Source organism: Elephas maximus, chromosome 19, assembly GCF_024166365.1.
Source record: "Elephas maximus indicus isolate mEleMax1 chromosome 19, mEleMax1 primary haplotype, whole genome shotgun sequence".
In the NCBI taxonomy this organism is placed as follows: Eukaryota; Metazoa; Chordata; class Mammalia; order Proboscidea; family Elephantidae; genus Elephas; species Elephas maximus.
The window spans coordinates 70036983-70151668 of NC_064837.1; the positions used below are offsets into that span (position 1 = coordinate 70036983).

The 114686-nt window shown below is 50.0% G+C and overlaps 3 protein-coding genes across 12 annotated transcripts; 2 read left to right on the plus strand and 1 right to left on the minus strand.

Moving 5' to 3' along the window:
- Positions 1–212: 212 nt before the first annotated feature.
- Positions 213–51793, plus strand: CARD14 (caspase recruitment domain family member 14). 10 transcript variants are annotated; one of them, XM_049858970.1, is made up of 21 exons: positions 213–318; positions 3821–4066; positions 13842–13979; positions 15251–15576; positions 16790–16957; positions 20561–20680; positions 22040–22165; positions 26341–26490; positions 29117–29233; positions 31039–31157; positions 31310–31401; positions 33390–33492; positions 33711–33903; positions 43376–43502; positions 43778–44015; positions 45464–45527; positions 46225–46339; positions 48334–48507; positions 49581–49702; positions 50874–50989; positions 51586–51793. In XM_049858970.1, exons 2-21 carry the CDS (start codon positions 3856–3858, stop codon positions 51791–51793), a joined length of 3027 nt encoding a protein of 1008 aa, XP_049714927.1. In that variant the 5' UTR covers positions 213–318; positions 3821–3855. The 10 variants fall into 10 exon arrangements, 8 of the variants coding, with proteins under 8 accessions (XP_049714927.1, XP_049714929.1, XP_049714930.1 ...); XM_049858972.1 differs by having other exon boundaries at positions 46228–46339; XM_049858973.1 differs by having other exon boundaries at positions 33714–33903.
- An 876-nt stretch (positions 51794–52669) lies between these two features.
- On the minus strand, positions 52670–64750 carry SGSH (N-sulfoglucosamine sulfohydrolase). The gene is made up of 9 exons (XM_049858982.1): positions 64599–64750; positions 62583–62743; positions 61673–61778; positions 61258–61408; positions 60579–60735; positions 59370–59451; positions 58529–58732; positions 53604–54159; positions 52670–53513 (listed from the first exon to the last, which is right to left on the minus strand). The coding sequence occupies exons 1-9, from the start codon at positions 64693–64695 to the stop codon at positions 53423–53425; spliced, it is 1605 nt and encodes a 534-aa protein (XP_049714939.1). The 5' UTR covers positions 64696–64750; the 3' UTR covers positions 52670–53422.
- A 49-nt stretch (positions 64751–64799) lies between these two features.
- SLC26A11 (solute carrier family 26 member 11) lies at positions 64800–91235 on the plus strand. Its single transcript, XM_049858981.1, has 17 exons — positions 64800–64877; positions 66086–66321; positions 66835–67027; positions 67446–67531; positions 69786–69865; positions 71464–71606; positions 77620–77795; positions 78438–78510; positions 79876–79926; positions 82844–82904; positions 83356–83411; positions 83672–83812; positions 85428–85555; positions 85851–85950; positions 86781–86914; positions 89387–89459; positions 90406–91235. The coding sequence occupies exons 2-17, from the start codon at positions 66088–66090 to the stop codon at positions 90495–90497; spliced, it is 1821 nt and encodes a 606-aa protein (XP_049714938.1). The 5' UTR covers positions 64800–64877; positions 66086–66087; the 3' UTR covers positions 90498–91235.
- Positions 91236–114686: the final 23451 nt, after the last annotated feature.

The following is a 114686-nucleotide window of genomic DNA, read 5'->3' on the forward strand; positions in this document are numbered from 1 at the left end:
CAAACAGCAAAGGGGCAAAGATCAGTGGATTATTTCCCGGATCAGGGTTGGACTCTCCTTTTTTTTTTCTTTGCGTTAGTCCTTGGTGCCCGAACTTTGAGTTTCGGAGCAAGTCACATGGTCTGAAACAGCCATCAGCCCCGTTGGAACAGGTTTGGCACCAAGCTCTTCCTGCCTGGCCTCAGCCCCACCTGACTGCCTGCAGAGAAGGGAGCCAGCCGCCAGCACCACACCTGGCCCTGAGCTCCAGCCGCAGGGGAGACACTGCAGCCCAGCCTCCGTGGGGGTTCCTGCAAATCCTAACCTGAGCCTCTCCCTGTGAGTACTCAAGAGACCCGGGTCCTTGGGTGGGCTGCTGGGGTTGTTCATGGAGACAGGACCAGCCAACAGAAAATTTTTCCATTTTTCTAGCTAACAAGTGGTTCGCTATGGGTGTCAAGCATTTTTAGCCTACAGACCTCTTCAAGAGGCATACAACTGCAGCCGGTCCCACTTGTCATTCCAAAGGGAAAGAAATCACAGGAATTAAAGGGTCTGGGAGAAACGCTCACATGCATACCCAGGGGACACAGGACGGTCACGCAGCACCGTGTGTGGTGGAAAGAAATGTTGTCTAGCCAGCTTCTGACTCAGGGCAACTGCACGCACAGAGGATCATCATGAGCCATAGGGTTTCCACAGGCTGATTTTTGGGAAATAGATTGCCAGGCCTTTCTCCCTAGTCTGTCTTAGTCTGGAAGCACTGCTGAAACCTGTTCAGCATCACAGCCTCCACTGACAGCTGGGTGGTAGGTTTGCTTGAGGTGCATTGGCTAGGAATCGCACCCTGGCCTCCTACACGTGGGCAAAAATTCTACCACTGAAACACCACTCCCCTCTGGAGAAAAACTAGAAACAGCCTAATGCCTACCCACAGGAGCGCAGATAAATCAGTTTTGGTTTGTTCATATATAGAACAGTTAAAATGTGAAGTAGCATCGTATCCATCAACGTGATAAATCTCTAACACACTATGTACAAACACTATGTGCGCGATTATGCTGCTTATACAACATTCGAAACATGCAAAAATACCATATATTGTTTGTAGACAGATACATATGAAGAAAATGATTTATTTAATGTGCCTACTAGTGACCTCTGGGCAGAGAAGGCAGGGACCAGAACAGAAGGGAACCAAAAGGGATCAGCTTTGCTTTAATGATGCATACCCAAACCCTGGTGGCATAGTGGTTAAGTGCTACAGCTGCTAACCAAAGGGTCGGCAGTTCGAATCCGCCAGGCGCTCCTTGGAAACTCTACGGGGCAGTTCTACTCTGTCCTATAGGGTCACTATGAGTCAGAATCGACTCAACGGCACTGGGTTTGGTTTTTGGTTACCCTTAAGATGAAATCCGAAGCACCAACTGTTTAGGCTTGTTCAGTCTGCATACTGGGTGCACAGATATCTGTTATCCCATTTGCAGGACTTTTTTTATATGCTTGGAATAGTCCACAGTTTAAATGCATGTTTGAATTCTTTAAATGGATTGTGGTTGTTGCTAGGTGCCATCAAGTCAATTTCCGGTCCTCATGTGACAGAGTAGAACTGCCCCATAGGGTTTCCTAGGCTGTCATCTTTATGGGAGCAGATCGCCAGGTCTTTCTTTCAAGGCATCTCTGGGTGGACTAGAATCTCCAACCTTTTGGTTAGCAGCAAGCATGTTAACCATCTGTACCACCCAGAGACTCCAAATAAAGGTCGCTGTTTTGTGCCGTCCAGTTGGTTCCAAGTCACGGCAATCCCATGTGACAGAGCAGAACTGCCACCTAGGGTCTCCTAGACTGTCATCTTTACGGGAGCAGATTGCCAAGTCTTTCTCCTAAGGAGCCACTGGTGGGCTTGAACTGCCAACCTTCTGGTTAGCACTACGCCATCAGGGCTCTTTTTACGTGGATTAATGGGTCCAAATGCCAGTGCTGGGAGGGAGGGGAGTGACTCAGTGGGAACATGGGTGTGGCCAAGCCAGGTGTGTCCCCACGGAGTGGGAGGCTGGCCGGGTGACCTGAGGTCCTCCCGAGGTAAGATTCTAGATTCCTTAGCGTAGCGCCTGGACAGCCGCAGCTAGGGGCTTTCCCAGCAAGCTGTGCTGAGTGCTTTATGCAAACAGACCAGAGATTGTGAAATGGACAGGCAGAGTCTGCCCGGAGGCTGCATCTCAGCCACTCAGAGACTTGTCTTCCCGAGACTGGCTCTGCTTCTACGGTTTAGGGTTCGGTTAGAGTAGACAGTGCCAGGTGCTCAATCTTATGTAGAGCGTTTGTGTGTTTGAGGTTCAGCGCTGGGTGGAAACTGGATGTGGCAAAAAGTGTGAAGCTCATTCTAAAGCAACAGGAGCTGGGGAAACCCTGTAGAGCGGGTGAGGAGCTCTTGTCACCCCCTGGTCAGTGTGCAGACTGGTGGCCAGCTCCCATGACCATTTGCAGTAAGTGTCCCTGCAGGGCGGGCATCCTCCACTCTGCCCTGAGCCTCCGCCACCTGCCCTGCACCCAGGATTCGAGTCCTGGGTGGGTGGAGAGGGCGTTACAGCCACCACAAGCAGGGAGAGGGAACATCTGCCCACTTGGACCACTGACTAGACAGCAGGGCCCACCAGCCTCCCATCGAGGGTGACACTTCCATGCTGAAAAATGGCAGGCGTCCCCCGCCAAGTAAAGCCAGGGCACTGTCTATGCAAGGGTGCACCTGGGTGGTGCAAACAGTAAATGTACTCAGCTACTAACCGAAAGGTTAGAGGTTTGAGTCCACCCAGAGGCACACTGAAAGAAAGGCCTGGCGATCTACTTCCAAAAAATCAGCCATTGAAAACACTGTGGAGCACAGTTCTATTCGGACACACATGTGGTCATGATGAGTCAGAGTCAACTCAAAGGCAACTAGCTTTCTACGCGAGACACAGCTTTTGCCCCGTTTCCACCACGTTGCCAGGACCCCGGGAGAGGCCTCTGGTGGCTGGGTTCCGGGGTCCACCACCCAAAGCATTCCCATCTATCTGAGAACAGCGTTTCTCAGCCTTGTTTCCATCATCGCCTCCTTGACAGCCTTGCCAGATGTTTTCCCGAACTGACCTCTGATGGAACTTCTTTTGAAAACTTTTTACTGGGAGGAAGTATGTGTAACAATCATTTCTACGTGTAGAGCTGAGTGACAGGGGCTACATTCAGCAGCAGCTCTAGTGACAAACTGCACACCGGCTCATGCAGCCTGTATATCAGGAGTCCCTGACTGGCGTGGCGATTAAGTGCTCGACTACTAGCAGAAAGGTTGGTGGTTCAAATCTACCCAGGAGAAAGCCCCAGTGATCTCCTTCCAAAAGGTCACAGCCTTGAAAACCCTGTGGAGCACAGTTCTACTCTGACACACAGGTTTGCCATGAGTCCGAACCGACCCGATGGCAGCCAACAGCTACAAGTGTGTGTATCTGTGCTTTACAAACACAAGATAAGAATTTTCGCCCCGTTGGGGGCCCTGTTGCCCCCGTTGAGATCCATATTCTAGACCAAGGAGGGAATTGGTCTCGCTTTTAATGTCACCCTTGTTTGTTCGGCACATTACCCCGGGGCCAGGATCAGCTTCCTGAGACTCCAAGGCCCAGTCTGCCCACATAGGGAAACTGATCTGACATCAATCACAGCGATGGGCCTTACTCCCCATCAGCCACAGGAGCCGGGTAGGCAGGAGGCTGCGATCATTGTGCAAATGTGCGTTCTACTCTGCAAATGGATCACCCCTTCTCCGGCCATGGCCTGGGCAAGCCCTGAAGCCGCTTTCTGGTTCCAGCCCCCTGCCCCTCTCCAGGTCTCCCAGTGCCGGCCATGGCCGAGCTGTGTCGCACGGAGTCGGCGCTGATGGCACTGGATGAGGAGCATCTGTGGGAGATGCTGGACAGTCACCGCTGCCGGATCCTGTGCAGTGTGTGCCCCAGCCGCCTCACCCCCTACCTGCGCCAGGCCAGGGTGCTGGGCCAGCTGGATGAGGAGGAGGTGCTGCACAGCCCCCGGCTCACCAACACCGCCATGCGAGCTGGTGAGGTGCCGCGCCACCCCCACCCGGCCCCCAGACCTGGCGTCCTGACCCGGCCCCCTGACCCAGCCCCCAAACCCGACCCCCATATCCTGCCCCCAGACCTGACCCCCAGATCCCAGCCCCAGACCCGGCCCCCTGATCTGGCCCCCAGACCCAGCCCCTTGACCCAGCCCCCTCATCTGGCTCCCTGACCCAGCCCCCGGACCAGGCCTCCTGACCCCGGCCCCCTGACTTGGCCCCTGCTGACCTCAGCCTCCATCACCACGTAGCCAGCTAGACCTGCTCTTTCTTCTTCCTTCCTTCATCTCTCCCTCCCTATCTCCCTTCCTTCCTTCCTCCCTCTCCCCTCCTTCCTCCCTCCCTCCTTCCCCCTTCCTTCTTTTCTTTCTAACTGCTCTATGGAGATATAATTAACACACTGTACAGTTCTCCCATGTGAGGTGCACAATTCAGTGGTTTTAGTATATTCATATATCTGTACCACCATCACTAGCGTCTATTTTAGAGCATTTTCATCACCCCGTAAAGAAGCCCCACAACTTTAGCTATCACCCCATCCTAGTTACCTAGGGCTGCTGTAACAAAAATGCCAGAAGGGATGGCTTTAAAGAACAGGAATATACGGTCTCACAGTTTTGAGGCTGGGGGTCAGAATTCAGGGTGTTCACACTGCCGAGCTCTCTCTCTGTGGGCTCTGGGGGAGATCTGGGTCTCTTTCAGTTTCTGCAGTTCCAGGCGTTCCTTAGCTGCCTGTAAATGTATCTTCATCTGCTTCCGTCCTCCCCCTACCCCTGCCCCCGGTGTTTGTGACTCTCTCTTTTCCCTCTTATGAGATCACTCAGAAAGGATTAGGTTTAGGACATGAGTCGGAACCGCTCACACCTGACAACAACAACTACTGCTCTGGTAAGCCCACTGCTGTTGAGTCGATTCTGACTCCTAGTGACCCTATAGGACAGAGTAGAACTGCCCCATAGCATTTCCAAGGCCGTAACCTTTACAGAAGCAGACTGCTATGTCTTTCTCCTGTGGAGCGGCCGGTGGGTTTGAACCACCGACCTCTCTGCTGGCAGCTGAGTACTTAACCATTGCATCACCATGGCTCCTTCCTACTCTGGTATGACCTCATTAACGTAAAAGAAAAACCCTTCTTCCCAAACAGGGAACCCTCCCTGGTTGGGTCCATCGGCATCATACAGTATTTCTACTACAGTCTCTGGCAAATATCTCTGAGGAAATATTTTGCAAAAACTTCATGTAAGGAATTCCAGGACTTCCGGCCAACATGGCGCCATAGACAGAAGCACCACACCGTCCCTCTACAGCAAGACCCAAAAAACTAAGTAAAACAGAGACAAACGTTATTCCTGGGACCTGAAGTGTCAAATGAAGAGATAAAGAACGCAGCCAAGCACCGAATGGAATAAGAAACTGACAGGGGACAGAGAACGAGGAGAGAGACGTGCGGAGGGCCCCATCGCTAACGCAGCATGGATCCGCCATCTTGGACTCCCGTTGGGGATCGGCGGATAGGGAGCAGGGAAAAGCAGCTTCGGGGGACTCCCAGCAGAGACAGAGCACCCGGTAACCAGCAATACACACTTTCCCACCCCATTCTCTCCCCGCTGCTCTACCTCTCATCTTGCTGTCTGGCTGCAGTGGCTCAGCAGGCCGGGAAGTGCAGCGTCCTGCTTGGATTCGCCCCACCCACGTTAGAGTTCAGGGGACAGTCAAGGAAAGCAGCTTCACGCAGTTCTCAACAGGACACAGAGCACCCGGTAATGAGCGATATATGCTTTCCTAGCCTCCGCCTTCTTGCTCCCCCTTCGGCCTCCTCACCTTCCCCGAGGTCTCTTGGCCAGGAGGCAACTGCTTTGGCCTCAGGCTGCTTGGATTCGGCCTGCTCACACTGGCCGCGCTCCTGAGCTGGTGTTGGTTCTGTCTCTCTTGGTTTCTTCTGTGCCTCCTACCACCTCGGGGGAGGTGTTTCTCTGGAACACCAGGCTCCGTGTACCATCTTTGCTTTTTGAAAGGCTGTGAAGCCACACTCAACTGGGGAACCACACCCCCGGCTGGCAACACCACACTGGTGGGATCCCTGGGGCTTTTTTTTTTTTTTTTTTTTGCCTTGTTTTGCTTGTCTTTTCACAGCTTGGGAGCCCCTTCTATCCGGGCTGCACTGCACAGCTTAGGAGCCAGCCCCCCCACCCCCTGCCCCAATCTGCACAGCTGCGTAGGTGGGATCCCTGGGGCATTTCTTTCTTTTTTTTCTTTGTCTCTCTTTTTCCCTTTCTGTCTTTCTTCATTTCCCAGTTCTCATCTCTCTACACTTATCTTCTTTTCCTGTCTCCTGAACACCTGGTGCTGTGTGACATCTATACCCCATCTAGCGAGGCTATACTGTGCAGCCTGGGAGCCACTTCCCTGGTCTTAGACGCCCTACTAGTGGGACTCTGGGACTCCTGGGGGCTTTTCTTTCCTTTCTAAATTTCTATCTATTTTTTCTTTCTATTTCCCTTTTTCTGTTGCCTTTTTTTCCATTTCTTGGTTTCTTTTCTCTCCACTCCAATGGCAAGCTCTCAGCACTTTTTTCTTTCTTTGCTTGTTTATTTTTAGCTCCTGTTTCTGCCTCCTCTTTTCTATACCCCATTAGCTGCACACATCACAACCTCCCTCCTCTTTCCTGCCTACCCACACCATGCACTGAACATCACACCCCCAAGCGGCACAGGCATGGCCTACTGGAACCTGCCCAGCACTGATTCCTGGCCCACGCTGTCGGCCCTAAAACCTGCCACAAACAACCCATCCTAGCTCCTCCTCTTCAGTTGGACCTGCCTGCTGCACCATAGCTGATTGACTGGCCCTGCCCATTGGACAAGGAGGTGAAAAGTATTGTGACTACAGATGAGGAAACAACAAAGAACACACAACCTGCCTGCTCACATATAACCAAATAAAACAAAAAAGCAGGACGAAACAAACAAATCTGCAATCAAGAAATGAAGAAAATAACTACTGAATGTCCCAAAGACAGCAGACAATATCAAAACGTATGAAAAAAACAGGACAGGATGGTTCTAGTAGGCATCCAAAATAAAACATCAGATGACTTTCCAGTAGAAGAAGAGGCACTAGGACTACCTGACAGGGAATTCAAATCTATAATATTCAGAGCAATGCAAGAGTTGAAGCAAAAAGCAGACAAAAGTGAGGAAAAAATGGACAAACTTATGGGAAAGGCAGATAAATTCATGGAGAATACAGACCAAAAAAAAAAAAAAAATGGAATTCAGGAAAGTAATACAGGAACAAAATGCAAAAATAAGCTCACAACTAGAAATCATACAAAAACAACAATTGGAAATCCAAAAGATAAAAAACAAAAATTCAGAAATGGACAGTGTCATAGAAGGACTGAGGAGCAGGTTTGAAACAGTGGGAGACAGAATCAGCAAAATTGAAGACAAACACTTGGATTCAACTCTGAGGAAAAATCAGAATAAAGAACAAAGAAAAATGAAGAAACCCTGAGAATTATGTGGGATACGATCAAAAGCAGAATTTGCTGGTGATCAGACTTCCAGAACAGGGAGAGAAAATGGAAAACACAGAGAAGATCATTGAAGAATTGCTGACAGAAAACTTCCCTAATATCATGAATGATGAAAAGCTAACCATCCAAGAAGCTCAACGAACACCATGTAGGATAGACCCCAAAAGAAAAACACCAAGGCATATCATAATCACACTCTCTAAAACCAAAGACCAAGAAAAAATCCTGACAGCAGCTTGAGAAAAGCAAAAAGTCACATACAGAGGAGAAACATTAAGACTAAACTCTGATTATTTGGCAGAAACCATGCAGGCAAGAAGGCAATGGAATGACATGTATAAAACCTTGAGAGAAAAAAATTGCCAAACGAGAATAATATATCCTGCAAAACTGTCATTCAAATATGATGGTGAAATTAGGACATTTCCAGATAAACAGAAATTAAGGGAATATGTAAAAACCAAACCAAACTTACAAGAATTATTAAAGGGAGTCCTTGGGTCTGAGAACAAACAACATCAGACCACAGCCTAAATTTAGGAGGCAAGATTGTACTAGCCATATACCAACCTAGAAAAGGAACTCTCAAGGACTATCTCAAACCAAAACAATTGCAACAGGGAACCAGAGAGGTTAATCTGTATATGACAACAATGTCAGAACAATAAAAGAGGGAATAAATCGTATAGGTATAGAACTTTCTAATGGAGAGGAAGGTAAGGCAATACCAAGTAATAGTAAACTGGTTCAAACCTAGGAAGATAAGGGTAAATTTCAAGGTAACCACAAAGAAACTTAAAAAACCTACTCATCAAAAAAAGAAGAACATAAAGTCTCAATAAAAACAAAATCTACAAAAACAAAAGAAATGAAAAAGAAACTCAAACAAAAGGAACTCAGCACAGGAAAGTGAGAGGAACAAAGAAAATGTTAGCACCACAAAAAAAGCACTACAAAATGACAACAATAAACTCACACCTATCAATAATTACTCTGAATGTAAATGGCCTAAGTGCACCCATAAAGAGACACAGAGTGACAGAACAGATTAAAAAAACAGGATCCATCAATATGCCACCTACAAGAGACACACCTTAGAAACAAAGATGTAAATTTATTAAAAATCAAAAGATGGAAAAAATATATCAAGCAAATAACTACCAAAAAAGAGCAGGAGTGGCAATACTAATCTCATATAAGATAGACTTTAAAACAAAATCCACCATAAAAGACAAAGAATGATTAAAGGGACAATCTGTCATGAAGACTAAACCATAATAAACATCTATGCACCCAATGATAGGGCTCCAAAATACATAAAACAATTTCTAACAGCATTGAAAACAGAAATTGACAGTTCCACAATAATAGTAGGAGACTTCAACACACCACTCTCAGTAAAGGACAGAACATCTAGAGAGAAACTCAACAAAAATACAGAAGAGCTAAAGAGCACAATCAGCGAACTTGACCTCATAGACATATATAGAACACTCCACCCAACAGCTGCGAGGTACACATTTTTTTCCAATGCACATGGAACAGTCTCCAGAATAGATCACATCTTAGGCCACAGAGCAACCCTCAACAAAATCCAAAACATCGAGATAATACAAAGTATCTTCTCTGATCACAATGACATCAAAGTAGAAATTAAAAACAGGAAGAGCAAGGGAAAAAAATCGATTGCATGGAAAGTGAATAACACCCTGCTTAAAAACCACTGTGTAATGGAGAAATCGAAGATGGAATCAAAAAGTTCCTAGAATCAAACGAGAATGAAAACACATCATACAAAACCTTGGGGACCCAGCAAAGGCAGTCCTCAGAGGTCAATTTATAGTACTAGATGCACACATCAAAAAAGAAGAAAGGGACAAAATCAAAACATTAGTTACACAACTTGAACAAATAGAGAACAGCAAAAGCAGCCCACAGCCACTAGAAGAAAGGAAATAATAAAGATCAGAGCAGAAGTAAATGAAATAGAGAATAGAAAAACAATAGAAAGGATCAACAAAACCAAAAGTTGGTTCTTCAAAAGGATCAACAAAATTGACAAACCACTGGCCAAATTGACAAAAGAAAAACAGGAGAGAACACAACCCAAATAAGAAATGAAATGAGGGACATTACAACAGACCCAACTGAAATAAGATGGATCATAACAGAATTATGAAAAACTATACTCCAACAAACTTGAAAACCTAGAGGAAATGGACAAATTTCTAGAGACACGCTACCTACCCAAAATAACACAAAAACGACGTTGAAAATCTGAACAGACCCATAACAAAAGAAAAGACTGAAAAGGTAATTTAAGAAAACCCAACCAAAAAAAGCGCTGGCCCAGATGGCTTCACTGGAGAATTCTACCAAACATTCAGAGAAGAGCTTACTACTCAAACTATTTCAGATCATAGAAAAGGAAGCAATACTTCTGAATTCATTCTATGAAGCCAGCATAACCCTGATACCAAAACCATGCAAAGATACCACAAAAAAAGAAAATTACAGACCAATATGTCTTTTGAATACGGATTCAAAAATTCTCAACAAAATTCCAGCCAATAGAATTCAGCATCATATTAAAAAAATAACACACCATGACCAAGTAGGATTCATACCAGATATGCAAGGATGGTTCAGCATTAGAAAATCAATGTAACTTACCACCTAAATAAAAGGAAAGAATCACATGATCAACAATCGACACCGAAAAGGCATTCGACAAAGTCCAACACCCATTCCTGATAAAAATAAACTCTCAATAAAATAGGTATAACGGGAAATTTCTCAACATAATAAAGGGCATCTATGCAAAACCAACGGCCAACATCATTCTCAGTGGAGAGAGGCTGAAAACATTTCCCTTGAGAACAGGAACAAGACAAGGATGCCCTTTATCACCACTCCTACTTAACATTGTGTTGGAAGTCTTAGCTAGAGCAATAAGGCAAGAAACAGAAATAAAGGGCATCCAAATTGGTAATGAAGAAAAACTTTCCCTATTTGTGGGTGATACGATACTATACTTAGAAAATCCAAAAGACTCCACCAGAAGACTGGTGGAATTAATAGAAAGATTCAGCAGAGTTGCAGGATACAATATCAACATACAAAAATCACTTGGATTCCTGTACACCAATAACAAGAACGATGAAAAGGAAAACAATGCCATTTATAATTGCCGCTAAAAAAATAAAATACTTGGGAATAAATCTAACCAGGGATGTAAAAGACCTACACAAATAAAACTACAAAACACTACTGCCAAGAAGCCAAAAGAGATCTACATAAATGGAAAAACATACCATGCTCGCGGATAGGTAGACTCAACTTTGAAAAGATGACAATTCTACCCTAAGCAGTTTACAAATACAATACCAATCCAGATACCAACAACATTCTTTAAAGAGATGGAAAAACTTACCATTAACTTTATATGGAAAAGGAAGAGGCCCTGGATAAGTAAAGTACTACTGAAGAAGAAGAATAAAGTAGGAAAACTCGCACTACCTGACCTCAGAACCTACTATATGGCTACGGTAGTCATAACAGCCTGGTACTGGTACAACGACAGATACACTGACCAATGGAACAGAGTTGAGAACCCAGATGTAAATCCATTCACCTATGGTCACCTGATCTTTGACAAGGGCCCAAAGTCCATCAACTGGGGAAAAGACAGTCTTTTTAACAAATTGTGCTGCCAAAACTGGATGTCCATCTGCAAAAAAAATGAAACAGAACCTATACCTCACACCATATACAAAATGGATCAAAAACCTAAATATAAAGCCAAAAACTATGAAGTTCATAGAAGAAAAAGTGGGATCAATGCTAGAGGCCCTAATACACGGCATTCAAAAACCTGTTACTGTCAAGTCAATTCCAACTCATAGTGACACTATAGGACAGAGTAGGACTGCCCTGTAGGGTTTCCAGGGAGCACCTGGTGGATTTGAATTGCCAACCTCTTGGTCAGCAGCCTCTTGGTTAGCAGCCATAGCTCTTAACCACTACGCCACCAGGGTTTCTGGCATTAACAGGATACAAATCACAACCAACAACACACAAGCTCTAGAGGATAAGCTAGATAACTGGGATCTTCTAAAAATTAAACACCTATGCTTATCAAAAGACTTCACCAAAAGAGTAAAAAGAGAACCTACAGATTGCGAAAAAAAATTTGGCTATTAAAATCAGACAGAGGTCTAATCTCTTAACATCTACAAGAAAATCCAATACCTCTACAGCAAAAATATAATCCAGTTAAAAAATGGGCAAAGGATATAACAGACACTTCACCAAAGAAGACATTCAAGTGGCCAACAGACATGAGGAAATGCTCACGATCTCTAGCCATCAGAGAAATGCAAATCAAAACCACAATGAGATACCATTGCCATGAATCAATAAACAGAAAATAACAAATATTGGAGAGGCTGTGGGGAGATCGGAACTCTTATGCACTGTTGGTGGGAATGCAAAATGATACAACCATTTTGGAAAATGATCTGGGGCTTCCTTAGAAAGCTAGAAATAGAAATACCGTTTGAGCAATCCCACTCCTAGGAATATATCATAGAGAAAAAGGAGTCATCACACAAATAGACATATGCACACACCTGTTCATTGCAGCATTGTTCACAATAGCAAAAGATGGAAACAACGTAGATGCCCATCAACAGATGAATGGATAAAGTGTGGTACATACACACAATGGAGTATTATGCAACGATAAAGAACAACGATGAATCTGTGAAGCATCTCATAATGTGGGTGCATCTGGAGGACATTATCCTGAGTGAAATAAATCAATCACCAAAGGACAAATATTGTTTGAGACCACTACTGAAAAAAACTCATGAAAAGGTTTACATACAAAAAGAAAAAACCTTTGATGGTTACAAGGGTGGGGAGGGGTGAGAATGGAAAAACACTTAATAGATAAGTGGTAACTTTGGCGAAGGGTAAGATAGTACACAATACTGGGGAAGCCAGCACAGCCTGTACAGGGCAGGGCCATGGTAGTTCCATAGACACACCCAAACTCCCCAAGGGACCGAGTGGCTGGGTCGAGGGCTGTGGGGACCATGGTCTCAGGGAACATCTAGCTCAATTGGCATAACATAGCTTATAAAGAAAATATTCTACATTCTACTTTGATGAGTAGCATCTGGGGTCTTAAAAGCCTGTGAGCGGCCATCTAGGATACTTTACCAATCTCACCCCTTTGGGAGGAAGGAAGAATGAAGAAAACTAAAGACACAAGGGAAAGATTAGTCCAAAGGACTAATGGACCACATCTACCACGGCCTCCACCAGACTGAGTCCGGTACAACAAGATGGGGCCCGGCTACCACCACTGACTGCTCTGACAGGGCTCACAATAGAAGGTCCTGGACAGAGCTGGAGAAAAATGTAGAATGAAATTCTAACCCAAAAAGAAAGACCAGACTTGCTGGCCTGACAGAGACTGGAGAAACCCTGAGAGTATGGACACCGGACACCCTTTCAGCTCGTAATGAGGTCATTCCTGAGGTTCACTCTTCAGCCAAAGATTGAACAGGCCCATGGAACAAAACAGGACTGAAGGGGCACGCCAGCCCTGGGGCGGGGACTGGAAGGCAGGAGGGGATAGGAAAGCTGGTAATAGGAAACCCAGGTTTGGTAAGGGAGAGTGTTCACATGTCGTGGGGTTGTTAACCAATGTCATACAACAATGTGTGTACGAGCTGTTCGATGAGAAACTAGTTTGTTCTGTAAACCTTCATCTAAAGTTCAATTAAAAAAAAAAGAATTCCAAAATATTTCTTCCCTCAAATGTAGACACATAGATTTCCAATTATTTTGCCAACAAAATGATTAAGTTGATGCCGTAGTAGCATCCTAGGGCTGGGTCACTTGAAACAACAGAAATTTGTCGTCTCATGGTCCTGGAGGCCAGATGGCCAAAATCCAGGTGTGGGCAGGGCTGTGCTGGCCCTGAAGGCTCCAGGAGAGGATCCTTCCTTGTCTCTTTGAGCTTCTGGCAACCCCAGGCTTGTGGGCACATCAGTCCAATCTCTGCTGCCATTTTCTCCCCACAGAGATCCTAGAAAACAGCTCTCGCCACCCCCATCCCTAAACATGCCAGGGCCCCCCACTCCAGTCCCCTCGTGGGGAAGCCAGCCCAGCGTGCTGTTAGCTGAAGGAGTGGTCTTCTCTCTCCAGGGCACCTGCTAGACCTACTGAAGACTCGTGGGAAGAATGGGGCCATCGCCTTCCTGGAGAGCCTCAAGTTCCATAACCCTGATGTCTATACCCTGCTCACCGGGCTGCAGCCCGCTGTGGACTTCAGCAACTTCAGTGGTGAGAGCTGGCCTATGATGGGGGTGGCGGTGGGCAGGACCTCCAGGCATGGGCTTCTAAGAGTCTCTGGTTCCCAGCACCCTTGGGTGGTCCTTCCTTGCCTGCCCTGGTCCAAACGTGGACCCTGCTTCCTCTTGGGAAAGATTCTGAACCTGCAACAGCCCTACCCCACTAATCATTTCAGGGTGAGGAGGAGAAGCAGCCCGTTTCCAAAGCAAAGGTCTGTACCTAACTACCCCCGCACCGTGAAGAGACCCTTGTGTGGGGCGGGATCCTGCATTTGAGAGGCGCAGGCCCAGGGGAAGCGTATCTGGTCCCTAGAAAAGCCTGTGGAACTTACCTTTCCTTTGCCAGCCATTTGCTGGAGCGAGGGGGCCGCCAGTCCCCGCGCCCCAGCCAGGGCACTGGGAGCGGCCTATGGAGGATGGCATAGACTCCTTCCAGGGGCAAGGGGAACTGAGGCAAAGCCTGCGCCTCACAAAGAGCCTTCTGTGCGTTTGCCCACCACCTGAGTAAAAGCCCGCTCCTGCTTGGTGGGAGATAAGGCCATTCTGGTTAATCTATTGATTTTAGATTTCCCCGGAGGAGCCACTGAGATTTAGGTCTTCAGAGGAGCAGGACTGATGGAATTCAAAATAACGACTAAAACACATTTTGTTTTCCTGGTTTTGAAACAGCGTCTAAGGAGTTATATAGCCTACCCAGGCTGCACATTAGGTGGGGGTACATAGAGGTCCCTGGGTGGTATAAACGGTTTGCACTCAGCTACTAACCGAAAGGTTGGCGGTTTGAATCCACCCAGCAGTGCTGCAGAAGAAAGGCCTGGCAATCTGCTTCCGTAAGATTACAGGCAAGAAAAGCCTGTGGAGCAGTTTACTCTTAACATACAGAGTTGTCGTAAGTCAGAATCGGTTGGTTTGTTTTGGTTTGCACAGAGTTGTATTCTGCGGATTTGTACTCTTTATTACGGGCTTCTTAGGGTGGCGTTAACGTGTGTTGGCCAGTGGGAGCTGGGCTGGATAAGCAGGAGCTCGGGGAGGCCACCCGGGGTGACTGGTGCTGCAAGGAGTGGGCGGGCACTCCTCCTACTTAAGCTGCTGGTGGCACTGTTTCTTTAGCTACAATGCCAGGTCTGGTCAAGGCCTGGGAACTCTTAATGAGATGGGCAGATTAGGGTGGGGGGTTCTGCTGGAATCAGGCAGAGGATCTTGAAGGTCCTGGAGGAATAGGGTGTTCATGGCCTGGGCCCACCCGTGCCACACCGTCCGCAGGGCTCATCGAGACATCCAAGCTGACCGAGTGCCTGGCCGGGGCCATTGGCAGCCTGCAGGAGGAGCTGAGCCAGGAGCAGCGGCAGAAGGCGGCCCTGCAACAGCAGTACCAGCGGCTGCGGGAGAGCCTGGGCCTGGCTGAGGCCCGCGTGGAGAGCCTGCAAGTGCTGGAGGCTGATCACAGCCGCATGGAGCGTGAGGTCAGTGCCCGCTTCCAGGAGGTGCTGAAGCTGAAGGACGAGCTGCTCAGCCTCTCCCTGCACTACAGCAACGCGCTGCAGGAGAAGGAGCTGGCCACCACGCGCTGCCGTGGCCTGCAGGAGGAGGTGGGCCTCGGGGGCTGCAGGGGAGGTGGGGGCCTGCAGAGGAAGTGGGTGTTGGGGGGGTCTGCAGGAGGAGGTAGACGTGGGGGGGCCTGCAGGGGAGATGGGCACTGGGGGCCTGTAGGGGAGGTAGGGGGCCTGCAGGAGGAGGTGGGGGACCTCCTGGAGTAGGTGGGCATTGGGGGGTCTGCAGGGGTGGTGAGCATCGGGGGATCTGCAGGAGGAGGTGGGCATCAGTGGGCCTGTAGAGGAGGTGGGGGGCCTGCAGGAGGAGGTATAGGACCTGCTGGAGGAGGTGGGCATTGGGGGGCCTGCTGGGGAGGTGGGTGTCAGGGTGCTTGTAGGAGAAGGTAGACACCACGGGGTCTGCAGCATGAGGGTGCCGGCTGCTTGGCTGGTGGTCTCCTTTGGTCCCTGACCCCTGAGTACCCTTCAGCTTGTGCCTTTGCACTCGCTGTTCCATCTGCCTGGACCCCCCCTTCCTCGCCCTGCAAGCCCAGGGGTGGTGCGACACCCTGCCCTGGCATCCAGACTCCATGGGCTTGCCTCCCAGGGAAAGACCCTTCTCCCCAGGGGCACCACCCCAGCACAGGAGAGGTCAAGCCTGGTGGCTTGAGGTCTGAGGCTCTTGCGACCTTGTCCAGCATGAAGAGGGGCAGCAGTGAGGCGGTTTCCCAGACCACCACCCTAAACAGACAGCACACTGGGCGGGAGGTGGCGAGTTTGCAAGGGGACTGGGAGTCATCGCACGGTCTGCGAACGTGTCCTTCGTCCCCCAGCACTCCTGCCCAATCGAACTTGACTTCCCTCTTTCTGTTTACTTACTGATTTTCCTGAATCCAAATGCCCTGTATCTGCTGCAGTTAGCAGAATATGGAGACAGAGAAGCCAGGATGCCCGGGGAAACGCTCCAGGGCCTTCACTCCCACTGCTGAGGCGAATCACTTTAACAATAGAAATGGTGGAGGCTGACCCCCAGGGCTCCTTGTCCTAGTCCTGGGACCCCAGCCTGGTAATGGAGCCACCACGCTCCATCTAACAAGGAAGGCTAACATGTCTTCCTACTCCCATGAGGAGCTGCAGCTCTTTATTCCATAAAACCCTCTAGTGGAGTTTGGGCTCCTCCTGGGTCTAGAGCAGCCGCACTTGGGAGGAGGGGTGAGGGAGAAATGACCCTTACATCATCTTCCTCTCCCCCCACCCTCCCCTCGGCCAGCTGTACCTGATGAAGCAGGAGCTGCAACGAGCCCAGATGGCCTCTTCCTGTGAGCGGGAGTTTCGAGAGCAGTCCCTGAAGATGGCCAGCAGCCTGGAGTCAGAAGACGAGGAGCTGAGCCGCCTAAAAGAGGAGAACGAGAAACTCAGGTCACTGACATTCAGTATGGTAGGTTCTGGGGGCAGTTCCTTCCCTGGAAGCTCACTGGGCACTTTCCTGCATCAGCCTACAGTGCCCAAACCAAAAACACCAAACCAGTAGCCGTGGAGTCGGTGCCAACTCTTGGTGACACCATGTGTGCGGAGTAGAACAGTGCTCCATACAGTTTTCCGTGGCTGATTTTTCAGAAGCAGGTGCCTCTTGGTGGACTTGAACCGTTAAAGGTTTGGTTAGTGGAACACTTAACCCTTTGCACCACCCAGGGACTCCACTCCTGCCTAATGAGCAGTTGTTACGTACCATTGAGTCAGTTGCGACTCATAGGGACCCTACGTACCACAGAATGAAATACTGCCCAATCCTGCGCCATCCCTACAATCACTGTTATGCTGGAGCCCGTTGTTGCAGCCACTGTGTCAGTCCACCTAGTTGAGGGTCTTCCTCTTTTCCGCTGACCCTGTACTTTACCAAGCATGATGTCCTTCTCCAGGGACTGATCCCTCCTGACAACATGTCCAAAGTAGATAAGACACAGTCTTCTAAGGAGCATTCTGGTTGTACTTCTTCCAAGACAGATTTGTTTGTTCTTTTGGCAGTCCATGGTACATTCAATATTCTTCACCAACACCACAATTCAAAGGCTTCAATTCTTCTTGCCTCTTCCTTATTCGTTGTCCAGCTTTCACATGCATGTAATATGATTGAAAACACCATGGCTTGGGTCAGGCACACCTTAGTCTTCAAGGTGGTCTCTTTGCTTTTCAACACTTTGAAGAGGTCCTTTGCAGCAGATTTACCCAATAGAATGCGTCTTTTGATTTCTCGAGTGCTGCTTTCATGGCTGTTGATTGTGGATCCAAGTAAAATGAAATCCTTGAAAACTTGAATCTTTCCTCTGTTTATCATGATGTAGCTTATTGGTCCAGTAGTGAGGATTTTTGTTTTCTTTATGTTGAGGTGTAATCCATACTGAAGGCTGTGGTCTTTGATCTTCATCAGCAAATGCTTCAAGTCCTCTTCACTTTCAGCAAGCAAGGTTGTGTCATCTGCATAACACAGGTTGTTCATGAGTCTCCCTCTAATCCTGATGCCATGTTCTTCTTCATATAGTCCACCTTCTCGGATTATTCTCAGCATGCAGATTAAATAGGTATGGTGAAAGGATACAACCCTGATGCACACCTTTCCTGACTTTAAACCACTCAGTATCCCCTTGTTCTATCCAAACAGCTACCTCTTGGTCTATGTACAGGTTCCTCATGAGCACAATTAAGTATTCTAGAATTCCCATTCTTCACAATGTTATCTGTAATTTGTTATGATCCACACAGTCGAATGCATTTGCATAGTCAATAAAACACAGGTAAACACCTGGTATTCTCTGCTTTCAGCCAGGATCCATCTGACATCAACAGTGATATCCCTCGTTCCACATCCTCTTCTGAATCTGGCTTGAATTTCTGGCAGTTCCCTATCTATACTGTTGCAGCTGCTTTTGAATGATCTTCAGCAAAATTTTGCTTGTGTGTGATCTTAATGATATTGTTCAATAATTTCCACATTCAGTTGATCACCTTTCTCAGGAATAGGCATAAATATGGGTCTCTTCCAGTCGGTTGGCCAGGTAGCTGTCTTCCAGATTTCTTGGCATAGACAAGTGCGCACCTCCAGCGCTGCATCCGTTTGTTGAAACATCTCAGTTGGTATTCCATCAGTTCCTGGAGACTTGTTCTTCTCTAATGCCTTCAGTGCAGCTTGGACTTCCTCCCTCAGCACAGTCAGTTCCTGTTCATATGCTACCTCTTGAAATAGTTGAACGTCAACTAATTCTTTTTGGTATAGTGACTCTGTGTTTTCCTTCCACCATCTTTTGTTGCTTCCTCGTCGTTTAATATTTTCCCCATGGAATCCTTCACTATTGCAACTTGAAGCTTGAATTTTTTCTTCAGTTTTTTTTTGGCCTGAGAAACACCGAGCGTGCTCTTCCCTTTTGGTTTTCCATCTCCAGCTCTTTGCACATGTCATTATAATACTTTACTTTGTCTTCTCAAGCCACCCTTTGAAATCTTCTATTCTATTCTTTTACTTCATCATTTCTTCCTTTTGCTTTAGCTGCTTGACGTTTAAGGGCAAGTTTCAGAGTCTTCTCGGACATCCATCTTAGTCTTTTCTTTCTTTCTTTTCTGTCTTTTCAGTGACCTCTTGCTTTCTTCATGTATGACGCCCTAGATGTCATTCCACAACTCGTCTGGTCTTCGGTCATTAGTGTTCAATGCGTCAAATACATTCTTGAGATGTCTCTAAATTCAGGTGGGATATACTCAAGGTCGTACTTTGGCTCTCGTGGACTTGCTCTGATTTTCTTCAGTTTCAACTTGGACTTGCATATGAGCAATTGATGGTCTGTTCCACAGTTGGCCCCTGGCCATGTTCTGACTGATGATATTGAGCTTTTCCATCATCTCTGTCCACAGATGTAGTTGATTTGATTCCTGTATGTTCTATCTGGCAAGGCCCATGTGTATAGTCGCTGTTTATGTGGGTGAAAAAAAGGTATTTGCAATGAAGAAGTCGTTGATCTTGCAGAATTCTGTCATGCATTGTTTCTGTCACCAAGGCTATATTTTCCAACTACCGATGCTTCTTCGTTTCCAACTTTTGCATTCCAATCTCTAGTAATTATCGATGCATCCTGATTGCATGTTCCATCAATTTCAGACTGCAGAAGCTGATAAAAATCTTCTATTTTTTCATCTTTGGCCCTAGTTGTTGGTGCATAAATTTGAATAAGAGTCGTATTAACTGGTCTTCCTTGTAGGTGTATGGATATTATCCTATCACTGACAGCATTGTACTTCAGGATATATCTTGAAATGTTCTTTTTGACGATGAATGGAATGCAACACCATTCTTCTTCAAGTTGCCCTTCCCGGCATAGTAGACTATATGATTGTCCTATTCAAAATGGCCAATACCTGTCCATTTCAGCTCACTAATGCCTAGGATACTGATGTTTATGGGTTCTATTTCATTTTTGATGATTTCCAATTTTCCTAGATTCATACTTCATACATTCCAGGTTCTGATTATTAATGGATGTTTGCAGCTGTTTCTCCTCATTTTGAGCCATGCCACATCAGCAAATGAAGGTCCCAAAAGCTTCATTAAGATCAACTCTAAGGAGGCAGCTCTTCCCCAGTCATCTTCTGAGTGCCTTCCAACCTGGGGGGCTCATCTTCCAGCACTATATCAGACAGTGTTCCACTGCTGTTCATAAGGTTTTCACTGGCTAATGCTTTTCAGAAGTAGACTGCCGGGTCCTTCTTCCTAGTCTGCTTTAGTCTGGAAGCTCAGCTGAAACCTGTCCTCCATGGGTGATCCTGCTGGTATCTGAATACTGGTGGCATAGCTTCCAGCATCACAGCAAAACACAAGCCTCCACAATACGACAAACTGACAGACACGTGGGGGAAATGAACAGTAAGAAGGCAAAATCCATCTACAAGCTCAACCTTAGTCTCAGGACTCGATGATGGGGCCTCCTCCCTGGGGAGCAGCCTTCTGAAGGCCAGGTCCCTGGCTGACCCCGGGGCTGACTTGTCTTTGCCCCAGGTGGAGAAGGACATCCTGGAGCAGAGCCTGGACGAGGCCCTGGAGAGCAAGCAGGAGCTGGTGGATCGAATCCACTCACTGAGGGCACGGGCTGTGGCTGCTGAGAGACAACGCAAGCAGGTGAGAGCATGTCCTCCTTTCTCTGTCACCCTCCCAGGCTGTACCCCGTGTCAGGGCAGGCGCTGCATTGTGGAGACATGGACTCCACCTTCGCTTTGCTGATTTGTTGGTTCACTCGTTCATTCCTTGACCAAAGCTCTAGTGAGCACCAACTCACAGTCCATGTCCTCAAGGTCACGGTGGAGTTTGTAGCGTGGTAAGAAACTAGTCGGTCAGGCAAATGAGTGATTGAAACCCAGGGTGATTCAGTGTTGGGGCCCCCAGAAGTCAGGGATTTAGTCGATACAAAAGGCCAGAGGAGTAAACCGATCTCAAAAGGACAAGTATTGTATGATCTCACTTATATGAAACATCTGTTGTTGTTGTTAGTTCCTGTCAAGTCGACTCTGACTCATGGTGACCCCTTGTGTGGAGACCAGAACTGCTCCATAGGATTTTCCAGGCTGTGACCTTTCAGAAGCAGATTGCCAGGCCTTTCTTCCAAGGCACCTCTAGGTGGTTCTAACTGACAACCATTCGGTAGTAGTCGAGCACTTAACCATTTGTGCCACCCAGAGGGTCCATGACACATCTAGAATGGGCACTTTAGAGACCAAGGTTTATTAGTGGTTACCATGGACAGAAGGAAGGAAGAGAGGGGAGCCACTGATTAGGAAGCACTGGGTTTCTGACGATGGTGATGGAAACTCTGGCTACGGATGTTGGTGATAGCTGCACATGATGGCGGTAATTGATGTCACTAAATTGTACCCACGAAAAAGTTAAATTGGCAAATACTATTATTATATATATATATTTTACAATAGCAACAACAGCAAAAACTAAGGCGAGACACTTATATGGAATATCTAGAATAAGTCAATGTACAGAGACCAAAGTTGGTTAGTGGTTCCAAGGGGAGGGGGAGGGGAGGTGGGAGTCGTCGCTGAGGGGCACGGAGCTGCTGTTAGGGGTCACAGATCATCTGGAAACGGATGGTGGTAGTGGTTGTACTACATGACAAATGTCATTAAATTTTGAAAAATTATTAAAGAAGGGTGAGAGAAGAATGGGGAGAAAGGAGAAGGTGGAAGAGAGGACACAGGGTAGAGGGCAATTATTTATGCATTTGAGGACTTAAATGAAAACCACAAACACACATGCAAAGTACACAATACACACTTTCATGACTAGCTTCAAACAGAATCAGCACAGCAAGTCCAAGACCCAGCACAAAACCTGGCCCATAAGAGGCCAGGATGAAGTGGCTGGGCTTCACCCCCAGAGCCACCTCGCTCTTCCTGCAGCCTGGCCCCACCCGGCTCAGTGCAGACCCTCTGAGCTGCTGACCTTCTCTGGCCTGTGTCCCCCTCTGTCCAGTACTGGGAGGAGAAGGAGAAGACGCTGCTCCAGTTCCAGAAAACCAAGGTGGACTGTGAGATCTACAAGGAGAAGGTGAACGCCCTGCAGGGCCAGGTGGTCGAACTGCAGAAGGAGCGAGACAAGGTACCCGTAGAGGCCTAGGGGCTCGGAGCACAGAGGCCCCCTTGATGAGTCTCAGCTCGGGGGCCCCTGCTGCTGCCCAGAAGGTAGTCTCATGGCTCACCCCGTTCTTGGTGGCAGCTAGTCCCAGATTTGGGGTGCCTTTCCTTGGTTAGGAGCCCCTGGCTGGTGCAAATGGTTAACAGACTCGGCTGCTAACCAAAAGGTTGGAGGTTTGAGTGTGCCTAGAGGTGCCTCAGAAGAAAGACCTGGCCACCTAGTTTTGAAAAATCGGCCATTGCAAACCCTATAGAGTGCAGTTCTACTCTGACACATATGGGGTTGTCATGAGTTGGGGTGACTTGATGGCAGCTGTTTTTCTTTTTTCTTTCCCCCACCCCCTTTGTCCATGTGAGGTTTTTGAAAGCCACCAGCCCCATCATCTACCCATGTGCTTACTGTCTGTGTGCCCGGTGTTTATTTCGGGGCTATGATGTCTGACCCCCATGTATCTGTCAGTTTGTCATACTGTGGGGGCTTGTGTGTTGCTGTGATGCTGGAAGCTATGCCACCAGTATTCAGATACCAGCAGGGTCACCCATGGAGGACAGGTTTCAGCTGAGCTTCCAGACCAAGACAGACTAGGAAGAAGGACCCGGCAGTCTACTTCTGAAAAGCATTAGCCAGTGAAAACCTTATGAACAGCAGCGGAACACTGTCTGATATAGTGCTGGAAGATGAGCCCCCCAGGTTGGAAGGCACTCAAAAGATGACTGGGGAAGAGCTGCCTCCTCAAAGTAGAGTCGACCTTAATGACGTGGATGGAATAAAGCTTTCGGGACCTTCATTTGCTGATGTGGCACGACTCAAAATGAGAAGAAACAGCTGCAAACATCCATTAATAATCAGAACCTGGAATGTATGAAGTATGAATCTAGGAAAATTGGAAATCATCAAAAATGAAATGGAACACATAAACATCGATATCCTAGGCATTAGTGAACTTAAATGGACTGGTACTGGCCGTTTTGAATAGGACAATCATATAGTCTACTATGCTGGGAATGACAACTCGAAGAGGAATGGTGTTGCATTCATCATCAAAAAGAACTTTTCAAGATCTATGCTGAAGTACAAAGCTGTCAGTGATAGGATAATATCCATACGCCTACAAGGAAGACCAGTTAATACGACTCTTATTCAAATTTACGCACCAACCACTAGGGCCAAAGATGAAGAAATAGAAGATTTTTATCAGCTTCTGCAGTCTGAAATTGATTGAACATGCAATCAAGATGCATTGATAATTACTGGTGATGGGAATGCAAAAGCTGGAAACAAAGAAGGGTCAGTAGTTGGAAAATATGGCCTTGGTGATAGAAACGATGCCAGAGATCGAATGATAGAATTTTGCAAGACCAATGACTTCTTCATTGCAAATACCTTCTTTCACCAACATAAACAGCGACTATACACATGGACCTTGCCAGATGGAACACACAGAAATCAAATTGACTATATCTGTGGAAAGAGACGATGGAAAAGCTCAATATCATCAGACAGAACAAGGCCAGGGGCTGACTGTGGAACAGACCATCAATTGATCCTATACAAGTCCAAGTTGAAACTGAAGAAAATCAGAGCAAGTCCACGAGAGCCAAAATAGGACCTTGAGTATATCCCACCTGAATTTAGAGACGATCTGAAGAACAGATTTGACACACTGAACACTAGTGACTGAAGACCAGACGAGTTGTGGAATGACATCAAGGACATCATCCATGAAGAAAGCAAGAGGTCACTGAAAAGACAGGAAAGATGGATGTCAGAGGAGACTCTGAAACTTGCTCTTGAGCGTCAAGCAGCTAAAGCAAAAGGAAGAATTGATGAAATAAAAGAACTGAACAGAAGATTTCAAAGGGCCTCTTGAGAGGACAAAGTAAAGTATTATAATGACATGTGCAAAGAGCTGGAGATGGAAAACCAAAAGGGAAGAACACGCTCGGCGTTTCTCAAGCTAAAAGAACTGAAGAAAAAATTCAAGCTTCAAGTTGCAATAGTGAAGGATTCCATGGGGAAAATATTAAACGATGCAGGAAGCATCAAAAGAAGATGGAAGGAATACACAGAGTCATTATACCAAAAAGAATTAGTCGATATTCAACCATTTCAAGAGGTGGAATATGATCAGGAACCGGTGGTACTGAAGGAAGAAGTCCAAGCTGCTCTGAAGGCATTGGTGAAAAACAAGGCTCCAGGAACTGATGGAATGTCAATTGAGATGTTTCAACAAACAGATGCAGCGCTGGAGGTGCTCACTCGTCTGTGCCAAGAAATATGGATGACAGCTTCCTGGCCAACCGACTGGAAGAGACCCATATTTATGCCTATTGCCAAGAAAGGTAATCCAACTGAATGTGGAAATTATAGAACAATGTTGTTAATATCACACGCAAGCAAAATTTTGCTGAAGATCATTCAAAAACAGCTGCAGCAATATATCGACAGGGAACTGCCAGAAATTCAGGCCAGTTTCAGAAGAGGACGTGGAACCAGGGATATCATTGCTGATGTCAGATGGATCCTGCCTGAAAGCAGAGAATACCAGAAGGATGTTTACCTGTGTTTTATTGACTATGCAAAGGCATTCGACTGTGTGGATCGTAACAAACTATGGATAACACTGCGAAGAATGGGAATTCCAGAACACTTAATTGTGCTCATGAGGAACCTTTACATAGATCAAGAGGCAGTTGTTTGGACAGAACAGGGGGATACTGATTTGTTTGAAGTCAGGAGAGGTGTGCGTCAGGGTTGTATTCTTTCACTATACCTATTTAATCTGTATGCTGAGCAAATAATACGAGAATCTGGACTATATGAAGACGAACGGGGCATCAGGATTGGTGGAAGATTCATTAACAACCTGAGTTATGCAGATGACACACCTTGCTTGCTGAAAGTGAAGAGGACTTGAAGCACTTACTCATGAAGATCAAAGACCACAGCCTTCACTATGGATTGCACCTCAACAAAGAAAACAAAAATCCTTACAACTGGACCAACGAGCAACATCATGGTAAACGGAGAAACGATTGAAATTGTCAAGGACTTCATTTTTCTTGGATCCACAATCAACAGCCATGGAAGCAGCAGTCAGGAAATCAGAAGACATGTTGCATTGGGTAAATCTGCTGTAAAGGACCTCTTCAAAGTTTTGAGCAAAGATGTCACCCTGAAGACTAGGGTGCGCCTGACCCAAGCCATGGTATTTTCAATCGCATCATATGCATGTGAAAGCTGGACAATGAATAAGGAAGACCGAAGAAGAGTTGACGCCTTTGAATTGTGGTGTTGGCGAAGAATAGTGAATACACCATGGACTGCCAATAGAACGAACCAATCTGTTTTGGAAACAGTGCGGCCAGAATGCTTCTTAGAGGCAAGGATGGCGAGACTGTGGCTTACATACTTTGGGCATGTTGTCAGGAGGGATCAGTCCCTGGAGAAGGACATCACGCTTGGCAGAGTACCGGGTCAGCGGAAAAGAGGAAGACCCTCAACGAGGTGGACTTACACAGTGGCTGCAACAATGAGCTCAAGCATAACAACGATTGTGAGGATGGCGCAGGACTGGGCAGTGTTTTGTTCTGTTGTGCAGAGGGTCGCTATGAGCCGGAACCGACTCGAGGGCACCTAACAACAACAACAACATGACGTCTGAGAAACAGAGCCTCCACTTCATGTTCCGATACGAGTTTCCATCGCATCCACCCATGCTCATGGCGCCCCCATGCGTGTCAGGGCAGAACTGTGCTCCGCAGAGTTTTCAATGGCTGATTTTTCGGAAGTAGATCACCAGGCCTTTCTTCCAAGGTGCTTCTGGGTAGACTCGAACCTCCAATTTTTTGGTTAGCAGCCAAGCGTGTTGACCATGTACACCACCCAGGGACTCCAAGTACCAAGAGCTCCAAATATTGAATTCTTTTAAAACTGCACACACCCGCCTGCGTTGTACATCCATGCGGGTTTGTACATCTCAGAGCGAAGCCTGCGTTGGTGCCCGCTGGATGAGTTCTTATCAAACGCAGAAAAGAAACAGGGTCACTTGCTTTGGCAGAGTCTCTCCTTGCTTGTCCTGTTGGCCCGTCTTCTTTAAGTGTTTAACGTGTGGGCTCCTGCTGCCTCTTGGCTCCCAGGCATACGCAGCCAGAGACCAGGCCCAAATGGAGATCTCCCAGGGGCTGACGGAGAAGGACTCGCTCCGCAGAAAACTGTTTGCGCTGACGGAGGAAGTCTGCGAGCTGCGCAAACAGCTCCGCAAGCTGCAGACGGACTCGCCAAGCGGGGTGAGTGCTTCCCTGCTAAGGCCCTGGCGTGAGGGCTGCGGAGCAGGGTTGCTCATAGTGGGCTCGGGAGGTGGGGCTGGGGATGTGGGTGGTGGGTGCGGGAGGTGGGGCTGGCTACCGGGTGACAGGTGTGCAGGAGGTGGAGGTGGGCTGGCTGTGGGAAGACAGATGTGCGGGAGGTGGGGCAGGGGAAGCGGCAGCTCAGTGCATCCCATCCCATGTGTAGGAGGACGTCGACGATGGCCACCTGGGCAAGCCGAGTCTACTCCTGGGTCTCTGTTTGTGGCAGCATTGTCATGTTATAGACTGGGTAGCTCAGCAGAAGGCTCTGGAACCCGAAAAGTGTGGAGTTGGGTGAAGAAAGTGGCTCTGAAACCGTGCAGGCAGCTGCTTACTTTTAGGCTGTGCATTCCTGAAACGAATGAACGTCCACCATCTAAGAGCTGAGCCATCCGCAGAGGCGGGCTGAGAGGGAGGGCTGTTTCCAAACAGCTGAAATTACTGTAACCCCTCAGTTATGGTTCCTGAAGGCACTGCCTCCAGCTTCAGGTGCCCAGGGGCCTGGGGGGGTCGCTATCAGACCTCTTCCCATGGGGGCCGCCTGCCCTTCCTCACCACCCCACCCCTGGCAGCTCCCCACATCACCATGTTTGAATATCTATATCGATCATATATGTATATATATATGTATATGGTTATTCTTAGGTGCTCTCAAGTGGATTCTGATTCATAGCAACCCCATGGGATGGAGCAGAACTGTCCCATAGGGTTTCCTAGGCTATAATCTTTACGAGAACAGATCACCAGGTCTTTTCTCCCTCAGAGCCACAGGGTAGGGGTTCCAACGCCAGCCTTTGGGTTAGCTGCAGAGCGCTTAACCATTTTGCTACCGGGGCTTCTTTGTGTGTGTGTGTGTGTGTGTGTGTGTGTGTGTGTGAATGACTGGGAGGACAGACACTAAAATGCTAACAGTGTTATTTCTGAGTGGTGGGATTTAATAAAAGAAAAAGCCAGTTGCCATGAAGTCGACCCAGACTCATGGCCACCCCACGTGTGTCAGAGTAAATCTGTGCTCCATAGGATTTTCAATGGCTGATTTTTGGAAGTAGATTACCAGGCCTTTCTTCCAAGGCACCTTGAACCCCCAGCCTTTCGGGTAGCGGTTGAGCACATTAGCTGTGGGCACCACCCAGGGACTCCTGTGGGGTGCTGGGTGGATTTCGTTTTCTGCTCTCATCAGTTGTTTTCCCCTTGGTTTCCTCCGTGGAGCACATATGGTTTTTTTTTTTTTTTTTATATAATAACTTTTATTAAGCTTCAAGTGAACGTTTACAAATCCAATCAGTCTGTCACATATAAGTTTACATACATCTCACTCCCTACTCCCACTTACTCTCCCCGTCTTGAGTCAGCCCTTTCAGTCTCTCCTTTCTTGACAATTTTGCCGGCTTCCCTCTCTCTCTATCCTCCCATCCCCCCTCCAGACAAGAGTTGCCAACACAATCTCAAGTGTACACCTGATATAATTAGCTCACTCTTCATCAGCGTCTCTCTCCCACCCGCTGACCAGTCCCTTTCATGTCTGATGAGTTGTCTTCAGGGATGGTTCCTGTCCTGTGTCAACAGAAGGTCTGGAGAGCATGACCGCCGGGATTCCTCCAGTCTCAGTCAGACCATTAAGTTTGGTCTTCTTATGAGAATTTGGGGTCTGCATCCCACTGCTCTCCTGCTCCCTCAGGGGTCCTCTGCTGAGCTCCCTGTCAGGGCAGTCATCGATTGTGGCCGGGCACCAACTAGTTCTTCTGGTCTCAGGATGATGTAGGTCTCTGGTTCATGTGGCCCTTTCTGTCTCTTGGGCTCTTAGTTGTCATGTGGGCTTGGTGTTCTTCATTTTCCTTTGCTCCAGGTGGGTTGAGACCAATTGCTGCATCTTAGATGGCTGCTTGTTAGCATTTAAGACCCCAGACGCCACATTTCAAAGTGGGATGCAGAATGATTTCATAATAGAATTATTTTGCCAATTGACTTAGAAGTCCCCGCAAACCATGTTCCCCAGACCCCCGCGCTTGCTCCGCTGAGCTTTGAAGCATTCATTTTATCCCGGAGACTTCTTTGCTTTTGGTCCAGTCCAATTGAGCTGACCTTCCATGTATTGAGTGTTGTCTTTCCCTTCACCTAAAGCAGTTCTTATCTACTGATTAATCAATAAAAAAACCCTCTCCCACCCTCCCTCCCTCCCCCCCTCGTAACCACAAAAGTATGTGTTCTTCTCAGGTTTACTATTTCTCAAGATCTTATAATAGTGGTCTTATACAATATTTGTCCACATATGGTTTTTATAACCAGTAGGGAACAACCTTCTCTAACAGAATTCTCTAGAAGAATTGAACTACCACTTCTCAGGCTGGCAGCTCCACTCTCTTGGCAGCAGCTTCTGTGAGGCCGGGTCTCAGGCCTTTCTTTTTAACGGCCCTGGGTGGAGGACAGGGACGAAGTGGTTTTCCTGGGTGCTGATGAGAGGAGGCCTGCCCACGAGGGCAGGAATGGGTAGTGGTAACCGGGTAGGAACCTGAGAGCAACCAGGGGGAACCATCCTGAACTAACCAGCCCATCACCATCTTGGCAGGCCAAGCTGGACGCTGGGCCCCAGGATCCTTGTGCACGGGGCAAGCAGCGGCTGGTCCGGATGTATGCCATATGCCCACGGGAGGACAGTGCCAGTGGCCCCCTCAGCTCCATTGAGGTACTGCGTCCCTGGCCCCTCCTCAGCGCAATCTGGTCCACCCTGGACGGAGGGGAGCTTCTTTCTGCTCATTGCAGCAGGGATGGGTTGGTGCCCCTCTCAATAACAGGCTGTCCTTGAGGTTCCACCTCATTGAGCTTCCAGAGCCTGGGTCCCTGCATTTCTGTTCTCCCCCTTTGGTCAAGGACAGAGCAGGTGTGAGCGCCCGGGCCCTGGCATCCAGGACCTCAGGGTGGGGCAGCAGGGTCACTGCCTGGGACAAAGGGCGAGAGGCGGTGGGAAGCAGCGCCGCTTTGTCACCGCTGTTTGGACCTTGGAGCTTCCTTTCTGGAATGTTCCTCGTCCCCAGTTCCCCGCTGAGCCTGGCCTGCTCACCGACCCCATGGAGAATCCAGAAAGCTACGCATTTCTCCTCCAGAGATCTGCACACACACACCTTAACTACATTCAGGGCCTGAGCAGTCCAAATCCTAGGCTGATGGGATCAGGCGCCTTCCCTGTTTACAATCTTCCATGGCTCCCCAGTGCCCCCAGGTCAAAAGTCCAGCTGTGACTTCTTTTTAGAGGTGGTGGTTGGGGGGTAGGGAGCCTCAGTGCCCAGAACCGGCTCACGACAAATTATTTTTGGTCCCCGGTGACCCTCACTAGCTCCCAGAGCACCCCTGTCCAGCCTCCTCTCTTGCACCCTCCTCACCTGGAATTTAGAACCTAGCCACACTGAGTGGGTCGCTCCTCCACACCCCACCTCCTCTCCCTTCTGCTCTGTGTGCCCTGCCCCCTCCTCCACCTGGCCACCTCTGCTCTTTCAGCTTAGATGCCACTTCCTCCAGGAAGTCCCCCTGACCACCCTGCCCTGCCATGACACCCATGTCCCTGGTGTCCTTGCTAGACTACACTCTTCTGTATTTGCCTGTTGGTCCCCCTGCCCTCCAAGGATATCACCTGTCCTCATGTGTATGCCCAACATGGGCAAATGGCTGGGCACATAGTAGGTGCTGAGGAAATACCTGTTAAGACAGGTGCTGAATTCAGATCTACTCATTTGGGGGCCACCTGCCACACACCTGGTGTCCTCCAGTGCTGTGTCTGCATTTTGGCTGGAACACCTTGCCAGTGTGGGTTTGAATGCAGCTTCCCCTCCCCATGGGTAGCCAGTGGAAAGCAGTCCCACGTCTGGGTCCTCCCCTCACTGGCTGGGGCACCTCACTAATTAGTAATTAGCCTCTCTGAGCCTTGGCTGCCTTACCTGTAAAGCAAAACAATAACAAAAAAAAAAAAAAACAGCTGCTGTCAAGCCAATTCTGATTCACAGCGAACCCATGTGCATCACGGTAGAACTGTGCTCTATAGGGTTCTCAAGGCCATGACCTTTTGGAAAAAGATCACCAGGCCTTTCTTCTGAGGCACCTCTGGGTGGGTCTGAACCACTGTCCTCTCAGTAGTTGAGCACTTAACTATTTGTGCCACCCAGGGACTCCTAATGAGACAATAATACCCACCTTATAGATTTCTCTCAAGAACGAGGCTATAGAAAACATGGAAAGCAGTAATATAGTATCTGGCACATAGCAGATGCTCGATTAATGTGATGTCAGGCTACGCTGTTCCTTCCCCTCCCTCCTCCCCATGCACCGTTAGAGGCTGGGGCGTGCTCTCCGGGGCGAGGTGTGTGAGTGTGAGCATGATGGGGGCTTATGAGCAGCATCCATGTGGACCAGGGTCAGAGTTCTGGGAGTGGACCTGATCATGACTGTGGGCGTCACCAAGTTTGGGCTCTCATCTCTGTCCCCCACCTCCCCTCTCAGCTCTCGTCCGACCTGAGCGCCATGTCCAGCTTCCGCTCCAGCAGCCCGGTGCCACCCAGCCAATGGTCTCTGTACAAGCGGGCCACAGAAGACCTCCGAGAGGACCCCTTGTCTTTAAGGTAGAGAGGGCGCACTGCCGGGGTCCCACACGGAGGGAGACTGCCTAGACTGGACCAGCTGGGGGTCGCGTGGGCAGCTCTGCCACTGGCCTCTGGGCTGGGAAGGAGCTGGGGGTTCCCAGTCTGAGGCTTCTTCTTCTGCCATCCAAAAGCTTCCCGGAAATTCTGGAGGCAGAGCTGGGAGCCTCCCCAGGGGACAGGGAGGACGATGTGGACCTGGACTATGAGATCCTAGACAAGGCAGGTGAGCAAACCCCACCTTGAACCTTGATCCCGCCACCTCCTGGAGCAGCGCAGGCAGAGTGGGGAGCAGGGAGCTCAGGCGGGCAGGTGAGATGGCTGGGTCTCTCTCCAGGGATGGGCAGGAGGAGGGAACCTGCCACTGCTCAGAGTGCTGGCACTCCAGCAGATACATGGCTGCCATCCCTTACGAGGGTCTGCCTGACTCCACCTGGAGGCTGAGGGACCTGTGTGCATGCCCACATCCAAGTCAGATCCAAGTTCAGAGAGCTATAGACACGCACACGCACAGACTCACACACGCATGCATACACACATTCACACACCCATGCCCACGCACACACACACGCACTCAGAGACACACAGACATGCACACGCACACACTCACAGAGACACACAGACTCTCACACAGACACGTTTTCATACACACAATTACAGAGATACACATGCATGCATGCACTCTCTCACACATACACACATTTTCCCACATTCTCATACACACACACACTTTCACACATAACTTACACACACACTTTCTCACACACCCACACACTCTCAACACAGACACACACGTGGTCACACTTACACATGCTCACACACACACAAATATACTCACGCACACACACACACACACACACACTCTCATAGACACACTCTCTCGCATTGCCCCTGGCCCTCCCTGCTTCCATCTGTGGACACTTGGGCCCCCACTGATTTCAGGAGGTGACAGTGGTAGGGTCTCAGTGGCTGGGACACATGACACAGGGTGTGCCTGCCTGTGGAGATCTTCCCTGGGGGTGGGTACCTCTCCTCCTCAAGACCACAGCTCACAGGCACGGCCTCCTTACTCCCCCACCTGTGCGCATGCACCATGCCTCTGGGGACAGCGGCCTTTGAGGCGGGGACAATTGCTCTGTAGGTCACGTGGGGCCCCTCTGCAGACTCTGCGTTACCTCTGGAAACAGGGACAAGCTGAAAGGGTCCACCCTAGGCACCAAAGGCACGCGTTTGCTGGCCTGAGACCGTGGGTGTGGAAGGCGTACTCCTCTTTCATTTTTGTTGGCCGGAATTCTATATAATACCTTGTTTTCATACACTTTTAGTGGGATTGCCTTCAAATGCACATTTCCATTTGGCTTTAAATAAATGACAAATGGGTTTTTACCTGCAAGCCGGCACAAGGCCACCCACAGCGGTGAAGTCTCTGCTGGCTGTCTGTCCTTGTGGGGAGTTTTGAGCTGAGAAGCATGGCCACAGACCTCTGGGGGCTGCTCTCTGAGCTGGGGGCACACCATTTGCCTCTCAGGCTGCATATTAAAATGCTAGAGCTGGGGGACCCTGGGAGCAACTGGTCCTGGGACTGCCACATTAGGGCTCGCTGTGGCCAGCAGAGTGGCCTGGGGTACGCAAGAGGCAGCCACCGGCCAGGGACAGGGATCGCTGCCACACAGAAATGCACGACCGTACAGACACACAGACCCACGCAGAAATGCAGGCCCAGGCAGGAACTCAGGACCGTGCAGAAACACAGGCTCAGGTAGGAACGCAGGACCGTACAGAAACGCAGGCCCGTATGATGATGCAGGCCCAGACAGAAACACAGGCCCAGGCAGAAATGCAGGACCGTGCAGAAACGCAGGCCCAGGCAGGAGCGCAGATCTGTGCAGAAGTACAAACCCTGCAGAAACGCAGCCCACATGGAAACACACGCCAGATTAGATTTTTCAAGTGAAGCCAGGAATCAGACTTTGGGCGAAATCTCCATCTTTTAAAATGTTGGCAACTAACCCAAATATTAAAAAACAATACAATGTGTGCCAAGCCCCTGCCTGTCCCCTGATTTTAGAGAAGATGGAGTGAACGTTCTGAGCAGCAAGGAGAGGGAGGAGGAAGAGGAGCCTCAGTCTCAGAAAATGGGAAAGCCGGGTCAGGTTGGGGTGCTTAGGTGGGGGTGGATAGGGTGCTGAGGTTGTCCCTCACCTCACCTCGCAGCCTCGCCTGAGCTCAGCCTGTCAGCTCCTGGCTCCCCTCAAGGCCTTCCTGAGGCAGAGGGTGGTTCACAGCCCTTCCCTGGCAGCCTCTATGTCTCAGACAGGTGAGTGAGGACAGGTGAGGAGTCTCTCTCCTCCTGGGTGGCTGGTTGGGGAGCTGTGGCCGGGGCCTGCCGACTGTGTCCTGAGGACGGGGTCATCGCAGGGGGATGGAGAATTCCAGAATGCTGGGGTGGGGGATCACCTGGTGCACGGGTACCCCTACGTCTACGCTGCCTGTGGTGTGGGTCATCTCCACCCGCCGGCCCTGTCCTTCCGGCAGCAGTGTGCCTGTGCGGCGGCGGCCAGCCCGCAGGATCCTGAGCCAGATCACAGTGCTGGCCTTCCAGGGGGACGCGCTGCTGGAGCAGATCAGCATCATTGGTGGGAACCGCACGGGCATCTTCATCCACCGGGTCACCCCCAGCTCGGCGGCAGATGAGATGGCGCTGCGCCCAGGCACCCAGATTGTGATGGTGAGCAGGACCAGCCCACAGCCTCAGGGAGGTCAGCGGGTGGCTGGCGCAGTTCACCCGGGCACCCTTAGATCTGCTTTGACAAGGACGTGTTACCGATTGCCCACCTCCTTCTTGGGCCGATTCTGCAGTGTGCACTCATTATAGAGAGAGACTGATTCCTGGTGGAGCCCAGCCACCTCCCCCAACCCGGGACCCTTTAACCTCACAGTGCCTCTGAGCCTCCCTCCCTGTGGCTGGATTGTAAAATGTAGAGAAGAGGCTGCTGGGAGGCAGATGGGGCCCTGGGTCTTTCCCTAAGGCCACTTGACAGGGGCATTTTTGAAGCCTTTTTATTCTAAAAAATACATAAACCTGCAGAAAACATCAACGTGCAACTTAACTATTATCAAGTGATTATATATCGGGTGGGGGGGAGGGTGCTGTGACCTAAAAACAGAAGTATTAAATTTCAAGCTTTCAAAAATACCAAGAAATTGTGCAAACAGGCTTCCCGCCGTGCCTGGTACTCACCCCATTGCTCTGGAAGGGGGCAGGGGAGTAGGCAGGTGCAGGGAGAGAAGGGGAGGAGAAAATTAGGGAGCGATGGGGCTGTGCCCCTTGGCTGGGAGGCCCTTGAGCCCCACTGGTTTCTGTCTGGGGATAGGCTGTCCACGTGTTGAGCTCTCGTTTGTCTTAAATGATCTACACATCAAGCTCCTAATATAAGTGTAATCCCCTATTCTCCAAGCCACACAATACAAAAAGCCCTGCGGTACCTTTCTCAAGTCCTCTCAAGATTTTATAACTTTGGGGAGACACCCTGATATCCTAATGGGCTGAATTCACTTCTAACAGCATTAAAAATGTATCTTCAGGGGGCCAAGATGGCTGACTAGGTAGACGCTACCTCGGATCCCTCTTGCAACAAAGACTCGGAAAAACAAGTGAATCGATCACATACATGACAATCTATGAACCCTGACCATCAAACTCAAATCTAAAGAGTTGACCTGAGTGACAGGGGAGGGAAAAGCTGCTCCCTGAAGCAGTGACCACCTCTGGAACTGGCGTCCCGCTCCACAGCCTTGAGCCCTCCCAGTTCCCTGGTGCCGAGTGGCGGGGCCGATTGCGGCTTGCTGAAGCGGGGCAGGCACGGGACACAGCCCTAACCCCTAGCTCCCTGGGGTAACCTCGGTAGAGACTCAGCCAGCACAAGCAGGCAGCACACTGACGCGGCTAACAAGAGAACGAGCAACCATGGGGAAGGAGCAACTGTTTTTAGAGCCTGGAGCCAGCGTCCTAGTCAGAAAACCTTGGTGCCGGGCTTTGGACTGGGCACAGGGGAGCTGAGCACGGCTTCCTGAGACGGCGCGAACACGGGACGCAGCCCTAGCCCCCTGAAGTGAACTCGGGGGAAGCCCAGCCAGCACATGCAGGCAGTGCAATGACGTGGCTGACAGGAGGAGAAGTCATCGGGAGGCAGCAACTGGTTTTGGAGCCTGGAGTGTGGTGTCCCAGCTGGGGAACCCTGGTACTGGGCTTTGGACTGGGAGCAGAGGAGCTGACCAGGGCTTCTGAGACAGCACAAGCACGGGACAGGGGCTTGAACCTTGGGGGCAATCTCGACCCAGCCAATGCACACAGGCTACGCGCCCCTCGGGAATCTCAGATAAAACAGTCATCACCAAGCAAGATAAGTAACTTTGTCTATATTGCTGGGTGCTACTCTCTCCTATCTATCTGATCCCTCCCCTCCCTGCTCCAGGCGGCTTCATTAACATTGGAATTTCCTGGGCCAGGGAGTGAAGTGCTCTGCGGTTTCTTTTTTTTTTTTGTCTTTTCCTAACCCATTCTCCTGGCCTGAGAGAAGCAGCTACTAAAAACCCAGGGACAAAGAATCCTTCCCTGACTTCCCGAAATTGGAACAAGAATACAGAACCAGCTCCAGCTAAGCATATGAGATCCACAGTCTTTGGCTTTCATCCTTACGGAAAACAAGGTGGCTTTATAATGCAAAGGAAACTCTGAGAGAGATCTGACTGTAATTGTTTTAGCAGATCACTGGAAAGACAAGTTTTCTAGGTTTGATAGCTCTATCTATTAAATAGAGACCTCACTGATCCACAGCGGGGAACTGAGGGCTGAAGCTCCACCCAAACCACCTAGCCACCTGCCAAAGGGGTCTGAGGATACTGACACCTACCAATCTTTAGAGGTACATGCATTGGGTGCCTAAGGTACAGCTGCAGAGCCCACCCACCAAAGTGCTTTAGGAATAGAGACACACCTACCTCAGTGGCACGTAGGGGAAGGCTATCAGCATCCTGCCCCCCAGAGTGTGACCCCCTATTGCTACTAGAATCTGGTGCACACAACTATCACCACTACTCCTCTAAGTTAATAGGTGACAGTCTACACCACACACTTGGTGACCCAAAATCAGAACACCTAAGCTGATCCTATTCAAGAATAGTGAATGGACTCTTAGGCTTATATATCTGGTAACAGCCCAAACCAGCTGGTAATAGGACATAAGTGATTCAAAGGCTACAACAATCAAGACAGTGCAATCTAGTAGCCCATCTGTGTATATTGAAAGAAAATAAAACAAGATAAGACTCAGTGAGCAAATATAAAATAAATCATTAGAATGTCTTATAGATGGCTTGGAGACAGCAGTCGATATCAAACCACATAAAGAAGCAGACCATGATTGCTTCTACAACTCCCCAGATTAAAGAATCAAAATCTTTCTCAAATGAAGATACAATCCTGGAATTGCCAGATGCAGAATATAAAAAACTAATTTACAGAATGCTTGAAGACATCAGAGATGACCTCAGAAATGAAATAAGGCAATCTACAGCAAAACCCAAGGAACACACTGATAAAGCAGCTGAAGAAATCAAAAAGATTATTCAAGAACACAGTGGAAAAATTAACAAGCTGCAAGAATCCATAGAGAGACAGCATTCAGAAATCCAAAAGATTAACAGTAAAATTACAGAATTAGACAACTCAACAGGAAGTCAGAGGAGCAGAATCGAGCAATTGGAATGCAGAGTGGGGGAGGTGGAGGATAAAGCAATTGACACCAATACAGCTGAAGAAAAATTAGACAAAAGAATTAAAAAAAAAAGAAACCCTAAGAATCATGTGGGACTCTATCAAGAAGAATAACTTGCGTGTGATTGGAGTTCCAGAACAGGGAGGGATAACAGAAAATACAGAGAGAATAGTTGAAGATCTGCTGGCAGAAAACTACCCTGGCATCAAGAAAGACGAAAGGATATCTATCCAAGATGCTCATCGAACCCCATACAAGATTGATCCAAAAAGAAAATCACCGAGACATATTATCATCAAACTTGCCAAAACCAAAGATAAAGAGAAAATTTTAAAAGCAGCCAGGGATAAAAGAAAAGTCTCCTACAAAGGAGAATCAATAAGAATAAGTTCAGACTACTCAGCAGAAACCATGCATTCAAGAAGGCAATGGGATGACATATATAGAGCACTGAAGGAGAAAAACTGCCAGCCAAGGATCATATATCCAGCAAAACTCCCTCTCAGATATGAAGATGAAATTAAAACATTTACAGATAAACACAAGCTTAGAGAATTTGCAAAAACCAAACCAAAGGTACAAGAATTACTAAAAGAAATTGTTTGGTCAGAAAATCAATAGTATCAGATACCAACACAACACAAGGTCACAGAACAGACCATCCTGGTATCAACTCAAATGGGGAAATCACAACAAATTAATTTTAAAAAGAAAAAAATGCTCAAAACAGGAAATCATTGAAGTTATTATGTAAAAGATCACAATAATCAAAAAGAGGGACTAACTATAGGAGGCATAGATCTTCCATATGGAGAGGAAAACAAGGCAATATAGGATGATACAAGTTAGGTTTTTACTTAGAAAAATAGGGGTAAATATTAAGGTAACCACAAAGAAGTCTAACAATTCCATAACTCAAAGTAAAACCAAGAAAAACATAACGACTCAGCAAACATTAATTCAACCACTATGAAAATGAGGAACACACAATTTACAAAGAAAAATGTCTCAGCACAAAAAAGTAAGTGGAAAAATGAAATTGTCAACAACACACACAAAAAGGCATCAAAATGACAGCACTAAACTCATACTTATTTATAATTACGCTGAATGTAAATGGACTAAATGCACCAATAAAGAGACAGAGAGCCTCACACTTGGTAAAGAAACACGATCTGTCTATATGCTGCCTACAAGAGACACACCTTAGAGACACGAACAAACTAAAACTCAAAGGATGGAAAAAAATATATCAAGCAAACAACAATCAAAAAAGAGCAGGAGTGGCAATATTAATTTCTGACAAAATAGACTTTAAAGTTAAATCCACCACAAAGGATAAAGAAGGACACTACATAATGATTAAAGGGACAATTGACCAGGAAGATATAACCATATTAAATATTTATGCACCCAGTGACAGGGCTGCAAGATACATAAAACAAACTTTAATGGAACTGAAAAGTGAGATAGACACCTCCACAATTATAGTAGGAGACTTCAACACGCCACTTTCAGAGAAGGACAGGACTTCCAGCAAGAAGCTCAATAGAGACACGGAAGACCTAATTGCTACGTTCAACCAACTTGACCTCGTAGACTTGTACAGAACACCCAACAGCTGCAAAGTATACTTTTTTTTCTAGTGCACGTGGAACATTCTCTAGAATAGATCACATATTCGGTCATAAAACAAACCTTTGCAGAATCCAAAACATGGAAATTTTACAAAGCATCTTCTCAGACCACAAGGCCATAAAAGTAGAAATCAATAACAGAAAAATCAGGGGAAAAAAATCAAATACTTGGAAATTGAACAATACCTCGCTCAAAAAAGACTGGGTTATAGAAGACATTAAGGAGGGAATAAAGAAATTCATAGAATGCAACGAGAATGAAAACACTTCCTATCAAAACCTCTGGGACACAGCAAAAGCAGTGCTCAGAGGTCAATTTATATCGATAAACGCACACATACAAAAAGAAGAAAGAGCCAAAATCAGAGAACTGTCCCTACAACTTGAACAAATAGAAAGCAAGCATCAAAAGAATCCATCAGGCACCAGAAGAAAACAAATAATAAAAATTAGAGCTGAACTAAATGAATTAGAGAACAGAAAAACAATTGGAAGAATTAACAAAGCCAAAATCTGGTTCTTTGAAAAAACTAACAAAGTTGATAAACCATTGGCCAGACTGACTAAAGAAATACAGGCAAGGAAACAAATAACCCAAATAAGAAATGAGATGGGCCACATCACAACAGACCCAACTGAAATTAAAAGAATCATATCAGATTATTATGAAAATTGTACTCTAACAAATTTGCAAATCTAGAAGAAATGGATGAATTCTTGGAAAAACACTACCTACCTAAACAAACACAATCAGAAGTAGAACAACTAAATACACCATTAACAAAAGAAGAGATTGAAAAAGTAATCAAAAAACAGCTAACAAAAAGAAGCCCTGGTCCGGATGGCTTCACTGCAGAGTCCTACCGAACTTTCAGAGAAGAGTTAACACCACTAGTACTAAAGGTATTTCAGAGCATAGAAATGGATGGAATACTACCTAACTCATTCTATGAAGCCAGCATATCCCTGATACCAAAACCAGGTAAAGACACCACAGAAAAAGAAAATTACAGACCCTCATGAACATAGATGCAAAAATCCTCAACAAAATTCTAGCCAATAGAATTCAACAACGTATGAAAAAAATCTACCACGACCAAGTGGGATTTATACCAGGTTGGTTCAATATTAGAAAAACCATTAATGTAATCCTCCATATAAATAAAAGACAAAAACCACATGATCTTATCAATTGATGCGGAAAAGGCATTTGACAAAGTCCAACACCCATTCATGATAAAAAAAACTCTCAGCAAAATAGGAATTGAAGGAAAATGCCTCAACATAATAAACGGCATTTATACAAAGCCAACGGCCAACATCATTCTAAATGGAGAGAGCCTGAAAGCATTTCCCTTGAGAACGGGAACTAGACAAGGATGTCCTTTATCACTACTCTTACTCAACATTGTGCTGGAAGTCCTAGCCAGAGCAGTTAGGCTAGACAAAGAAATAAAGGGCATCTGGATTGGCAAGGAAGAAGTAAAAATATCTCTATTTGCAGATGACATGATCTTATACACAGAAAACCCTAAGGAATCCTCCAGAAAACTACTGAAACTAATAGAAGAGTTTGGCAGAGTCTCAGGTTATAAAATAAACATACAAAAATCACTTTTGATTCCTCTACATCAACAAAAAGAACACCGAAGAGGAAATAACCAAATCAATACCATTCACAGTAGCCCCCAAGAAGATAAAATACTTAGGAATAAATCTTACCAAAGATGTAAAAGACCTATACAAAGAAAACTACAAAGTACTAGTGCAGGAAACTAAAAGGGACCTACATAAGTGGAAAAACATACTTTGCTCATGGATAGGAAGACTTAACATAGTAAAAATGTCTATTCTACCAAAAGCCATCTATATATACAATGCACTTACAATGCAAATTCCAACGACATTTTTTAATGTGATGGAGAAACAAATCACCAACTTCATATGGAAGGGAAAGAAGCCCTGGATAAGTAAAGCATTACTGAAAAAGAAGAAGAAAGTGGGAGGCCTCACTCTACCTGATTTTAGAACATATTATACAGCTACAGTAGTCAAAACAGCCTGGTACTGGTACAACAACAGGCACATAGACCAATGGAACAGAATTGAGAACCCAGATATAAATCCATCTACATATGAGCAGCTGATATTTGACAAAGGCCCAGTGTCAGTGAATTGGGGAAAAGATAGTCTTTTTAACAAACGGTGCTGGCATAACTGGATATCCATTTGCAAAAAAATGAAACAGGACCCATACCTCACACCATGCACAAAAACTAACTCCAAGTGGATCAAAGATCTAAACATAAAGACTAAAATGATAAAGATCATGGAAGAAAAAATAGGGACAACATTAGGAGCCCTAATACAAAGCATAAACAGAATACAAAACATTACTAAAAATGACGAAGAGAAACCAGGTAACTGGGAGCTCCTAAAAATCAAACACCTATGCTCATCTAAAGACTTCACCAAAAGAGTAAAAAGACCACCTACAGATTGGGAAAATTTTTTCAGCTATGACATTTCCGATCAGCATCTGATCTCTAAAATGTATATGATACAGCAAAAACTCAACTACAAAAAGACAAATAATCCAATTAAAAAATGGGCAAAAGGTATGAACAGGCACTTCGCTAAAGAAGACATTCAGGTAGCTAACAGATACATGAGGAAATGCTCACCATCATTACCCATTAGAAAAATGCAAATCAAAACTACAATGAAATTCCATCTCACTCCAACAAGGCTGGCATTAATTGAAAAAAAACACAAAATAATAAATGTTGGAGAGATTGTGGAGAGACTGGAACACTTACACACTGCTGGTGGGAATGTCAAATGGTACAACCACTTAGGAAATGTATTTGGCGCCTCCTTAAAAAGCTAGAAATAGAACTACCATACAATCCAGCAATCCCACTTGTTGGAGTATATCCTAGAGAAATAAGAGCCTTTACACAAACGGATATATGCACACCCATGTTCACTGCAGCACTGTTCACAATAGCAAAAAGATGGAAGCAACCAAGGTGCCTATCAATGGATGAATGGGTAAATAAATTATGGTATATTCACACAATGGAATACTATGCAGTGATGAATCTGTGAAACATTTCATAACATGGAGGAGCCTGGAAGGCATTATGCTGAGTGAAATTAGTCAGATGCAAAAGGACAAATATTGTATAAGACCACTATTGTAAGATCTTGAGAAATAGTTTGAACTGAGAAGAAAACATTGTTTTGTGGTTACGAGAGGGGAGAGGGAGGGTGGGAGAGGGTTATTTACTGATTAGATAGTAGATAAGAACTACTTTAGGTGAAGGGAAGGACAATACTCAATACAGGGAAGGTCAGCTCCACTGGACTGGACCAAAAGCAAGGAAGTTTCCGGAATAAACTGAATGCTTCGAAGGTCAGCGGAGCAAGGGCGGGGGTTTGGGGACTATGGCTTCAGGGGACATCTAAGTCAATTGGCAAAATAAATTCTATTAAGAAAACATTCTGCATCCCACTTTGAAGTGTGGCGTCTGGGGTCTTAAATGCTAACAAGCGGCCATCTAAGATGCATCAATTGGTCTCAACCCACTGGGATCAAAGGAGAATGAAGAACACCAAGGTCACACGACAACTAAGAGCCCAAGAGACAGAAAGGGCCACATGAACTAGAGACTTACATCATTCTGAGACCAGAAGAACTAGATGGTGCCCGGCCACAATCGACGACTGCCCTGACAGGGAACACAACAGAGAACCCCTGAGGGAGCAGGAGATCAGTGGGATGCAGACCGCAAATTCTCATAAAAAGACCAGACTTTATGGTCTGACTGAGACTAGAAGAATCCTGGCGGTCATGGTCCCCAAACCTTCTGTTGGCCCAGGATAGGAACCATTCCTGAAGACAACTCATCAGACATGGAGTGGACTGTATCAGGTGGACACTTGAGACTGTGTTGGCAACTCCTGTCTGGAGGGGAGATGGGAGGGTAGAGAGGGTTAGAAACTGACAAAACGGTCATGAAAGGAGAGACTGGAAGGAGGGAGCGGGCTGACTCATTAGAGGGAGAGTAAATGGGAGTACATAGTAAGGTGTATATAAGTTTATATGTGAGAGACTGACTTGATTTGTAAGCTTTCACTTAAAGCCCAATAAAAATTATTTTTTAAAAATGTATCTTCCTATGTTTCTTGTTATTACGATATACCGGTAACCAGTTGCCACGGAGTGGACTCTGACTGGTGGCACCCCATGCGTGTCAGAGCAGAACTGTGCTCCAGGATGTTTTCAAAGGCTGATTCTTTGGATGTTAGATCGCCAGGCCTTTCTTCCTAGGTGCCTCTGGGTGGACTTGAACCTCTGACTTTTCGGTTGTCAGCAGAGCACCTTTGCACCCCCCAGGGGCTCCTGTAACAAATAGGCTCATAAACTTACGATGGCGCAGGGGAGGAAATGGGACAGTGACAGCCCTGTGCTTTAGGGAAGGGTTGGCGTTTGTGCCTCGGGTGGGAATGTGTCGCACACGTCATTGCAGCCTACAGAAGACGCGTCAGCATGGCGGAGGGTGACGTCCTGTATCCAGGTTCTGACACAGCTTTTGACAGAAGATCTGATGTGTGTGGCCTCTCATTTGGCTGAGGCATGTGGGTGGCTGGGACGGGCAAGTCGGTCCAGCCGTGGGGTACCCTATGCCTGCCTCCAGGACCCCCCTTTCAGCTTCCTCATATCTAGCCCATGACCCCAGAATCCTCATCAATGAGGCTGACCCTTGTGATTTGCCCTTAGGTCGATTACGAAGCGACGGAGCCAGTGTTCAAGGCTGTGCTGGAAGACATGACCCTCGAGCAGGCTGTCGGACTCCTTGGGCGGGTGGACGGCTTCTGCCGCCTGTCTGTGAAGGTCAACACGGAGGGTACGGCTTCCCCAGCCCTCTCCCTTTGAGGCCACCCAGTCCCCATCCCCACCTGTCACTGCTTCTGCAGCTGACCCCAGAGCTGAGGGTGGGCTCGGCCAGGTTGCACCTGCGTCTGCAGAGGTGCCCCAGGTAGCCAGGACCCCAGGGCCCAAGTGGCCTTCCGTGAAGACCTCCTTCCCCTCCCATGTTCACATTCTAGAACGGTCTCTGGAACTCACTGGTATGGATTCGCAGCCCTGTGGGGGTCTGACACTCATGTCCTCTTTTCTCAGGATACAAGAAGCTGGTCCAAGACTTGGAGGCCAAGGTGGCCACCTCCGGGGACTCCTTCTACATCAGGGTCAACCTGGCCATGGAGGGCCGGGGGGAGGGGGAGCTGCGGGTGCACTGCAACGAGGTCCTGCACGTCACTGACACCCTGTTCCAGGGCCACGGCCGCTGGCATGCCCACCGCATCAGCCCCTACACCATGAAGGACACCAGTCATGGTGCCATCCCCAACTACTCACGGTGGGTTGTGTGTGTGAGAAGCTGTAAGAAGTGGGATCCCCAGCATCAGTGCTGAGGCCAGAGTCTCGGTGATAGGCACTATTCTCTTTTGAAAATGGACCTCAGTTCTAGAGCATTCTAGAACATTCTAGTTTCCCAACCTCTGCACTATGGACATTTGGGGCTGGGTCATCCCATCCTGTGCATTGTAGGGTGTTCAGCAGCATCCTTGGTCTCTACCCATCAGATGTCAGGTGCTCCCCCTTCCCCTGGTTGCAACAACCAAAACAGTCTTCCGGTGTGGCCAGCGGTCCCCTGGAGGCAGGGTAACCAAACATCCTAGTTTGCCCGGGACTGTCTCCATTTTAGCACTGGAAGGCCCATATCCCAGGAAACCCCTCAGCTCTGGGCAAACCAGGGACTTGGTCACCCTACCAAAAAAAAAAAAAAATCCCAAACGAGTTGCCATTAAGTCCACTCTAACTCATGGCAGCCTCATGTGTGTCAGAGTAGAAATGTGCTCTGTAGGGTTGTCAGTGGTTTATTTTTCCAAAGTAGGCGGCCAGGCCTTTCTTGTGAGGCACCTCTGGGTGGACTCGAACCTCTAACCTTTCGGCTAGCAGCCGAGTGCGTTCACCGTTTGTGCCGCCACATTTGGGTGTCTGGTCCAGCCCTTCTCAAATCACACTGCAAACCCAAGTCACCTGGGATGGGATTCAGTAAGTGGGTTGGGGAGGGCTGGGGTACCTTGGTCCACGGACCACACTTTGAGTAGCAAGGTCCTAAGGGGGTGGTCTTCAGCCCTGGCTGCTCATTAGAATCCCCTGGGAGACCACCTGCGACCCACCTCAAAACAATGAAATCTACACTCTGTGGGAGGGCTGAGGCATAGGTGTCCTTTTAGAGACCCTCCCTGCCCTAGCGGATCGAGAACTGAGAACCACTGCCTGGAGCCAGCCTCTTGGGGTTTTTTGCAATGGTGTCAGGAGCTAGGGGAGGGTAACAAGCGCCCAGGGGCCATCTCTAATTGCCCCCCCATTCCAGTGCCCAGGGGCCATCTCTAATTGCCCCCCCAATTCAAACACCCAGGGGCCATCTCTGATTGCCCCCCAACTCCAAAGCCCAGGGACCATCTCTAATTGCCCCCCAATTCTAACACCCAGGGACCATCTCTAAATTGCGCCCTGCCCCCAATTTCGAGACGAACAGACGTGGATAGCAGCTATACATCAGCAGAAACGTCTCCCTCCCTCCACCTGTCCAGCTGGCTCAGTCAGGCACCTTTCATATTTGTGGCACCTCGGAATGTCATTCTGCTCCTTGTCTGGTGCCCCCTTGGACTTGCACCTGGGGAAAAGTGCCCGCCTCTGCACCCCTCCTGCCCCGCCTCGAATGGCATGGCCCCTTCGCCTAGTTGACTCTCTCTGTCCAGCCCCAGGCAACTGGTTAGGCCTCTCTCCTCTCCTCAGGGCCCAGCAGCTGCTCATTGCCACCATCCAGGACATGACACAGCAGAGCACGGCTACCCGCAAGGTGAGGGGCACCTGGGATGCAGAGTCACACTCTGGGGGGCCTGCCCCTCCACACCTGGCCAGCCTCGCTCCTGACCTGAGGCCCCAGCTCATGCCATCTGCCCCTCGTTCCACCTAAAGTCTTGCCCACCTGGAGGGGTGGGCTGGGGGCTGGGTGCGGGCTGGGTGCTGGCTGGGAGCTGGCATGATTCATCCCCCCTCTCACCTGGGTCTGCACGCCTCCTGCTGGCCAGCCCTGACCGGTGCATCCACAGTGTCACGATTAGTTTCCAAGCAGCTGTTTCTCTGCCCAGGCTCTCCCTCCGCCTTCTTTGTTCCTCGTACTTCCATGGGGTCTGGTGCCTTCTCATTCTCAGATGCAGACCCCAACTCAGGTTGTGAGCACTCACATGCAGACGTGCTTCCCTGGGCTGGACTGTCAGGGAAGGACCCCACTCTTCCTGCCCCCCTGCAGCCCACCCTCAGTGCCAAGGCCCTGCTCTGGGCTCTGCCTGCCTCAGGACCCCTCCCGTCTGCCTTCGCTGTATCTGGCCTCCGGCACTGAGCCTGGCACCCTGAATGTTTAGCAGGCATGGCCTGATGGAGCAGGGGTCCCACGGGGTTTGCTGATGGGGTGGGGTGCAGGCAGGACAGGGCCCAGGTCCTATGTCAGTGGCTTCAACGCCCCCTCATCCCTCCTGTCTCCCCCCTGCCTACAGCAGTCATCTGCGGGCCCCCAGAAACTAGTCCGCATTGTCAGCATGGACAAAGCCAAGGCCAGCCCTCTGTGTTCGTCCCTCGAAGGGGGCCACTCGGACCCTGGCAAGTTGGAAGGTGAGGCTGCTGTGGGTGTCAGCAGTCCACCATGGGTGAGGGTCTTTGGGGTGGCTGCTGGCTGGGGGGTCTGTTGGGGTGATCCCACTCTCTTGGCTAGCACCCGATTTGTAAGAATAACAATTAAGCTCCAGGGGCCCTTCTGGAGAGAGGCTGAGCTAAACCAGCTGCCATCCAGTTGACTCTGACTCCTGGCGACCCCGTGTGTGTCAGAGTAGAACTGTGCTCCACAAGGTTTTCAGTGGCTGAGTTTTTGGAAGTAGATCACCAGGCCTTTCTTCCCAGGTGCCTCTGGGTGGACTTGAACCTTTGACTTTTTGGTTAGTAGCCAAGCATGCTAACTAACCCTTTGCCCCACCTGGGGACTCCTGGTTGAGCTACACATCTTTATACCCTTTGAATGGATCCACCTACTTCTGTAATCTGCCCCAATAAAGTAGTCCCAAAGTCATGGTAACAACTGTGTTGACAGCACTCCTTGAAAAGAGTAAGCTTGAAAAGTGCCCAAATGCCCAATGTCATACAAACCTGTGGACCCTCCGTTTAGCCGCAGGGTGATGGTGAGTGCAGGGGTCACAACAAAGAGCTCAGAGAAGCACGGACCCCCAAGAGTAAAGCCACGCAGTGCAGACCGCCCGAGGTGCATTTAGAGTCAGGTAAATAGTTTTGAGAGGACAGTGGAGGTTCAGTGTAGAATTCTCCCGTTCTATGCAGCGACCTGGGTTGGATTCCTGACGAGGGCACCTCGTGCACAGCCACCACCCCCCATCAGTGGAGACTTGGGTGTTGCTACGATGCTGAAAAGGTTTCAGTGGAGCTTCCGGACTAAGACAGACTAGAAAGAAAGGCCTGACGATTGACTTCCAAAAATTGGCCAACAAAAACCCTATGGATCACAAGGCCCAATCCACAACTGATGGTGGGAAGGTGCAGGACTGGGAAGGGTTTCGTTCCATAGTGCATGGGGTCGCCGTGAGTCAGGGGCCGACTCACCGGCACCTAACAACAACAAAATAGCTTTGAGTTTATTTTGTTCTTCTGGACAAGTGTCTTGGGTTCATACTATGAAATGGCAGGCAGAGAATACAAATAAAGACCTGGGAAAAGGGACCCAGGAGAAAGAAAGGGGGACTGTGTGTGCCGGGAGGACAAAGAGGGGTGGCCCACAGTATCTTCCAGACCCTGAAGAGTTGTTTGAAAGGAAGAAAATTGATTTTCCCTCTGTTCCTCGGGGGCCCAACAGGGAAGCAGGGATGGAACTAACGGCTGCAAAGCTCAGGCAGCCTCCTGTTTAGCCAGGGGGTGAAAGGAACGTAACCAACAGTAGCCAGTGGTGTGAGACATGGAATCAGCCACCAGTGCTGGAGCCCAGTGTGTCCGATGTTATTCTAGATGCCGGGGCTGCCGCAGTCGGAATAGACCCTCCACAAGGGGCTGGCCTGGGGGGAGCGTGGTTAACAGCCCAGGACAGCTGAAGATGGGGGAGGGGGAGCTGTTGAGGGGAAGGGTCTGACAGATGTGGGGGAAGCTGGACCATGGAGGGAGCTAACGAGTGAGGGGGAGAGGTGACAGTGGGAGGATTGATGGGGGGAGCTGACAGTAAGGGGGCTGACAGATGGGTGCTGACAGTGGGGGTGCTGATGCTGGGGGAGCTGACAAGTGGGAGCTAACAGTGGGGGAACTGATGGATGGGAGAAGAGCTGATGGTAGGGGAGCTGGAAGGTGGGAGCTGTCAGTAGCGGGGCTGACTGGTGCGGGGGGCTGGTGCTGGGGGGCTGGTGCTGGGGGGCTGATAGGTGGGAGCTGACAGTGGGGGGACTTATGGGTGGGGGAAGAGCTGATGGCAAGGGGGCTGATAGGTGGGAGCTGACGGGGGGCTGATGGGTGTGGGGGTCTGATGGTGGGGGGGCTGATAAGTAGGGGGACCTGATGATGGTCCAGGGAGCTGACGTAGCCTGGGTGCCGCCCACCCCCACTCATGGCTCTCTCTGCAGACTCCTCCACCGTGTGTTTCTGGGCCGAGAGCTGCTTCACCCTGGTGCCCTACACCCTGGTGCGCCCCCACAGGCCCACCCAGCCCCGGCCCGTGATCTTTGTGCCCAGGGTGATCGGGAAGATACTGATCGAGAAGCTGTGCCTCCTCAGAGGGTTTGAGAAATGCCCGGCAGGTCTGTTCTCACCTGTGGCCCACCTGCATGTAGGGTGGGGCCAGGCCCTTGCAGGACACTTACCTGCTCTCCTTAGAGCTGACGTTAGGTGCTAGTCTCCTGGGGCTGTGGCAACAAAGCCCACAGAGCGCGGCTTAAAACAGCATCCTTCTCAGCTCTGGAGGCCTCAGCTCTGGGTGGGGGCTTCCTTTCCTCTCCCAGCTTCTGCCGTGGCCAGCCGGCCTTGGCTTGTCGACGATGCACCCTCTGTCTCCGCCTCCATCTTCACAGGTCTCCTCCCTGTGTCTGCGTCTCGTCTCAGCACCCCTCTCCTTTCTCTTGTAAGGATACCCACCATCGGATTCAGGGCCCTCCCTGAGCCAGTATAACCTCATCTCAACAGATTCCACCTGCAAAGACCGTGTTTCCAAATGAGGTCACATTCTCAGGTTCTGGGTGGACATGGATTTGGGGGGACGCTGTTCAACCCGGTGCAGTTACTGCTGGCGAGTAGGCTGGTACTAAGCCAGGGAGTAAGCCGAAGTGTTCCATCACCCCCCACAAAGTTCGTGGAGGGGAGCCGGCCAGTGGGGTCCTTGCTCCAAGGGACAGACTCAGGTGTCTGCCGTGCTCCTGACTAGAAAGGAGGTGGAGCTGTCTGTCATCTCTCCATCCATCACTGACCAACAGCTGCCCTGAGAGCGCAGGTTAAGATGTGGAGGTGACAGGGCCCTGTCCTGCCCTCCTAGAGTTGGCTTGCTAGCAGGGGAGACAGAGGGAAACAAGCACACGCCATGCAGTTCCTTTAGTAAGCGCCTCCTGTGCGCCAGGCTCTGTGCAGGAGTCAGAGGCTCTCAAGGGCTGTTTGGCTGGGGGAGGATGAGCCAGTGCAGGAGGGGGTAGGAGAGAAGGTCCAGGTGTGGCCCAGGAGGGAGCGATGGGTCCTCAGGGAGGGGAGAAGGGAGGAAGGATGTGCTGACGGGTAGGCATGTGTGAGCAGAAAGGGGCAGTGAGGCCGAGGAAGCAGGCTGTGCCAAGGCACCGAGGCACACAGACGGTGCGATGGGACATCCTGTCTGCTCTGTCACCTGCAGAGTACTTGAGCCAGGAGGAGTATGACACCCGGAGCCAGAGAGGGGACATCATCCAGGAGCCAGAAGGGTCCAGCAGCCGCTGCTGGGTGACCCGCCAGGCCGTGGAGTCTCTCATGCAGAAGGTGGGCCCAGGTTCACCCAGGCACGGAGGCTGTATTTGGGGAGCTCATTCCCCAGAGGAGGGGAGCGGGGTGGGGAGGATTCTCTCCAAAGCCCAGCAGTGAGGGCAGACTGGCCAGAAGCCATTCCCAGGGTGGCGTGGAACGGAACGTGGGGGAGAGGCTGCAGTTGGCTGACCAGGAGATTTGGGATGTTCATCCCCCTGAAGACCTCCCCTCCATGCTCAGCAGGAGCCACATGGAGAGACCACACCTGCTTCTGACACTGAGACCCTTGTGAGCTCGGGAGAGTCTTTTAACTGCCTTGAGCCTTGGTTTTCTCAACTCCGGAGATGTTTGATCAATACTTGTTAAATGAGTGGATAAGGGGAGTAGCCATGCTCTCAGGTCCCTGGGTGGTGCAATTTGTACTCGACTAAAGGTTGGTAGTTCGAGCCCACCCAGCGGCACTGTGGAAGAAAGGCCTGACGATCTGCTCTGTAAAGATTACAGCCAAGAAAACCCTATGGAGCAAGTTCCCCTCTGTAACACTTGGGATTGGAATTGACCCAACAACAATGGGTTTGATTTTTTTTTAAACCATGCTCCGCACGCCTGCCTTGCAAGGTTGTTTTAAGGTTCAAACAAATACATGGAAGGCTTTCTCTGTGGATGATCTCATTTATGCAGATACAGGCTGAAGGATGCAGCGGTGGGCCCATGGGGGCTGGGAGCCAGACAGGACCCCCACCCCATGCCCACAGAAGTTGATACCAAAAAAAAAAAAAAACAAAAACTCATTGCCATCAAGACGATTCCGACTCATAGCAACCCTACAGGACTGAGTAGAACTGCCCCATAGGGTTTCCAAGGAGTGGCTGGTGGATTAGAGCTGCTGACCTTTTCGTTAGCAGCCAAACTCTTAACCACCCCGCCAGGGGCTGGGATGGAGCCCTCCAATTCAGACTTTGAGCACCTTGGCCATGCCCACCTCCGCACCACACCAAGGCTTGCAACTTCTGAAATTTCCCGGTGAAAAATCAAACAATAGAACTTTAAGATGCTACATGTACGAAGTGGTTAAAGAGTCCCCAGACTTCCTCGCACTCACCATTCTGTGTTCAGCTAGGGGTGTGGGGCTCCTTTCGCCCCCAAGGCTATGGCTGACTTCCTCTTCCCGCCCCACTGCCCCCAGAACACGCATGGCCTCCTGGACTTGGGGCTGGCCGGTGCCTGCGCCCTGCAGAGCAGGGAGATTTTCCCCATCATCCTCTACATCTCCACCAATGAGAAGACCGCCAAGAGGCTCAGGTAGGCACCTCCACCCGCACTGAGCTGTGGACTTGGGACCAGGTCCCTAAGCACCCCTAAAGCCCCGCCCCTGGACCTTGGGGCCCATTCTGGTTCCCAGGAACTCCCCTGCTCTGGCCCCTGGAGGTGCCAGCAAAGCAGTTACCCACAACTCCCTGGACAAAGGTTCCCCCCACTCCTGGGGAGCAGCCCGGGGCACAGCTGGGGGGTGAGAACCTGGACTGCGCTAACCCAAAGAAACTTCTAAGGGGCTCCACATTCACGGGATGCATGTAGTTAACGTGTTCCAATTCGTGCTAGCTGAAGAAAAAGCAGTGCCGAAAAGCCTTCTTGGTTTACATTTGGGGGCAAACCGAGACGGCCTGCTGCCTCCTTTCATGTGTGGCACTTGAGGTTGAAGGTCATAAACCAGACCCTCCCCATCAGGGGAATGTCATTTGGGGCCCAGGTGTCATGTCCTGTGGTCTCTATCCCTCGAGATGTGGCCAGGGCATAGGCACGTGCTCCAGTATCTGCACCTCTGGCCTGGGGTCTGGCCGCAGCCACCTTCCTGGTCTCTGCTCCTCCAAGACTGCCCTGCCCACTCTCCATTGCAGGAAGGCCCTGCAGCGGCTGGGCACGTCAGAGGAGCAGCTGCTGGAGGCAGCCAGGCAAGAGGAGGGGGGCCTGGACAAGGCACCCTGTCTGTACAGCAGCCTGGCCCCCGACGGCTGGAGTGACCTGGACACCTTGCTCAGCTGCGCCCGCGCGGCCATCGTGGACGAGCAGAAGAAGATTGTGTGGACAGAGCAGAGCCCCCGCTGATGCCCGTGGAGGGGCGGTGGGGGCTCTGTGCCCCGTCAATGTGGACCCTACTGTGGGTCAGGGTCGGAGTAGAAGGAGCAGACACCACCATGGGGTGCTGACTCCACAAGCCCAGTTCATGGCGGCTGGCCCCCTCTCCACTGGGGTCTAACCTTGAACTCCGGCCAGTGCTGTTTTCCCATGGGGCAGCCTCTGGCGTCTGCTCACTGGCCTGTGTAAGCCCTCTCCACCCTCACCAGGTCTTAGCATGATCAGAACTGGAGACCTGTGGGCGTTTCTGGGTGTGACGTCTCTTCAGTGCAGGAGGCCCCTGACGTGCACGGAGGCTTGCTCTGACTCCATGGAGGTTGCACCCACATTTCACATTTCAACACGTCAAAGGGCTTGTTCAAACCTGCTGAGCCTGTGGGCCGGCAGCCCTGTGCCCACAAGGCCTCCACACCCTGCCCACAGCTGAGGACAAACCCATTTTGACCGTCATCTTGGCTAACTGCTCTCAGCTCCCAATGGCTGGGAAAGGCCTCCATAACTTGTGTATACATAGTGGCGTGCTGACCTGTAAATACAGTTCTCAAGTGATGGCAATAGTATCTGAAGTGGGTCTGGGCCTGGTGGCCACACGCTGGGCCCCGGAGCCCTGGCTCAGAGACCTCTGTACAAGCACCAGCCAGTCTTCCTGCACCCGAGACTGCCTTCCCCTTCTAACTGCACCTTGGCCCTCCTGGGGCAAAGCATCTTTCTTGCACCTCCAGGGCCCCCTGGAGCCCCATCTCCAGGTTTGTACCCCACCTCCTTGGACCCTCATGTACCAAATGATCTTTTGACAGCAGTACCCCTCCCTCAAAGTTAGGTGCTCTAAGGTTCAGGTTGGTATCATCGTAACCAGCCTCAGAAAATGAATTTATATATATCTGTTAAAATAAAGAACTTTTACAATACTGTGGCCTGCCACCTTCTTCCCACCCACCCCAGTATTGGGGGGAGAGGAGGCTGGTGGGAGCCTACCCACTCTGGGGAGAGAGCCTCCACTTCTAGGGCTTCCCCAGTACAGCTTCCGTGGTGGGTGGAGGCAGGGTAGGTATGGAACATTCTCAAAGAAATTTCTGTATCTAGACACAGTGCTTGTCCAAGTAGAACTAAACCAAACCAGAACGATGGGGCCGTTCTCCCACTCTCAGTGGTGGTGTTTCCATCCTTGGGTACCTCAAAAAGAAGGCTGAACTTTGTCCACAAAATCAGAGTCATCACTTAGGGACCTGCAGTGAATTGGTGGGTTAGCATAAACCCAACACTGGGGTTAAGAACTTGACATGGGGCAAAATGAAGGAAGCAGAAACAAGCCCAAGGTGTCCTCAAGACCAGAAGCTGATTAAAATCAAGAAACCATATTCCCATGCTGAGCGTGGTCAGAGCCAGCCTGCCATCCCCGAGGCACAAAGAAGGCCCCCTCTCTTTATCATGAAGGTTCAGAAATAACTGTGGGCTCCAAAGCAGGTCCCCTGCTCGCTCCCAGAAAACAAGGAACAGACAGTACTCCCTTGCCCTGAGCATTCTCACCTTGTCGTGGGCCAGGACCCCACTCCATCCCAGGTTCTCCCTAGAATCCCTGTGCTGGGACACAGCACGGACTCAAGGACAGTGGTGTCCCCTGCATTGTGGCGGTACCCCGGGGAGGGGAAGGGGCTGGAAACACGCTCTGCTGTGCTCTCCAAGGCAGTGGCTGGAAGGACAACAAGTATCACCAGCTGAGATGGCCAGCTGAGGGGACCATGCTGGAAGGGAAGGGTCACATGACGGTTGGGATGCTCACAGCTCATTGTGGAGTGGCCAGCACTGGGGAGACAGCTTCTCCTCCAGGACTCCATCAGGAGCACACACCCAGGGGTCATGGGTCTCCCACTGCCACTTGGCCAGCTGGGTCTTGAGCACTTCCAGAAGCTGGGCGTAGTGTGGGTCAGCAGCCAGATTCTGGGTCTCATGGGGGTCCTGGCTCCAGTCATAGAGCTCCCAGCGCTCCCGGTAGTAGTAGTGATGGAGGTCCTTGTACCAGCCCGTGGGCTGGCCTGCCCTGGTGCGGTTCAGGAGGTCTTGAAACGTGGGGGAGACGTAGAAGTCCTGGTCGATGGGGAAGGGCATCTTGAAGTTGAGGTTGTGCACGAGGTGGAAGTTCTGGTGGCGTACAGAGCGCATGGGGTAGGACATGGTGACCTCGTGGAGGCTCTGGCTACCAAAGACGGTGGTCCAGGGGGGCTCTGACTCCAGCGCTGGCAGGAGGGACTGGCCAGTGAGCTGCACGGTCTTGGAGCTGAAGATGGCGTAGCTGGGATAGGGAATGGAGAACCAATCCAAGATGGTGGGGGTCAGATCTGGAAAGAAAGCAACATCTCAGCACAGCAGGGTCTCCCAGGGCACCAGCTCACCTTCAGAAGGGCTGGTCTAAGCCACTCTGGAAAGATGCCGGGTGGCCCAAAAGGAGGGTCTACCGTGGGCCCAACACCTCGTCATAGCATTTCTCTGGGCCATGTGTTATGGATTAAATTGTGTCCCCAAAAAAGATACATGGAAGTCCTAACTGCTGGAACTTGTGAATGTGACCTCGTTTGGAAATAGGGTCTTTGACGACGTTACCATTTAGGTTGATATGAGCTCTTCCAAGAGTAGCAAACAAAAACCAAATCCGCTGCTGTCAAATCAATTCCAACTCATAGCGACACTACAAGACAGAGTAGAGCTGCTCCATAGCGTTTCCAAGGAGCAGCTGGTGTCTTCGAATTGCCAACCTTTGGGTTAGCAGCTGAGGTCTGAACCACTGCGCCCCCAGGGCTCCATCCTAGAGCAGAGTGGGCCCTAATCCGGAATGACTGATGTCCTCATAAAGAGAAGAAACAGGAGACAAGAAGGACGCCATGTGATGCTGCAGCTGCAGCCAGGAATGCCTGGAGCCACTAGAAGCTGAGAGAGGCAGGAGCAGATCAGAGCCCCAGAAGGAATCAACTCAGCTGACTCTCGGTTTCCAGAACCATGGGACAATAAATTTCTGTTCTTACAAGCCACCAGTCTGTGGTACTTTGTTGCTGAAGTCCTAGGAAAATTAGAAATCGTCAAAAAGGAAATGTAATGCATAAACATCGATATCCTAGGCATTAGTGAGCTAAAATGGACTGGTATTGGCCATTTTGAATCAGACAATCCTATGGTCTACTATGCTGGGAATGACAACTTGAAGAAGAATGGTGTTGCATTCATCGTCAAGAAGAACATTTCAAGATGTATCCTGAAGTACGATGCTGTCAGTGATAGGATAACATCCATACACCTACAAGGAAGACCAGTTAATACAACTATTATTCAAATTTACGCACCAACCACTAGGGCCAAAGATGAAGAAATAGAAGATTTTTATCAGCTGCTGCAGTATGAAATTGATTGAACATGCAATCAAGATGCATTGATAATTACTGGTGATTGGAATGTGAAAGTTGGAAACAAAGAAGAAGGATCAGTAGTTGGAAAATATGGCCTTGGTAATAGAAACAATGCCAGAGATCAAATGATAGAATTCTGCAAGACCAATGACTTCTTCATTGCAAGTACCTTCTTTCACCAACATAAACGGTGACTATACACAAGGACCTCGCCAGATGGAACACACAGAAAGCAAGTTGACTACATCTGGGAAAGAGATGATGGAAAAGCTCAATATCATCAGTCAGAACAAGGCCGGGGCCAACTCTGGAACAGACCATTAATTGCTCATATGCAAGTTCAAGCTGAAACTGAAGAAAATCAGGCCAAGTCCATGAGAGCCAAAATATGACCTTGAGTACGTCCCACCTGAATGTAGAGACCATCTGAAGAATAGATTTGACGCAATGAACATTAGTGACCGAAGACCAGACCAGTCATGGAATGATATCAAGGACTCCATCCATGAAGAAAGGAAGAGGTCATTGAAAAGACAGGAAAGAAAGAAAAGACCAAGATGGATGTCAGAGGAGACTCTGAAACTTGCTCTTGAGCGTCGAGCAGCTAAAACAAAGGGAAGAATTGATGAAGTAGAAGAACTGAACAGAAGATTTCAAAGGACGTCTAGAGGAGACAAAGTAAAGTATTATAATGACATGTGCAAAGAGCTGGAGATGGAAAACCAAAAGGCAAGAACACGCTCGGCGTTTCTCAAGCTGAAAGAACTGAAGAAAAAATTCAAGCCTCGAGTTGCAATAGTGAAGGATTCCATGAGGAAAAAACTAAACGACACAGGAAGCATCAAAAGAAGATGGAAGGAATACACAGAGTCATTATACCAAAAAGAATTAGTCGATGTTCAACCATTTCAAGAGGTGGAATATGATCAGGAACGGATGGTACTGAAGGAAGAAGTCCAAGCTGCTCTGAAGGCATTGGCGAAAAACAAGGCTCCAGGAATTGATGGAGTATCAACTGAGATGTTTCAACAAACAGATGCAGTGCTGGAGGTGCTCACTCATCTATGCCAAAAAATATGGAAGACAGCTTCCTGGCCAACTGACTGGAAGAGACCCATATTTATGCCTATTCCCAAGAAAGGTGATCCAACTGAATGTGGAAATTATAGAACAATATCGTTACTATCACACACAAGCAAAATTTTGCTGAAGATCATTCAAAAACAGCTGCAGCAGTATATTGACAGGGAACTGCCAGAAATTCAGGCCAGTTTCAGAAGAGGACGTGGAACCAGGGATATCATTGCTGATGTCAGACGGATCCTGCCTGAAAGCAGAGAATACCAGAAGGATGTTTACCTGTGTTTTATTGACTATGCAAAGGCATTTGACTGTGTGGATCATAACAAACTATGGATAACACTGCGAAGAATGGGAATTCCAGAACACTTAATTGTGCTCATGAGGAACCTTTACATAGATCAAGAGACAGTTGTTCAGACAGAACAAGGGGATACTGAGTGGTTTAAAGCCAGGAAAGGTGTGCATCAGGGTTGTATTCTTTCACCATAGCTATTCAATCTGTATGCTGAGCAAATAATATTAGAAGCTGGACTATATGAAGAAGAACGGGGCAGCAGGATTGGAGGAAATTCGTTAACAACCTGTGTTATGCAGATGACACAACCTTCCTTGCTGAAAGTGAAGAGGACTTGAAGCACTGACTAATGAAGATCAAAGACCACAGCCTTCAGTATGGATTGCAACTCAACATAAAGAAAACAAAAATCCTCACAACTAGATCAGTGAGCAACATCATGATAAACAGAGAAAAGGTTGAAGTTTTCAAGGATTTCATTTTACTTGGATCCACAACCAACAGCCATGGAAGCACCAGTCAAGAAATCAAAAGACGCATTGCATTGGGTAAATCTGCTGCAAAGGACCTCTTCACAGTGTTGAAGAGTAAAGATGTCACCTTGAAGACGAAGGTGTGCCTGACCCAAGCCATGGTGTTTTCAATTGCATCATACGCATGTGAAAGCTGGACTATGAATAAGGAAGACCGAAGAAGAATTGACGCCTTTGAATTGTGGTGTTGGTGAAGAATATTGAATATACCATGGACTGCCAAAAGAACGAACACATCTGTCTTAGAAGAAGTACAGCCAGAATGCTTGTTAGAGGCAAGGATGGCGAAACTGCGTCTTACATACTTTGGACATGTTGTCAGGAGGGATCAGTCCCTGGAGAAGGACATCATGCTTGGCAGAGTACAGGGTCAGCAGAAAAGAGGAAGACCCTCAACGAGATGGATTGACACAGTGGCTCCAACAATAAGCTCAAGCATAACAGCGATTGTAAGGACGGCGCAGGACCGGGCAGTGTTTCGTTCTGTTGTGCATAGGGTCGCTATGAGTCAGAACTGTCTCGTTGGCACCTAACAACAACAAGGAAACCCATACACCATGATACCTTTAATCATAATGAGAGGACTCGTCACCTCAGGGTCCTTCCAAATCCTACAGCCCACTGAAGAAGTCTCCCTGAAGTGGGGGGCTCACCTAGTCTTGTTCTGTGCTGTGGACATAGCTCCCCGGCTTTGTGCCTTGTGGCCGAAGGGAGACTGGGCCCTGGCCCACAGGGGACACAGGTGCCCCACCCAGGGGTTTGTCCCGAGCCACTCACAAAGTCCTCCTACACCCTGAGTTTTGTCTGCTCGTCTGTCACGTGGGAAGAGACACCCCAGGCCTTCTTCAAGGTGTATGGTCCTTGGGAAGTCGCATGATGAGTGCAGGAGTTCTCAGAGTGGGGTCTCTGGGCCAACGGCAGCCTCACCAGAGGGTGTGTGAGAAATGCAGATTCTCGGCCCTCCCCGATCTGCTCAGTCAGAGCCTCTGAAGTGGGGCTTGCAGTCTGGATTCAATATGCCTTCATGGTGACTTGGATGTGGGCCAGCGTTTGAGCACCGCTGGTGGAGTGGAAAAGGCAGCGAGTCCCAGGCTAGACCCTAGCTCTGCGTGTACAAGCTGTGAGACCAGGCTAGACCCTAACTCTGAGTGTACAAGGTCTGCGACCCAGGCTACCCTAGTTCTGCATGTACAAGCTACAAGATCCTGGACAACTTACATACCTCTCTGAGACTTTTTTCACCTGTGAAATGGGGGAGCCCATCCATTCCTCGCTCAGGCAGTGTGAGAACCACACACACAAGATACTGTGTGTAGAACACCGTCCACTGTCTGGCACGCGCAAGGTCTGTTAAATGTTAGCTCCATCCCCTCCCCTATCAAGACAGATAGAGCCATACCTAGGAGGCTCACATAGGCCTCGCTGACCTGGCCCCAGCGGCGCGGGTGCTCAGGGGACGACACCAGCAAGGGCTCTGCAGTGCCCGGCCAGTACAGGTTGGTCCTGCCACTGGGGAAGGGGATCCCGTTGTCAGATGTGAAGATCACCAGAGTATCATTCAGGACACCAGCTTCCCGCAGCTCCTGGAGCACCAGGCCTATCCCTGCAGGCAGGTGGGGGAGCAGGGCTCAGCACGGACATGGAGGGGGCGCCGGAAAGCTGCTCACTCATGCCTTCTTCATCCTGTCTCAGAACCCTGCGCACTCATCTCCTGAAGACACCCTGCCATCCTCTCCACCCTGCTGTCGTCCCCACCTCGCCGTCCTCCCCACCCCACCATACTCCCTACCATGTTCACCACCCCACCATCCTCCCTGTCATCCTTCACACCTTGCCATCCTTCTCATCCCATTGTCCTCCCCACTGTCCTTCCCACCAGTCTGGTTCCCTCACCCAACACGCAGCCCCACTCCCACCCCGAGCAGGTCTTGCATGGGCCTCCGCCTGACTCCTCCCCTCCAGGGACCCTGGTGCTTCTGTGTGGTCTCCACACAGCTGTTACCACTCTATGCTGGTTTCTGTGCTTTCTGGGGTCTCATGACTATTCCACAGAGCTAACAGTGTGAGACTCAGGCTGGAAGATAGGGTTCTTTTGACACCCACCCCCTTCCCAGGTCCCCAGCAATTAAGGGCACTCACATGGATATAATATAGGTACAACCCCCCACAGTGGGATGAATAGTGCCCCACCCCCAAAAGATACATCCATCACTCCTACCACCCGGCTTCCAGGCGCCCACCTTGGTCCATGCGGCCGATGGTGGTGTACTGCGCAGCCAGGTCGGCTCGGGCGGCTGGGGTGTCTGGGATGAAGTAAGGTACCTGGAGAGGCAGGTGGGTGGGAGGTCAAGGTGAGAAGAGATGTGACTGGGTGCCCAGCCTGGAAGCGGGGAAGATGACAAGGTGCCAGCCTTCTTTCCACTTCCTCCCCAGGAACAGATTAGCCCAGAACACCATCATTTCAGTCTTCACGCCCCTTGGACAGGACCTGGATCCACTCATTCAGAGGGGCTCTTCCCGCATGCTGAAGTCACGTCAGGCTGAGGCGGGGGCTGCAAGCGCGGAGGGGGAAGGGGTCCCAGCAGTGACGTCACTAGGGCTGTGTCACCCTCGCCATGGACCTCCTCCCGTACCAGACTATAATCTTTAGTAATGTGCTTTGTACGGTGTTATTCCTAAATCATAATTCCCATATACTGCTCCTTCTTTTCCTTGAATTATTTGTTCATTCTCAAAACATTTATTGGCAGAGGTTCACAAATATGAATTACCGCGATATTGTAGCTAAAATGAGACTTTAAAAACACCGGCAGCAAGGAAGACCACAGCGCGTGCTTGTAGTGTGTGCTTAGGGAACGGCATGATTCAAAGCATCATTGTAATTGGGTAATGACAGCTCTGACCCAAGCGTCTTACCCATACCCATTGCTCTCAAGTCGATTCTGACTCACAGTGACCCTACAATACAGAGTAGAACTGCCCCATAGAGTTTCCAAGGAGCGCCTGGTAGACTCAAACTGCCAGCCTTTTGGTTAGCAGCCATAGCACTTAACCACTACGCCACCAGGGTTTCTGACCCAAGCGCCTTAGAAGGCCTAAAAGTAAACTAGCATAGATTCTTAGCCTTGTGGGTATGTTGATACACGTAATCTAGGCTTATAAAAAATGTTTTTGTTGTTTTAAGTAACTACAGGGATATTTTAATAAGAAAATTAAATTCCTGCTAAATCACTGCTCAAAACTTTTATACATTCATTTTGGTGTCACCTGCTCTGACGGGGCACCAATGCAGTCCGCACAGTCTGCTCCCCCCTAGTGACACCACTGGTCCTGGGATTGCTCAGGGAAGAGGCCGGGCCGAGGGCTGCATGTGGGGGTGGGGGGACAGGGGTCCCTAGGATTGCAGGGGCAGAGGGGGCTGTGGGAACATGGCATGGGGCCCCACCTACCTGCACGTCCTGAGGGTCATAGGTCTGGGGGGTCCAGTCTGGAATGCGCCCCATGCCACTCTCCCCATTGCCAAACTTCTCACAGAAGGCTCCATACTGGGGCTGGGAGTGTCCGCAGCGGTGAGGGTCATGGAATGCAACGTAGAGGAAGAAGGGCCTATAGGTGGAGTAGAGGGGCCTATAGGTGGAGGGGAGGGGCCTGTGGGAGGAGGAGAGGGGCCTGTAGGAGGAGGGGAGGGGTCTGTAGGAGAAGAGGAGGGGCCTATAGGACACGAGGAGCCTGTAGGAGGAGAGGTGTCTGTAGGAGGAGGGCAGGGGTCTGTAGGAGGAGGGGGGCCTGCAGGGGGGGAGGGGCCTGCAGGTAGAGGAAAGTGGCTGAGGTGGGGGTCCAGGCCAGGTGGTCAACCACCGGGCCGACAAATGCTTCGACTTTCTACTCTGGGGATCCCCACCCTTAGAGAGGAGCCCGCCTCTCTGCTCTGCCCCCTCCTAAGGCCCTGTGACCCTCACTTACCGCCATGTCCTCTCTTCCTCTGACCGGATTAGTTCGAGCACCTGGAATCTTCTATTTCAGCTGTCTGGGGACTCCAAGAGTCCCCGCTAAAGATCGTGGCTGTGAGCCAGGGGTTCCCTGGCGCCAGGTCTGCACATGTGAGTGAGGGGGCAGGGCCTGACCCACCTGTCGTCCTGTGACTTCAGGAATCTCTGGACCAGCAGCTTTATCCTGGTGATGTTCCGCCCGACCTGGAGGACAGAGCCGTTCTCCTCCGTGTAGGCGAAGTCAAACGGGTACACCACCTCAGGCCCCACGTGCTTCTTCCCAATGATGCCTGGGGCAGGCCGGGGTGGGCGGAGAGGCTGTCCAGGGTGCCCTTAGGCTCCCATTCCCCTCCCCCACCCCCAGACCCTAGGCCTGGCTCAAGCCACCCTAGGGCATCCAGGTGCTTGGTTCTCATGGACCCACAGCCCAGCCAGGTACTCAGGGCAGGTGACGTCAGGACAGAAGCGCACTGCCCAAGCCTGGCTTGGCCTCAGCGGGGGTGGGAAGGAGCCACCCATCCTGTGCCCCGTCCTCAGGTCCCGGAGCGCCTCACCTGTGCGAACGCCGGCCTGGCTGAGCAGCAGCGGCAGGCTCCGCACCTTGTCAAAGGAGTTGAAGTGATGGACGTCCTGGTGCAGGCCATATGTCCCCTGCTGGTGCTGTGGCACAGGCTGGCTTCGTGAGGCCCTGCCCACCCAGCCCTGCCCTCCCCGTGCCTCAGCGGTGAAGGCGCCCTCCCTGGGTCCCTGATTAGATGTCAGGTAACCCATACCCAGAGATTTTCTCTGCCTCCCAACTCCTTGCCCAACAGGCCCACAGGTCCTTCCCATTAAAGTAAACCACCAGCAGGAAAGAGACCAGACCAGAAGGGTGTCCACCACAATTACAGGGGGCTTTTACTTTCTTCTTCTTGCTCATCTGTACTTGCCAACTTTTCTATTCTGATCACACATTGAAGAGTCAAAAAGACGGCACCAGGCCCCTTTTATTGACTAGTTTCCTAAAACCAGTAAAAGAAGGACTTGTGCGTGTTAAAAACCCAAACCATTTGTGAGTTAACACTTAGTGAGTGTGGGCCTGGCACTGCAGACATACAGCATTAACTCACCCAATTCCCAGTGACATTCTTGTGAGGGAGTTGTTATAATGATACCCACTTTACAGGTGAAGAAACTGAGGCTCAGGGAGGGAAGTTATTTGCTCAGGGTCACACAGATACTCAGATATGCAGATATTCGGACTCCCCAGCCTGCATTCTGACCGCACCGCTGGGTAAGCTTCCACCCTGAGGCTTTGTGGACCACACTGTGCCAAGATGCTGCTGGGTGTGGGCTGCGGTAAGGAGGTGGGTGGCACCCCTGGGCAGACCAGGGAGGGGCAAGCCACACAAAAGCCTGGGCCCTGGTTCTGCCTCCCCATTCCCCTGCCTTGGGGGCCTCCCCTTCTCCTCCTCCTGCCCCCACCTGGGGCAGGCCAGTGAGGAGGCTGGCCCGGCTGGGAGAGCAGCTGCTGACGGAGGTGAAGGCGTTGCGGAAGATCAGGCTTCGGCGAGCCAAGGCATCCAGGTGCGGGGTGGCGATGGCACTGTTGTTGTACACGCCGCTCTCAAAGCCCCCATCATCAGCTGAGGAGGGCGGGGATGGAGGGGATGAGGTGGGGGATGGGGGAACAGTGTGTGGGGTGAGGGAGACCTAGGGCCCTGATCAAAGTACTTGGTCAGTGATGCCTGGGTGGGTATGACATCTGGGATGACATGACAGCCAGGTGGGCATGATACTCTGGCAGGCATGTCACCTGGGTTGGCATGGTACCTGGTGGGCATGGTACACCATGGGCATAACTCCTGGCAGGCATGACACTTGAGAGGGCACGACATCCAGGTGGCCTGTTAGCAGGCGGTAGCTGCATGAGCAGACAAAGCACAACCCTGGGCAATCCTGAGCCCTATAGAATCTGTGCGAGATTCTGTGCTGGCAGAGCCCTGCTGAGGGCCGTCTGAGAGTCTACCGCTGTGACTGCGTGTGCATCCACCCACTGCCTCCCACTGGAGCACCCGTCCCATCTGGTGGCTAAAGAGACCCTGAAGCTTGTCTGGTCCCACCCCTCACCCTGCAGGAAGCAACTGAGGCCCCAAGAGGCCACACAGCTGGGCAGCGAGGAGCCGGGGCTGGGTCTCAGCCTCCAGCAAACTCGCCAAGCTTCCTCCCTCTGGCCTGGAGCGAGGAGCCGGGGCTGGGTCTCAGCCTCCAGCAAACTCGCCAAGCTTCCTCCCTCTGGCCTGGAGTCGAAGTGCTCAAGGCACCCCAGAGGAAGCCAGTGGGAACCCCTGGGGCAGCCCCTGCCCCAGCTCCCTCAGAGGACAACTCAGGGGCCTGGAGCTGTCCTTGAACAGAGCTCGCCCTTCCTCCGCTGGCCACTGGGCCCTGAGCTGAAGCACTGACAGCACCCAAACTGGTGGGGAGAACTGGACAGGGATGCTAGGATCACCCCTTTTGGAGAGCATGCTGCTGCAGGCCCAGGAGGAAACGCCGCCCTTCTTCTAACAGGCCCGGGGTATCTTGGCAGTTGGCCAACCTGACCCAGGGCTGCATGTCCCAGCTCTGGAAGGATCCAGAACTAGTCCCAGGTCGGGCAGGAATGCACCCTTGTGTGGATCCCCCCAGCATCGCTGGCAGGTAGGGGGGTGAGGGGGGGGCACTGGACAAAACCTCCTGCTGGTGGGGTGCTGTTTGTGTTATGATTAGCGGAACCTCCTGCCTGGAGACCACAACTTCAGACTTGCTAATCAGAAAGCATGGGCCTGGCCAGACGCCAGACCTCAGAACCGGAAAGAATCCGGGCATCTCCAGCTGGGCAGTCACGAGCTGTCTCGGCCACCTAAACCGGAAGTCTTGTGAGCAGCAAGTGCTGAGGAACTTGGGGTTCTGGGGGGCTGGGGCTGGGGGAGGTGAGTGGCATGGGGCCTGTTGCCTTGGCGGGGAGGACGGAGCGCTGACACCCAGCGCCCTGGGGTCTGAAGTGAGAAGGCAAACTTAGGGGGTTACCACCAGCCGCGGGAGATGGGACTGGGTACCCCAGCCATCTCTGGGGACCTGGGCAACAGTCCCCCTGGTGGCTCCCCCTCTGTGGTGTGTGGTCACCTAGAGCCTCCTGTGAGGAGCACACAGTGTCACTCTGGCTGCTCTGGGTACGGGTGGGAGCTCTGGGTCAGAGCAGGCACGGAGCGGGGGTGCTGATGCTGGGGGGGTCCCCTCCAGCTGCTGCTCGGTGGAAGCCTCTCCTCTAAGGAGCCGGCCATGAAGAGTCTGGGCCAGCAGGGAAAGGGACCGGGGGAGGGGGTGGCTGTGGGGGTTGCAGGGCACCTGGGGTCGGCACTGACCATTGGTGGGGACGGGGCGAGTGGCCACTTCTGGGGCAAGGACAGGTGGCCACGAGAGGGCACTACCGGGCCGCGGCGGGTCCACGCGGGCGACACTCACCGAGGATCAGCAGCACGTTCCGGGCGCGCGCCCCGTGCGCCGAGCACAGCCCCAGGAGGAGCAGCAGCGCGCAGCAGGCTGGCCTGGCCCGGCGCATGGTGGCGGCAGCAGCGGATCTTCTGCCTCTGCTCGGCCCGGCCCAGCCCGGTCCTGGTCACGTGGGTTTCAGGCCCGCCCCGTCTGGTCCCGCCCCGGCCCCGCCCCCGCCCCCTGCGGATCCTGCGGATCCTGCGGACCCACTGCAGCGACGCCAGGAGACCCCGAGCACAGCCGTGCCGGGTGAGTGCGCTGCCGGCGGCAGGGAGCGGCCCGGGCCGGGGGCTGCCGGGGGCCGAGGGGCCAGGGGGTGGCCAGCGAAGGGTCCTAGGGCGCGTGATCTCGGGGAGCGGGGTCCCAGGGAGCGGAGTCCCCGGGAGCAAAGTCCCAGGGCGCGGGGTCCCGGGGCGCCTCCCGCAGTCCCCCCATCGCGTCTCCACCTGGGGCCGCACCGCTCTCGGCCTTGCTGGGGCGGAGGTCCTCCGTCGGCGCGGGCTCTCCGGCCTTCGACGGCGGACAGCGGCATCGGTGGGGGTGTGTTCTGTCCAGAACGGCCACCTCTTGCTTGGGGCCTTGGGGGACTGGGGACGCCTTTGTGCGCGGTGGGCCGGGGGCGTCAAGACCCCAGAGGATGCTGCGCGTGAGTTAACGGAGGGCTTCTGACGCTCTCCCAGAACCTACCAGAACCTCTGGAACCCCTCCGGGGATGGGAATGCTACAAGTGGGGGCGGGCAAGCGAGGCCTCGGGATGAGAGCCCCCCACCTCCAGCGCCGCAGTCCTCTGTGGTGGGTGGAACCGCGATGTGCGCACTTGGAAAACTCGAAGCGGGTCTGGCTCCCCAGCTCCTCCACCCCCACCTCGCTGGCCAGACCACGCTTCCCTGCGAAGTGCCCTATTAAACCCCCTGGGGAGGCATTGGTTTTTTTAACGGTGCTGAAATGACTGAAAAAGGATAGCGAGAATGGGTGCACCACTTGGAGAATGTGCGCAGCGTCACTGATTGTACGGGGAGAAATGTTGAAATGGCCTACGTTCTGTTGCGTATGTTTTTCACCGTGATAACATTTTTATTAAAACACTCCCTGGGGAAGGAAGAAAAAAACAGAAACAAGTTCTCCTGGGAGGATAGTCGGCGAACCTAACTAGTCTGTAGGCTTTTTATTAAGAAATCGTTTATTGGGCTTTTTTGGGAGGGAGGAACGCCCGTAGGCTTTGGGCAGGTGGATGCGTGCTGAGGGCATAGGGCAGTCACCTTCCCTTGGCCAAGGCCCCTCTGCACCCCTGTGACCACTCTGCACAGCTTGAAGACCTCCTCTCAGATGAGCATGGCCCAGGGGAATGAATCCCTCTGGGTCAGACCCCCTGGGGGAGGGGAGACCAATGGGGCCCCTACTGACTCTCCTGGTTCGCAGCCCAGTCCCTGACCACCAGCCTGCGTCTCCGTCCACAGGGATGTCTTCCTCCGTGCAGGCTCTGGGCAAGCCCCAGTCCCTGGGCTCTGGCATGGCGGGACAGGCGGGCTGCTGCTCGGTGGCGGCCCTGCAGAGGTGGCTGCCCATCCTGGCCTGGCTCCCTGACTACTCTGGGCAGTGGCTGAAGATGGACTTCATCGCTGGGCTCTCAGTCGGGCTCACGGTCATTCCCCAGGCGCTGGCCTATGCCGAGGTGGCTGGACTCCCGCCCCAGGTGAGGCTCTGCTCAGCACCAGCCATGTCTCCTCCTGACATCCTGGACCCACTCCAGGCTCACAGCTCAAGTCCGGGGTAGAGGTGCACCCTAGGTTTCCAGCTCCTGATGTTTACAGTCTTTTCAAAGGGGATCACCTTTGAGCAGGCAGGTCCACACTCCTCTTCCAGCCACTTCCCAACCCTGGCCCGGAGCTATTCTGGGTGCCCACATGGGGCTGCACAACCCAGTGGCCTTCAGAACATGCTTCTATACTGAGACTCAGACACAAGCACACAGGCCCTGGTGCTCCCAGCAGTCAGCACCCACCCTCTCCCACTCTGTGGTCACAGGCATCCCGAGACCCAGCTGGGCAGGAGTAGAGGAAAGGGTCCTGGTCATCCCGGGTGGCCCACACGTGGGTAAGAGAGGGTAGATGGAGTATGTGCCCACCACGGAACACACTGGTTGTAGGAGGCACTCCCTCCGGTGGCCCGGGCCTCCTAGCTGCTCACTGCTGTCTCTCCTTCACAGTACGGCCTTTACTCTGCCTTCATGGGGTGCTTCGTGTATTTCTTCCTGGGCACCTCCCGGGATGTGACTCTGGGCCCCACGGCCATCATGTCCCTCCTGGTCTCCTTCTACACCTTCCACGAGCCTGCTTTCGCTGTGCTCCTGGCCTTCCTGTCAGGCTGTATCCAGCTAGCAATGGGGTTCCTGCGTCTGGGTAAGCCTCAGCCTTCCTGCCGTGGTGGGAGGGGCTTCAAGTCCGCTGTTCCTGGTACCTGGGCGCCTGCCTCCTGGTGATGCCCTTCACCTCAGCACTCGTTGGTGTACCCTGCATCCTGGGGCGGGGGAGAGAGAGCAGGGGGGTACCTTTAGCTCCCAGCCCTGCCCTGGAGCAGGCTCTGGCCTGTGCTCAGAGGCCAGGTTGCCTGGAGGAGTACCTGGGGCCTCAGACCCTAGTTTGTCTCTCCTGCTCCCCAGAAACAGCCCAAGCAGGGCATGTCACTTGTCAGTTCTAAGCTGCAGCCTGTGTCCCCACAATCCTGCCCATGCCACCCTGCCCAGTCCCACATCTGCCCCATGTTCTGTGGACTGGTAGGAGCTGGGGACCAACTCGTTATTCCCTCCTGGCTGGTCAGGGTTCCTGCTGGATTTCATTTCCTGTCCCGTCATCAAAGGCTTCACCTCTGCTGCCACCGTCACCATTGGCTTCGGACAGATTAAGGTACGCACACTTCCTGCCTTGTGGCCACTGCTGGTTGGCACGGGAGTACCTGAGGGGTAGCAGGACTAAGGTGGGACCTGGTATTTGTGGGTCAGTGGAGGTCTTGCTGTTTGAGATTATAGCCCTTCTCCAAAGAGCTCGAAGCCCACTACGCTTCCAGTAACAACAGTCAATGGTTTGAAAAACAGTATTTAACAATGAAATAACCCTTCTCAGGCAGATGTTGAGCGACTTTCAGAGCCTTTAAGGTGGGTAATTTGGGCAACTGGTAATTACGTTATCAGCCCTTGTCTGAGTTTCTCCCACCTGCGTGCCTGGCTCGTTCCAGAAAGTAGGAATCTGTTACCTCGACCACCCGCATCCCAAGAGGCACACGAGCACACTGCCAAGGTTGTTTCCCTACGCTCGTTTACCAGATGGTTCTGTATTCGCTGTTGTTCCCAGTTTTTGTTCACTGTTTTTCAAATGCCACAATTTTTATATTTCTATTTAAAACATCCATAAACCATAACCCCTTTGCCATTGAGTTGATTCTGACTCACAGTGACTATGTAGGACAGGACAGTACTGCCCCATAGTCTTTCCAAAGAGCAGCTGGTGGATTCGAACTGCTGACCTTTTGGTTAGCAGCCAACCTCATAACCACTGTACCACCAGGCCACCAAGAAGTACTAAAATCAATAATGATCAGCTCTCTGACGCCATTATTCTCTTACTGGATTTCAGGTTCCTGGAGAGCAGGCACTTTTCCTGCTGACCGTTGCCACTCAGCCTGTGCTTGGTATTAAGTAGGAAGTACTGTAGGGTGTCTATGAGTCGGAATCGACTTAACAGCACTGGGTTTTGGTTTTTGGACTTAACTGAGTACATACCGGATGGAGTTGAGCCGAATTCTACAAATACAACCCAGGGCCCTTGAGGGCTGACTTAGAGCCGCACCCCTGTCTCGTGACCTGCTGTCACCCAGGGGCCTCCCTGAGGCGTGGTTCCCAGTCCTAGGTTTAGCTCCAGGCTTCTCTGGGACCATCTTCCCTGACTGAGATGAAGTGGGTAACTCAAGGGTGGAAGAATGTCTGCGTGTAAGTAAAGCAGCAGACTTTTTTTGCATGTTTAATTCTCACACTCTGGGAGGCAGGTCTATAAAACCCACATTTTATAGGCAGGGAAACCATTTAGGGGGTGTCTTACAGATTATACACACTCATATGTCAGGGTAAACTTGGCAAATGCTGTTTCGTGGGATGGTCTGGCCTTTATTCTGAAATAACATCCTTCGTTTTTAATGCCAAGAGCGTTCTTTTGTACTATCAGACTCCCAATGGATGGGATTCGCACTTGGCATGTAAAAACTTGGTAGGCGAGATCCCTGAGTGCTTTTAGAAATGACAGGGGGATCCCTGAGACCGAAGTCGTGTGTCCACCCACCGGTGCCCTGCCCCGCGGGGCTGCGTTTGCTGGGGGTCTGGGGCTTGGGAGCCTGATTCCCCCTTACCGCGCCCCAGGCTGGGCCTCGATTTCCCCTTTGATGCTCCCTCGCCGGTCTGTACGAGATGGAGAACTAAAGCCCAGAGCAGAGACACCCCCCTCCCACCCGAGGACCCCAGAGGTTGCCGCGAGAGGTACCCCTTCCCCTGGGGGGGGGCAGCTCCCTAGAGCTGGCTGGGGTCGCCAGATCCCGCCCACCCCTCGGCGTGATTTTTCCTTCCGGTGGGGGGCGGTGCCGGCTGGGAGGTCGGCCGAGTGACGGAAGTGGCTTCGAGCCAATGGCGGCGGGGTCTGTGAAACAGGGGCGGGCCGAGCCGTGAGCCAATGGCGGCCGGGCCTGCCAAGCGGCGGCTGCCTGGGCCGCCGATTGACGGACGTGGCCTCGAGCCAATGGCGGCGGGGCCTGCGCAGTGTGGGCGGGGCGGGACCAGGCCCCTGGCCAGGCCACCGTGGAGCCGGTTTCCCGGCTTGGGGTTCTCCCAGACCGGTTTTTCTTAAAATGAAAATGGTTTAGCAAAACATGTCGTTGGCCCCAGACGTTGTGAGGTGTCCGCCTTCACGATATTAGGCTTCTGCCCCTGGGGCTTTGGGTTGGGGAGACGGCAGCCCAAGGCCAGAAAGTACCCCAGACCCCTGGGAAGATCCCAGCCCCGGGGTGCGCCCCCTCCCCTCCCGATGCGGCATCTCCTTTGGGCGTTGCGGGCGGGGCTGGGCCGCGCCAGGCCTTCGCCTCTTGGAGACTGTCTGATGGGCCTCTCTGTTTGAGCAGAACCTCCTGGGACTGCAGGCCACCCCCAGGCAGTTTTTCCTGCAGGTGTATCACACCTTCCTCAACATCGGAGAGACCAGGTACGGATGGCTCTGTGCTTCTTAAGGGCCTCTCTTTTTTCCAGCTCCCTCCCCCACCCCTCCCCAGGTGGCATTTATTCCAGTCTGTAGGGCTGGCTTTGCAGAGAGAGGCCCCCAGAGCGGCAGCAGCAGCAGCAGCAGCAGCCCCTGGGACCTGTTGAAACAGTCTCAGGCCAGCCCCAGACCTGCAGAGCAGAACGGGCATTTGACAGGTGCCCAGGTGATCCATGTGTTGGTGGCCTAGGTGACCTGAGAGGCGGCCGGCCGCCCTCCGGAGCGTCCCTGGGTGGTGGAAGGGGAGAGGCTGTGTGAGGAAAGAGAAGGTAGGCATGGTCTCAGAGCTTAGAGAGAAGCAGAACCTGGGTGGCTTAGTGTCTCCCCCTCCCCTGAGCCCCCAGCAACCACCACTTGTTCACTGGCTACAGTTTTGCCTTTTCCAGAACGTCACACAGTTGGAATTACACAGTGCGTGGCTTTTTCAGATTGCTTCTTTCACTTAGCAGTGTGCGCTTAAGTTTCCTGCGTGTCTTTTTGTGGCTGGATAGCTCATTTCTTTTTGTTGTTGAGTAATACTCTACTAAAGAGCCCTGGTGGCACACTATTTAAGTGCTCATCTGCTAACTGAAAGGTCCGTGCTTCCGACCCACCAGCTGCTCTGTGGGAGAAAAATGTGGCAGGCTGCTTCCATGAAGATTACAGCCTTGGAAACCCCATGGGGCAGTTCTCCTCTGTCCTACGGAGTCTCTGTGAGTCGGAATCGACTCCATGACAGCAGATAAAACTCCACTGTATGATGAGCCACAGTTAGTCCGTCCACCATTGAAGGATCTGTTGGTTAGTTTGGGGGAATTCTGAGTAAAACTTCCATAAAAGTTGAAAAAGAGAGAGAGACCACGGGGTGGGGGGGAAAGAGGTGGACGCTCAGGTGCTGAGGGCCTGTAGGTAGAGTGACAGGACGGCTGGGGGCGCTGCCGTCTGCAGTCTCTAATGCAGGGGTCCTAGCAGAGGGCGGGCGGGACTAACCAGATGCTGGGGTGCTCAGAGACCACTCAGCGAGAACCAGGACTCTGGCCAGAGGGGCAAGAGGAGAAATGCATTTGCCAGTGCTGTAGAGGGGCTGCCTGGTGTGGGCCGTGCCTAGCCAGGGCGGTGGGCAGGAGAGACTATGACTATGTCACCCCATCCTGAGCTTCTGCGGGGGCTTCCCACGAATGCACCTGGAAGCAAGGAGCTCTCAGCCTGCGGGGGGTCAGCCTCCTGAGGCAGCGGGAAGTGGAGACTAACCAGTCATAGGTAATAAAGCATTGCCACAGGTGAAAGGGGCCCTGGCCCTAATTGGTCCAAGGCCCTCAGTGCCACCGATGCCGCTGCAGCTGAGAGCAACATGACCAAACAGAAACCAGTAACACTGCTGCCACTGTGATCAGGCCTTGACTTCCAGCCCCCAGCCCCAAAAGCCCTGTATCTGCCTGTTTACTGAGTTTTGAATAAGGTTTAGAAACAGAATAGGGAGTAACAAAGAGCCACTGAGAGAGAAAGCCTTCCAGCAGAAGCAGCCACCACGGCTGCCTGGGGCGGTGACCTGTGTCTGTCCGCAGAGTGGGGGATGCCGTGCTGGGTCTGGTCTGTATGGTGCTGCTGCTGGTGCTGAAGCTGATGAGAGATCACGTGCCTCCCGTCCACCCTGAGATGCCCCCGGGCGTGCGGCTCAGCCACGGGCTTGTCTGGACGGCCACAACAGGTGAGGGAGCCTGCTGCCTACAGACTGCTTCAGCAGTGTGCTGCTCACCTGGGCTGGCCATTGTGGTCACCAGGGAGTCCTGTGTACCCCCTCCCGGCTGAGAGAGTCTCATGGAATTTGTCTAGGGCACAATTTGGGTATTGAGATATTTAAAACTCACTAGGAGGACATTAAGCGCTCGGCTGCTAACTGAAAAGTCGGTAGTTCGAATCTACCAGCTGCTCTTTGGAAACCCTATGGGGCAGTTCTGCTTTGTTTTATGGCATCGCTATGAGTTGGAATTGACTTGACGGCAACAGTTTTGGTTTTTTTTTAGGAAGACATTGGTGGTTCCGTGATAGAGTTCTCACCTTCTGTGAGAGAGATCTGGGTTTAATTCCCAGCCAGCGCACCTCATGGGCAGCCACGACCCATCTGTCAGCGGAGGCTTACACATTGCTATGATACTGAACAGGCTTCAGTGGAGCTTCCAGACTAAGATAGGCTAGGGAGAAAGACCTGGCGATTTACTTCCAAAAATCAGCCAGTGAAAACCAAAACTGTCGGATCTGCAACCAGTCACGGGGATGACACAGGACTGGGCAGCATTTCATTCCATTGTGCGTGGGGTAGCCATGCATCGGGGCCAACTCATCAACAGCTAACAACAGTAATACCAAACTAAATCCAAATCACATCTTCTGCGGTCGAGTCAATTCCAACTCGTAATGACACTATAGGACAGAATAGAACTGCCTTACAGAGCTTCCAAGGAGCAGGTGGTGGATTCGAACTGCCGACCTTTTGGTTAGCAGCTGAACTCTTAACCGCTGCATCACCGGGGCTCCAAAAACAACAGGTGGTTCTGATAGGCAGCCAAGGTTGCAAAGACGTGTCTAGAGCAGTGGTTCAACCAGGTGTGGTTCTCCCCCAGGAGACCCTCGGCAACATCTGGACATGGTCTTGGTTATCACACTGGGGAGGGTGTTACTGGCATCTGATGGGTAGAGGCAAGGGATGGTACTGAACACCCCATAGCACACAGGACAGCCCGAACCACAGAGAATGACCCGTCTCTGGTCAGGTCTCTGGCGAGAAAGCAAGTTTCCACTTTAGACCGACTGCTTTTGTCTAATTTGTGCACCCACTAGGGGTAAGAATTGTGCTTCAGGTGTTAAGTCAGCAGGTGAGCCACAGGTAATGACAAGGTGGACAAAGCAAGGCTGTGTAAAGGCTTAGGCAGGGGTGGATTATCCAGTAAGCAAGGTAAGCACGGGCTTATTTGTGATTACTAATTTGTAGTGAACAATTTCACATTTTTTTTTTTTTTACCATGTCAAAGATGTGAAACCCACGTGAAGCCATTCACTACAGATTGGTAAGTAAGCTCATGCTTACTTGACTTACTGGGTCATTCATCCCTGTCAGAGATTGTACATTTGAAGAGTCTTTGATTCTGTAGGAAGGTGCTGTTGGGATGGGAAAGAGACAGATGCCAGTGAGACTTAGAAGAAGAGTCTTTGATGTGGTGAAGAAAATGTGAAATTGTTCACTACAGATGATCTGATAAGCAAGGAAAGCACTGTGCTTACCTTGCCTATTGGAGAATCTGCCCTGGCTGCAGGACGGGTGTACATGTGGCCACTAGCTCACTGAAGAGGCCCCTCGGGGAGGTGGGGACCTCTCCTCCGAGGCTGCCTGGGCTCTTTCTGCCCAGATGGACATAGCAGCCCCCACTGTTGGGCTTCTGGTCAGTGACACCCAGAAATGGGTTTACAGGAAAGTGAGGAGGCCCTTGGTGTCTAGTGAACCTTCCCTCCACGCTGAGGGAAATGTGGAAATAACACTGAGAACCTGCTTCCTTGCCTTTGCCAGCTTCTATAGGCTGCCTGCATTCCTTGGCCCATGGCCCCTTCCTTCATTTTCAAAGCCAGCAATGGTTTTGAATGTCACGATGCCATTGCTGCTGGTTCTAACTCTTCACCTCCCTTTTGCACATTTAAGGACCTTGTGATGACATTAGGGCCACCTCAGTAATCCAGGATAATTTCTGCATTTCAAAAAGTCAGCAGATTAACAACCTGAATTCTCTTCTGCCAGGTAACCTAACCTAGTCACAGGTTCCAGGGATTCTGACATAGGCATCTTCAGGAGGTCCTTATTCTACCTATCACACCTTGCTAATCAGCAGTGAACCAAATGTGGCCCATGGCCAGCAGTCTGAGCGTCACCTGGGAGATCGTTGGAGATGCAGAATCTCAGGCCCTGCCCCAGACCTGCCAAATCAGAATCTGATTTTAATATTATGCCCAGGTATGCTCAGGCATGTTAAAGTTTGGCAAATGCAGCTCTGAAGCCTTATCCCTTTCTCCCCGAGGCTGTAGCATCACCTGAAGAAAGTAGTTACCAAGCTCATTCTCCTAAGTGGTTTTTGGAAAAGGCAGAGTTTCAGTATATATGAAAAAAAAAAAAAATTTTTTTTTTAATATATATATATACTTTTTTTTTTTTTTTGGTTTAGCTTATATTTTAGCTGTGTTGGACAAGTGAACAACTTAATCTATAGCTGTACCTTTTGTTTGTCTAGCAGTTTGTAGGAAAGGCTCATTCACGTCTTTTACCTTTTCTGAGCCCCGTAACAACCTCATGGGCAAATAGAACAGTTACTGTTGTCCCTGTTTTGCACATGAAAAAGTCGAGCGTGCAGAAGTTGAGCAATTTGGAGCCTGATGTGTAATGATTTGTGGTGTATAAAGCACTTTCACGTACGTTAACTTCATTAGATTCTCATAACAACCCTGAGGATGGGGTATTATAATGTCCCCACTGTGTTGAAGAGGAGAATGAGGTCAACAAGCAAACGAACAGGGTCACATGGCTGGGAAGAGGCAGAGTGGGGGCTTGCACTCAGGTCATCTGCCTTTTTGTCCTGATAAGTCTGGCTGGAAAAGTCAATTTTATCAATCTTTTCACTGAACCAACTTGGTTTCATTGATTTTCTCGATGGTCATTGATTTCTGCTCTGATCTCTATTTTTTTCTTCTGCTCATTTTGGATTTAATTTGTCTTTTTTTAATTCCTAGTTCTTAAGGTGGAAGTCTTTAATTTGAGACCCTTTCTTTTCTAACATGGGTGTTCGGTGCTACAAATTTCCCTCTCAACACTGCTTTAGCTGCAGCCCACAAATTTTGATACGTTGTGTTTTCATTTTCATTCAGTTCAAAACACTTTCTGATTGTCATTTTGATGTCTCCTTTAACCCAGAGATTATTTAGAATTTACTTAGTTTCCAAATATTTGGGGATTTCCTAGTTAGCATTTGGTTATTAATTTCTAATTTAATTTTATTGTTGTCAGACAACATACCTTGTATGATTTTAGTCCTTTTACACTTATTGTAACTTGTTTTATGACCCAGAATATGGTTGAATGTTCTGTGTGCATTTGAGAAGAACATGTCTCCTGCTATTGTGGGGTGGAGTATTGTATAAATGTCCATTGGATCAAGTCAGTGGGTAATGTTACCCAAAGCTACTATGGGTAGCTGGTTTTTTTTTTTTTTTTTCTTATTTTGTTTATTTTCAGTTTTAATTTCTTTCCTGGCTGTTTTTCTTTCTACTTGTTTTATTAATTATTGAGAGGGGTGTTCAGATCTCTAGCTGTAATTATGGATTTGCCCATTTTCCTTTCAGATCTGTCAGTTTTTGCTTCATGTATTTTGAAGCTCTGTTATTGTACGTATAAGTATATAGGCTTTTCATTTTCTCTTGAAATTATCTTCTTTATCGCTGGTAGTAGTCTTTGCTCTGAGATCTACTTTGTCTGATACTAATAGAGCTACTCTAGCTTTCTTTTGATTACTGTTAGTGTGGTGTATCTTTCCTTATCCTTTTACTTTTAACCTATTTAGCCTAGTTGTGTCTTTATGGAGAGCCCTGGTGGCACAGTGGCCAAGTGCTCAGCTGTTTACCAAAAGGTCAGCAGTTCAAACACCAGCTGCTCTGTGGGAGAACGATGCGGCAGTCTGCTTCCATAAAGATTTACAGCCTTGGAAATACTAAGGGGCAGTTCTACTCTGTCCTGTAGGGCCACTATGAGTTGGAATTGACTTGACGACAATTTTTTTTTTTAAAATAACCTCTGCCTTTTAATTGGGGTGTTTTATATGCTTATTGGTATACCTGGCTTTAAACTACCACATTGCTTTTTTTTTTTTTTTTTTTTTCCTGTTCGTCTCATGTGTTCTTTGTTCCCTTTTTCCTCTTTTTCTATCTTCTTCTGGATTGAGTATTTTTTATTATTCTGTTTTATTTCCTTTGTTGACTTACTAGCTGTGCCTGTTGTGTGTGTGTAGTTTTTTGTTTGTTTTTAGTAGTTGCTGTAGGGTTTATAGTATTCATTTTTATCACATTCTGTGTTCAACTGATATCATATGACTTCATGTATAATATGAGAATCTCATAGGAGGATGTATCTATTTCTTCATTCCTGGTCTTTGTGCTAGTGTCATATGTTTTACTTCATTCAGTATCTCTCATAAACCCCACAGTAATTGTTATTATCTTTACGTTAAATAGATAATTACTTTTAAAGAGATTTAAATAATAAGAAAAATGGTCTTTTATATTTACTCATATAGTCATTATTTCTACTGCTTTTCATTTCTTTGTGTAGATCCAGATTACCATCTGGATCATTTTCCTTCTGCTTGAAGGATTTTCTTTATCATTTCTAGTAGTACAGATCTGCTGGTGATAAATTCTTTCAGGTTTTGCATGTCTAAAAAAGTCTTAATTTTGCTTTTATTTTTGGAAGATATTTTTGCAGGACATAGAATTCTAGGTTGACAGTTTTTTTCTTTCAGTGCTTTAAAGATAGTACTCTGCTGTCTTTTGGTTTCCTTTATTTACGACAAGAAATCTGCTATTGTTCTTATCTGTGTTCATTCATATGTGGCCTTTTTTTCTGAATGCTTTTAAGGTATTCTCTTTATCACTGGTTTTGGGCAATGTAGTATGATGTGCCCTGGTACAGTTTTCTTCATGTTATTTGTGCTTGGGGTTCATTGAGCTTCTTGGATATGTGGGTTTGTTTTAATCAAATCTGGAAAATAATTCAGCCATTATTTCTTCAGATATTGTTATGCCCCTCCCCCTTTCCTTTGCAGACTCCACTACAGTGTGTTAAGCCATGTGACGTCTCTCAGCTCACCAGTGCTCTGCATAATTTTTTTTTCCTTTATGTGATTCATTTTGGATGGTTTCTATCGCTGCATCTTTAAGTTTACTAGCCTTTTTTTTTTCTTGGAAACCCTGGTGGCATAGTGGTTAAGTGCTATGGCTGCTAACTGAAAGGTTGGCAGTTCAGGTCCAACAGGCACTTCTTGGAAACTCTTGGGGCAGTTCTGCTCTGTCCTACAGGGTCACTATGAGTCAGAACTGACTTGACGGCAATGGGTTTGGTTTGGTTTTTTTGGCTTAGTCTTTTTTATTTAGTGCCTAATCTGTTGTTAATCCCATCCAGTGTATTTTCATCTCAGACATTGTGGTTTTCATTTCTAGAAGCTCTATTTTTTCATATCTTATAAGTCTCTATTTAACATGCATAGTCTTCTCTCTAGTTTCTTTAATATATGGAAAACAGTTGTAATTTGTTTTAATATCCTTTTCTGCTAATTCTGTCATCTGTGTCATTTTTCCATCAGTTTTGATTGATTGATTTTTCTCTTCATTATGGGGCATGTTTTCCACCTTCTTTGCATGCCTGGTAATTTTTGATTGGATGCTAGATATTCAGTACATGGCATGCTTACTGGTCCTTGTATTGCCATCTTCTGTGCCACCCTGTGCATAGTCCCTATAACCATGTCTTCATGCCTGCACATGTCCCCTTTACAAGGGTGAAGTGTAAGCCGTCGTGGCTGGTGGGGTGTTGCACTCCTGTGGTGTCTTTTCCACAGTCACCCAGACATAGGTAAGTATCTGGCCTTAAACTTTACTGCATTTTCACTGACATGTTTTTCCTTCTGTTCTAGCTCGAAATGCTCTGGTGGTCTCTTTTGCTGCTCTGGTTGCATACTCCTTTGAAGTGACTGGATACCAGCCCTTTGTTCTTACTGGGGAGACAGCTGAGGGGCTCCCTCCTGTCCGGATCCCTCCTTTTTCAGTGACCACTGCCAACGGGACAATTTCCTTCACCGAGATGGTCCAGGTAAGCCAAGGCAGGAAGCTCTGTGTCCCTAATGCATCTGCATAGCCTGAGTCCCGTTAGGACTGCCGAGCCCTCAGTCAGGTGTGTCTGGGTACAAGGACAGCTGACAGAAGAATCCCAGCTTGGGCAGAACCTCAAGGGGACATCATATTTGTTTTCCTGCCTTGAGAAACAGGAACCAGTTGCCATCAGGTCGATTCCAACTCATGGTGACTGCACGTGTGTCGGGGTGGAATTGTGCTTTGTGGGGTTTTAAGTGGCTGATTTTTTGGGAGTCGGATTGCCAAGCCTTTCTTCCAAGGTGCCCCTGGGTGGACTTGAATGTCCAACCTTTCCATTAGGAGCGAGCACCACCCAGGGACTGCCTTGACCTAGAGCCCTCCTGTTTTGGACATTGGCGGAGAATGACTTTGTCATGTTCTATAATCTCACTTTCATGATAAGGAGGTATTTCCTTGCATGTCTAGGTTCATGGTCCTGCAGCCGAAGTACGTCTGCTTCAGTTAGGAGATGTGAAGAGCTGGTCCCTGCCTTGATGCAGGGGTGGGGGGTCTCTGCCTGGCCAGACCCAACCTCTCCTTACCTGGAGTTAGGAAGGCATGGGCTCGCAAGGCTGCTTACTGTCCTTCTCTCCCTTCTCAGGACATGGGGGCTGGGCTGGCTGTAGTGCCCCTGATGGGCCTGCTGGAGAGCATTGCAGTGGCCAAAGCTTTTGGTAAGATGTTCGTCACACAGGCCCACTCTGGTGGTCTTGTCCTGGGAGCTGCCTGCCTTGCTTGTTGCCTGCTTTCTTGCTTGGGTTTATCTGCTTAACTTTTGAAAATTTGAATTGTTATACAAGTAGAACATGCTATGTTGTTTCTTTAATTTACAGTAAAAATAGAATTATAATGAAAAGCCCCTCTCAGCGGTGTGCCTGGTAAATGTTCAACAGCTGGTACTCCGTGAAAGTAAAAGGCTCTGCTCCGTAGCCTTTGCCAGTTCCTGTGATGTAGCTCCCATCAGGGCTGACTTCAAGCTAAACATGACTCACTAAACGTGGAGTTTGAACGCCAAGTTGAGATGAGAGACCCAGTAGCTGCCATTCGATGGGATCTCCACCATACAGATACCATAGATATGAGTAACCTCCAGATGGTTGGGAATAGTAAAATGTAGTAAAATAAATTAGGAAGCGATGGGTTTTAAGTAGTATCTTGTTTTTAATACAATTTATTTAATTGAAAAATTGGATTTGATTGGTAATAACAGCGGTCTTTAAGAAGCGGCTCAAAAAATTCCTGGAAAGTTGACATTGCACTTTCTAGCTGCCTCTGCACACCTGCGGCACAGCACGGCTCATAAAACCAAAAACATTTACCATCTGGCCCTTGACAGAAACGTTTGCTGATCCCTGCCTTAGATTCACGTCCTCATTAAAAAATCAGACCGGTTGCGGTCAAGTTGATTCTGACTCATGGTGACCCCGTGTATGTCAGAGAATTATGTGTGCTCCATAGGGTTTTCAGTGGCAGATTTTTTCATGTCAGGCCTTTCTCCCGAGATGCCTCTGGGTGAATTTGAACCTCCAACCTTTCAGTTAGCAGCCGAGTGAGTTAACTGCTTACACTTCCCAGGGACTCCTGTGCCCCTCTGTCTTCCCCTGAAATCATTCTCGGCTCATCCCTCTGGGAATTCTCACCTTTGACCTTCTAGTCAGCCTGGCTTGTAAACAGGGAGGTTTTTAATTTAAAACTTTTTCCCTAACTGTAAAAACGATACCTGTTTATTATAGAAAATGTTGCAAGTGCAGAAATATATAAAGAAGAAACAAATCCCCGTAAGTGTCCTCACTACCCCAATTACTTATTAGCAGTTAGTTTACTATACAGCTTTCTATGCTTTTTTTGTGATACAAACATACACATACACGCAGACACGTGCAAGTATGTATGTAGTATGTACGTATTTATACGCTCGTGTTTATGAAATTGAGGTAATGCTGTGTGTAGAATCTCATCAGCTATTTTTTCATCTCATGAACATTTTCTTACTGACGTTGCACCCCGGGTGACCGTGTTTTCCTTTTCATTCTCTCCAGCTTCTCAAAGCAACTACCGCATTGACGCCAACCAGGAGCTGGTGGCCATTGGTAAGGCTCTGGCCGCGGGTCTCATGGTCTGCAGGGGCCTCTCTGCGTCTCACTAACATGGTCCACGGGTGTGACGGTCAAGGGGAGATGCGGGCATAGAGGTGGCCCGGAGCTGGGTCCAGATAGTTCAGTTTAGCTACTAGGAATAGGGAGCTGACATGTGATGTCAGCTCTGACTGACACTTATTAATCACCTGCTGTGTGCAGGACCCCGCTGTGTTCCAGGCCCAGGAATGCCAGAATGTTCTGCCTCAGGGAGGGAGCTTTGGGGCCAGAGGTCAGAAGGTTAGGAATGCGGCCAGGTAACATCGGGTGAGGCTGTTGGCAGTGCCTGGACTTTGAGCACCTTGGCTTCTGCCCTTGGCCCCATGAGGCAGAGCAGGTGGGTCAGTTGGGGCTCAGGGAGGCCCCAGCCTCCTGGATTTACAGTTTTGCTTTCTTTTATTTTAATGAATTTGACCTATCCAGTGGTTTGTTGGTACACTGCTGCGGGAGCCTTAAATCCAGTCCTCATCATGGTTTTTAGTTTATTGTGGTCCCTCACGAGGGGGCACAGGTCTCACCAGGCGGCAGCACCAGGCTCCTTCGCAAGGACATATCCACTAGTAACACCAGACAGCCTCAGTGGCAGCATTTTGGATTCAAGTCAGGGTGGGTTCTTGATGCAGAGATTGTAGGGCCGCAGGGTGGGTCACAAGGGACCCTGCTGGTGCCAGTTACTGAGCCCCGGTGAGTGGGACATTGCCTGCTGATGGTAGAGCTGGGATTTCCTGAGATTCACCTGCCCTGGGGCAGAGAAAACCTATGGACCTCTAGCACCCACCAGTGAAACTCCCAATCGCGATTTCTCAGTACGTCTCATTGCCATGACAACACCAGTGACACATAGTTCACATCCTGAATACACAGTGAGCTGTGGGATAACACCCAAACAAAGTACAACCCAGGGAGGGCTATGACTGGTGATCAGACAGTGCTGGCTCTGATTATCAACTGTGGATACGTTTCCTTCTGTGGACTAGATGTCTGTGGTGTAAAAATGGCTTGGAGGCATTGTCTGACCTCCACAAGGAGGAAGAAAACCAAGATCAGCAGCCCAAGGCTGGTTCCTATGAGACGGGGGTCAGACCTGCCTCCTCTCTCCACCATCTTTGCTGATTCTGACACCAACCGTCCCTCCCACAGCACTCTCTACTTCTTTGCTGGCATCGATAATTCATTGCAGTGGCCACACAGAACTCACAGACAATACTCATAATTATAGCGTTTATTAGGGAAGTAACAGGTTACAGATTAGGCCGAGCAACACTCCGGATACAGTTCTTCCATCAGGACAGCCTCTTGCTGGTCATGCTCACAGGCACGCCTCTCCCTGGCCCTAGGCCTCTGCCCGTGGGCACTCTACGTTCTCTCTCGGTAGGCCGGAAACCCACCGTGTGTCTCCTGCTGCTGTGTCTCTGCTGCTGGGTTTCTCCTGCCACCACTTTTTAACGTCTTCAGGGTTACAGCTTTTTCTGTCTTCTGGTCCCACGAGCCTCCCAGCATAAGGATCCTGGGTCCAAAGGATGCTCCAGCTCCTGGCTGTTCTTCCTTGGCAGTGGTGGGTCCTCTCTTCTTTCCCACCTCTGGGGTGGCCCATTTCAAGCCCAGAGGGATGGCAAAACTGACGGATCCCTTTGGTGGGCCACAATTACCCTAGCACACAGTCCCACCCAGTCACTTGGATGGAGGTACAAGGCCATGGCTAGAAAGGCCACACAAAGCAATCCATCATACCACACATGGATATGAAATAGACCCAGGAGCTTTCCGTAGCCCCTGGTGGAGATGGATTAAACCCCAAATGTCAGAGCCCGAGGGCCCACCCCCAGGTCTGTACCTATGCACGGAGTTGTGTCTTTGGCCAACACTGGGATCTGTGGATTCCGGCGTGAGGGGTGGGGTGATCCCGTGGGGCCTGCGGTCATTGCCTGGCCAGGCCCGTGCTGCCCCTGCCCCAGTATAGGCTTGTCCTTGCCAGGCCTGCCCTCAAGGACGTGGTGGGCATGTAGCCGGGGAGGCCCTGTGCTGGGCGGGCCCCACACCACGCTGCCCCCTGGTGAACCTGTGACCCCGTGGTGGCTTGCACAGTCAGAGGACCACCACCTCAATGAAGGACCCTGGGCAAGGCTCTGATCCACATAGCCCATGGACTCGGTTCTCAGGTCCTGGTGCCGATGAGGCCGTGGGTGGGGTCCACCCTGCACAGGTGGCACGTTGATCTGTGTCACCCTGGCTGGTGTGACAGAGGCTGCTGAGCGCTGTGGACGGGCAGCCCATTCTCGAATCTCTGGGCCTGTCTCATGTGCCCTTGTCTGACAGCACCCCTTTTTGGGGGTGAGGTGCTTCTCTGTCCTTTATAAATGGGGGAAGGTGTGTGTGAGCCACACACACGCAGGAGCCAGAATCAACCTCGAGGAACTTGGCAAAGGTCGTGGTTTGTTTTTTCTTCTGAGATAGAAAGAGAGATGGAGTCACAGAGAGAGAGGCACATGGAAGGATAGACATAGAGTCAGAGACACAGAGAGAGATGGAGACACAGAGAAACAGTGACACATGGAGAGAGGAACACAGAGTCAGAGACAGACACAATCAGAGATGGAGACAAAGAAACAGTGACACATGGAGGGAGAGACAGTCAGAGACAGGCAGAGAGAGACAGAGATAGCGACACAGAGAGACAGAGGCAGAGAGGGAGAGACACTGACATGGAGAGAGACAGACAAAGACACAGAGGGAGTCAGAGACAGAGAGAGGCAAAGAAAGAGACAGGCATTTTCCTACTCACTGTCTGTTTTTTTCTCCCCCCACCTCTTCTCCCTTCTGTTTTGGGCCCCTCCCCTCCCGGCCCCCTTTCCATTCGCCACCCTCCACCTAGGCCTCACCAATGTGCTGGGCTCCCTGGTCTCCTCCTACCCAGTCACTGGCAGCTTCGGACGGTAAGTGACCACGTCCTTCCTCCTCTGTGGCCTTGGGGGAGGGCAGCCCAGGCAAGAGTGACCCTTCCAGCTGAGGGGCACTGCCTCATGGCCCTCGGCCCCATCCAACATGGTCACTGTCTCCCAGCTGGAAGACGCCCTCTTCACAGCAGCTGACGCCCTCCATGAGCCCTCGCTGTGAAAGGGCAGATGGAGTCCCACGCTGCTCTTCTCAGCACGTGGCTGCCGCTATCTGCTGACAAGTCCCCATGCACAGCCGTGCTCATGTTGCCCTGGTGTGCCAGGGTTATGTTAGTCCCAAGGGAAAACGGGGACGGCCAGGGGTTCAGGCCCTCTCCCTGCCAGGCCTGCTCAGCCAGTCCTGTTAGGACATCTGTTCTCGGCTGAATTGGGTGTGCCTCTTCTGGGGCCTGCTGACCTAACAGGTTAAGGCCTTCGTGTTGCCTTCCAGGACAGCTGTGAATGCCCAGTCAGGCGTGTGCACCCCAGCAGGGGGGCTTGTGACAGGTGAGCCCCCCACTATCTTTCTCTACCCCCCGGCATATGGGGGCCCGCAATTAGAGGGCATGTGTCCGGCTGGGCCACCTGGACTCCACAGGTGTGGAATAGGGCAGGGGGCTCCATTCCTGCCTCTGGGTGGTGCTGCCTGTCCCCGCCTGGGCAGGGGCTCACACACAGATCTGCGAATGCCTGGGTGGGAACCTGTGCATCCTGGGGTGGATGGCGCACAGGGGTGGGCCCCCTGTGACCCTCCCTGCCCCCTGCAGGTGTGCTGGTCCTGCTGTCGCTGGACTACCTGACCTCCCTCTTCTACTTCATCCCCAAGTCCGCCCTGGCCGCCGTGATCATCATGGCCGTGGCCCCCCTGTTTGACATCAAGATCTTCAGGACGCTCTGGCGTGTAAAGAGTACGTATGTCCTGTGGCATCAGTGACATGTGTCCCACCCACATCAGGGTCGTTGGGAGCTAAGGGTGGGTGAGTCTCCTCAGGAGGCCGGATACCACAAACAGGGGGCTTAAAACAGCAGACTTTGATTGTCTCACAGTTCTGAAGACCAGAAGTCCAAATTTAGGGGGTCAGCAGGGCCGCCTCCCCTCCAGAAGACCTAAGGGTGGATACTTCTTTGCTTCTTTCTGTTCCTGGTAGTTTCTTGCCACATTTGGTGTTCCTTGGTTTGTAGACAGGCGCATCGCTCCGATCTGTGCCTTCGTCATCATGTGGCCTTCTCCCTGTGGGTCTGACCACGCCCTCTGACCTTATAAAGGCACCCATCTTAGGCTTTAGGGCCTACCTAACCCAGTCGACTCAACGGCAGTGGGTTTGGTTTTGGTTAACCCAGCCTGACCTCACGTTAACTTGGTTACCTCTGCAAAGACTCTGTTCCCAAATGAGGCCACATTTCCAGGTGTCGGGGGGGTAGGACTTCATCGTATCTTTTGCGGGGGGAGGGGGGGAAGCACAGTTCAGCCTGCATCAGGGGGAAACAACATTGGGGTTATACTTGATTCCCCCACCATCTTGTTGCCCCAGAACAGGGTGTGACCAGCTCAGTGTAGGACACTCTGAGGGCCAGGAGATGCCGCTGTGGTCGGTGGGTTGGGCTGTGGGGGCAATGGGGCTTTCTCCAGCTCCCCATCCCTGAAGGGGAACCTCGTACAGCCCTGTGCTTTCCTGGGTGGGTCCGTCCACGTGAGCCCACCACCTCGACCACCTGCTGTTGTCTGCTTGTGCCGCTTCATCAGGGAGAGATGGCGGGTCTGGGGTGACAGCAGGGTCCAGCACAGCCCGTGGGCACAGGCAATCAGGAGTTCCTGAACTGGCAGCTCCTACCGTGCCACAAGCTGTTGTTTTCTCTTGTTTGTCAAAGAGTTTAAAGGGTTTGTGGTACATATCTGATTTCTTTCTCGTCAGCCCAGCTGGTTATCAAGTGAAATAACTATCGTTTCACTGAGCACTTTACGTGCTGGGGTCTTCTTATACGTTGTTGCATTTTATCTTTAAAACTGCCTTCCAGTAGGTATGGATGTACCCATTTTACTTATGGAAAACTGAGGCTCGGGAAGATGATCATCTGTCTGAGCTAACGTCCATCAGGTGAAATTTGGGGCTGACTCCAAAGCCCACAAGTTCTACCCTTTAGAACACCTCCTTCCAGGTGTGGCTCAACAACGTTAAGAGTCTCGTTCTCGGAGTGGCCCTCGCTGTCCCATGGGCTTCCATGGCCTCCTGTCCCCCACCTCCTGGGCCTGGCTCTGCCCCTGATGTCCCCTCTTCTCAACTTATGGAGGGCGCTCAGGCCTTCACTGCTCCTTACCCCGGGCTTACCTTCTGACTTTGACATTCACATGAGTAGGTGCCTATGTCCGGGGCCCCTGGCTGGTTTGGGTCAGGATCTTCTCTGATCAGTAAGTGAGGAGCCAGGACGCCATCTGCAGGCCAGGGGTGCTGAGGCTGTGGTCAGGCGGATGCTGGGCTCCCTGAGGGCTGGCGCCTCCGAACTGGTCCCCCCCCCACCCCCCAGGGCTGGACCTGTTGCCCCTCTGTGTGACCTTCCTGCTCTGCTTCTGGGAGGTGCAGTACGGCATCCTGGCGGGAACCCTGGTGTCCATGCTGATCCTCTTGCACTCTGTGGCCAGGCCCAGGACCCAGGTACCGGCCGTGACCCAGGCCACTTGGGAGGTGGGGGGAGGAGAGTTCCTGCTGGCCCTGGGAGATGTGGGGAACAGCAGGGCATGTGGGGAACAGGACCCCAGGCTCCCGTCTGCATCCTGAAGTCACCCCCTTGCTGGAAACCCCAGTACTGTCCCACCATGTGTGCCGCCAGCTGTCTGCCCCCCATCCCCTCTGGCCTCTTGGGCCCAGGTTAAGGTTGCATGTGCAGACGGGCCTGCCTGCCAGTCAGCCGTCCCCCCAGGACTGTCTGCTCCCACCCCCCCATCCCCAGGTGTCTGATGGGCCAGTCCTCGTTATGCAGCCCGCCAGCGGCCTGCACTTCCCTGCGGTTGAGGCTCTCCGGGAGGCTGTGCTCAGCCGGGCTCTGGAAGGTACCAGAAACAGGATGGAGGGTGGTCCCAGTCTCTGGCTCCCTGCACCCCCTCTGTGCCCTGCACCCCCCTGTGCCCTTCACCCCCTCTGCACCCTGTCTGCACCCTGCATTGCATCTGCACCCTGCACCCCATCTGCACCCTGCAACCCTCTGTGCCCTGCACCCCATCTGCACTCCGCACCCCTCTGTGCCCTGCACCCCATCTGCGCCCTGCACCCCTCTGTGCCCTGCACCCCTCTGCACCCCCTCTACACCCTGCACCCCTCTGCGCCCTGCACCCCCTCTGTGCTGTGCACCCCTCTGTGCCCTGCACCCCCTCTGCACCCCTTCTGCACCCTGCACCCTGGATCCCTCTGCACCCTGCATCCCCGCTGCGCCCCTGCTCACTCTCCTTCAGAACCTGGCCCAGACTCCGGACATTCTGACTCTGTCCTGTGGGGTTTTGCGGTGTCCCAGGTGACATATCTGTCCACGTGCCAGCCCCATGCTCTGCTTGCACCCGGGGCAACAATTCACTGATGACCTGCTTTGTCCCTGTGGCTCGTCCCTTTTGTGGGAGAGTTGGGGTTCCAGGGGGAGAGAGGCCTGTTTGCCCCATGAGTGAAACAGCTGCTACTGTTGTGAACCAACCTGCGCCTGCGCCCCCACCTCCCGCCCCGCCCCCCCACCTCCCGCCCCGCCCCCCCACCTCCCGCCCCGCCCCCCACCCCCTCCCGCCCCGCCCCCACCCCCTCCCGCCCCGCTCCCGCCCCGCCCCCCACCCCTCCCGCCCCGCCCCCGGCACGGCCTCCGGGTCGCCTTGGCTGACCCCTCGGGCTGTCTCCGCAGCGTCGCCCCCGCGCAGCGTGGTTCTGGAGTGCACGCACGTATGCAGCGTCGACTACACAGTGGTGCTGGGCCTCGGCGAGCTGATCGAGGACTTCCGCCGGCGGGGCGTGGCTCTGGCCTTCGTGGGCCTGCAGGTGGGGCCTGGGGTGCAGCGAGTTGTGAGGAAGCCATTCGTGACGGGGGGTGAGGCTGTGGTTCTGGGGGGCCCTGGGGCTCTCCGAGGAGCCCCGAGTCCGGTGGTCCTCACGGTGACCATCCGCCTCTGGGTGGGCCGCTTCCCTGTAAAGTGGGGAGTGGGGCCCTGCGACGGCGGGGGCGACCTGGCCCCCGGTGGTCATGATCGTCGTTGGCTCCACGCTGGACTCTGCCGGGTCGGGCCCCAGGTAGCACGGGTGGACGTTTTAGGAAGGATGGACAGACGCGGACGTGCAGAAATATCGGCAAAAAAGTGCTCGGGGCCTTCGGGAGGCCTCTCGGGGGGGAATGGTGATGAGGGCGATAGACAGATGAACCCTGGGTTTGTTGAAATCAGTTTTCTCAGCTCCCAAGAGCCCTGGGTGTGGTCTGAACAGCATGGGTGGCCTTACTCAGGCAAGAATACAACAGGAGCAGTGACAATAACAATGCCCTTGACAAGGGGTGGCAGCACCGTGTAGGGTGACAGCGCTGAGGTTGGCATCATGGGGCTTGTTGTGAAGGGTGTTCTCCTGGCCATGCACCAGGCAGGGACGCACTGGGACATAGGCGTGGCCCACAGCCTGGTGGACAACATGTCTGCACCCAACCCTGAAACTGGACACTGAGCGGGACTCAGAGCCAGGGGCTTCCTGACAGCTGGCATTGGTCACAGGTTCACTCAGGGCTCAGCTAGCCCTGCGGGGTCAGTAGTCACATTCTCCCTGTTGCAGACCAGGATGCTGAGGCCAGAGAAGCTCAGCACTGCCTGAGGCCACACAGCGAGGGCGGGGCAGACTGCGGGCGCAGGAAGGCCAGCTCCAGCGCTGTGCTTTTCTTGACCGTTAATGTCACCTCTCATGTTTGAGAGCACTCAGTTTTCTGCTTATGTTCTTTGGAGATGGCTCATTTGAAAATCCTCATTTATAGCATTTCAGCGAGGCAGAGTTTCTCCTCCATTTTACATAGGTACAGACGTGCCCCTCACAGGATGCCCTGAGACGCAATGTGGGACGTGAGACGTGCCCCTCACAGGACACCCTGAGACAGTGTGTGTGATGTGGGACGTGCCCCTCACAGGACGCCCTGAGACACTGTGTGTGACATTAGATGTGGGATGTGCCCCTCACAGGCGCCCCGAGACACTGTATGTGACGTGGGACGTGCACCGTGCAGGACGCCCTGAGATGCTGTGTGTGACGTGAAATGTGCCCCTCACAGGACGCCCTGGGACGCTGCGTGTGACGTGGGACGTGCCCCTCACAGGACACCTCGAGACACTGTGTGTGACGTGGGACGTGCTCCTAATGGGATGCCCTGAGACAGTGTGTGTGACTTGGGATGTGCCCTTCACAGGACGCCTCAAGACACTGTGTGTGATGTGGGATGTGCCTCTCACAGGACGCCCTGAGACACAGTGTGTGATGTGGGACATGCTCCTCATAGGACACCCTGAGACACAGTGTGTGATGTGGGACGTGCCCCTCACAGGATGCCGAAACACTATGTGTGACGCGGGACGTGCCCCTCACAGGACGCCCTGAGACACAGTGTGTGATGTGGGACGTGCCCCTCATAGGACACCCTGAGACAGTGTATGATGTGGACGTGCCCCTCACAGGACGCCCTGAGACACTGCGTGTGATGTGGGACGTGCCCCTCACAGGACTCCCTGAGATGCTGTGTGTGACATGGGACATGCCCCTCACAGGATGCCTTGAGACGCTGTGTGTGACGTGGCATGTGCCCCTCACAGGACGCCCTGAGACACAGTGTGTGACGTGGGACATGCCCCTTATAGGACACCCTGAGGCGCTGTGTGAGACGTGGGACGTGCCTCTCACAGGACACCTTGAGACACTATATGTGACATGGGCTGTGCCCCTCACAGGACGCCGAGACACAGTGTGTGACGTGGGACATGCCCCTCATAGGACACCCTGAGACTGTGTGTGAAGTGGGACGTGCCCCTCACAGGACATCCTGAGACACTATGTGTGATGTGGGACGTGCCCCTCACAGGACGCCCTGAGACAGTGTGTGACGTGGGACGTGCCCCTCACAGGACGCCCTGAGACACTGTGATGTGGGATGTGCCCCTCACAGGATGCCCTGAGATGCTGTGTGTGACGTGGGACGTGCCCCTCACAGGACACCCTGAGACACTTTGTGTGATGTGGCACGTGCCCCTCACAGGATGCCCTGGGACACAGTGTGTGACGTGGGATGTGCCCCTCGCAGGACACACTGGGACACGGTGTGTGATGTGGGATGTGCCCCTCGCAGGACACGCTGGGACATGGCGTGTGATGTGTGGGTGGCACCCCTCTCACGTGGGCTCAGTGGTGGAGCTGCGGTCTGACGGAGGCCGCCTGTCCTCAGGGCGTCAGAGCGGGGTGACCTGCCCTCTAATTAATTTGTCTGCTCCTCAGGTCCCTGTGCTGCGTGTCCTGCTGTCTGCAGACCTGAAGGGGTTCCAGTATTTCTCCGGTGTTGAAGAAGCAGGTTGGTGCCAGCAGAACCTCGAGCCTGGCTCACGGCAGAGCGGGAAGGGCAGGAAGAGCAGGACTGGGTTGGGGGGAGGCGTGGACGCGAGTCCTGAGAATGCGAGTGAGGTCACTGGTGGTCCCAGCTGGGTCTCGGCAGCTCTTCTGTCTGTGGGGGACCAGAGAGAGATGCAGGGTGGGCTATCTGAGCCGCGCAGCCGGGCTGAACTGGGCTGCTCCTCACTGCACGAGAGCCCTGTGAGCTGTGGGATCCTGGTGCTCCAGGCCGTTCTCCCTTTTCCCCTGCAGTGACAGGGACGGGGCGAGGGGTATGAGGAGGCGGGCATGTTAGGCGGGCCCTCTCCTGCTCTTGGGACTTCTGAGTGCTGTGTTTGTGTGTGTGTGGGTGGGGGGGGGGCATGTGTGCATGTGTGCGTGTGTGTGTGTGCATGCATGTAATTCAGGTAGAATTTACACACTGTCAGTATACTTGGAGTTCTGACACACGGAAACCCCTGTATTTACCAGTCAAGATGTGGGATCTCTGCATCACTCCAGAAAGTTCTTTTCCTGCCCTCTACCAGTGACTCCCCACCCCCAGGGGTAACCACTATTTAGGTTTCCCCTCTGTAAGTTAGTTGGGCCTAAAGATTCATTTTGCGTCGGCTCCTTTCACTCATCACAACATCTGTGAGCTCAAATGGTGACCAGTGGGAGGATGGATGGATGAACCAGCTGGCGTATTCACGTGGTGGAGTGCCGCTCAGCGATGAGAGGGGGCGCTAGTAACACAGGGGAGGGGTGTGCTCAGAGATAGCTGTGCCGTCCCACAGAGAGCCAGGGGTGCCTCTCCTTCCCCTGCTCAGGACCCGGGATGCCGACCTTTGCTCCAGTCCTGTCCTTGAGTCGATCCGCCCTTGCTTCCACTTATCTAACGCTTGAACAACTTGTTTGTGTTTCCCCAGAGAAGTACCTGAGGCAAGAACCTGGGACCCAGCCCTACAACATCAGCGAAGACTCTGTTCCTGAACACAAGGTCGCCCTGTTGAAGGCTTAGCTGGGCCCCTGATTGGCGTCTGGCATTTGAGGTCTCTCCCAGAGGGCTCTTGTCGCTGTGACGTTGATACTCCATTGCTGCTCATTCATACACTGGCCTGAGGGACCTGAGGAAAGCTGGAGTTGGTGACCCGGGAGGGAGAACGAACCTTGCGTTGAGGCCCCGCTGGGAACCTCGGCTTCAGTTCAGATGATTGAACAGTTCCTTAGAGTGTCTTCTAGAATAACATGAAGAGAGCAATGGAGCAGGGATTTCCAGGCCAGTCTAGGAGGGGTGTCCTCGGGCCCAGCCCACCTTCCCGGGTCTGGGTTCTCAGTCGGGCAAGGGAGGGGAGCAGTGTGTGCTGAGGGTCATGGGTGTCTGGGAGGTGGTGTCTGGTCTTGATGCAAAGTCTGTTGTTACTGTTGTGTAGAAAACCAGGGTGTGCCAAACGACTTCAAGTCTATTTAAAAGTAATTTTGTCTTTTGTGTTTTTAAATTGAAAAAGTAATGGCTTTTGGTGTTTTTGTAAAAATCATAAATACTATAAAAAATACAGGCAACCATTCTCCCCCAATCTGTTGTGGTGATCATTCCAGATCCGCCTTCCCACTCGGTATATACAGCCGTGTGTACTAGCATGTGATCTGTTCACGGTGTCACATGCACGGATCATTCCACATGTGCCTCACGGTGCTCTGTAGCCCGGTTCCTGGCAGCTACTGCTGTGAAGATTTATTGTGATAATAAATATACGACACGTGATTTCTAGTGTCCACGTGGTACTTTGTTCTATGTTTGTATGTGGTTCCCTTAGCCTCTACAGGTGGACTGTTACGTTAAATATATTGCACCTGCCTTTTTTTCAGTCTAATCATCACCAGGGGTGACTCCCTGGAGGGGTGGCGGGTCATGGAGCGTGCTCTCTGCCCCTAAAGGACGAGCTCGCTGTGCAGAGGGCCTTGGGTAGGAGACCCCCACCACAGTGCCTTCAGAACCCCCCCGGTGTCTCCACGAGGCCACATCCCTCCTGGTCATTGCTAGCCTGACCGCAGCAGGGATACTAAAACCAAAACCAACTGCCGTTGAGTCGATGCCGACTCATGTCGACCCTGTGTGGCCGAGTAGAGCGGGGCTCCACGGGGTTTTCAGTGACTGGGTTTTTGGAAGTAGCCCACCCACTGCCAGTCCTGGTAGCCCCCAGCACAGCTCCTCTTCCACGTGAACCTTCCAGATTCCCAACCCGTCTTCTGCTCTTTCTCTGTCCAGGCCCCTAAGTGACCACCTCAGCTATCCACCGCCCGTGGGTCTGTTTCCTTTTTGTTCCTTGTTTTTTAGCAGCTTTACCAAAATATGATTCACCTGTCATATGATTCATCCGTGTAAAGCCTGCAATTCAGTGGTCTGTAGCATATTCACAGAGTGGGACAACCATCACCACAGTCAATTATAGATGATTCTCATCATCCCCCAAAAGAAAGCCCACACTTTGGCTATCACCCCTTACCCTCCCTGCCCCCGCCCCCTCCAGCCCCTGGCAGCCACTAATTTGCTTTGTCTTCCTATTCTGGACTTTCACATGGTTGGACTCATAATACGCGGCCTTTGTGTCTGGCACCTTTCACTCAGCGTGATGTTTTCAGGGCCCATCCACGTAGTAGCTTCTCAGAACGTCATCCTTTATTACGGCTGAATAACATTGCATTGAATGGCTAGCCACGTTGTGTCTATCCATTGGCGTGTTGATGGATGCTGGGGTTGTTTCCACTTCCCGGCTGTTAGGAATATTGCCACTATGAACATTGATTTCTGTGTGGACGCTCATTCACATCGCTCTTGGGTCTAGACCCAGGAGTGGAATTGCTGGGTCAGACACTAGCTCTAGTTTGGGGACCTGCCAGGCTGTTTCCCAGAGCAGCTGCACCAGCTTACATTCCCACAGCAGTGCGATTTCGCCACATCCTCACCAATGCTTGTCGTTACCTCAGTTTTTCCTCACAGCCATCCTGGTGGTGTGGTTTCTCAAGGTGATTGTGACAGGCGTGTCCCTCATGACTGATGACCTTGAGCATCTTCTCTGTTTCATTACCTTGGGCTGTTCCTACGTGAGGTGGACATGTCCCGACACTCTGCCCACCAGGCCATCCCTGACCAGGGCTGTAATGCAGCAGGTGGTCCATTCGTGGTGGTCCACTTGGCTGTGTCCACATGCCAAGCCCATCCGGTCCCGAACCAAGAGATCGTCCCATTCACAGGGCTGATGGAGTGTAAATCGAAACACTCTGGTGGGTGGTGGTGGTGTTTGTTGCCATTGAGTCAATTTTGACTCAGCAACCCCATGACCCCAGGCGGGCATAATTAGACACTATCAATTTCAACTAAAACCGCACAGCAGCCGTGACCCAGCAGACACCCTAAAGAAAACAAGAACATGTGCTCGAGGGAGCGGGGCCAACAGTGCTTGTACAACCTTGTTAGTAATTTTAGAAAATGAAAGCAACTCACACGTCTCCATCTGGGGATGTCTTAGTAAGCTGGGCAACACTCATCCGGGGTAGTACTGCAGCTGCTGAAAGTCGTGAGGTGGAGCTGTAAGAACTAACAGATTTTTGAGTGAAAAAAAAAAAAACCACGTTGCAGAACGGCACCCGTCTAAGACACCATGTGTGTAAACACATACACTAAGTAATCCTATGACATCTGTACAAGTTTAAAAAAAAAAAGCTCTGGAAGGACCCACATCAGACTCATAAGAGCGGTTATTTCTTGGGAGTAGTACGTTTTACCAGTAGTTGTTATGGTTTGATTTTTCAAATAACAAGAACAGTTGCCATCGAGTTGACTCTGACTCATGGTGATCCTGTGTGTTACAGTAGAACTGTGCTCCATACGGCTTTTAATGTCTGATTTTTCAGAAGCAGATCACCAGGCCTTTCTTCCAAGGTGCCTCTGGTGGCTCAAACTTCCAACCTTTTGGTTGCACCTGAAAAGTGTTAATCATTCATACCACCCAGGGATACGTTCATAATTACCTCGTAATTAAAAATGAATTAAAGAAAAGGTTAGATACCTGCCCTGAAAGATCTTGGCATTTGGCGTCAGAGATGCAGGGGTGAGTTCCACCACCATCCCTCACTGAGCCTCGGCCTGTAAAGTGGGCGATCCATGTAACTGGGTTGATAGTGTTGCTGCTGGCTACCATCGAGTTGGCCCCCAGATCATGGTGACCCCATGCACAAAGGGACAAAACAATGCCTGGTCCTGCGCCATCACCATGATCAGTTGCAGGTTGGACCGTTGTGATCCATAACGTTTTCATCGGTTGATTTTCAGAAGTAGATTGCCAGCCCTTTCTTCCTGTCCGTATTAGTCTGGAAGCTGCACTGGAACCTGTTCAGCATCACAGAAACACACAAGCCTCCACTGAGGGATGGGTAGTGGCTGCCCAGGAGGTGCATTGGCCAGGAATAGAATCCAGGCCTCCCACGTGGAAGGAGAGAATTCTACCGCTGCACCACCGCTGCCCCGGGTTGATAGTACAGTTGACTGAACCCTTCTACACTCACCGGCTCCTGTGGCACTAACGCTAAGAGCGATGTCTCCACCACCAGCACCAGCCTTTCCCGCTCTTCCCGGCAGTAAGTGTGGCCACGTGACTGAGCCAGCCAATGGGATAAGAGGATACCTGGGCCGCTTGCAGGCCAGGCCAAGAGACCTTCCATGCTGCTCTTTCAAACTCGTCCCCCCTTTCTGGCTGGCAGGGGTGCAGACCAACCCCCAGGCACCCTTGGCAGCCACTCATTGAAAATGAAAAACTGCCTAAGTATGGGCACCAGGCTCCTGCACAGGTGTGTGGGCCAGGCCCCCCACAGGTGCGTGTGCTGGGCCCCCACAGGTGTGTGTGCCGGGACCTGCACAGGTAGGCTGAGCGTGGGGTCCACGAGCGTTAAAGACATAGTACAGGCCAAGTGCCGGACACGCACTTCTGCAGTTCTTACGAATCCCTGGAGGCTGGGATGCAGGTTTATCGGCCTGATTTTACAGATGAGGGGGCCGGAGTGCAGAGTCTGAGCCCTGTGTGAATCCCTCCGGCCGCCAACCAGGAGGGTGTCCAGCAGCAGAGGCACCTCCCCTGGGGCCTCGGGGGCCTCAGGGTGGAGAATTCCGGCCCCCCCCCCCCGCCCCACCAGGCGAGCCCTTGTGCCTGCGGAGCCGGGACCGGCGGCTCAGAGTGGCCGCGGGAAGGGCGGGAGGGGTCGGGGCCCGGGACGCGGAGGTCCGCAGATTCGGGTGCAGGGAAGGGGGGCTCGGGGGATCCGGGTGTCCAGGGATGCGGGAGTGGGAGGGCGCAGGGACCCGGGGGTCCGTAGGGACCCGGGGATCCGTGGATGCCAGAGGCTGGGTGGGGGGTGCGAAGACCCCGGGGTGCGGAGACTGAGGGCAGGTGGGCGCAGGGTGGGGCGGCTTCGCGCATCCTCACCCCAGAGACGTTCCCGGAGGACAGGGCCCCCACCTGGCGACTCTGACCCCGGAGGGAGGAGTCGTGCGAGGCCGCACTGCGCCCCGAGTCCCTCGCGGGCACGAATCGCAGCGGCTGACGAGGGAATTGCAAACAGACGCGCATGTCTTTATTTCACAGTAATTTTTCGGAAAAAGCAGCGCCGCCCCCGCCCTGGAGGGAGGGGACTCCAGCGCCGCCGGGCTGGGGGCTTAAGGGCAGCGTCGGCGCCCAACACGGCCGCCACCTCCTGGAACCGAGGGTGGGACCCTGAGCGTCACGAGAGGCAGGCGTCCTGGGGGAGGCCGGGAAGGAGAAGGAGCCGGTGCAAAGTAGGGGGCGCCCTGCTCCATCCCCCACGCTCCCCGCCCCTCGTTTTCTTGGGGCGAGTGGGGGAGAGGCTTTGGGTTTTGGCGCGGTCTGTGGCTGGGACAGAAGGTGAAGGGACAAGTCCGGAAGCTGATGAACAGGGCGCGTTGGGTACCCGGGCCCCTCAGTTGCCTTCACCCCTGATTTACACCCCACGTGCAGGCAGGGAGCAGTAAGATGCTTCAGCAACGTCCTGAGCCCTGCTCTGGGTTTTCTGGTCTGTGAGGACGGGAGCACTCCAGAGGGGGAGACAGCCTCAGGTGGAAAGTGCGAGGCCTGGGCAAGGAGTCATTGACGGCGTTTGAGTGAGGGAGTGCCCAGACACCAGTGCGCCTGAGAGTTCTTGGTCCAAAGCCAAGAGGGGGGCACGGATCTTTGCAGCCACGGAGAGAGTCAACGCCTAGACTGTTAGGCATCCAGAGCCCAACGCCTGTCTCCTCTCACCCTGGATGGCTGGCCTTGGCACAGGCCGGCCGTGACCCTGACCGTACTTTGATGCCACCCACCACTATGGGTGATCTGAGGACTAATGGTCAAGGGGAAGAGTGTGGACTTCTTAGATGGCAGTCCCCACTGGTGGGATCCTGGTCACAGCCCCTGTTATCAGGAATCCAGCCCTGTTAGCCCGGGGCCTGGGCCAGCTCTAATTCAGCTGGCGGTGGCAGCCGGCATTTCTGTGTGGCTCTCTAGTCATCATGCCAGCCTGTGAGCAGGTACTTCACCCCAGCCCCTGGTGAGCAGCCCAGGCGCAGACAGGTTGAGTGACCTGTGCCAGGCGTCAGCAGTGGCTTGGCTGCCGGGCAGATAATTGAGGTTTTGCCCATCTGTGTTTCTGCCCAGAACTGTTGCCCCCATAACCCCCACCGCACAGACCCCCTGCTCTTCTCCAGGCTCTGCTCAGCTGGTTCTGCGGAAGCCACGGGCCCACAGTTTAGTGGGGGCCTGAGCTGCAGCATTCCGGGAAGCCTGGCGGGGCAGCAGAGGAGGAGGGTGCCCTTCAAGGGGGGAGGGGTTCAGGGAAAGGATCAGGAAGGAGGGTGCAGCTGTGAGCCAGGCAGGGCCTGGCCCAGATGCGTTCCATTGAAGCAGTGTGTCCTATTGGACCACTGCAATTTCTGTTTCTTGGAAATGGAAAATGAAGCTGAAACTGGGCTCGGGTCACTTGATGCGCAGCTGGGTATATAGCCAGATGCCTGGGGCTCTGCTTCCGTTCTGGAGGGAGACGCTGGCCCAGAGGACCCCTACCTGGAGGCCAGAGTATTCTTCCTGAATAGGAAGCCCCCAAATTCTGCCCCCTGTGTGGAGCCAGGCTTCCTGCTGTCCCCACACCAGGTGAGGCCAGGGGGTGAAGGAGGGGGCTGTGGGGTGCCAAGTGCCTGTGGCCAGCATCTCCCCCCCCACCCCTGACCTCCGCTCCAGGAAATGGATACGGCCTTTCTGATGGGAGCTGTGGCCCAGGCAGGCGGCTGGAGTACAGTGAGGACCCCTACCGCTGGAGAACTCCTTCTAGAAGGAGCACTTTCATGAAAGAGCAGTCTCGTCAGGTCCTTTGCTGGAGGTGCCAGGGGTCCTGGCAAGGCTGTGGCTTTTAGTTTTTAGTTGCAGTTTCATTTTTTAGGGGGGTGGGGAGGGCTGGGCTGGCCAAGGGGCTTCTTAGAGGATTTCAGAGGATGCCGATGGAGTTGGAGTCCAAGGTGTTACTGTGGGTGGGACTTTGCCTGGGCTTGTTTGTAGGTGACAGTGAGGGGGTCCCCACAGCCCAGGCGTTGGGTCCTTGCATGCTCCCAATGATGGGGAAGGGAGAGGGGTGGTGTCAGGTGGACCTCACCTGAGGGGTGTGGACAGGCCATGTTTCTGGTCCATCCTTGGTTCTCTCAGCTTTCAGGACCTCAGACAGGCTTCCCTCCCGCCTCTGGGCCCTCCTCCTCCATCTCATGGGGACTTGGTCCTACTTCATGCCTTATGCACCACCCATCTCTGGGTGGCACCCAAACTCATATTTTCTCCTGGGCTTCTCACCTAAACTCCAGCCACTCCTCCGCCTTACCAAGTCCAAAGCTGAGCTCCTGACTCCCCCCAAGCGTGCCCCCCCGCCCCGGGCCTCTCCTGCCCCCCACTGCCTCCCAATCTCTCCTGCCCCCCCGCCCCTACTTCTACTGCCCCCTACTGCCTCCCAATCTCTCCTGCCCCCCCCACCTCTGCCGCCCCCTCCCCAGAGCCCACTAGCCTCCTGTCCTTCCTGGACCATGCCAGATGTGCTCTGACCACAGGGCCTTTGCACTACCTGTTCCCTCTGCCTGGAACAAGGAGCCCTGGTGGTGCACTGGTTAAGCACTCAGCTGCTAACCTAAAGGTCAGTGGTTCCACCCACCAGCTGCCCCACAGGAGAAAGATGTGACAGTCTGCTTCTGTAGCGATTACAGCTTTGGAAACCCTATGGGGCAGTTTTACTCTGCCCTGTAGGGTCACTATGAGTTGGAATCAACTTGATGGCAACGGGTTTATTGCCTGGAACCACCTCTGCTTGGAACTCACCTTCCCCCAGGTGGCAGCATGGCTCCCTCCCTGCCCTCCTCCTCCAAGTCTTTGCTCCCTTCTTCTCCTCCATGGGGCCCACCCTGACCACCCCATTTAAAACCACAACCTGCCCCTTTCACCCACTCCCAGCTGCACTTTACCTGGCTGTTTGTCCCCTAGCACTTGACCACACCAGCATGTAGCTTCATAGCAGAACTTTGTCTCTTGTCATACTTTTCCCAAGTTCCTTGTAAAGTGCCTGGCACATAGTAGGTGCTCAGAAAATATTCACTGAGGAATGAAAGCAGGTTGGAGAGAGGACCTGTGCATGTGCAGAGTCAGTACACCTCGTCGGTGCAGGGCTCCTTGCTCACCCACCTTTGGGGACCCTCTGGTGTCACACTTGGTGTTAAAGGGGCTGGGGTAGAAGGTAACAGCTCCCCTGTGGTTCTTATTTCTGCTCCATTTGCACAGAGCGTCCCTGTTTGAGTGTTCTGGACAGGCTGCAGGAATTAGGAGGCGCTGTGGCTCTCTGTTGTAGCTGTTCTCTTGGTGGGTCTCTGTTCCTGCTCACCTCTGGAGAGGAGCTTTGCTGAGCAGCCAGGTGTGTGGGGTCCAGCTCTCCCCAGGAGCCCATGGCCTCAGTTGTCCCAGGGATTTGATCAGTTCCTCGCTCTTGTTATCTGTTTCTTGCTGTCGAGATACCGAGTCATTGGGATGGCTGAGCACTGGGCTGGCCGCTCAGGAGCCTAGGGTGGAGGGTAGGGATCTGTGGGACCAGAGAGGCTGCAGGAAGTCAATCTGCCCCAAAGTTCCAGGACGCCTGGGTTTTGGGGAGGATGGGGGACCACAGGGATATAGGCATGGAGGGGGTGCAGGTGTGCACACAGAGCCCCAGCCATCCTAGGCACAGGTGGGGCGTGGTAGGTGACGCTTGGGCCCATCTGATGGTGGGAGCTTCAAATGCTATGATGTGAGGTTCCTTGTAGGGCCAGCAGCAGCAAGGGGTCCTGGAGGGCTTTCAATATGTCCAATAGCTGCTGCCCCTCCCACTCAAGCTCCCACTGCCCTGGTTACTGTTCCAGGGGACCCAGGGTGGCATCCCTTTCTCCCTGAGCCAGGTCTGGGCCTCCATCAGCCCTTCTAATGCCTCCTGGGGCACTCACAGTCACCCCACTAGCTGGCGAGTGTCCCATTCCATCCACACCAGGGGCTGGCTAAACCCAGACCTCCCCAGGGGTGGCACCTGTTCCTCCCATGACTGGTGACCCTGACAGGCAGTCACTGACTTCCACCAGGGCCACTTCCAAAACTTCCCCTGGCTGCTCCGGTCAGTACCCCATGGCCACAGCTCTCCCGAGATCCCCCCAAGTGGCCCCCAACACTTTATCCAACTTCTACTAGGGTCTCGGGCTTTTCATCTTTATTGTCCATTATAAAAACACTCCTTTAAGGAAACTTGTGTCCTCGTGAAGTGTCTGGACCAACACTCTAATTTGTTATTTAAACAAATTAATTTTATTGAAGGAATGAACCATGGGAGAGCATGTGTTCAGTCTGGCTGTGTCTTAGAGTAATCATCAGTACTCTGATTAGTGTAAAATTGAGAGATTTAATGAAAGAAAAGAGACAGCTCGAGCTGGGAATAAATTGAACTCTACACAGTGGAATCCAGAAATTCAAAATGGCAACTCAGCAGTGACATTTTATACGAGAACAGTGGATACAAAACATGTTACTTGATTGGTATTTACAAACTTAGATCATAGAAAGACATTACTGGATTGGTAATCATAGGCTTCATTGAAGTTGTCAAGGATTTCATTTTACCTGGATCCACAGTCAACACCCATGGAAGCAGCAGTCAAGAAATCAAAAGACACATTGCATTGGGCAAATCTGCTGCAAAAGACCTCTTTAAAGTGTTCAAAAGTGAAGATGTTACCTTGAAGACTAAGGTGTGCCTGACCCAATTCTTGGTGTTTTCAGTTGTCTCATATGCATGCCAAAGCTGGATGATGAATAAAGAATACCAAAGAAGAACTGATGCCTTTGAATTGTGGTGTTGGTGAAGAATATTGAATATACCACAGACTGCTAAAAGAACGAACAAATCTGTCTTGGAAGAAGTACAACCAGAATTCTCCTTAGAAGCAAGGGTGGCGAGACTACATCTCACATACTTTGGACATGTTATCAGGAGGGATCAGTCCCTGGGAGAAGAACATCATGGTTGGTAAAATAGAGGGTCATCAAAAAAAAGGAAGACCCTCAACGAGATGGATTGACACAGTGGCTACAACAGTGGGCTCAAGTACAGCAACGATTGTGAGGATGGCGCAGGACAGGGCAGTGTTTTGTTCTGTTGTACACAGGGGCACTATGAGTCAGAACTGACTGGATGGCACGTGACAAAACAAACAATCACAGTCTTAGATCAAGGTATTTCTTGATTTGTGGTCGATCACTTTAAGGCAGGGCTTCTGGTGGAAGGAACCCATTAAAAGAAAAGTTTCTGTGGCAGGAACTCGTGACACATGAGTTCCTAAGGTAGAACTTGTAAGAAGGGCTTCTTATGCCCAGCTCTGTAAGAAAACTGGCTTAAAAGGGTATATGTCTCTTTCTTAAATTGGTTACTGTCTTAGTCATCTAGTGCTGCTGTAACAGAAATACCACAAGTGGATGGCTTTAACAAAAAGAAGTTTATTCTCTCACAGTGCAGTAGGGCTAGAAGTCCGAATTCAGGGGAAGGCTTTCTTTCTCTGTCAGCTCTGGAGGAAGGTCCTTTTCATCAGTCTCTCCTTGGTCTGGGAGCATCTCAGCGCAGAAACTTCAGATAAAGGACGTACTCTGCTCCCGGTGCTGCTTTCTTGGTGGTATGAGGTCCCCATATATCTCTGCTCCCTTGTCTCTTTTATATCTCAAAAGAGATTGGCTTAAGACACTATCTAGTCTTGTAGACCTCATCATATAATTGCCACCAACCCATCTTATTACATCATCATCTTATTACAACACATAGGGAAATCATATCAGATGATAAAATGGTAGACAATCATACAAGGGAAATACGACCTAGCCAAGATGACAGATATTTATTGGGGACACAATCCATGACAGTTACAGTGCACAAATTACACGGATATATGACAAAGAGGGGTCACAGTGTAATTACTAGACATTCTTCTCTTAGAAACAGTATGGAAGATGGCTGCCTCTAGGGTGAAAACAGAACTTCAAACAGGGAATTGCACCTGTAATGGTTAAGATTGTGTGTCAACTTGGCTGGGCCATGATTGTTTTTATGTGTTTATATGTGATCACTCCCAAGATTGAATCTACTGTGAGTAGCCAATCAGTTGACAGGAGTTTCCTTGGGGGGTGTGGCCTGCATCCAAATATATGCAGACGTTCTAGCCTCCTTGCTCACTCTGGATCCTGTGCTGCCTCCTGTTCATCAGACCTCTGCCTCTTGGGGCTGGAGCTACCAGCTTATCTGCAGATCTTGGGATTCGGATCCTGCAGCTGCCTCCTGTTTGTCTGACCTCCAGCTATTGGGACTTGAGCTATCAACTTATCTGCAGATCTTGGTATTTGTCGATCTTCACAGCCTGAGAGCAGGAGCCCCACTCTCTGACCTGCCAATCTTGGGTTCGCCAGCCCCTGCTGCTACATAAATTGAGAGAAGCCTCTATCCTGATACACAGACTTGGGACGTTTCAGCCTCTACAATCATGTGAGCTGTTTCCTTGATATAAATATATATATATTGGAAACCCTGGTGGCGTAGTGATTTAGTGCTGTGGCTGCTAACCAAAAGGTCAGTGGTTTGAATCCACCAGGCACTCCACTCCTTGGAAACTCTGTGGGACAGTTCTACTCTGTCCTATAGAGTCACTATGAGTCGGAATCAACTTGATGGCAATGGGTTTTTTGTTATATATATATATATATATATATGTTTATACACTTTACCGGTTTTGCTTCTCTAGAGAACCCAGCCTAAGACAGCACCCAATCCTCAAATTGGCCATTTCATATCATATCAGGTACCTCAAATTTTTCTTTAATTCCTTCACATTCCCTCCTTTTGAGCAAGGATTTTGAAAGAAATTCTTTGATCAGTTCACTAACTACTATTCTGAATGAAGGCTTTCTTCTGCATGGACTTTGAGCATTTTATTCTAGATGGCTGCTTATTTACACATCTGTAAAAAAAAAAAAATTTTTTTTTTTTTTTTAAGACCTTGGGTACTGTGCATGTGGAAAAGTTATTATTGTTAGGTGCCATCTAGTCGGCTCCAACTCATTAGTGACTCCACACACAACAAAAGGAACTCTTACCAGGTACTTCTTTCAAGACAGATTTGTTCACTCTTCTGGCACTCCATGGCATATTCAGTATTCTTCACCAACACCTTAATACAAAGCTGTCAATTCATCTTTGTTCTTCCTTATCCATCATCCAACAGTTATATGCATATGCCAAAAAAGCCATTGCTGCCAAGTCGATTCTGACTCATAGTGACCCTATAGGACAGAGAACTGCCCCTGTAGGGTTTCCAAAGAGTGGCTGGTGGATTTGAACTGCTGACCTTTTGGTTAGCAGCTGAACTCTTAACTGCTGTGCCACCAGGGCTATAAGGTGACCAAAAATATTATAGTCCATGTCAAGAGCACCCCAGTCCTCAAAGTGACATCCCTGATTGTGCATGTGTGTGTGTCTGTGTCTATATATATATATAGTATATATATATGTATGTATATATACATGTATTTTAACATCTCAAAAGGGTCTTTTGCAGCAGATTTATTCAAATGCAACACATTGTTTCGTCTTCTGACTTCTGCTTCCAGAGGCACCAACTGGGGGTTCAAGAAAAATGACTTCAAACTATAAATAGCATCATAACATTGTAAAAAGTGTAGTTGGGCAGTGTTTGACTTCTTCACCATGCCATAGCTTTAACCTCTTACTTCTGTGGTTTTATTGCTTGAGGGCTAGTGCAATACAGGCCACATTAGAGGAATAACCTGACAATCTGGTGGTTTATTCAAGGAGTGGGCTTGAGTCCATCTGAAATATAAATACTGTCAATGTCCATTATTCTTTTCATGGGCATTAAATGGGTCTCTTGGGTAAAACTTCTTGTCAAAGGTTCCTACAACATTTAACAGTCCCTACGATTATTACAGTGACAATGGGTGTTATTAACATGGTTGACAATATAGACTTACTCCATGATCCAAAGCCTGAGAGTACCACCTGAAAATATCTAAAAAAAAAAAAGGTGGGGGGCGGTGGAGGGAGTCTGAGTGTGGAGGTATATGGAGCCAAGTAGCTTTTTGGTGAATTAGTTAAGTATCTTATTCCGCCTCTCCTGAGGTGTTAATTCAGGTGCAAGAAGAGGTGTTAACTATAGCACAAGCCCCTCCTTGCTCGGCTAACAGGAGATCTAGGGCAATTCAGTGATCCAAAACTACTTGACAAGCGAGTTCAGTGATTTCTCTTGAGCAGTCATGGCATTGGCAACATCATCTGCTATTCCTTCCATGGTTCTGGAGATGCTATGGATGGCGTGTTCTAAATCTCCCACTCTGTATCAAAGGAGGAATAGCCTCAAAAAACTATAACCTAAACCAGGAAATTCCTTTAAGGGGTTCCCTCCATCTCTTCCTTGCTCGTCTCTTGACTGTGTGCCTCTTCTCCTTTCTAATAGCTTCAAATGGTCAGTCCGATGTAAACGCTCATCTTAAGAAAGGTATCCAAAGGGATTCCTATATGGCCTAAGGTATATTGACCTGTCATATTCCAACCATCCAAACAGGATAAAGTCCAGGTATAAGACTCATTATTTGGATTTGAATCATCATAGGTGGGGTATCTTGATCTTCCAAATAAGAGTACATATCATACGGGGCACATATTATGCTAGTCATAATGACTACCCAGGAGAGGGATAGTTTGATTCATTTGTTAAAGCCAATTCTCTGTCAAGGAGTTGCTGCAAATAGACTGTCATCCTAACCTTAGCCAATTCCACAATTGGACCCCAAAAGATGTTTTTCCTTGTAGATATGCTGTTATATTTCCTAAAAATGCTATGTTCCAATATCTGGGGGTGGAGGGGCATTATATGAAATTAAGGCTCATTTTTACAATCTGAAGGGGACAAAAAAAAAGATCAAGGTATTTTGGAATACTCTGTAACTCTAAGCAGAGTCATATCGAAACATGGGACTTGAGGGTGAGTCAGTACTTTAGGAAAATGCCACAGTCTTACATGTATGGTTTGCCTAGAAGTGATGTTAAAATTGATGATAGCAGGGGGAACAAAGCTATAATTCAGAATGGGAGTAGCTAGTGGATCTGAGTTCTCATGTACAGTTTTGGGTAAAGGATGACAGATCCAGCAGTCAGATTTTTGGATTGTGCAGCTACCTAGTGAGTTTAACAAAGGCATTCTCATTCCAAGAATTAATGGAAGCTGTGATGAACAGTAGTATGGGCAGTAAGTTTAAGAAGGGCTTCACAGTGGAGAAATACAACCCAAAAGAAGTAAATGAAGGCTATCAGCATACGAGGGGGCCTGATGGTGCAGTGGTCAAGAGCTACAGCTGCTCAAATCCATCAGCTGCTCCCTGGAAACCCTACGGGGCAGTTCCACTCCACCCCACAGAGTCACCATGAGTTGAAATCGACTCGACGGCAACAGGCTTTGGTTTACCAGCATACAATGACAAACTCTTTGTCAGATGACAAACTATTCTCTAGAATTGGTCTTGTAAAAAAAATTATGGGTTTTTTTTGGGAAGGACAAAAGATTAAAACAAGGAAAAATACCCCATAGTTGGAGTTCCATGACAATACAAAGAATTAGCATAATCAGAAAACAAATTCTTAGTACCTCTACAGCTAAATCTTTTCCATCTTAAAAGTTCAAGTTTATAACAATAAATATTTCACAAGCAATGGAAAGTTATGATTTCAAGGTAAATATAATGGCCAGAAGGTGGCACTACAAATGAGTTAGATCATTAAAATCATCAAAAATACCCACAACAAAAAATTTGATTCCAGTGACTAAGAAAAATTCAGAAAGAGTTAAATACCTCATTTAAACAACTTATTTCACAGATACCAATTGGTATAATATAATCACCAAAACTACCAGGATATAATTCTACAATCATGCATAACAGCTAATAATATGAAGATATAAAATAAAACGAAAAAGCAACAAGTCCAACTTTTATGGCAGGCTGCATAAGCAATTTCAGGTCAGATTCAAAGATCTTGGGAAAGCAGTCTACCCAGTCATCATCTGCTTTTCTTCCTGGCGATGTTTCAATTTTTATTAAACCATTAGTTCTTTCAACTAGACCAGAGGATTGAGAGTGATAAGGACAATTAAGTCCTTGAAAAGTGGGGAAGATTTTACATATTTTCTTAATTATTTGCCCAATAAAATGGGTGCCTCTGTCACTATAAGGGACCCTTGAGGCTCCCCAAGTGGGGATAATGTTCTCAGGAAGTTTCTCAACCACAAACATGGCAGTAGCTCAAAGACTGGGGAAATCTTCCATGTAGTGAGAAAATCTACAGATCATTACTAATACAAACTTGTAACCACTTGAGGGGGGAATTTGGATAAATCTGCCATTCAAGCATTGGTCCTGATGGCAAGGGAAATCTGTTAGGTGGAGCTTTATAAGGTTTATCTGAATTAAATGGAGAACAAATTGAACACAAGGAAGCCATTTGTTCAGCAGCTTCATAAAAATGCCCCCACCAGTATTTCTTGAAAAATCTCTCTCATCTTCTTGCTTCCCAAATAGGTGTTCATGTGCAATGCCTTCAGTACAAGGGCTTGCAGGGATTTAGGGAGAACGATGAGTTGGAATTGACTCGACGGCACTGGGTTTTGGTTTTTTTGGTAAGTTTTCATTGGGTCCCATCCATATTCCAGAGGTGGGACATTGGGAGCAACCGTGTTTCTTCCATTTTCCAACCTCCTGATGTGGAGCTGATTTTTGATGTTCAAATAAATCCTTTAAGGTGATTCCTTTAGGCCTAGAAGAATTCCGTACAAGAATGATAAAAGGTTGTTCATCACCTAAAACATTCCCCCAATGTAAGTGACCATACATAACTGTTAAAAGCTTGTGAGGAGCATTGACAGGATTGAAACAAGGATGTGTATGATCTTTAAAACTATGAGAAAAAACAGTGTACAGTGACAGAAAAATCTCCCCACCAATGGGATCCTAAAGCCCTGATTAATTCATCTGTTGTTATTCCTATATTATCATGCCAATAATTTCTAATCATAGGAACATGTAAGCATTCTGGCAAGATGGGTTTTTTATTAGGTCTGATCCACAATTCAGTAGTTGGATCTTGATGACAGTGGCCTGTTCCCATTCTCTAATGCCTGTGGGGGCTAATTCTTGGTGTTTAAAAAGTGATTCTGAAATTTCTCTCGGGTCAAATTTAGGTGGGCAGCATTTTACATGTGCCATCTTTACAGGTGTCCTAATTGTTTTATCCCCCACATATCTGTCAGTTTGTTGTACTGTGGGGGCTTGTGTGTTGTTGTGTTGCTGGATGTTGGTCGATGTTCAACCATTTCAAGTTGTACCATATGATCAGGAACCGATGGTACTGAAGGAAGAAATCCAAACTGCACTGAAGGCACTGGCAAAAAACAAGTATCCAGGAATTGACAGAATATCAACTGAGGTGTTTCAACAAAGGAATGCAGCCCTGGAAGTGCTCACTCATCTATGCCAAGAAATTTGGAAGATAGCTGCCTGGCCAACCGACTGGAAGAGATCCATACCTATGCCTATTCCCAAGAAAGGTGATCTGACAAAATGCAGAAATTATCCAACAATATCATTAATATTACATGCAAGCAAAATTTTCCTGAAGATCATTCTAAAACAGCTGCAGCAGTATAATGACAGGGAACTGCCAGAAATTCAGGCCGGTTTCAGAAGAGAACATGGAACCAGGGACACCAATGCTGATGTCAGATTGATCCTGGCTGAAAGCAGAGAATACCAGAAGGATGTTTACCTGTGTTTTATTGACTATGCAAAGGCTTTTGACTGTGTGGATCATAACAAACTATGGATAACATTGTAACGAATGGAAATTCCAGATCACTTAATTGTGCTCATGAGGAACCTTTACATAGATCAAGAGGTAGTTGTTCAGACAAAACAAGGGGATATTGCCTGGTTCAAAGTCAGAAAAGCTGTGTGTCAGGGTTGTATCCTTTCACCATACCTATTCAGCCTGTATGCTGAGCAAATAATATGAGAAGCTAGACTATATGAAGAAGAACGAGGCATCAGGATTGGAGGAAGACTCATTAACAACTTGTATTAGGCAGATGACACAACCTTGCTTGCTGAAAGTGAAGAGGACTTAAAGCACTTACTAATGAAGATCAAAGACCACAGCCTTCAGTATGGATTGCACCTCAACATAAAGAAAACAAAAATCCTCACAATTTGACCAATAAGCCACATCATGATAAATGGAGAAAAGAGTGACATTGTCAAGGATTTCATTTTACTTGGATCCACAATCAACAGCCATGGAAGCAGCATTCAAGAAATCAAAAAACGCATTGCATTGGGCAAATCTGCTGCAAAGGACCTCTTTAAAGTGTTGAAAAGCAAAGATGTCACCTTGAAGACTAAGGTGCGCCTGACCCAACCCATGGCATTTTCAATTGCACCATATGCATGCAAAAGCTGGGCAATAAATAAGGAAGATAGAAGAATTGACACCTTTGAATTGTGGTGTTGGCAAAGAATATTGAATATACCAGGGACTACCAAAAGAATGCACAAATCTTTCTTGGAAGGAGTACAACCAGAAAGCTCCTTAGAAGCAAGGGTGGAGAGAGTGCATCTTATGTACTTTGGACATGTTGTCAGGAGGGACCAGTCCCTGGAGAAGGACATCATGCTTGGTAAAGTACAGGTCAGCAGAAAAGAGGAAGACCCTCAACGAGATGGACTGACACAGTGGTTGCAATGATGGGCTCAAGCATAACAATGATTTGTGAGCATGGTGAAGGACCATTCTGTGGTGCATGGGGTCGCTATGAGTCAGAGCTGACTTGATGGCACCTAACAACAACAACCATTGTTTTGTTATTATCACCTCTTTCCTCCTTTTCATCATGATCACGAGTAGAATTATTGTGGTCATGAATGAGAGTGGTGTCTTTAAAGGGTGATTGGGAAGCGGCATGTTCAGCTGCTCTGTCAGCTACGTCATTTCCTTTAATTTCCTCTGTTTGTGGAGCTCCTTTGGGTTGGTGAGCCTGGATTTTAATTACAGCAATCTCAGAGGGGAGCATTGGGCTTCTAAGAGGTCTGCTACTAAAGTCTCATTTTTAATTTGAGTCCCAGAAGAAGTTAGCATCCCTGTTTGTTTCCATACTATGCCAGAATCATGAGTCACTCCAAAAACATACCTAGAGTCCAAAAACTATTCAATGACTGTCCAGAAGCCATTTTGCAAGCCCTCATGAGTGCAATTAGTTCAGCATGCTGAGTTGAAGTGACATCAGGAAGAGTGCCACTTTCGAGGACCTTGGCTGAGTAGTCACAGCATATCCTCCCTGGCAATGAGAGCTGGTAGGTTCAGGCTTTAAATATGACCCACTAACAAATAGAAGTGAATCAGGATTAGATAATGGGGTTTCTTGTAAATCTGGTGTAGGAGAAAAAAGCTGTTCAGTAAGTTTTAAGCAATCATGCAGTAGATATCATTATTAGGCAAAGGTAATAATGTAGCTGGATTCGAAGAGGTTATAGTATGTAACTGAATATTAGAAGTGTAGCCAAAAGGAGAACCTCATAAGAAGTCAGCCTACTGGCTGGCAGGCGTTGAGTAAGTGTTGAATTTAAAATGTCTGACACCGCATGAGGTACATAAACATCAAGAAAATTTCCTAAAACAATATCTGCTGTGGTCTTGACTAGCAGTTACAGCAAATGCTCTAAGGCAAGGGGGGGTAGGTCCTTGTGACAGGGTCCAGCTGGATGCTGTAATAACCAATGGGTCTCAGTTGTGCTCCATGTTTTTGGGTGAGGACTCCTACAGCACTCCCAGAAATCTTGTGGACAAAGAGTGAAAACTCTATAATTAGGAAATCCTAGAGCAGGAGTGTTAATTAATGCTTCTTTTAATTGAGTGATGGTCTTTTGGGCATCCTCAGATACCTCATAGGGGTCAGGCTCTGAACGCTTTTGATAATGGTAAAAAGGTTGAGCCAGAAAAGAAAAAATTAGGTATCCAAGTTCTGCAATATCCACAGAGTCCTAGAAATCCTCTTAGTTGTTTCTTGGTAGTAGAGACAGGATACGCTAAGATGGTCTCTTTTTTTTGGGGGGGGGGTCTATAGTGACCTCTTTTGCTGAAATAATATGTTCCAAGTACTTAACAAAAGGTTGTTGTTAGGTACCATTGAGTCAATTCTGACTCATAGCGACCTTATGCACAACAGAACAAAACACTGCCCAGTCCTGAGCCATCCATACAATCGTTGTTATGCTTGAGCTCATTGTTGCAGCCACTGTGTCAATCCATCTCGTTGAGGGTCTTCCTTTTTTCTGCTGGCCCTGTACTCTGCCAAGCATGATGTCCTTCTCCAGGGACTGATCCCCCCTGACGCATGTCCAAAGTATGTCAGACGCAGTCTCACCATCCTTGCTTCTGAGGAGCATTCTAGGGTACTTCTTCTAAGACAGATTTGTTCGTTCTTTTGGCAGGCCATGGTGTATTCAATATTCTTTGCCAACACCACAATTCAAAGGGGTCAATTCTTCTATCTTCCTTATTTATTGCCCAGCTTTTGCATGCATATGGTGCAATTGAAAATGCCATGGGTTGGGTCAGGCGCACCTTAGTCTTCAAGGTGACATCTTTGCTTTTCAACACTTTAAAGAGGTCCTTTGCAGCAGATTTGCCCAATGCAATGCGTTTTTTGATTTCTTGAATGCTGCTTCCATGGCTGTTGATTGTGGATCCAAGTAAAATGAAATCCTTGACAATGTCACTCTTTTCTCCATTTATCATGATGTGGCTTATTGGTCAAATTGTGAGGATTTTTGTTTTCTTTATGTTGAGGTGCAATCCATACTGAAGGCTGTGGTCTTTGATCTTCATTAGTAAGTGCTTTAAGTCCTCTTCACTTTCAGCAAGCAAGGTTGTGTCATCTGCCTAATACAAGTTGTTAATGAGTCTTCCTCCAATCCTGATGCCTCGTTCTTCTTCATATAGTCCAGCTTCTCATATTATTTGCTCAGCATACAGACTGAATAGGTATGGTGAAAGAATACAACACTGAAGCACACCTTTCCTGACTTTAAACCAATCAGTATCCCCTTGTTTTGTCTGAACAACTACCTCTTGATCTATGTAAAGGTTCTTCACGGGCACAATTAAGTGTTCAGGAATTCCCATTCTTCACAATGTTACCCATAGTTTGTTATGATCCACACAGTCAAAAGCCTTTGCATAGTCAATAAAACACAGGTAAACATCCTTCTGGTATTCTCTGCTTTCAGCCAGTATCCATCTGACATCAGCATTGATATCCCTGGTTCCACACCCTCTTCTGAAACCGGCCTGAATTTCTGGCAGTTCCCTGTCAATATACTGCTGCCGCCGTTTTAGAATGATCTTCAGCAAAATTTTGCTTGCATGTGATATTAATGATATTGTTCTATAATTTCCAATTCGGTTGGATCACCTTTCTTGGGAATAGGCATAAATATGGATCTCTTCCAGTCAGTTGGCCAGGAAGTTGTCTTCCATATTTCTTGGCATAGACGAGTGAGCACCTCCAGCACTGCATTTGTTTGTTGAAGCATCTGAATTGATATTTCTTCAATTCCTTGACCCTTGTTTTTTGCCAGTGCCTTCAGAGCAGCTTGGACTTCTTTCTTCAGTACCATCGGTTCCTGATCATATGCCACCTCTTGAAATGGTTGAACATCGACTAATTCTTATTAGTATAATGACTCTGTGTATTCTTTCTATCTTCTTTTGATGCTTCCTGCATCGTTTAATATTTTCCCCCATAGAAGCCTTCACTATTGCAACTTGAGGCTGGAATTTTTTCTTCAGTCCTTCAGCTTGAGAAACGCTGAGCGTGTTCTTCCCTTTTGGTTTTCTGTTTCCAGCTCTTTGCACATGTCCTTATAATACTTTACTTTTTCTTCTCGAGACACCCTTTGAAATCTTCAGTTTTTTTACTTCATCAATTCTTTCTTTTGCTTTAACTGCTCATTGTTCCAGAGCAAGTTTCAGAGTCTCCTCTGACATTCTTCTTGGTCTTTTCTTTCTTTCCTGTCTTTTCAATGACCTCTTGCTTTCTTCATGGTTGATGTCCTTCCACAACTCGTCTGGTCTTTGGTCACTAGTGTTCAATGCATCAAATCTATTCTTCAGATGGTCTCTAAGTTCAGGTGGGATGTACACAAGGTCATGTTTTGGCTCTCGTGGACTTGCTATGATTTTCTTCAGTTTCAGCTTGAACTTGTATAGGAGCAATTGACGGTCTGTTCCAGTCAGCCCCTGGCCTTGTTCTGACTGATGATATTGAGCTTTTCCATCGCCTCTTTCCACAGATGTAGTCAACTTGGTTTCTGTGTGTTCTATCTGGTGAGGTCCATTTGTATAATCGCCGTTTATGTTGGTGAAAGAAGGTATTTGCAATGAAGAAGTCGTTGGTCTTGCTAAATTCTATCATTCGATCTCCAGCATTGTTTCTATTACTAAGGTCATATTTTCCAGCTACTGATCTTTCTTCTTCGTTTCCAACTTTCACATTCCAATCGCCAGTAATTTTCAATGCATCTTGATTGCATGTTTGATCAATTTCAGACTGCAGCAGCTGATAAAAATCTTCTATTTCTTCATCTTTGGCTGAAGTGGTTGGTGCATAAATTTGAATAATAGTCATATTAACTGGTCTTCCTTGTAGGCGTATGGATATTATCCTATCACTGACAGCATTGTACTTCAGGATATACCTTGAAATGTTCTTTTTGATGATGAACGCAACACCATTCCTTTTCAAGTTGTCATTCTGAACATAGTAGACTATATGATTGTCCTATTCAAAATGGCCAGTACCAGTCCATTTTAGCTCACTAATGCCTAGGATATCGATGTTTATGCATTCCATTTCATTTTTTGATGATTTCCAATTTTCCGAGATTCATACTTTGTACATCCCAGGTTCTGATTATTAATGGATGTTTGCAGCTGTTTCTTCTCATTTTGAGTCGTGCCACATCAGCGAATGAAGGTCCTGAAAGCTTTACTCCACCCACATCATTAAGGTCGACTCTACTTTGAGGAGGCAGCTCTTCCCCAGTCATCTTTTGAGTGCCTTCCAACCTGGGGGGCTCATCTTCTGACACTATATCAGACAATGTTCTGCTGCTATTTATAAGGTTTTCACTGGCTAATGCTTTTCAAAGGTAGACTGCCAGGTCCTTCTTCCTAGTCTGTCTTAGTCTGGTAACAAAAGGTTGGGCTAATTTTTCTCTGGAGGCTTTGTGACCTCCTCTAGCCAAATGTGAGAACAGGATACTAGCAGTAAGACATGCCTGTTGAGAGTTAGAGCACACCAGTAAATCATCCACATATTGTAGTAATGTAGACCCATGAGCGAACTGTAAAATCTGTAAATCTGCATGTAAAATCTAAGAAATATAGGTGGGGGACTTGGTAAATCATTTGGGCATGACAGTCCACGTAAATTGTTGGTTCTCCCAAGTGAAGGCAAATAAATATTGATTGTCCAGATGGAGTGGAATGCTGAAAAAAGCACTGCAAAGATCAACTACTGTAAAGTGAGTTGCTCGGGGGGATATTAGAGAGGAGCAGGTGAGGGTTAAGTACTATGGGCAATCTTGGAATTACTATACAATAGCATCCAAATCTTGTACAAATCTCCAGTCCCAATTTTTGCGTTCCTTAACAGGGAAAACTATAGTGTTGCAAGGACTGGTGTAAGGGATTATTAAGCCTTTAGCCGAAAAAACTTAAATTATAGGCACCAGCCCTTCCTTTGCTTCTTGTTTTAAGGGGTATTGAGAAATTTTAGGTAAAGGTTTAGAGGTATCTATTTGAACTTTAATTGGTTCAGCTGATAGGACACAACCAACATCGGTAGAAGTAGTGGCCCATAAACTTTCAGGTACAGAAGACATTCCATAGAATTGGATAGAGTAGGGGAATGATCTTTTTGCAGTGGCAAGCTAAGTGCTTGTAAATAGCAATAAATCTCTCCACCAAAACTTTTTTCTATCATAGAGTCTATCTGTTGATTGGTTTAAGGTAAACCTAATAACATTTCTCCTATTTCTGAAAAAAATTTTTTTGGCAATTACATTTGGATAACAGATCTCTTCCTAATAAATTACTGCAGTATCTAAGCTGAGTAAATATGGGTGTGTGTCTTCTATAGCACCTAAAGAGACAAAAACAGCCTGGGAACGGGTTAAAATATGTTCTTGATTAATAACCCCTGTGACTCTTGATGTTTTATTACTGGGGGTAAGAAAAAATATATATATATTTTTTAAATTTGCAGGGTTTATTGTTGGTATAGAAACACCTGTGTCAATTAAAATTTACATGGTTCTCTATTTCTCTATGGGGCAGTTCTACTCTGTCCTATAGGGTCGCTTTGAGTTGGAATCTACTCGACAGCAATGGGTTTAGTTTTTTAGGAAACTCTGGTGGTGTAGTGGTTAAGTGCTACGGCTGCTAACCAAAGGGTTGGCAGTTCGAATCCGCCAGGTGCTCCCTGGAAACTCTATGGGGCAGTTCTACTCTGTCCTATAGGGTCGCTATGAGTTGGAATTGACTCGACGGCATTGGGTTTCTTTTTTTTTTTTTGGCTATTTATTTGAATAGTAGTTTCTCCCTGAGAGTTTGCTGCTACCATAGAAAAAGCCCCTGATTTGTCCCTGGAGCCCCTCCATTCCATCTGCATTTGGGCTACATCTAATGTTAGGTTGCCCAGTTTGTTTTTTAGTTTTAAACATTCCCTTTTAAAATGTCCAGGTTTCTTACAGTAATCACAAAGAAGGGGCAAGTTACTGGGCCATGTCTTAGCCATATGTCAGGTAGACCTGTTCTCTGTGTGGAAATTATTCTGAGGCTGAGTCTGCAACTGATGTAATTGCAGGGCCATATGTTGATTTTATTTAGCTTTAGTTCTCTGTTGAGCATCCCTAGCCTGCTCTGTTCAGTCACAGAGGTCTCAGCACTGACCCCAACCTGCCCTCATGCTCTGCCCTGCTCATTCTCAGCCCCAACCATGTTCTTGGGTCTGGACATTTCCCTGTTCCACAGTTCTGCTTGCTTTCAGCCCAGGCAGACACAGTAGCTAGGTGGGTGGTGACCTACCTGAAATGGTCATAACTGACCATGGCTGCCTTTTCTTTGAGACCTTATTATTGTGTGTGTGTAAATCATTTACTTTCATCAATGGTGATGGGAGTTGGTCATTGGTTAGCTGAGACAGCCATGAGCTATTTCACTTCCTCCTCAGTTCAGGCAGTTCCAACTTAGGAATAAACTTCCTGTGAGAAACCATTACTGTGAAGATGTCACCTTAATGGCCCTGCTTAGGAAGTAGGTGAAGTTCTCTCCATCCAGCCATGTGCACTGCTGTGCTATTGGGAAACTTCTTAATGTAACTGCTCAAAGTGAGGTTGTTATGTCAGCCAGGGCAGGACAAAGAGTTCTAGATGTGGAGGAGGAAGGGAGAGAA

Bases quoted from the DNA above. Each gene is read 5' to 3' on its own strand.
- CARD14 (XM_049858970.1), top strand. From the start codon at position 3,856: ATGGCCGAGCTGTGTCGCACGGAGTCGGCGCTGATGGCACTGGATGAG. The intron at 13,980-15,250 runs GTGAGAGCTGGC...CACCGTCCGCAG, and splicing joins GGACTTCAGCAACTTCAGTG to GGCTCATCGAGACATCCAAG. The intron at 20,681-22,039 runs GTGAGAGCATGT...CCCTCTGTCCAG, and splicing joins CTGAGAGACAACGCAAGCAG to TACTGGGAGGAGAAGGAGAA.
- SGSH (XM_049858982.1), bottom strand. From the start codon at position 64,695: ATGCGCCGGGCCAGGCCAGCCTGCTGCGCGCTGCTGCTCCTCCTGGGG. The intron at 61,409-61,672 runs GTGAGGCGCTCC...GGCCTGCCCCAG, and splicing joins CCAGGCCGGCGTTCGCACAG to GCATCATTGGGAAGAAGCAC. The intron at 54,160-58,528 runs GTATGGCTCTAT...CTTTCTTTCCAG, and splicing joins GGCCTATGTGAGCCTCCTAG to ATCTGACCCCCACCATCTTG.
- SLC26A11 (XM_049858981.1), top strand. From the start codon at position 66,088: ATGTCTTCCTCCGTGCAGGCTCTGGGCAAGCCCCAGTCCCTGGGCTCT. The intron at 67,028-67,445 runs GTAAGCCTCAGC...CTGGCTGGTCAG, and splicing joins AATGGGGTTCCTGCGTCTGG to GGTTCCTGCTGGATTTCATT. The intron at 86,915-89,386 runs GTGGGGCCTGGG...TCTGCTCCTCAG, and splicing joins TGGCCTTCGTGGGCCTGCAG to GTCCCTGTGCTGCGTGTCCT.